General features: G+C 48.9%; 2 protein-coding genes and 1 long non-coding RNA gene across 20 annotated transcripts in view; 1 reads left to right on the forward strand and 2 right to left on the reverse strand.

Annotated features, from left to right (window-relative positions):
• The window catches only part of Akna (AT-hook transcription factor), a 48313-nt gene extending 23722 nt beyond the window's left edge, over positions 1–24591 (reverse strand). For 2 of the 5 annotated variants that reach the window (XM_031377630.1, XM_031377627.1), the window contains exons 1-5: positions 15715–15835; positions 10126–10485; positions 6156–7204; positions 3730–3804; positions 8–164 (exon numbers count right to left, since the gene is read on the reverse strand). In XM_031377630.1, coding sequence (XP_031233490.1) covers positions 8–164; positions 3730–3804; positions 6156–7204; positions 10126–10375 — 1531 coding nt within the window. In that variant the 5' untranslated portion in view covers positions 10376–10485; positions 15715–15835. Of the gene's footprint in view, positions 1–7; positions 165–3729; positions 3805–6155; positions 7205–10125; positions 10486–15714; positions 15943–23495; positions 23517–24573 lie in introns of those variants that run through there. The other 3 variants (XM_031377631.1, XM_031377629.1, XM_031377628.1) reach the window with 3 other exon arrangements.
• Positions 6893–19623, forward strand: LOC116096123. The gene is made up of 3 exons (XR_004120845.1): positions 6893–7323; positions 13574–16485; positions 18238–19623. It is a non-coding gene; the product is annotated as an uncharacterized LOC116096123 (long non-coding RNA).
• A 3645-nt stretch (positions 24592–28236) lies between the features above and the next one.
• On the reverse strand, positions 28237–113888 carry Whrn (whirlin). Of its 14 annotated transcripts, none has more exons than XM_031377635.1 (13): positions 112448–113888; positions 87761–87979; positions 77628–77753; positions 49209–49411; positions 47958–47994; positions 46474–46686; positions 45675–45884; positions 42919–42951; positions 32826–32897; positions 31504–32029; positions 29741–29919; positions 29330–29452; positions 28237–28992 (listed from the first exon to the last, which is right to left on the reverse strand). In XM_031377635.1, exons 1-13 carry the CDS (start codon positions 113066–113068, stop codon positions 28810–28812), a joined length of 2745 nt encoding a protein of 914 aa, XP_031233495.1. In that variant the 5' UTR covers positions 113069–113888; the 3' UTR covers positions 28237–28809. The 14 variants fall into 14 exon arrangements, 10 of the variants coding, with proteins under 10 accessions (XP_031233495.1, XP_031233493.1, XP_031233497.1 ...); XM_031377633.1 differs by having other exon boundaries at positions 29741–29922; XM_031377637.1 differs by lacking the exon at positions 42919–42951.
• Between the last annotated feature and the right edge of the window lie 29435 nt (positions 113889–143323).

Raw genomic sequence — 143323 nt, forward strand, 5'->3', positions numbered from 1 at the left:
AACTCACCCGTGGCCTCAGAGGCCTGAGGATCCTGAGCAGGGTCAGGCCACCACTCTGCTGATCTTGGTTGAGGGATAGAGAAGGATAAGACCTTGCTTCCTTGTGGCATTGACCCAGAGAAGAAGCTCTGACTGGGCTGGGGCGGGTCTGAATACAGATGCACCTGAGGAAGAGGGAGGCAGGGAGGGAGGGAGTCAGGCAGGGCAAGGCCACTACAAAGAGGGCACAACGCTTCTGTTACCCAGGCTTCATCCACCCTCCACACAGGAGCCCCATCCTTAGCCTGGGAATCATGAACACCACTTTCACACTGGGCCATACACCCTCGTAACTCCCTCCTGTAAGTTGGTTGGTTATGGAATCTTATCACAGCAACAGACAAGTAACTAATACAGTCACCAACATCTCCACCATCACCATCTTCACTATCGTCAGCGCATCACCAATAGTACCATCGTCCCCATCACCCCCATCAGCACCATCACAGACTTCACTATCATCCTCACCATTAACTTAACCTTCACCATCACCTTAACCTTCACCATCATCCCTGTATCTTCAACATCCCCCCCATCCTTATGTGAATATGGCCACCATGAAGGTGGACCAGTAAAAAACACACTCCTGTGTTGCCTTGTTATCCATTAAAGAGCTCAGATGGGCTACCCTGACTGCTCTCTGCCACCCCATGACCAGGACTAAACAGCTGAAGATGGGCCTGGTTTAGGGGGTTCCACAGCCTCCAGACAGGAAGCCCCTTTGCATAAGCTGTTCTTTGGGGCCTAGCTGTTTCAGGTGCAATTTGGTGACTGCCTCCCCCTCCTCTAGCCTGAGCCTCCCCAGTCGAGAACAAAGCTGGATTTTCATAATCCTCTGGGGCCATCTGCTCAGCTTTGCCTGTGGGGGCCTGCCCATCAGCACCCTTTTCTTCCTGAGGTGACCCAAATCCCAGGAGAGCCCCCCCCTCCCCGTTGTGTTCCACGCCCACTGTGCCAAGGCCCCACCTGAGGAGCAGTGGGAACCTGGCAGCTTCCAGATACAGAGGCTAAAAAAAAAAAAAAAAAAAAACCGAGGGAAACACAGCCCCAGGCCTGTGAGGCCCTGGCTATTCAGAGGAAGTAGGGAGTAGAGAGGGGACTTAGCAACTGTTGAGCTGTAGGGCCTGTCCCTGCCATGATCTGCCATTCTGGACAGAGTAGACCCTGCAGTGATACTCAGAAGCCCTCGAGACTCTGTGCAGGGTGGACCAGCGAGTTTGGAAAACATGGGGTTAAACAAATGAGTATTCTGGGCACAGATAGGGTCTCCACGCCTTTAAAATGGTAATGAGCTTTATGAATGGGGCAAGAGGGGAGGGGAAGGAGCACGGCCGCCTTCCACATACACTGCACCCAGAGTGGAAAGGTGGTGATATCATCCCCCAATTCCTTTAAGGGTGGTTTCTGTCTCCTCAACTGTTTCACATCCCCCTAGAGCTGAGACAAGGGACAGGAGCTGGGAGGAAGTAGCAGCAGGACAGCAAGTGGTGACATCATCACAGAGTCTACCGTCAGCCTACAGAATAAAGCCCACCCGTGACTCCTAATTAGTCCTGGTCCCCTATCCCCTGCTCCCCAGACCCTGGTTCCTAGATGCTCCTAGATCTAAGCTGGGCCTTCCCTGAGCAGGGCTTTTGTTTTGTTTTGTTTTGTTTTGCTTTTTGTTTGTTTGGGTTTTTTTTTTTGGCTGCAGATTCAGTGAGCATTGTTGACTTGGTTTTTCCCAGAGTGAGTGAGTCCTGGGCCCTGCAGCCAGGTGTTTAGGGTCAAACCCTAGCCCTGGCTTAACCTCTCTGTGCCCAGTTGTAAATGACTTAGGATAGCAGCCAAAAGGATCACCAATGGCTATCACCTATCACCATGGCCTGCCTGTCTGTAGGCTTGTCCCACACACCCTGCTGGGCCTGAGCGAGGGATCCCAGACCTGAGGAAACGATACCATCTGGGAAGAACAGACAGATCCAGGGGGACATCCTATCTTTGTGTCTCATACCTGCTCTAGGACACTCATGGCTTAGCCTTGTGTCCGCAAATGGAGGGGACACCCTCAGTCTGGGACTGGACTCTGACCAGTTTAGCCAATGTAGGTCTCAGTTCCATCGGACTGCGGTTTCCAGTTACTCACCACAGCGGTTACCTACGTATCAGGGTACATTTCAGCCTGGTTCCCTCTTGGGTGGGCCTAGCCTCTCCTGCATTGTTCTGGGCTCTGGACAGAGTGAAAGAGCTCAGCAGAAGTCATGTTCAAAGATCCGTGTGAGAGACAGGAAGACCATAGGATCCAGAACTCCTCATTCAGGTTTCTTGAAGTGGGCTTTGTGCAGAATTATTCTGGTAGAGAACATGGAGCTCAAAAAACGGAAGCATCTGTGGGCCTTGGCCCCCTGTTCTCCCCTGAAAGACCCTGACCTGTGCCTACTCCCAGTGTGGCAATGAGGCTGGGGTGGAGGGAATTATGGGCCATTTTTCAGTGCAATCACTCGAACAGAACTCACTCTTCTCTTGGGCCAAAGTTACCTTTCCAGAGAGCAGCAGAGGGTGGCTGAACCATTCAGCATCTCCTACAGATTATCCTGTGAGCCCTCTCTGCAGCTCTCCCCAGGCCTGTTCTGACACTTCCTCTTAACACTCGGAGCTCTGGGGCACCTAAAGATATCAGTGGGGGTTACTGTCTTCCAAAAAGTCTGCTCTCAGCCCCAGAGATGTAACCCAGTAGATGTGTCCAGGAGATCACATGAGAAGGGTCCTGCCCGAACCTGGCAGGGCCACAGGCGTGGAGATAGGAAGGCCCTTTTCAACGCCTTGCTATGGTTGACTACACCCGTGGTCCCCAGAAGTGGTTGAAGGCATGAGGTCAGCACATGACATGGGGACCTTGGAGTGGGAAGCATTCTGCAGGAAGGTGGGATGTCCTCTTTCTAGGGGGACAACCAGAGCAGGGGAGGGCTGACATCTCTGTCCCGCAGCTGTCCTGCCTCCTCTGTGCTGCCTGTTTGAGCAAACAAGGGTATGAGGAAAGCAGGAAGTCACAGGGGCTGATTGGCTCACTTCCTGCCTCGCCCCAGGAGAGAGAAGGTCCCCATTCAGGGTTCTCAGCCTCCTCCGGAGACAGGTCATGGTGGGAGGCTATGCTACCTAGTTCTCAGTGTGGATGAGCTACCGCGTGGGGCTGTCCCACATGGGGTGCTCAGTTCCAGTTGGATAAGAGGAGGAGGTTTTGGGGGAGACACAGGAGAAAGATGAAAGTGTGATCCCAGAAAAATGGGGCGCCAAAGATTGAACAAAAGTCTGGGCTACAGACTGACTCAAGTCACCCAGCTGGCTAGAATGGGGTCAAGAGTCAGCCTAGGAAGTCATACTCCCACTTCTGCCAAGTCACAGAGAAAGAGACAACTTTTGGTGACATTCCTGAGTACTCCAGGCTCCATCAAAGACATCAACAGTGAGAGAGGGAGGCCAGGGATAGATAGGTTATGTCGAGGTCAGAATGAGGCCTGGTGGTGGTGATTCAAGGACTAGGATTCCCCAATACACAGTCTCAGGATACAAGAGCCAGTGTGACCTTTCTCTAAGACTCTGGGGTAGGCCATCTCTCAAAGAACCCTGTCTCCTCCCGCCACCTCTCCCCATCCCTACCCCCCTGCTCTTGGCTCCACCCACACAGCTCAGCCAGCTCCAGCCAGTCATTACCTTGGCCCCAAGGCGAAGTTGGTCAATGGTGTTCTCAGCCTCCGCATACTTGGTGAGGAGCTTGTGATAGTCCTCCTGTAGAGAAAAGATGTAGTCACTCCTGGCCACACATGTGTAAGGACCTGGGTTCAATCCCCAAGACCCCAGTAAGAATGCCAGGTGTGGTGGCACATTTGGGGAGGCAGAGCCAGGTGAATCTCTGGAATTCTGGGCAGCCAGCCTAACAGAACTGGTGAGTACCAGGTAAAAGAGAAACCTTGTCTCCAAAAACACAAGTAAGGTGGAGAACTCAGGCAGACACTCAAAGCTGACTGCTGGGCTCCATATGCAAACATCCACACATGCATCCACACATACATGAGCAAGTGAATACACATACGCAGAGAAAGAACAGAAAACGAATTAAAAGTTAGAGCTCTTATATACTCTGGATCACTGGCCTTACACAAAACCCAAAGTTTTGTTAAAGCAACTCACAGTAGGGAAAAAACAAAACAGATGTCATTGGTCGCCTATGATGCAAGGAAATGACACCTGAAAATGAGTCACTGTTGTAAAAGGTCAGGTTCCGGGCTGGGGTGGTGGGTCTGTGGGTAAAGGGCCCACTGTGCAAGCATGAGTAACTAAGCCTGAATCTCCAGTACCTGTCTTAAAAAGTCAAGTGTGAAGTTAGGTATGATGATGCATGCCTGTAATCCCAGCACTTGGGAGGCAGAGGTATGAGGATCTCTGTGGATTCTAGGAGAGTCAGAGCTATGTAAAAAAAACAGACCTTGTCCCCACAAAACAAAAACAGACAAAGCCAGCCATGGTGATGCATGCCTGTAACCCCAGGAGTTGGAGAGGAGAAGAGGTTTGATGGCCAGACAACCTGAGTGAGCGAGTTCTACCCTCAGTAACAAAATATGGTGGAGAGTGATATAAGAAGACCCTTGGTGCCAGAGGAGGGGTGGGAAGAGAAAGAGACAGAAAGAGAGAGGGGTAGGGGTCTGGAGAGATAGCTCAGTGGTTAAGAGCACTTGTAGAGGATTCAGGTCAGGTTCCCAACACTCAAATTGTACAGAGCCATCTGTGGCCCCAGTGTCATGGGATCTGATGACTGCTTCTGACCTTCTCAGGCGCCATGCATGCACAAAGTGCACATACATACATGCAGGCAAAACATTCATACACATAGAATAAAATAAATAAATCTATAAAGGAAGAATAGGGAGGAAGGAAGGAAGGAAGGAAATCACATGGCTGTTTCATTTTTTCCCATATTGACAAGATCTTGATAATCTCATGGTTGATGAGGGAAGGTGTTATTTCTTTAGGAGATTTATAACAATGCATAATGTAAAAGGAGGCAATATCACAATACTATTTCACTTCAAGGGAAGGTCTCGGGGCAAGGCAAGGACTGCAGTGGACTTTACAGGTCAGCAGAGGCTGCAAGTGGTCACAGCTCCTGAAGGAAGCTCACAGCACCCTCCCCGGCAGCTCATGGTCTAGTGGGGAGAGGTGCACATAGGAGCCTACAACCCCAAACCCCAACCTCTGATCATACTAATGGTCAAGGTAAAGGGAGGACACGCAAGGTCCCGTGAGATAAGGCATATGCCTCAGCACGGTGTAAAATGGGAATGACTACGGGGAAGGCCTGACTCCACAGAGATCATGTATCAAAAAGAGAGCAGAGGAGGAAAGATAGACAGGAGATATTAGAAAGAAGAAATGCAAGAAGGGCTGCAGAGACTGACTCCAGGGGACGGAAAGAACAAGCCACTGCGTAGTGCGTGGGGACCTGTTTCTGCCTCTGCATGCAATCCTGTGGGCAGAGTTCTTAGAGGTAAACAATAAACTACAAAATGACTGCATACCTGGAATTTTGCTTAACTCAGTGGGGGTTGTGGGAGTGGGGGAAGAGGCTGGCCATAGATAGAAAAAGGATCCCAGGAGCTGCTCCCTGGGTGGATGTGAGGAGGAGGGTGTCCACTAGACCATTCTCCTTATGTTAGATATGTTAGCTGTGCTTGAAAATAAACAGACCATCCATGAGACACGGACAGACTCACTGCTCTACCGCTTAGAGACAGGGTCTCTAGTCCAAGCTAGCCCAGAACTTGCTATTGTTATGTAGCTGAGGATGGCCTCAGATATCTGATCCTCCTGCTTCTACTTTGTAGATTCCTAGGGGTACAAACCTGCACCGCCACACCCATTTATGAGGTGCTCAGATTGGACGCTGGGTTTTGATCATGGGAGGCAAGCACTATACTGACTGAGTCACACTCCCAGTCTCTCACACTGCTCTTCTTTGAGCAATGGGCAGGGTCTAGCATTAGCCTAGAAACAACTCCACCTTCACCAGCAGGGGCTCCATCCCAAGACAAGCTTCTCTAATTAACAAGTGTCTGGGTAACATGGACAAGCATCTTGCTTACCTGGAGCTGATGAACTAGCTCAGTGGCTTGTTCGGGTGTCTGGAACTCCTGGGGCACTCTGGTGATGGGGTGAGCAAGAGAAGATTCCTGGGCCAGGGACGGCTCTCCGCTACTCAACAGTACATCCCGAACAATCTCAGCTGGCGACTTGAAGATAAGGGGTCTGGTAGAGCCTTGTTGCCTGTTGTGGCCTCTGGACTTTGGGGGTCGGTAGTTCTCATCTTTGGGAAACCTCACCCGGGGTCCCACCTTGGAGAAATCAGGGAGTGGGTAGTTCAGGCGGCGTCCCCTGCCATACTTCTGAACATGTGAAGAAGAGTGGCCAGCCAGAGTGGCTCCCTGCTTGTGCTGTGACACAACTTTCTTTACCGCCCCAAGCCGAGCACTCAGGGGGCTGACAGAGCCAGTAAACCGGGAGGGCAGCGGCTTAGGTGATGTCTTAGTTTTCTTCCAGGTTTGGTCCTCAGGCCGAGAGCTGGGTAGACTGGTGGTTTCTTGCCCCCATGTGCCTGCAGAGCACTCAGGATTCTGGGCTGGCGCTGCTAAGGAGTCCCGGAATTCTGTGGGTGTTGCCGGAGCAACTTTACCTCCATTTCTGTCACCTGGGTGTGAAAGGCTGTGGCATGGACTCTGTGGCAGGGCTTTGGGCAAGGTGGAAGACTGAGGGACATCCGAGTCTCCTTCCCAGGTAGAACCAAGGCTGTCACTAGGTTGACCGAGGCTCAAAGTCCCACTGCTCCAAGACTTTGTGCGGCTATGTTCAATAGATGGCTGGGCCTCTAGATGCTCGGAGGGTCTGTAGTTACCGCCTTGTCTGACAGAGGTAACCCAGCCTCTGGCTGGCCCCTGTTCCAGAGCCGGAGGGCTGGATTCTCCTTGGTCTTCACACTCCAGCTCTGTACAACTCTCTCCAGCTAAGTCTACCTCAGGGCTCCCAGACGCCTCATCCAGCTCCTCTTCAGACAGGTCTAGATGTTGGTTGTGCCTGGAGAGCCAGGGCAGAGGCACGGTGGAACCTTCTGGGCTGCTAACATCGTCAGCTTCAGTCTCTGGAAAGACAGGTCATTCACTGCTGAGCCCGTGCTGGGTCTATAATGCCACCTGAATCACTTCATGACCTAATGATGCTGAGGATGGCAAGAACCTAGAGCCACCCACACATAATCAGGTAACTTGTGTAACTTTTCCCCTGGTCAAAGGTCCTCTAAGCTCAAACCTTAGAGCTAGTCTCCACTAAGTGTATCCCATTTCTACAAATGGCAATACCATCGCATACAGTTGCATAAGGCAAAGCCTGGGAGGCATCTTGATCGTCACCTTAGCCCCTGATCCAGAATGTCCCCTGCCCTGTCCCATTTACCTCCTACAGAAGAACAAATGCAATAGCCATATGATCTCTTCTTTGGCCCCCTGCCACCTGGAATCTCATCACATCTCCCTGTTGTTCCCAGCATGAGAGCAGAGCCTTTCCTGGGGTCCTGGGGCCCCTGCTGCTCCAACATCCCAAAACCCAGGGACCCTGAAAAGCACTGTGCTTTCGTTCATCCTCCACCAGGGTCCTGTCTCCTTCTTTCATCTTGTGAGCTATTGGTCCTTCAGGCTGAATCTCAATCTTGACCTTCCCAGAAAAGTTCTGAAGCTCGCTGATAAGGTCAAACTCTCTCTCTGCAGGCTCCCACAAGCCTGGAGCCCTCTGCAACATACTGCCTATGGCAGTGACAGCTGTTTGTCCCGTCACCCATAACACTGCAAGCCCCCTGAGGGCAAGGGCAGTGGCTGCTTTTGAGCTCTATTTCGTTTAGAGAGCAGGTGCTCAGTACTGTTTCTCAATGAAGCAGAAAGATGGGGGAAAGATGCCATGGATGACCCATAAAATCTGTGTAACAAAAGATAAAATGTGCACAGCTTCCAAGAAATAGGTAGTAATTCTTATGTAGTAGATAGGGCATTCACCTAAACATCCATCCACCCTTTCAAGCATCCATCCATCGACCCACCCATGCATTCATCCATCCATCTACACCACAGCCATCACCCATCTCTGCATATATAATCCATCCACCATCCATTCTTTCAAATATTCACCTATCCTTTTAAGGACCTTTTTATTCAGCCACCTATCCACCTGTTCATCTTTCTATCTATCTATTCATCCCACCATCCATTTATCCATCCATCCACTCACCTATCCACCTATTCATCCTTCTATCCATCCACCCATCCCACCATCCATTTATCCATCCATCCATCCACCTATCCATCAATCCATTCATCCTTCTAAGCATCCATCTATCATCCGTTCACCTACCCATTCTTTCAGGTATTCACCTATCCATCTAACACCCAGCCTTCAGCCATCCATCCAAAATGCATCCATCTTGTAAGCAGCCACGTTCACAGAGTGTCTACTCTGTCTGGGATAGATCCAGCTTTTCATGAGACACACTGGTAACAATGCACAGACTCTGCTCTGGATGGAGGTGCCTTTTGTCATAAGCCTTGTAGGCTTGCTGTTCCACAGAGCTCTTCCCCTTTACTCTTGACACTGCATATCTCTTGGTTATTTACAACTGACTTCACCTAATCACTCTGCTTTATAGCAGTACATCCAAACCCAAAGCTCTGTGGTGGTAAGTAACTGACCAAAGGATCACACTGTGGTTCAGAGCAGTCCTGGACTGGAACTCAATAAAGGGTTTACCACCAGAGCATAAAGGAGCTGTACTCACTCCAGGCTCTTCTGATCCCTAACTGGGGACCACGAACAAGTCACTGGTCTCTGACAGTTCTTATTTATGCTTGGTACTTGCTTCTCTTACCTGCTGAGAGTTGTGTCGAAGGAAGGAAGTGGGTCACAAGACACAGGGGTGGCTGCCACATCATACCAAGTGTCTCTCAGTAAGAGGCACCTCTGCCGGTTGCCTTAAACATCTCAGTCTGGATTCCCTCAGAAATTACTTTATCTCAGAAATACACTTTGTTTTAGAGGCTTGGGATATAGTTCAGCCTTAGAGCACTGAATGGCTTATAGAAGGCTCAAGCTTCAATTTCCAGTAAAACACACACACACACACACACACACACACACACACACACACACACACACACACACCAGCTCCCAAGTGGACAGCTGTGGCAGCCATGAAATACTCAGGATACTGGCACAACTGGTTTCTCTGTGGTCCAAGGGTTCTAGTGATATCAGGAAGCCTACTATGTGTTGTCCTATTCATAATCCAGTAAAGGGGTCAACACACTTCAAGACTTTGCTGTTCCCAGTGGTGTCATTATGCCCATTTCAGAGATGAGGAAACCAAGGCTGGTGTGGAGAAGGGACTTGCCATAGGCAAAGCTGAGAAGTCCCTTCATGCTGGTCTCCTGGCAGTGGGAACACAGCCACTGGTGAGGATGAAGAATGCTAACATTCCCTCTGCTGGCTGGGGTTTAGAATAAGCCCAAACCCTGAGCCAAGCAGTTCAAGTCACCAAAGGCAGGATGGTGACAAGTACGCAGAGAACGCCGGATGTCATTGCCTCTGCGGCGTTCACCACAGCACAGACCACTAACTGTATGCTGCAGGGCGGGAGAGAACGGACAAAGGATTATGGGAGAAGTCACATTGTGTGCAGGTCCTGGGAGAGACCTGTGGAGGAATATTGGGAGAATAGGGAAAATATTCTTAGCTATTAAGATAACAAAGTAATCGGCAATGGAATACTTTAGCATACATTTGTATATTCATCTACTATTTGCCTGCTGAAAAGAGGTCCCACCGGGGGAGGGGTGGAATAATGAGCACTTCCACATTCACCCCTTATTGCTTACATTTTCCAAAATGCGCAGTATTGTTGTAGAATAGAATAGAATTGAAGTAAGGGTTGGAAAGATGCCCCTAGTTTGCTTGCCTCTGCTGGAAAGTGGGCTCTTGGGGAAACAGGTCACCCCCATGGGGAAGAGGAGCCCACCTCACCTTCTCCAGAAGACTCTCCGGAGTCCTGCAAGTCAGGGTCCCACTCAAGGGGTGGCAGGTGCTCCTGTGCCCGACGGAAGTCCTCTAGGAGCTCAGGACTGGGGGCTTCGGGAAGAAGCTGTTTGTCTCCCCAGCCCTGGTCACTTCTTCCGTCTGCATCTTGGTCCTCAGCCCAAGCCCAGCGGCGCCTTCGGGGTCCTTGCCCCAAGCTTGGCCCAGCCCATTGTGCCTTTGTCCCTGAGCTGGCCATGGGACCCGGCCTGGCTTCACCTGGGCCACTTCATCTTCAAGAGACTGAGCTGCAGCTGGGGATCCAAATCACAGGTGGCTCCTCTTAGCACCAGCCATCCCGCCTGTGGCCTGTTGGGGGTACAACCAATGGATAATGTCAATCCTCCAGGGCTTCCACCATCCATCCGGGAACTCACCAGCTGCAGCCCCAGAGGCAGGCAGCCCTCTGCTGTGTGACCCTGGGTGACTCACTGTCCTCATTTGTCATCAATGAGATGAGGATTCCTCTCCCTCTGGGATACAGGGTAGAGTGCTAGCAGGCAGCACCCTGTGTTAACAAGTGTTCCCCAAACGCCAGCTCCTGTCACTGCACACCTAGCTCTGTCTGCAGGCACCACGCCCTGTCACAGCACTGACTGCCCAAGGGAGGGCATGCACAGATTAGCCGGCAGCCACCATCCAGGTGAAAAGAGACAAGGGTTCCCTGGTGGCAGTCACCCCAAGCCCAGGAAGGCAGGGAAGCACCACATGGGACTTTGGGCATGGGACACGACTTCAGGTTGAAAGCAGGGGATGGAAAGCGAGCCACTTCCAATACCGAAACTAATTGAAAGCAGGCGTGCAAACAAACACAGTTCCATGCATCTGCACGGAGAAACGATTTGCCGTCTCTACATATAACAGAGTATTACTCAGCTGCAGAAAGGAATGGAATTAGGGCAGAAAAAGGAATGGAGTCCCAACATGTGTGACACCAAAGTGCTATGGTAATTGTGAAAAAGCAGACACCAGATTCCTGTGAGTCTGAGCCTGAGGCCTGCAGTGTGCGGGGGGTGGGGGGGGTGAGTCTAGAGAGGAAGGGGGCTAAGTGAGGGCTGCCACAGTGATGTGGAGGCGGGGACAAGGTCCCTGGCTGCTCAGCGGGCACAGGATTTTTTTTTTTAAGGGGTGAGGGAAATGTTCTGAAAGGTAGAAGAGACATGATATAACTATGCGATTATGCTAAGGGCCACTGACTGCTTAGTTGCACGTTATATGATTTTTTTGCCTCAAAAAAAAAAATAGAAATTACAACACAGTAGGCCAGGGGTCCTGAGAGTACAGAAGATAGGTGACTGACAGCAGGGAGTGCTGGAAGGTGGGCAAGCCAAACCCTGCAAGCTTCTCATGACATCCTAAGAGTCACAGTTGTCTGTGACTCTTGGGCAGAGAGACCAGCAATGGAGAGAGGGCAATGGACAAGGCCCTTGATATTGCTCTCGGACATTGTGCCAGAGAGCCTGGCCACAGAGGGACTGTGGGAGGGGCCCTGGTAGCAGGGGAGGCGGCCCAAAGAGGGCTCCCTCAGCCTTCCTCTTCCCCTCATTCTCTCTTCTCCCTTCACACTCTACTTCTGACACTTTGCTAGTATTTCCTGTGCCAATCACAGCAGTAAGCCCAGTAAACCCAGCTTCGGGATAAAGGCACAGGACCAAGGAGCTGCCAGCCACTCGGTTACCAAAGAACTGTGGCTGTCCACACTTGGTTTCTATAAAGGTAGGACAACTGAGTTCCAGAGAGGAAGGGGACTTTTCCAGAGTAGCACAGGAATGAAGACCATGGGTAGCAGCCAGGTTCTTGGTACCAGTGTGGGCTCTTCTACCAAGGCTGATATAGTGCCCAACCTCTAAGGTTGAGCAGTTGGAGTTGTCCTTGAGCCTCTGGGGCTCTTGGGCGCTGCTCTCAAAATATAGCTGGGAAAAGTCATCAGGCAGCTATTTCTAGACTCAGTTCCCCAGAGACAGGGACTTGCTTGGGAAAGCCTGGCTTCACAAAGACTAGGCAGTGACGTGGGCTAACTCTCCTTTAGCTGTGACTCTGGCTCTGGGGAAAGGGGACTTCAGGGCTTCTCTCCCTGCCCCTCAGCCAGTCCTCCTGCCCCAGTGCCTGAAGAACCCCTAAATTTCCCACGTATCTCCACACTGCCCCGACTCTGCTAGGCTAGCAGGAAGCTTGACAGATATTTGCCTTCGCATCTCAGTAGCAAGACCAAGGCTCAGAGAGAATAGTGACTGATTAGGCCAGGATCCACTGGTCGGTAAGTACTACGACTAGAGATCAGTCCTGGCCCGGGGTTTTATTTTCTTAGTAACCACACATCCCCAACAGAAAAAAAATCTGCACACCTATACCTCTATGCATACTTCTAACTGCATATCCGCATATCCAAATACTACATGTACTAGAAAGAGAATTTTAAAATGAAGCAAGAGAGGGCTGGTGAGATGGTTCAGCAGCTAAAGGCACTTGTTGCTAAGTCTGAGGAACTGAGTTTGATCCCTGGGACCCACACGATAGGGAAGAACTGATTCTCAAATGTGCCACCACCTCTACATATGTACATATGGTGACATGTGCACAAACACATTGCAATAATTAAATGTAATATTTTTAAAGGATAAATAGAAAAGTTCTTAAGTTGGGGCTGGAGAGATGACTCAGAGGAATACTGGCCTCACAACCCTAAGGACCTGAGTTCGAGTCTCCAGAACTCACATAAAAGCTGAATGCAAGCATGTGAAATTCCAGCACACCCCTACCAGGAGATGGGAAGCAGACAGAATGCCAGGCACTTAGCATATGCAAGCATTGAGTTAGGGACTGCGTAAAACAAGTTGGCAAGTGAGACTCACATTCCAGGTTGTCTTCTGGCCTCTGGTGCACACAGTGGCACACACATACTGCCCTATCCCTACAAAATACTGTAAATCTAAATTCGAGGCCCTTATTCCCGTATAGAACCTGTACCCCTACTTCAAATCCACAGTGATGGGGGAATCCTGATCTTGAGTGTGCTTGAGAATTCTCTAAGCACTTGGTCTATGTCTGTAGGATCCTGGCTCAGAAGCCCTGGGTCAAGGCTTCAGAATCTTTCTTGTTTTTGTTTTTGTTTTTGAGACAGGGTTTATCTGTATAGCCCTGGCTGTCCTGGAACTTACTCTGTAGACCAGGCTGGCCTCAGACTCAGAAATCAGCCTGCCTCTGCCTCCAGAGTGCTGGGATTAAAGGCATGCGCCACCACTGCCCGGCCTTCAACAGGGCCTCTCCGGGGTTCTGACTCCCAGTATGGAGGCGTGGGCAGGTAGAGGGGGTGCAACCATACCTCCTGACATCTCTGCTGAGGAAGGGCTGTGGCATGTGGTTTTCTGACTTTTGAAATGTTATTTTTTTTTCCTAGCCCACCGCAGAGCAGCCTGCCCCATCACAGAGGCCCCTGCGTGCAAAAAGAGGAACGGCCAGTTTTCTGCAGTGACTCAGCCGCAAAAATCTCACTGTTCTCCAGAGAGCCCACACATCACAGGCAGCAACAGTCTGAGGCTACAGTTTTGCACCCATTTCTCAAGTGCCTCAACTTGTGAGCTTTTCCTGAGAAAGACCTTATTCTTCTGTGCCGACCACGGCCCTTGGTGCCATGGAGCCTGGAACTGGACAGACAGGTAGTCAATCAGCAAACACACATCCATGTCAAACGTGTACCAACCTCAGGCAGAGATGAAGTTGCAATAGAGTAGAGGCTGAGCACCAGGCAAGCAGACCCCAGCCCTGAGGCTCCAGCCACTCGAGGCAGTGGCTGGCTGGCTGCTCCTCTCTGTATAGGGGAACAGTGGTCACCTAGGCCTGCTCCTGCTGCACCCATCCCTCTGTCTGGTGAGCACCCTGGCCCTCAGAGAGGCACCAAATGAACTTGGAGGCTCTCAGCCCCTAGGATACAGAAAAACTCCCTTGCCAAGATCCCACCCTCCGTGGAGGACGAAATCCAGAAAAGCTGCTGAAGAAGGAAGTTTGGTGACGGCTTTAACAGACCAAGCAAATCTAGGGGAGAAAGAGGAAGGGGAATCGGGACAAGGAACGGCACAGACAAAGGCACAGAGGTCTGAAAACACAAGCTGAACTTCAAGGAGGGCTCAGGGCCTAGCCCCTGAGTGCCACAGACAGCCAGGGAGGTCCGGACAGCTGTCAGGGCAGCAGTGGATGCTCGGGATACGAACTATGATGTCCTGACCCAGGAGGGTCAGCCCCTCTATAACTAAGTCCTGCGAATGGTTCGGCCATTGGGCTAAGGGTCCCCACCTGCCCCCAGAGAAACTGTACCCCACCCCCAAAACACCAAACACTTCTTTTTCTATGCCCTTGTTTCTTACCACCTAACACCTGTACAGATCTGATCTCCATGTTGTAACACCCTCCAGGGATTCTATTTAGTTCCTGGCTAGGCAATGCCCTGTTCCCCACTGCTTCTGCTTCACACAGCTCTCTGTCTCTCTCTCTCTCTGTCTCTCTGTCTCTCTGTCTCTCTGTCTCTCTGTCTCTCTCTCTCTCTCTGTGTGTGTGTGTGTGTGTGTGTGTGTGTGTGTATGTGTGTGTGTGTGTGTGTGTGTGTGTGTGTGGTGAGAGAAGGATGTTCCTGTCTTGGGCCATTACAAAGTCTAAGGGCCCTTTACACCACTCAACACACTATGCTCCAGAATGATCCTCGTCCACTGAAGCTGCCTTGGCATTCAAAAGCTCCATGCTATCCAGCCAAGGATAGCCAGGGCATCCCCACTTTAACCTCATTCCAACGAGGAAACAGAGGCAGGCACCTAATGAGAACAGCCAGGAAGTTTAGAAGAACACCGTGGCTATTAAACCAAGGTCAGGAGGTGTATAGGAGGCAGGAGGATGGCAGGGGAAAGACCTCCATACAACGCTGCTGGACCCTTCTAAAGGGCTGGGCTGTGGGGCTCCAAAGCAAGTTTGGACCAGCGGCAGGGCACAGACCTGTTCACAAGAGTGGCCTTTGGCCTGCATCGAGTAGAGATACCCACTACGGATGTCCCCAGACTGTCCCTGACTCACCCAAGTATCCGGGGAGGAACTAAAAAGGGGCCAGGCTTTTACTGATTCTCATCTTGCCCTACTTTAGGTCTTAGCTGGCCTCCTGGTCCCCAGAATGTTGACTTTGTCCCTGCCCTTACATGGGTAGGAGGGTGTCATCTCCTGGCCTGCTCCCCACTTCCGTACATCTCTTGAGACCCTCAGCAACCCAAACACTAACTGGCCTTGAGATGGAGCCCACCCTGGGCGCGGAGAGGGACCAATACCCGTCCAAGTTCACCAAGGGAACCAAATCAGAGCTGGAACTGGAAACTAGCATCTTGAAGTCCACTCTGGCCTGGGGGCCGGACTCCCAGAACTGGACAGGAGTGGCAGCAGCTGCGTAGCTGCGATTTCCTGGCTGGGCTGGGCTGACTGCCAGGGTTGTCCAGAGTCTATGACTGGCCCATCCAGAGGGAAGGCGGCCTTCCCTCTGGCCCTCCTCCTGCCTCAGCTCCTTACCTCACTTGGTCTACACCACCATCCAGCCGGCCTGGGCTCAGGGGAGCTGCCCACAAGGTCTTTGTTTCAAACCCAGGGAGCCCCCTGCCTACACAGCACCCTGGACCGCCTCCAGACTGCTCTGCCAGCCAGAACCGCCTCAGCTCACAGACAAGCATCGCTCCCCACTTCTCCCCGCCCCTGCAGCTGAGGCCTGGCCTTGCCTCCTCCTCCTCCTCCTTGCAGGAAGCGCCCAGCCTGATTTCCTACAAGTGTTTGTGAAAAGGGGAGGGGGGGGGCGATTTACTGTGCAGAGCTGGCGCCAAGAGCTTAACCCTTTGCTGGGCAAGTGTGGGGCTGCATTGATGGGAAGAGCTCACAGAAACTTCTGAGGCCTTGAGTTTGGGACCACCTCAGCCGCAGCCCTGCTTGTACCAGCAGGAAGTCCAGAGAAGGCTTGGCTAGTCATATTGCATGCTGGGCCCAGGGAGAGGACCCTGCAGTTCCTCCACTCCCCACTCCAAAATTGGTCTCTTCCACCACCAATGACTTTATCAGAACCTCTCCTCCCACTTCGTAGGTCTCATTGCCCATCCTAGTTGGGGGGGGGGTAGGGGGCGGGGAAGAGTGGAGAGACACAGGACTCAGACTTGGTGCTCGCCCATGCCCTTCCAGCTTTCACTCTGTCTACTAATACAAATCTCATCATCTCAGGGTGGATTTGGGGATTTCTGCCCTTCCACTTACTGTCCATGCCTGGAGATAAGATGCGTCTGCATTGGACTTGTCTAGGTAAGAAGAAAGAACTAGAGGATCAGATGAGTATCTCCTCCTGTAGCTTTCCCCTCAGAGGCCCCAGAGATGACGGAACAAATTTATCTTGATGCACAACCTGTGGCTTCTTGGGTCCCTTCCCTTCTGTGAGAGGTTTAGCTGGCGCTAGAAGCATGGCTGGACACAGATACGCCACCCCTGGCCCTTCGGTCTCTAGTGAAGTGTGTGAGATTTCAGAAGTGCCTGAGGCAGAGTATGAGACAGGCTGGTGACCAACGTCCTGGGCTACTTCTGGTACTTCTGAGGCGGAGGACTTATAGATCTTAGGGAAGCACTTTCTAAGCACCCAAGGTTTCAGGTCCCAGATGCTGGATGTGCCCTGGCTGAAGACACCGGGCTTGAGAGTAACAAGCTGAGGAGGTGAGGCAGGACTCTCAGGAAGGTCTGGGTGGGGAGGCCACAGTCACACAAGCGACCGGAAGGACAGAGAGGCAGAGGTAAGCCGCAAGCGTGACTGATGAGAACGTTCTAGAAAGGGCAGTTGCAGAGACCTGAGAGCAGCAGGAGGGCCTTGAAGACAACAGGATGTGCTGTGAGAGGACTCACCGGCCAGGGTAGAGGTACAGAATCTGACTTTCGGGGTCCAGGCTGAGGCAGAGCAGCCAAGAGGAAGCAGGAGCCAGGTAGAAGGAAGATGATGCAGGAGCCCTGAGTCTGCTCCTGGCTCCCTACTCTGCCCCTGCTGACCCAGAGAGTCAGGAAACAGAACAGACATGAGGTCAAGCCCTCTGCCATCCAAAAAGCCCTCAGGGGACCTCAAGGGAGCAGCCAGGCAGGGGACCACCCAAGTGTGATGGAGAGAGTCCATAGGCCAGGGAGTTCAATGTCAGCCTCACCTCCTGCTAGCTCTGTGATCTCAGTGGTTAGAGCCACAGTTTCCCTTTCTGTGAAGCAGGGCTAAACAGAGTGGCTACGGCACAGGGGCCTGCCCAGTGTGCAGCAGGGGACCCTAGGACCTATTTCATCACCAGTTTCTGGCCCAGGGTCTCCATAGGTGGGAGAGTCTGGTCTCCTCCAAGGGCTTGTGGCTGATGGGTGAATGGAATGGATGAATGCTCTTAAGGGCCAGCTGCCAGGATCTGGCAAAGTCTGAGCTAGCACCAAGCATTTTCAACTGAATAACCTCCCAACTCCTGCATCCCAGTCCCTGCCTTGTATGCACATCTGGGGGCTGGGGTGCCCCCTGCAGTCCCCCAGGGACTATGGAACAGAGCCAGATCTTGCCAAGACCCTGCCTACTGCTCTGACGACCATGTGGCCCATTGTGTGGGTGGCAGGCTCCCCTGACATCCTGTCACTCACCCGCCTGCCCTCCCTGATCATTAACCCATCAACACCAGGTGGCTGCCACAGCTGCCACACCCTCAGCCTCGCTGATAGACAGCAGCCAGTATTTACTGTCCTTCAACCCCCACCACTGGGCCTTTTCCTCCTCCTACCCCCTTATCCTTACCCTTGCCCACATGGCATTGCTTTCTGGAATACCATCCCTCAAGTTTACTCAACCAAAGCCACAGACAAACTGAGCTTGGACACAGTAGCTTTCTCCCAGCTCCCATCCCCCAGCTGGGCCCTTCCTGTATTTGGAGCCTCAAGCCAGACTGGGTGTTCGACCTGGCTACTCCCTCATCATGTGGAATTCCTCTACCATTGAGTCTCATTTGCTGAATTTGCTGAACCTCACCAAACTCTGGTCCTGTCTGTCCCCAGATATCTTTCAGAATCTTTCTGTTCTGGAGAAACACCCCACCCCACCACGGCCTCAAGGGATCTCCTCAAACACAAGCTTTCAAACCAGCCATCCACAGGCTTGCCACTTCGTCTGCTCTCCTGCTAGCACTAGGGCAGAGGCTGCAGCCTGGCCCTGTTCCAGCCTCCCTCACTCCCTCCTTGCCTGCTTCAGTACCCAACTCCCTGATGTTCCCCAGGAGGGCTTCTCACCAATGATCACCTATACTCCCTACTGACTCTGAGCTGCATGCAGACCTGCTCCTGAACGACCTCCTTAGGACTTGCCATCTGTCCTGATGCTCACTTGTGGCCAGGGCTGGCCTCTCGACTCCTGGGAGGCGCTCTTGAAACTTTCACTACTAAATCCCCTGTCCCCAGCGTGGGCTGACACATGACAGAAACACAACCGATGCATTCAGGATCGTCCACTGCATCTGGCCAGCTGCCCAGGTAGGTAGTTGCCTGTAGCCCCCTAACACTTATCAAGACTAGTGTGAGGAGCCCATTTCACAGATGAGTACACAAGGTCCCTAGAGCCCACACAACTTGCCCAAGGCCACAAAGCTGGTGAACCTGGTACAGACCCAGATGCATGAGGACCTGGCTCCTCCTGACCAAGACTAGTGTTCACCCCATCCAGGCTGTAGAGATCCTAAAGCCCGCGCACAGGGGAGCCTAGAGTGGAGCCTAAGGCCTAGGCTACAGTTCCTCCTTTGCAAAGGGAAGCCCTGCTCTCCCCTGTGGTTCTTCATTGCTTCCTCATCCTTTGCCTCAGACACAGTTACAAGTGTGTTTTCCCACGGCTCAGAGGAGGAAACTGAGGCACAGAAGGGAGATATTAGTTCTTGGCCACCCTGACAAGAAAACAAAAGTAAGACCCTGTACCCTGGCCACCAGATGGTATCTGGAGCACAGCTGATTGCCCCAGTCTTGGGTCCAGAAACATCGCTGGATCTGCCCTCCCTTGATTCTCCTGGAGGCCAGAGGTCCAGCGGAGAGCCACAAGCAGGCCAGTCATCGTAGGAGATCAGAGTGAGACACCATAGGAGTGGGTCTATCATTTCATCATGACCCTTCTGAGTCCTGGCTCTCCTTTCCTGGGAAAAGTCACTCTCCCTTCCTGCCCAGGAGGCTCACCTTCCAGGACAAAGTTCATAGTGCATCTGGGCAGGGGCGGTGTCACAGAGGAAGGACCAAGGAGAGTCATAGAAGCCGGGTCTGACTCCCAGGTCACCTGGGACCCGGGTGTTCCTCTCGATGAGCTTTGGGTATGTAGTATCAAGAGAGGGTCACCAAAAGGCTGGACAGACAGCTCAGCAGTGCACTGGGACTTGGGTTCAGTTCCCAGTGTTTATATGATGGTTCACAGCCACCTGTCCCAGGGGATCCAATGCCATCTTCTGGTCTATGTAAGCACTAGATACACACAGAGAACACATACATACATGCAGACAAAATACAAATTAAAAAAATGAATCTGGAGAGAGAGACCGGGGGTGGGGGGGAGAGACAGAATATGAGAGTATATGTATCTGAGGTGCCCAGAGGTTCACTGAGCCGCCTGGATTCCATTCCGTTTGCCCACCCAGGAAGCCTCACTGTGCTAATGGGTGGCCACAGAGGCCTCCAGGATCCTTGAATGGTGAGTGATCTTGGCAAGATCCTTGCAGATAAAAACTCTCCTGGCGGGGGTGGGGGTTTGAGGGAGCTGGTGAGATGGCTCAGCAGTTAAGAGCACTGACTGCTCTTCTGAAGGTCCTGAGTTCAAATCCCAGCAACCACATGGTGGCTCACAACCATCCATAATGAGATCTGACATCCTCTTCTGGAGTATCTGAAGACAGCTACAGTGTACTTACATATAACAATAAATCTTTAAAAAACAAAAAAACAAAAAGACTCTCCTGGTCTTGGTTACTCATGTGTAAGATGGGGCATTGTTGACTTTACAAGACTCCTGGGATGAGTTAAGAGGGACGGTACGCGCCCTCAGGTGTTGGCCCAGTGCCTTAGCTGGCACAGAGCACCTGCCTGGGAGCAATGACCTTGACCTCAGAGACGTGGCCACAGAGTGTGATGCCTGCCGGACTCAGTAGCTTCCCCTAACATCCAACATCAGCCAAAGCTCTAATTTCAGATCCCCCATACAAAGGGGAGTGAGCCCTCCCAAGTGTGAGGGGTACTATTGCCAGGTGGCTCCCAAACCAGTTCTGGGGCCAGAGACCCAGCTAAGAAATGTGTGTTTGAGTGGGGCGGTGGTGGTGCACACCTTTAATCCCAGCACCTAGGAGGCAGAGGCAGGTGGATTTCTGAGTTCGAGGCTAGCCTGGTCTACAGAGTGAGTTCCAGGACAGCCAGGGCTATACAGAGAAACCCTGTCTCAACTCCCCCCCCCCAAAAAAAAAGAAATGTGTGTTTGTTCTTAGTTATTGGGGGGGGGATAGGCTGTCCTTAGCTAATAAAGATAAGGGTTATAAGGAGGGCGTGTTCAGCCACATAAATGGAAATCAATCTCTCCCCCCACTCTTCCCTCCTCTCTCAAGCTTTTATCAAAGTAAAATTTTGAAAGTTCATAGTGCCAAGAATGATGTATTGCTAGCACTGAGGCACTGAGGGTTTTTTTTTTTTTGCATCTGCTTTGTGTCAAACACCTTGTAAAAGCTCTTATAGGAATTAGTTCTCATCAACCAACTTCCATAGCAATCCAAGGCGGCAGGAATTCCTTCTCCTGTTTTGCAAGTTAGGAAGCAGAGATTGAACCAGGACATCTAATCTTAATTATTTTGTTACTGAAATATACAGTGAGGAAGTTGGAAACAACCTCAGTGTCCAACAATTGCTGAAATAGATTATATCTGTGCCCAGCTGGACGGTGGTGGTGCACACCTTTAAACCCAGCACTCAGGAGGTAGAGGCATGTGGATCTCTGTAAGTTCGAGGCCAGCCTGGTCTACAGAGTGAGTTCCAAGATGGCCAGGGCTACACAGAGAAACCCTGTCATGAAATAAAATTATATTTGTTCTCAGAGAAATGGGTTTTAGCTATTCACAGAAGAATATGGAATGGTGTTTACAGTTGTAATATGTAAGCTGAGGGTGTAGCTCAGTGCAGTGGGCACGAGGCCCCAAGTTTCATCCCCGCCACCCAGACACGCAGATATACAGATATAGACACAGAAAAAGACAGAGAGACAGAAAAAGAAGAGAGACAGAATGACACAGACACATAAACACACAGAAAGAGAAAGAACAAGAGAGACAGACCGACATATACACACACAAAGAGAGAGAGAGAGAGGCAGAGAGAGAGAGGCAGAGAGAGAGAGAGACAGAGAGAGAGAGAGAGAGACAGACAGAGAGAGAGAGACAGAGAGAGAGACAGAGACAGAGAGAGAGAGAGACAGAGACAGAAGGGGACATACAGACACATAGATATACAGACACAGACACAGAGAAAGACAGAGACAAAAAGGAGAGACAGACACATACACGCACAGACACAAAGACACACACAGAGAAAGAGCAAGACACACACACACACACACCCCTGCATAGCAGCATTCAGGCACGCCTGGCTTCTGTTTCCCCTTCTCAGGGTTGATGGAGTGGCCGGGCCCTGAGTGTCTGTAGCTCTGAACCTTAGTGACCCCGGACAGTTCCCAAGCCTCCTCTTTCTGCTTACCTGATGCCCTGAGCTGTTCCTCACTCCTCTGGCTACTGTGCAACCTTTGAAAACAATGCAATGAAGAGGAGACTGGCTTCTCAGAAGCAAACCAGCATTGAACAGAGGAGGAAAGACTCAGAGAGGTCACACACCTTGCTCAAAACCACACAGCATATTAAAGACATTCATAAATATAATGCTCCCTCACCAGATGAGGCCCTTACTTGGGGGCGGGGGGCAGCTCCTAGACCTTGCATCACCTTCCCTCAAGTTCTTGGTCCTTGGCTGTAGTCCCAGGACCCCAAGCAGACAGACAGCTGGGCACGCTAGCTGGCTTTGATCCCAGCTCCTTTCTGGAATAGGCTCTGGGGTGCTGGGTGCTGGCAAGGGTCTAGAGATGGGTGGGGGAGGTTCTGGCAGGAGGGTCTGGCTTAGCAGTCCAGCTGGTTTGGCTGATACTTGGCAGTGGGGACCAGAGCCAAGATGGGGCCATAGGCTGGATGGAGGAGAGACTAGAGGCTAAAATGGGACTGCAAGGCAGGAAGCCATGGCTGTTCTGTTCTGGAACCTCTCTGACACTCTCCCCTCAGCCAGGGACCCTGAGTAGGCTGAGAAGTGCTACCCCAGAAGGTATTCTGCAGATACCAACCATGCTCTCCCCAGACTCCCCAGACACTGTCGCATGACATCCTCCAATACTCCAAAGCTCTACACAGGCTGCCGGGCGAATCTAAGGGCCTAGGCTTCTCTCTTCCCAGATGAACGGTTTAATCTCTCTGAACCTTAGACTGCACAACAGGGACAGCAGAGTCCATCTAGTGGCAATGCTAGGAAATGAAGTGGGCAAATCTAGCAGGGCTTGGTACTGGGCAGTGGAAGATGGCAGCTCAGCCCACCACAGACACCTCACTACTACAGTGAGACTCGGGGTACAGTGGCCTGAAGTCAGTGCACTAGCCACTGTCACCAATGTCTATGGCGGTTGCTCTGTCCTTTCTCTGACTTCAATTCATCTCTAAACTTAGTTGGGGAAGCTGAACAACAAGCTTTCTAAGATGCCACCCACCTGGACTTGAAGATGGTATGGAGGGAATACCACCCTGTCCATTTTCTAGAGGGGGTAAACTGAGGTGCTCAGAAGTAAAACCTGGCAGTGACCTCCTGCTGCACTTCTAGATCTACCCAGGGAGGAGGTGACCTGGGGCTCTGACACACACAAGTTCTGGGGATTCTCTGAAATGCTGCTCTGTCCACAGGGGTCCACTGACAGACATAATACAGTACAGTTTCCAAGTCCCGTCCCAATGCAGCTCTCTCTGTCTATAACGCCCCAGGCCCTCTGGAAAGCCCGGCTCTGGAAGCTGATGAAATCCCCTCTCAAGAGAGCCACGATCACATGGTTCCGATACAAACCAGCTGGCCTCTGGGAGGAAATACCCGCGTGGGCACTTGCCCTCCTGCGGAACGCAGGGACAGCCAAGGGACAAACCCATACTGCGTACGACACCCGCAGATTGTTCCCCACATCAGCAAGTCAAACATACTTATTTAACCCACCACAACTATTCTATTACCTCAACAAAATAGCCCCAGCGTCAACCCCTACAACTCCAGAAGAGGAACCTGGGAGATCTTCCCGCAGCTAGTGCGTATCTAGCTTTAACCTTCATTCTTCGGATTCAGCCTATTTCTTCTGTCTTAGAGGTCGGAAACAATGCTTCTTTTCACTGGAGCCGGCTCAGCTTCTCTTCTCGGCTCTAAAACAGCTCGCGTTTGTTTCCACCAACTTTCCTTTCCAACTTTCGCAAACGCAGAAGGGCTTTTGATTCTTTTCATCCTGTCCTTTCAACCCTAGCCCGGGGAAGGAGCGTCAGAAGTCTCATCCAAGATTTCACAGCAAGCAGACGCTGACACTGCCTCCCAGAACAGCGCAGAGACTTGCTTCGCGCCTCCCTGCTGTGCGCCTTTGGCTAAGGCGCGCTGCCTCTCTGTGCCTCTTGTGTACCAAGAAGGGACTGGCCTATTTTGACAGCTCCTCCCACTGTGGAGAAACCCACCCCACGCTGCCCTCCCCCACCCCCGCCCAACCTCCTCTGGACAAAATAAAAAGAGAGGAAAAACTTGCCTTAGGCATCCAGGGACAGCGAGGCTCCGACGCTGCCTGGCGGTGGAGTTGTTGCTGGGTGACCCAGCCTCACACAAATCCTAGAACAGCAGCGCCCCACCTCCCTGGTCACCAAGCAACAGGGCCACGCCTGCTACCCAAACACCGCTAGCAGCCCCGCCAGTGACCACCCCCAGTCCCCCAGGACCCATGCCTGGTAGGGGATGTACAGGGGCTGAACACAGAAGCCCACGCCCCCACTGCGCGGAGGTGGAGACTGAGGCCGGATAGGCGGCACTAGGGCGTCCGGGTGTCCCAGCGTTCCAGGGTGCGGCTGGGACTGTTATCGCTCGCTCCAGGATCCCGAAGCCACGATCGGTCCCCGCGCGCGTGTGGAGCTCCCATGTGGAGATAATCTGAAGCCTTGTGGGTCCTGCAAGGCCCTGTCCCGCAGCGCTGTCCGCTCTCGTCCCCACCCTCCCGAAGAGGAAACTGAGTCCCCAAAGGCTGAGTTTCACGCCCCCCTCGAGCTCCAGTCCAAGTCTCACCTGCAGCTGGCACCGCGCGCCCTGGTTTCCTGGAGTTGAGCGGCAGACAAAGGCCTCCAATCCGCGCGCGAGGCGGGGCGTGCCTGCTTTGCATAATGCCCGCTACCCAGCCGAGACGACCGAGGGGCGGGCTTATGGGGGCGGATCTTCTGTGAAATCCACCAATCATTGAGAGGCTGGCAGCTCCGTCCTGTCTCCAAGACTTTGGTAGTCGCGGGGAAACAGGTTCCAAGGCTAAATGGGCTGAAATCTCAAATCTATTGGACTGCATCTCCTGCGCGAGCCTTCCCTAGCTTAGAAGGGGAAACTGAGGGCTGGAAGGGAGGATATCTATGTAAGGTTCACGGAGCCACCATGAGGAAGGAGTCACCAAGTTTGAGAACAGAGATCCTCTGCTTAATAACTGCAGTAAAAAATTGTGCGCTCACTATGTGGTACTAGGCTCCCAAGAGATAGGCAAGGTTACCACGGGTCTTCTGGCTACAACACCCTAGAGATGGACCCGGAAATACAAGCCAGAGAGGGACGAGGTAGGAATAATGTTTTCCTCCAAAGCTACCTCGAACAATGGTGGTGTGGAGTGTCAAGGCTGGCCTGGATCCCTGCTCCAGTTCGGGTTGTTATTTGTCAATGCAGAATGGCAAAATTTCTAATTTAACCACTGCGATTTTAGGGAGTGTAGGGGGGTGCAAATGGCTTTAGTTCCTCCAAGACAACAGCCGTGCTGCCAGATGTGTTTCAGCCAGATGCCTCTCCTAGTGCAGATGGCTCCCCTATTGCCTTACAGCCAGACACTCCCCACACAGCCAACAGTAGCTAGCACAGCATTGGCTGGCCTCAGTCACCAAAGGATTACTTGGGTGTAATGGACTTCCAAATTGTGTCAGCAGTGTGCTCGTGTGCTCTTCGTGTAAAGATGGCAAACGGCTCAGAGAGGTTAAGTGGCCTGCCCAGGGCTACACAGCTGAGGGTCAAGAGAGTAGAATTTGAGGAAGTGTAGACTCCTAATCAACCCTTGTGCTCCCTACATCCAGCTACCTCCTCGCACACCCTGCTTTCCTGCACAGAGAGCTAGCTGCAGGTAGTTTACAGGTCGACTTGGCACTCCTTTGGGCAGGCCCACATTGCAAGAACCCCACATTCTCCCTGTGCTAGGCTTCTTCAAGCTGTGGCAGAAAATGCTGGGGTAGGAAAGGCCTGTGTGCACATCACCATGGAAGTGAGCTGTTTTGTTTAGTTTTTATTGTCAATTTGACACAACCTTGAGCTGCCTGGGAAGAAGGGACCTTTCTTGGAGAATTGTCTTCATCATATTAACCTTTGGCCACTCTGTAAAGATTGTCTTGGGAGGGGCAGCCCACTGTAGGTGGTACCATCCCTAGGCAAGCAAGCCTGGTTGTAGTTGAACTAGCTGGTATGGATGGTTCTTGCATCAGGATTCCTGCCTTGAGTTCCTGTGTTAATAATGGACTGTAACCTGTGAGATGAAATAAATCCTTCCCCCACTAAGTTGGTTTTGGTCATGGCGTTTATCACAGAAATACAGATTACAACAAGAGCTAATCTCCTAGAGTGGAGCAGCATTCCCCTCTGGAAGGTTCTGGAACAGAGGGGACAAGGACAGATACTTGGTGAGGTGCCCAAACCCGTCCAAGTTCCTCAGCAGAGATGAACCCCTTTGTGACTCTCCAGCTATCCACTCATCTTTGATATCACTCACAAAGGTAAAAAAGTCAGGGGACAGATACACATAGGTGGACACCTGACTCCTCTACCCCCACCATGCTGAAACTCTCCCAAAGCACTGGTAAGGATGTCTATCATGGGGCTCAGGCTCTTGTCCTACCCTTTCATGGAGCAGTCTTGGGGACTGGGGGCTCTGTCTCCAAGGGGTTGGACCAAGGTAGCAAGCTGGTAAATTAGGGCCAGTACAATGTATCTGCCCTAGAGGCCAAACAGTAGTCCAGTGACTAGCCTATGAGCTCTTGGCCAGCCAGCAACAGCTTAGAAGCTGTGCATTCAGTACAAAACACAAGGCCCTGAGCAGAAGAAGGCATTCTTCTGTTATACGGAATCCCATGGGTAGGGGCATCTCTGGGCCTGTGGTTGTCACTCCATGGCCTGTACTTGTTGCCACTTGCCGTGCATTTCTGGATTCCAGGTGTGAGACTCTGATCACCTTTGGGGGCCTGTTACTGAACCTACCCTGTGGCATCTTACAGGCAGAGACCCTGAGCACATGGTGAGTCACCTGCCACGCTTCCTCAGGAATCGAATTGATGATGCCAGGAGCCCTGAGCCTAGCAAAGCCCTCTATAGTTGGGTAGGAGTTATTATCTCATAGAGGTGACAGACCTTACAGGGAAGGGAAGGAGCAGCCATGACCTTGAGAAGGGGGGCTGAAGCCTTGGTGGATGAAGGTGGGTACCAGCTGCCTTGGGCGAAACAAGAATTTGGTTTTTGGTGGGTGGCTTGGGTTTGAAAAAAACCAAAAAGGATGGCCACTAAGACTTGAGCCTAAATCATTGCTAGACACTTAGAAGGCAGAGTTTTGCCATATAAATGCTTTACCACTGAACTTCAATCCCAGCCCCAGAGCAGGATTTTGTGCAAGTTAATGGAACTGACAGCCCCTGCCTAGTTTGAACAGAGCCCTGGGCCTTTACCAGAAGTCATAATGTCAGGAGGAAATAGCCCCCTGGCTGGTATTCAGGCAACAGACCAACTCAAGTTTTGCCACCTTTCCTACCTGACAGTCTCCCTCATGTCTGCTTCCAAGCCCCACTGGCCTTGGATGCTGGAGCAGAGAGGTCCTGTTGGGAGGGAGCACAGGAAGAACCTAGGCTGTGGGCCTACTACTTTGGCTACTACTTTTTCACTACTTTGGCTGTGGGCCTTGCCCACATAGACAGGCAAGTGTGTCCAGCTCTGGCCCTGAGTGGAAACAGCTCTCCAAGCAGCTCAGTCTCTCTGCCCTCCCAGGACCCTGTGGGACGAGGCTGTAGGTGTCCTCTGGGAAGCACCCTGTGCAGTGAGCCTCCTCTCCTTCCTTAATGACTCACTTGCCTATAAATCAGGGCTTCTGAGTTGGCTTCCTGGATTGTGCACAGGATGGCCAGTCTGGCATGTATGCGTGCAGGTGTGTACTTGTGCCCATGTGTGCACTCTCATGTGGAAGCCAGAGATCAAACACAGACGCCATTCCTAAGGAGCCACTCCTTGTTTAGACGCAGGTCTCTCACATCAGGCTTGCTGAGGAGGCAATGCTGGCTGGCCAGTGAGCCCCAGGGATCACTCAGGACCTCATGATGGTATGCCAATTACTTTACCGACTAAGCCATTTTCCCAGCCCCAATGTGTGTTTTTAAACACGATGCCCATAGCATACTCCATCTGGGAGCATACCTATGTGGCTTAATCTAAAAATGTTAAGTTCACATTTTTAAAGTAAATTTTACCCTCAGTAAGGTCCTCCAGTAGGCAGGCGAGGCCCAAGCCCTGTCTCCCCTCCTCCTGTTTATCCAACGGAGCAGCTGGCGCTCAGGATTCAGCTGGTAATGTATGACGCTCTGGGTGCCCCACCTGCCCACCCCTCACATCTCCCCACGCAGAGCAATCTAAACCCCAGCCTGCAGGCAACACCATTGAACACTGGGCCCCTAACCTTATTCAGATTTCTTTATTGAAAAATTAAAGTCATAAGCTCTGTATATAAATACACTGACATTGCTGGTCGCCTGCAAGGCCTCTGGGATAGGCTGGGGGTGCAAAGGGAAGCTGAGGCCTGGGGTGGGGGTTCCCCTGAAGCATAGGAAGGGAAATAAATAAATAAATATCATAGGGGCACGGAGCCGGGAGGAAGGGGGTGCGACTGGTGTGAACAGGCGTGCTGGCGGCTCATTTGTGGCACTGAAGGTCCCCCTGGCAGAAAGCAGTCTGTGACCTCTCCTGTGTCCTCACAGTCATCTGCATTCTCATAGGCATCTGGGGTGGCAGCACCCCTCTCCAGCCCCGAGAAATGTACTCTGCCTTCCTTCCCTTCACCTAATGTAGTTTTATTGAGCTCCTACTGTTTTTTTCTGGCACACAGGTTTTGACCTGACTTTCTGCTTGCCTTTGTCTGGCTCTCTTTTTTCTCCTAGTCTGGGCCAGGGGACCAGGCAGGGTGTATGTGTCAGGGTGGGGTGGGGGCTCCGCCTGTGACCCCGGCTGATAGCCCTGACCTTGGCCCCACTCCTAGAGCGTCACGTTGAACTCAGTGACCAGAAAGTCGATGTAGTCTCTCTCCTTGGTCTTGAAGGCCTCAGCGATGATTCGGGCGGCCTCTCTGTGCTCTTTACCCCGAAGCGTCTGCCCATTCACTTCCAGAATCACGTGGCCCACCTTCAGCTGCCCGCAGTTATGCGCAGAACCTCCTCGCTGCATAGGGAGACACAAGCATGGGTCACGTGGGTACCTGGTTTTCATGGCCTGCTAAGCAGCTGGATGCTGCCGATCTCGAGGCCACGGTCTCAGCAAAGTTGGGGCCGTGCAGAGTAAAAGGAAGCAACTTTCCAAGTTCTAGGCTGGGATGCAGTGGAGGCGGGGAAATCGTTCGTGTTAGCCTGCCCAGGCAGCCCAACATGTCAAGGAGCTTGCCATTCAAGAGGGTCCCTGTGACTGTCTCCAGGTTCTGTGTCACCTTGTGGGAAGGTGGATTGTAAGGGTGCAGAGGAAGAGCTCTTTAACACAGGGAGATGTATGCAAGGGGACATACCTGGATTGTGACGATCCTGGGCAGAGGCTGGCGTGTGTTGGCACCACCCTCAATGGCGATGCCCAGTGTGGCTGCGCTTTTCCTCACACGGACCAGGGTAGACGTTGGCTCCAGCAGGCCAGGCTGCAGGTGGGAGAAGGGTGGCCTTGATGCTTGTCAGTAGAGGGCAGTTGGAAGCCTCAAATATAACACCTCAGACTGCCTGAGCTACCATGTTATGCTAGAGTAGAGAACAGCTGCCAGTCCTTGCCACCCAGGATCAGGGTAAAGTGAGACTCCATGATTCCTAGCACAGTGACTCTTCTGGATGAGCCCTTCCAGCAATGCATCCTAAGGGTCGCATGCCAAGTGCCTCCTGATTCCCGGGCCCTTCCATCCTCCACCAGGGCCCTGTGTGCACTCCCGACTCACAGGTTTGTTGGCACCCTCTGTGGTCCTCTCCATCCGGGGCAGCTCCTTGCCATTCTTGTTCTTAGTGGATGCTGTCTGTCTGCCTCGGCCTGAGGTGCTGGCCTCTGTCTCCCCTGCATCCACGCCACTGTCCTCGCTTAGAGTCTGCCCACTGTCTGAGAGCTGAGAGAGTGTGGAGGCTGCTGGGGACACACAAGAAGTCAACAGCTGTCACGGAGGGCAACTTGAGTGAGGTGATGGGGCTGAGGGTGGTGGATGGCTGTGAAAATTGGCCATGCAAAGATGGAGAGAAGGATGAAGGGATACAGGGGCTGGTGGTAGGGGATATTCCCTGCAACCTTCCTCATCTCTTGACATCCTGACTTCCCAACAGGGCTTGGCCTGATGGTCACTACTTCTGCCCAGACCCCCCAGGCACTGGCATAAATATGAAAATAGCGGTTAATGGGACAGCTCAGCTCCCAGGAATGGGCTGCTGCTCTTGTTTAAACTCACATCATGTCACATTTTAATGAAAGATATCTGAATTAGGAGATTTTCTTTTAAAAGGTTATAATTTCACCAAAAAAAAAAAAAAAAAAAAAAGCCTGCCACCCTTTTCATGACTACCCTGCTGTGAGCTGACTGGTGGACACACACATCCTGTTCCCTAGCCAACAAAGCTGCTTCACTTTGTGTGTGGCCACTGGACCCTGAGCTGGGGGCTTTTGCTTAAGAATGTGCTCTGTGGACCCTGGTGTGTTGGATAGTAATGCTGTGCAAGCCTGGGTGAGGGATATATCCTCCCGGAGTCGCCTGCCCTTCCTCTAACCCTGGAGAGTGATACAGACTCAGGGGTTTTGCAGGGACGACTGTGCAGGGAGGAGCAGTGGGGGGCTGGTCCAGTCATGGCTTGGCTCTAGCACTGCCTCTAGTATTGCCTACCTCCTCTCAAGCTTCACATGGGAAATGGAGACTAACAGAACGTTGGCCCAGGGCTGATGGCTGGACTCCAGTAGTTAAGTACAAGCAAGGTATGACTACAGAGGTCTGCTTGATCTTCTCACCCGTGTCAGTTTTCCCTTGGGGCGCGGGGACACAGTGTTGAGCATCTGTGAGTATGGCCCCAAGTCCCTGCTTGTCCTTTCTTGGGCTACTTAGGCTTTCCTGGGCTACCTAACGTCAGGTATCACTTTAGCCACAAGATGGCAGCAGAACCTAGCTAACTTGCTGGACAGCCAGCACTTCTTCCACATCCTCGTTGGGCATCCCTTAGAAAACAGGGGGCTCCAGCCTGGGGCTTTGTTGCACTCTGAAGTCTACACACCATTCAGAGGCCCAGGGACTAGGATCACCACACCCCTGGAATCCAGCATTTACTTTCTGCCGGACTGGGTGGTCAGGGGCAACAGTCTTCCAGACACAGTCTTCCAGGAGGTTGAGAGGTGATGGATGCAGGGTACAGGGGCAGGAGGCCCCTAACTCCATCCCCACACAAACCCCACTCAGTGACTGACCTGGCAGTACTGTCTCTGTCTAGCTCACATTACCAGGGAAGGTGCCACTCATCTAGGCAACAAATGACTAGTCAGGGGCGGTGGTGGGATTCAAACTCGTCTTGGCTCCAGGCTATCTTCATTCTGACCCTTAGCTAGACCTTATGTAGGCTAGCAGACCATTCTGCAGCACCCAGCCCTGGCAGTCACAACAGGAAGAGTGACTCTAGGGACTGGAGACACCCTTCCTCCCCACCCCATGCCCTAGAGCTAGGCAACCATACTCACTGCGAGTCTGGGGCAAAGCTCGAACTTCATTCACATCGGGCTCACTGTCGGGACGGTGCACTTCCACCAGGACAAAGTGCTGGTTCGCACCCATGGCGTCAGGGTGTTCAGAGGGTGATGGTGGTGGAAGGCAGGCCCCAGCTCCTGGGGTCTCTGCAGGAGGGCTCTTCAGGTGTGGTGGGGACTGGACGCGAGGGAAGGGGCCAATGGGGTGCTGGTTAACCAAGGCCAGGTGGGTGTCCAGCGGCTTTCTGGAGCTGGGGTTGGCATGGGAGATGGAGGCGTAAATGGGGGAGGAGGGAGAGTCCTGTGCTGAGGAAGGTCCTGGAGTGGGTGCGGTGCCCGGCGGTGGGCTGCGGTTCCGTGGTGCTGAGAAGACAATGCCTGCAGATGACAGAGGTGCGGGGTCCTCCCTCCCTGGCTTCCGTGGCTGGCCAAGCAGGCGGTCGTGACCTTGAGCCAGGAGTGGTGGGGGAGGAGGTGGCTTGATGCCAGGCAGATCCTCTGAGGGGGATTTGACATCGTCCTGCCAAAAGACCCAACAGGAGTAGAAGTCAGAGCCCATGGTGGCTGGAGAGGGACAGCGATTGTGCTGGACCGGACAAGGACTGGGTCCCTGCTCCTCAGCTCCTAGCCACACTGCTTTGAATAATGCAATGCTCAGTGGAAAACTGTTCCCCGCATCTCAGCAGCTGAGGAGCGCCAGGATCTCGGCAGGCGTCCCTGGGGACCCACTTGATTCCTTTGGGGATTGAAGTTCTTGGCATCAGCAGGGGCTCATCACAAGTGACAAGACTTAATTAGCCACAGGGTGGGGCAGGAGGAGGCAGGGTGGCCATGAACAGGGTAAGGTGCATCTCTGAGCATAGTGCACCTACATCCCTGTTTACACAGGGATGAGAGCAGCATAGTACATGATGTATCAACCAGGTGCCTTATGAGCAGAAGTGGACTCTGGCTACCAGCTCCTGGGAGCTCCTTAGGCCAGTGTCTACACTTGGAAAGCTCTGAAAGCCACAGAGGGAATGTCTCAGTGCTTTGACCAAACCATTTGACTTATTCTGGCCCCCCACTATGAGCAAGGTGTGGAGTTGTCATGTTACAGATGGGAAAACACAGACACAGAGGGGCTAAGAAGCTTACCCAATGCCACACAGGCAACAGAGTAGGGGGACGAGACCCCAGGCACTCGGCTGGGTTGGTGGGCTCTCTGCAGAGACTCTATCCTCCCACCCATCCTGCATCCCCTCTCTGTGGCTATCCCCAAGAAGAGCCCAGGGGTCCATGAGCAAAGAAGGGAGTGCAGCAAAGAGGGGCCTTACCACAGACACATCCGGGAGGGTGTTGGAGTTGCCTTGGGGAGTCTCACCGGTTCCTTCCAGGTCTAATGTATTCTAGAAATGGGTGGACAAGCGACAAGCTGAGCACGCGAGAGCTGAGAAGGGAGCTCATCTGTTTTCCTGGACCTGGCATCTATGACCTCATGACACCTTTTGATGGCTGAGGCGATCCTGACACATCCCACTCTGTGGATATTTACCTTCTCTATTCAAAGTGATACGGTGACTTTTTCTGTTAGTCACTTTGAAGTAATTTTATTATTATTATTATTATTATTATTATTATTATTATTATTTTATTATTATTATTATTATTATTTTCTTGCTGCTCTCACTTTAAACTTGCTATGTAGCCTAGGATGATGTTGAATTGATTCTCCTTTTGTCTTCCTTCCAGAGTGCTGGGATTAGAGGCATGTGCTGATACATTCAGTGTATATGATGCTGGGGACTGAACACAAGTGTTTACATACAACAACAACAACAACAACAACAACACCACAATTCTATCAGCTGAGCTACACTCTAAGCCAGGAAGTCGATTTTTCTTTGGGACTTCTTGGTTGCTTTCAGACCTTCCTTGAGCCACCTGGAGATGCTAGGGATATCTTAGACTTGAGCTTTAAGTATTGTGCTCAACAGATGCAACACTCTCAAATCTAGTAGCAGACAGGATGCTGGGGGCAGGGCATGCAGAACAAAGGAGGTGTGTATAAGGGAGCTGTTCCAGATAAGTGACTTCAACCCCAAAGGAGTTAGCTTAATGTATCAATGGATCCCATCTTTAAAACTATCCATGTCTTCCTCCCTTCATACTGTGAGTGTTAGAGACAGCGGTGCGGGGGATGGAGACAGACATGCATAGAGATTATTTAGATCTCAGAGGGCTAACTGCATACGATCCACTTGGGGAGCAGCAACCAAGGAAGGCTTCCTAGACAGGGCAGGGCTCGACACTGGGTCTGACTGTGAGCAAGGAGCCATGTTTCGGACACTGGCAATTGTGTGTGCATAATCAGGGAAGAACACAGAGAATGCTTGAGGCCTTTCTGTCAGTGCTTGATCATGCTTGGACTTGGGCCTGAGGGCAGTGGGGTTGCCTCGGAGATGAGGTCAAGCTTGCTTTCCACAAAGAAAATTCATTTTGCTGGTGATGTCCCCTCCAGCCAATCACATGCACTGTAGGCTCGGTGGCCAGCCCTTCTCACAAGCCTTTGCTGTGGTTTGCCTGTAGACATGCTCTGCTGGCTTCCAGGTTTCTTCCTGCATGGGTGGGCCTATCTGAGCAGCCCACCCCTTCCCTTGCTCCACTCTCCTCCCTCACTCCTCATTGCTCCCCGTCCAGCAGCCAGACAGTCCTTGGAAAAGAATTCAAGTAATGTTCATCCCCACCGCAAGCAAAGCCCAAACTCACATGATTGCTGGCCCTTTCCCACTCCCATACCTGCTGCCCCAGGGCCTTTGTACTAGCTGTCTTGGCACCTGCAGCATTCGTGATTCACTTCCTTCTCTCCTTTAGTTCTTGATGCCTGAGGCCTCCCAGACAAGCTCTGTCTACATGGGTACCATACACACCATTGGCTGTCTATCCTGACTCCATTCCACTTTTCTGTACACGGGTCACTATCTCTTATTCCTACTAGATATAAACAGGACTTGGACTACTGTGCCTTCAGGGTTTAGTTCTGAGGCATTTACAGGGTAAATGAGTTTCTATGAGTGAAAGGACTGCTTGCTTTAGCTGCTGGAAGCAGGGGCTGATCAAGCTGGGCATTGAGGAGAGAGGTGCTATGTTCTTTGTAGGGGCCAGTGATGATAGTTGGAACAAGAGGGAAACATGAGTTGAAGGCAGGAGGCCCAGACTTCATTGTCCTGAGGCAGGGCTTCCTGTATATGGGTTCCTTTCTCAGAAGCTTGGGTAACAGAGGACATGTTTGCAAAAGCTGGTGATGAAGCCACATGCAGGACTCTGGCCCCTCTTCTTGGGCCACCCCTGAGCTTCTTGAGCTCACATCTTTGCTACTTCTCCAGCATGGTGACATCCTGCCTGCCTCAGGACCTTGGCACAAGCTCTCGAGCTCTGCCTCTTACGTGTTATGTGACAACAGGCAAGTCCTAGAACCTCTCTATAAAATGGGTAGCCTATCATGTCATACTGCTGACCTAGTAAGCCTAGGTGGCTCTTCCCACAGGCCCTGGCATCATACTCTGGAAGCCCAGGAAGTCTTGCAGACTGACCCCACCGTGAAGGGACTGCAAAGTGTACCTTGGTCCCTAGGTGATCAGTTTCTCAGAGGGAAAGATCATGGGGTCTTCCCATAATCCCTTGCCAATTGTCATCAGCACAGGGCTCCCTGGAAAGATTCATGATGGGGGATGGGCATCATAGACCTCTTCCTAGTTGAGGTGAATGACAAGGCCAGTTTGCCCATGCAGGTCCTTTTTAGGGTTCCTGTCAAGCTCTGGCCTCAGCAGGAAATGCAGAATCTCTGTAGTGTCTATTCCAAGGATAAAAGAAACTTCTGCCATAGGTATGCATGGCCAGTGTTCTCTGCTGCAGGAGATGCTGCGGGTTAGGATGAGGCTCAGACGACTGCAATTAGGTGGACCTGTCCTGTTCTGGGCATCAGGAACCTGGAGCATCCTTCAGCAAACACTGACCATGACTTAGGAGATGTGAGAAGGGTCTGAGGGTCACAAAAGGCCACGTTGAGAACTAGATGCCTGGCTCTTCACCATACCTTAGCATAGGCTCTTTTTTCATGTCCCTATCATGTTACCTCTCCTGTGACTGTAGATCTTAGAGGAGTGTGACAGGTCCAAGGTTGCATGGTCATTGTTCGAGCTGATTTTATGAAAACTTGACACGCGTCATCTGCTAGGAGGGAACCTCAATTGAGAAAATGCCTCCATAAGATGGGACTATAGGCAAGCCTGTAGAACTTTTTCTTAATTAGTGATTGAAGGGGGCACCCATGTGGGTGGTGCCATACTTGGGCTGGTGGTCCTGGGTTCTATAAGAAAGGAGGTTGAACAAGCCATGTGAGCAAGCTAGTAAGCAGCACCCCTCCACACACACACACCTGCGGCTTCTGTGTTAGCTCCTGCCTTCATATTCTGCCCTGTTTGAGTTCCTGTCAGTGATGGGCTATGGATGTGGAAGTGCAAGCCAAATAAAGCCTCTCCTTCCCAACTTGCTTATGGTCATGGTGTTTCATCACAGTAACAATGACCTAAACCAAGGCAGCCATTCTATAGTAACTTGGGCAACTAAGCCAGGTCTGTGTCATAGCACCCTGGAATTGGACAGAGCCCTGGTGTTTCAAGTGGGAGAGAGGACAGAAGTAGAGTGTATAGGAGGCAGCTGGTCAGAGCGCAGTGCAGGCTCTATGTGCTAGATCCAGACACACTACAGCCCCAAGTCCCCAAGTCATGTTCCTTGTACATCTGAAATAGCTGCAGACAGCCTGGCCATGAACTAGGGCAGTGCCAGCAGAAGTCCAAGAGTAGGCTTTGAGATTTGAGGCCACCGTGCATAGCTGCATGTCCTGGATACTGCATCCCAGCCCCAGCTGCCTGCTGCTTTGCCTAAGCCCCGCAAGGGCTGACACATGATGAACCCCCTTCTGTTCTACAGCCTACCCTGAGGCTCCAAGAGGATAGGTCACTTGTCCAAGGTCACCCTTTAGGATTGGGTGCTTCCCATTCAAGTCAAGAGGTCTTTAAGACCCTATCCCTGTCCCCTACTCCACCCTCCTCACAGCTGTGGGGGTATAGAGACGTCCCTCTCTTATATTTGAGTTGGCCCAACAAAGGTCTACATTCTCACGAATCTGGCTTAGGGTAATGGACGAGGGGAGGGAGAAAGGGAAATGAACCAGGAGCATTCTTTACCCTGTCTCCCATTCAGGTACCAAGGGCAGGTAATGTCTGGTTTGGATAATATCAAAGGCCAGGTGCAGCTCAGGTGCCCAGAGCCACCTCAGCAAAATAAGGCTCCTCCTCACAGCACTCTGCCCTCCCCAAGCCCTTCCCGGTTCTGCCTCCTGCTCCTTGCTTACATAAAGGTGCTATTTTCAGCTTGGTTCTCTCAGCTTTGTTACTCCCAAGTTAGGCCACTCCCTCCTCCTCCCCCATCACAAAGTGCACCTAAGGTTTGAAGCTGGATGGCCCATTTCCCATTCTAACTGTGTAAAGGGAAACTGAGGCACTGAGTTACAAAAGCTCCCAGAAGGCCACTGGTGTGTGTATGTGTGTGTGTGTGTGTGTGTGTGTGTGTGTGTATGTTGGTGGTGGCATTAGATTTCTGTGTGACAGAAGGGGAAAGGGGACGAGAAGAAACCTTGCAGGGAGAAGTATGAATAAGATTTCTAAAGAAGAGACAGAGTCGGGGGAAGGCAGACAGTTCACTAAAGGGAAAATCAGAGACACAGAGAAGAAAAGCAAGATGGTAGCATGAGCGGGGTTGGTTTAAAAAGAGCTTGTCACCTTGTGAGAGGTAGAGAATGGTGGAGTGAGTGGGGAGACAGAAGACCTGGCATTATTTGATTGATTCCTTCAATCAAAGCTGACAACTGGCACTTATTGTGACTATTCACGAGTCCCCACTCCACTGCCCTCAGATCAGGAGAGAAAAGGGCTCTCTGGGAAGGAAGGGCATGGTCACCTCTCAGGGCAGGACATGGGGATAGAGTCATGTTACAACCTAGCAGGGATGCTGCTGGCCAGACCAGACTTCCTTCTGCTGAGCAGACACCTGTCCCCCAGTCTCCCTCCCTTGTCCTGGGAAAAGGATGTCACAGAGTGGAAAGAAAGCATGACCTACAATGGCCAGGTCAGGAAGAGCCCTTAGGATAAGGGGAACTGGGGCTCTGGGGAGGGAATACTGGGACACAGAGCCTGGCTTAGAGCCTTCTTCCACTGGGAGTGAAGGAGCCAAACCTCTCGGGTCAGCCACTGTCACCCAGGGAAGTTCCAGATCATTCCTGTCATGTGAGTCCCGACCCAGGGCTCCACTTCCTTTCCGGAAGAAAGCAAGCAGTCCTGTCCCCATTGTGTGCCCACAGTTCAAGACTCAGCTGCACAGTGTTTTGTCAGCTTCTGTATGAAATTCCTAAACAATTAAAGTGGCTACCCTGAGTCGGAAGCCAAGGCTCCACCAGCCTCCAAAAGGGCCCGGGGCTCAGACACTCAAGCACAATGCCCAGTTTCCCCATTTGCCAACTACAAAGCGCTTTCTTGGGACCGCAGAGCTCAGCTACATTCAGAGAGGAGCTGAGCTCATGGGCTTGGCTGCTGCTGCTGGAATCAGCTCTTAGCACCCTAAGTCCTCACATAGGCAGGCAGATATTCTGTAAATCCTTGGATGTGATAGGACATAACTGGAAAGAAGAGAACCATTAAGATGGGGTGACATAAGAAAAGCCCTGGGAATGCTAATGCTTATCGTGAAGGGATGGTTCTGGGGTGCTAGGGAAGGAGACCTGCTAGATGAAGTGATGTTCTCAGTGGGGGAGGACACACCCTGGAATTGTGGTGGAATAGGCAGCTTCCTGGCTTGGGGCGCTGTTACGAATATGAATATGAATATGAAATGTCTCCCGCAGCCCCATGGGGACTCTGATCTGTGGATTCACTCCTTGATGCATTCAGAATAACATGTCATAACTGGGACATGGTTAAGAAAGGGAGCAGGGTCTAGTTGGAGGGAGTTATGTTGCTGGGGGTGTGTCCTTGGAGCTGGAGCTTGTCCTAGCTTCTTCCTGTATTTCCTTCTCTCTGCTTCCTGCCCCACCCCCAGGTAAAGTTTCCTTTTTACATGGCCTGTGGCCACTATGAGGATCTGCCCAAGGGCATGGGATTGAACAATAATGGGATGAATGCACTAGACCCACGAGCCAAAATAAGTCTCCTGTCCTTCAGTTACACCTGGTAGTTTGTCACAGCACAGAAGAACAAGCTAACTTGGTAGTGTGTCAATTCACTAGGACCTACACAGAGCCCACTTCTCTGGCCCTCTGCACACACAGGTGACATTTGCCCCATATCCTATCATCCCCAGCAACACTCTTCATGTGTCCTTCAGCCGAAGTCAAAGCCCCTAAAATGCCTTGTCTCATTTAGTGTCTGACCTGATGCCAAACTCTAGCTTTTAATTTGACTATCTCTCTGCGATGCCTAGGTCATCAAGCCTAGATCCATCCTCTCATAACCTCCGGCTTTGAATTGGTAGATTGTCTGCAGAGAGAACCCAGGGCCTGGCATATGCTAGCAATATTGAGCTACAGGATCAGGCCTTATGTAGGTCTCTTTTTTTAAATCAAATCTTTGAGCTTCAGGTGGGAGAGCTTACTCAACAAAAACTGCACAGCAAGGGCAGGCTGAACAAATGAGCGAATGTACCAGGGGTTTCCTCCTGAAGGAGTCTTAAACCCAGCAGGTCATTCCTGAGTCAGAGGAAGCAAGCCCTGCCTCCTTGTCCCCTGTCTCTGGATGAGGTGGCGCTGTCACTCAAACCGGAGTGATTTGAGTCTCTCTTTCACTGCTCTAATGGGAAGGGAGGCTTGGGCCATGGAAGAAACTGTGGTAGCAATGCCTCGGACCCTCTTTCGCTTCCCTGTGGGAAGGAAGAGGACAGAGTGGCCTTCGAAGTGGGGTATCATCCAAACCCCCTCAGCAGCCACAGGGCCCCACTCTAGGCAGAGAAATCTTGGGGGGGTTTGGTAATCAGATTTTGTCGGTTGTTATGAGCAACAATAGCAGCCTTGACCTCTGATCCTTTTCTGTCCAACCTGTTTTTTGTTTTTTGGGTTTTTTTTTTTTTTTTTTTTTTTTTTTTTTTTTTTTGGTTTTTCAAGACAGGGTTTCTCTGTGTTGTCCTATTGTCCTGGCTGTCCTGGTACTCACTCTGTAGACCAGGCTGGCCTCGAACTCAGAAATCCACCTGCCTCTGCCTCCCAAGCACTGGGATTAAAGGCATGCTCTACCACTGCCCAGGTCTGTCCAACCTTAGAGTAGTAACACGGTCAGCTTACAGGCTTGACTAAACATGACCGCCCTGTTTCCCTAGGCAACCCACAAATGCCAGGTATTTCCAACCCAATACACAGTGGTGAAAACTGAAGATCTGGAAAGCTTATCTACCTGCTCAAGATGACCCACTGTGAGTCTGGAGAGCCAAACCCAGTTGGTAGAATGTACAGCCTGGGCAATGGAGCATCAGCCCTGTTCACCCTAAAGATCAGAAATGGTGGCAGGGATTCCTTGTATTGCCCACTCTGCAGGCCAGCGGTGTCTACAGGAAACTTGGTGCTGGTCAGAGGCTGGAAAATAAAAGTAAAAAGCTCCAGGCTGAGTGATAGACAAACTGACAGGGGATGTTATGTGCCTGTGGGTGGGACGGAATGGGGATTTCTTTGATTGATGGCTTCTGCTCTGAGCAGATGTTGCTCACAGTGGGTCATGTGTAACCTGGGATGGATCGTTGTGTCTTGTGACCCAGGGAACCTGAGTTTAGTGGAAACTGGCTCGATCTGGGATGTCTGGGCTTCTGGGTCACCGGCAGTCAGGCGCCAGGACAAGGTGCATTTCCCTCAGACACAGTGGGAAATCTTGGAAGACAATCCTATGGGTGGTTGTAGGTGCTCCTGCGATTCTCCTGGTAGCATATACTTCCTGCCTGTCCCAACTACACTCCCTGTTCCTGGGAGACTATGCTCACAAGGGGGTCCAAACAGCAAGACTGGTGTTTCTGAAGAGGTGGGTGTGCTTCAGTTCTATGGGAAAAGGAAGGGATGGGTTTGGCTTTCTTCCAGCGATGCATGGGGCTGTTTGTTACTTTGCGCTACCACAGTGAAAGCTGCTCTCCAGTCCCTGGTGCCTGGCTGAGGTAAATTTCTCTTTCACCTCTTTCTCTCTGCTATAACCCTTGTTCAGATGCAGAGCTGGGGGTGGGGGGCACTGCCACCACCCCATGACATGTCCTCCTGAATACTTTTTAGCACCTGTGGTCTGAATAAAAATGGCCCAATGGTCTAATAGGGAGTGGCACAGTTAGGAGATGTGGCTTTGTTGGAGGAAGTGTGTCACTGGGGGGTGGCTGCCGAGGTTTCAGATGCTCAAGCCAGGCTCAGCGTCACAATCTCTCCCTGCTGCCTGTTGATCAAGATATAGAAGTCTCAGCTACCTTTCCAGCGCCATGTCTGCCTGTGTGTCGCCAGGCTTTCTGCCATGATGACAATGGACTGAACCTCTGAACGGTAAGCCAGCCCCAATTAAATGTTTGCCATTGTAAGAGTTGCTGTGGACATGGTGTCTCTTAGAAGCAATGGAACCCTAACTACAACACCACCTCTTAGCAGAATGGATGTTTAGAATCTGAGGAGCCAAGGAGGTCTGCCTTGGTCTTATAGAAGAGGAAACTAAGAGGAAACTTATAGAAGGGACTTCCTCAAAGGGACATGGGACAAGGTGGTGTTAGAGCACCCCGTAAGAGACACTTCCTACCTCCCAAGCCCCCAGCCCCGGTAGTCTGTGTGCAGAGTCAGAGGCTGCTATGCACAAGGGGTATATCAAGAGATACTAGGCCAGGGCTGCTCAGGTGCAGGAAGACCTGGCACCTGCTCAGCTCATCACTGTATCTCTTAGCAACTGACCGCACCATCTGCACAGAGCCCTTGGTAACTCCCGGGAATGTGTCTGTGTGCTCCTTGTTTAGTTTCAATAATCAGAGATTCAATAATCAGATAAGCCAGACTATATCCTCCCAGGTCAGGGGCATCATCTTGTTTCTAAGTTAAACTCTTCAGCACATGACCTACTGCTTTTTCTACGTGCCCTGTTCTGGCTCCACTTCCCTCCTAGACGGTGTGTAGATGCAGGAAACATGCTCGAACCTCAGGACCTTTGCAGATGCTGTTCCTGCTGTCTTCCTCAAGTGGGACTTGACAATCCTCCCCACGTGCCCTGCTCCCTTTTACTATCTTATTTAGCTCTTATCACTTATTGTGCCTGCCTCTCATCTCCATCCTCCATCATTCCTGCTGGCCTCTGAATTGCAGTGGAAGAAAGCATCTTTATTATTCTCCAATGCCCTGTAGTCCCAGGGCTGCACACAGCACACGACATGCATCCGTAAAGATTAACAGAAAGGAAGGAAGACAGGGGAAGGGAAAGACAGATGGCCTATAGACCAACAGACAGACTGCTAGGTGATGCTCAGCAAACAACTTCAGGAAGAGCCAGAGCCAGAGGACAGGGCTCACAACACCACACAGAAGCAAGCGGGCCAGGACCCCGTCCTGACTGGTCTCTCGCCAGCAAGCTGTGTGGCTTGGAGGAGCTGTTCCTCCTCTCTGAGCTTTAGCATCCTTCTCTGTAACACCAGGGCCTTAGTGGTTATGGTCGCTGGGAAGCTGCAGAAGACTTGTTTAAGAAATGCTGGGTCTGGGTCTTAGAGAATGCTTAGAGATGGTTCCACAGGCCACGGCTATTATTACAAATAATGGCTCCAGCATTCATACCGGCTGAAGTGTGTGATAAACTGGGATCCAGCAGTGACTGAGATATGACCACTTCTGCAAACCAGAGGTCACCGACTATACTTCTGATCATGAAAGTACAATAAGCCAAGAGCTGGAAGTCACTCCTTCAAGAGGGTCAGGGAAAGCTTTCTGTAAGATCTGCCATCCAAGCTACAGACTATGGGAAATGGGAAGGAGAACATTCCAGACAGGCAGAGGCTGTGGCATGCGCAAAGGCTGACTGAGTTCTCCATTGCACAGCATAGCAATGATCACCCTCCTTTCATGGATCCTACATCTGAACTCAGAGAGGCAGGACTGCTCTTGAGGACACACAGCAAGGGACGGGACTAAGCCAGGATTTGAGTAGAGGCCATTCTCCAGAGTCTGGGGCCACTTATAAGGTGGTCAGACTACCAGGAGACAGACTGAGCATCAAGAACACCAAGTCCCAGCCAGAACAAGTGCAGAGGTCAGGGGCGACGGGAAGGGCTCAGCCCCCACCTCTGCCCTGCCTAAGGGGCTCCCAGCCTCCCCCTGCAGAAGGACGGTACCTCCATCAGGTCTATAAGCCACAGCAGCCGCTCCTGGGGAGGGTGAATGGGCAAAAGGCAAAAAGAAAAATACATGAAATGAATGTCAGGGAATCAAGAGGCCTCACCTCAGTATAGTGCCCCCTCCCCCTGCCGCACACACAAACACCTATTGAGGGGAAGGAACAGCAGGGCCCTCAGAGGAAGGTGGAAGGCCTTGCTGCTCTGAGGAACCAACTTTATCCCTGGGGCTGGGGGTCTCCGTAGGCCAGCAACTTGGGGCAGGTTTGGTGCCAGCGTTTCCACTCACAGATGGAAAAGCAGGCTGGAAGGGAGCAGTCTGTCCAAGGTCACACCTGCTGAGGACAGAGAGTGACTTAGGGGGAATCTGCTTGGAGACTTTGTTCCAGCACGTGAGGTCCTCAGGGACCTTCTGCAGACCTAAGACTGGGCCTCAAATAGTGCTCACGGGCGTCCCTGGGAAGGGGCAAAAGGGAGGGGCGGCAGTCCTCAGCCCATTGCTTTCTAGGACCTTTGAGTATTTATAGGCTCAGGGAGAGCATCTCTAAGGGGGGAATTGGGGGGGTGGCGGGGAGGTTGCCCAAGATGAAATGGCAAAGGGAAAAGGGAAAGTTTCATCCGCCCCAGGGGTGTGGTCACATCCCACTGACTCCAGTACCCCTGGAGCCCAAGACTTTCTTTTTTCTGCTCTCCCTACACACTGGGGACTTGGTAAAATTCCCCATAAGGCAGGAAATGGAGCTGAGGCATGGAGAGGTAAGAGGATTTCCCTATCTGTAAAGACTCACTTAGACTCTGTCCCAGGAGCTCCTCTGCCTGGGGAAGTGTGTGTTTCCAATTCTGACATTCCTGGGTACCCTGATTGGTCACAGATTCTGAGGCGGGAGGGAGTGGCATTTAGGAACTGTAAAAGGGACTTCAGAGTACTCTCCCATCTGCCCCGAAGCTGCTTATACAGAACCACTTTTGATGTGAGCTCTGTTGTACACCCCCAGGGTACAGCCCTGCGCAATGGGTCCTTGCTGGTGCTGTTCTTAGCTAACCAGAAGAAAGACTTCTCAGGGATGGGAAGGTCATTGCTGGGCTGGAGCTGGAGGTCCCTGCTCTCTGCAGAGCTCTATCCAGGCACAAAAGGCTCTCGGCTCCTCTTACCCCATACCCTGTTCTGTTCTTTGGGTCCTTAGGTTGCTGCAGCCTGAGCTGGAGAGAGCTTATACAGTTTATGCATGGGAAAACTGAGGCACAAGGAGATCAACCAGATTTTGTGCCTCCTAGACCAGAAAACACTCACTGTGCTCCTGACTTTCCAAGAGCTGCAGTCTGTGTTATAGAACTGTGCTCTGTGGTTCTTGAAGCTCCACATGGACATTTTAAGGCCAAGGTCATAAGAGTCAGACTCGGAGAGAAGTAGAATGCAGACCAGGGCCCACAGCCTAAAATCACCTCATCAGGAGGTTCGTCAAAGCCTGTGGTTGGAGCAAACCCAGCAAAATGGGGGTGGGGCTTCTGCCTTGCCCTGGAAGGAACCTGCACTTCTGGGGACCTGAAATATGGCTGCTGGCACATCCAGAGCCCTGGGAGGAGGCATGGTAGTCTCTGAGGCCACCTCAGGTAGGAACAAGGACGTTTAAAGATGTAGGAGATGGGGTTAAGGTCCTCCAGACCCCAGAGTCCTAGTGTTAAAAGAAAGTCACATGAGAAGCAAGAATTTGTAGGAATGACAGCTCTCTGTGGGGTCACCAGACAGCCACCCAGTAGCTCATCGCTCCTGCAGCTCAGCCTACCTCTGCACTTTCTGAGTCCTGGCTTCAGAGTCACTTCCCTCCCTCTCCAAGGGTGACCTCACCACCTGTAGGCCTCCAACCCACCCACCCAACTCTTCCTCCCAAAGGATACCTGGCTGTCCCCTAAGATAAGAAAGAAGGCATTTCCTGTCAGGCGTGGTAGCATGTGCCTTTACTCTCAGCACTCAGGAGGCAGAGGCGGGTAGATCTCTGTGAGTTTGAGGCCAGCCCAGTCTACATAGCAAGTTCTAGGCCATCCAGGGCTGCATATGTCTCAAAACAAAACAAAACAAAACACAAAGTAAACAAAACCCAAGGTGCTTGCCCCTGAGAATCCTGGGAGCAGAACCACATTCCAGTGTGGATTGGATGCTGTACTGGGGGCTGCTGAGTTGGCAATAAAGCCAAAGCCAGGCTTGGGGCTCCACCGACAACAGGTGGCCTCTGCTGAAACCCAGAACCACAGTCCAGACCACCAAGACTGACACTGTTAGTGCTGGCCCTGAGCTGAACACCATGCTTTCCCTGTCTGATCTCCCTGTGAACTGCAACTATGTAGTTCTTGTTTTGTCTAACTATCCTTTATATTTTTATTACATTCTTAGCATGCCTGTGTGTGCTCCTGTGCATGTGTGCATGGGAATCAGAGGACAACAACTTGCAGTTAGTTCTCTCTCTCCACCACGTGGGTCCCAGGGACTGCACTGGGGCTGGTGGTCAGCACCTTTACCCCCTGAGACATTTTGTTGGCTCCTAATCATCCCTTAAAAAAAAATAGCCCTTAGAAAACCTTTCCCCTGGATCCCCAGCAGGCCTATCTTTCTTAGATGCCCCCTGTCCCCATGTCTAGCACTTGCTAGGTACTCCACAATAACCAGGCTCTCACGGACGAGGAACCTGAGGCTTAGGAGGGAAGGGAACATCTAAACCGTACCTGACCTTCTCACCAAGGATAGGGCAGGGGCGGCTCACCCTGGCCGAGCTGACGGTTGTAGAGGTGCCGCGGCTGCCTGTGGATGAGCCTGTGTCACTGTAGGATACCATGGAATACGTGTCTCCAACACCGGGGCCCGGGGGCTGCCGTGCCTTCATGGATTCGATCTCGCGCCTCAGCACCAGGTGGTCAAAGCGGTCCAGGTCTTGCGGTAAGATGATGCCTCTCACCTCAGACAGGAGTGAGAACTGCAGGGGAGGGCGGGACAGGTACACACTCAGACACTCGGCAGAGAACTCTGCCAGCAGCTGGGACCGGTACCTCTATTCCCAGGTGATCTGCATGCAAGCCTGCTCTGCCTTCCTGAACCTTCTGCGGCTCTCCGGTCAGTGTCCTTGAGAAAGAATTCAAATATCTTTACTCAAGCACTAGGCCCAGCATCACTTGTCTCCTTCCTCTCTGTAACTCTTCCTTCTCAGCATGCACATGTGACAAAGAGCCTGAGCATACTATCATATTCATGCCACAAAGCCCTTAGCCATTCCTTTAGAGTGGTCCTCTGGGTCATGTTTGTCTGCAAACCCTATTTCCTCTTGCCTGCTTGAATTTACCTTAAATTACACTATATTACTAGTGTAATTAGTTACTTCTTCCTTTTAGCAGTTTCTCTGGTTGGCCCCTCATCCTCGTCCCTGCTTATGAAGAATATTCTGTGATAATAAACACTATATTCTGTCCCTGACACCAGATGTCTTTGAGTTTGGAGGATGGGGCTGCTTAGGGTTCAGTTGAGCTGAGGTCCCTGGTCACAGGGTAGGGACAGAAGGAACAAGTCACCTTGGCATGTGTGTTGAGCAACTCAAACAGTGCCATGACCAGGGCCTCCACAGAGATGGCGCCACCACGGTACTGGTCCAGGTAGTACATCATGGTGGCACGCTCTTGCTCCGTCAGCAGGTGCCGGGCTTGGTCGTCCAGCAGTGCACGTGTCTGATTCCCCAGGCTGCTCAAGGTCACCTGGGAGCCAGCTGGGCCCTTGTAAAATCCTGGCTGAAAGACAGAAGGACACAGGCCAGAGGACTCTTTGGCTGCTGGGGAGCCCAGAGGACCTGGTAGAGGCAGCAGCATCACTGCAGGGGAAGTGGTGGTGTCTAGAGGTGTGTCAATGGTTTCCACATTCCCAGGAACCGCTCCACCCAACCCTGGGACAACGGCACCGGGTGGCCATCTTTGTGGCACTTTCATATTTGGATCACTATGTGATCCTCTGGGTTTTGATGTCTCTCTTAGTAAGCTGGTGTTATAAGAGTCCCTGCATTTCTGAATCTGTACCCTTAACTCTTGCCAAATTATACAGGTTGTCCTTACCAGTGAGCAGCTGATACCACCCAGTCTCTCTCCAGATTCCCTGGCCCATGTTGTGATCTTGCCAAGAATATTGGCAATGATCTTGGAAACACAGACTTTCTGTTTGCCTACAAGGTGCTTGATGCTCCGACCTCTCCATGGTCCCAAAGCCTGTGAGAACAGGGTCAGCTTGGCCCGTTGCTCTGTTCCTAATCCTACTCCTTCTCTTCTTCTATTCTTCCACCAGCCCTGGCACATGCTCTTGCCTTGGCGTGGCTCGAGCCTCAGCTTCTTCTCTGTGTCCCATCCAGGGCTAGTGACTCAACTCACATTCCTCCTAGACGCCACCTTGCCTTGTGGTCCCCAGGGGGCTTTCTAATCCAATATTGGTTCGAATGCTTGCGCTGTCTTTATTTGTGAGTCTTCCATTGGGTGTGACCCCCCAGGAGGGCAGAGGCCTGGTAACTTCTGTTCACTGCCCTTATCCCTCAGGCCAGCACAGTGGCTAGAGGCCAGTAAGCATCCAGACAGATGGGTAGCCTGGCTGAAGCTCCCTACACTGTGTAAGCCCCTGTGCATACTATGCCCAGAACTAAGGGGAGAGAAAGAAGATGCTGATGATGTCCTGTGATGGTTTGTATACGCTTGGCCCAGGGAGCGGCACCATTAGGAGGTGTGGCCTTATTGGAGTAGGTGTGTCACTGTGGGTGTGGGCTTTATCACCCTCATCCTAGCTGCCTGGAAGCCAGGCTTCTGCTAGCTGCCTTTGAGACAAGAGGTGGAACTCTTAGCTTCGCCAGACCCACGTCTGCCTGGATGCTGCCATGCTCCTGCCTTAATGAACTGAACCTTTGAACCTCTAAGCCAGCCCCAATTAAATGCTGTCCTTATAAGACTTGCCTTGGTTGGTTATGGTGTCTGTTCACAGCAGCAGAACTCTAACTAAGACATGTCTGTCCCACAAAGACACCTACCTTGCCTGCTCCTTCTTCTGTGCAGTCCCCCGGAAACCTATGGAGAGATACAAGTCCTCTCAGCACATATTAGCACACGGAATAGGGCGCACATGGGGAAAGAAGGCTCAGTTGGAGCAGGAAAGGCTTTCTATCTGGCATGGTGGCATATGCCTGTGATCTCAGCATGTGAGAAGATCTGGAGGTCAAGACTAGCCTGGGCTGCTGGGTAGCAAGTTTCAAGCCAGCCAGCTTAGGATATGTGAACCTTCTCGAAAATTCTTCCCACCCTAAAGTAGAACAAAAGTGTGAGAAACCACACATCTCTCTACCATGGTCACTGCTTAGAAGCTGCTGAAGGGCATGTGACCTCTGAGACCTACAGTGGCTTTGAGCCTTCCCCATTAGCAACATACTCAGCACTGCTACACCATGCAAGATAGTCTTCTGAGTGCTTCCTGTTCAGATGGGACCCAGAGTTCTCTGGTTGGCATGAGAGCAATGGGGAGTCGGGAATCACAAATGTGAGGAGAATAAAGGACCTCTGACAGGTGATCTGCGTCAGCCATCCCCTAGGATGGTGGGGGAACTGGAAATCCTAGGTTTTTGGTTTGTTGGGACACCTTAGCTCTAGCTCATATTTTCATGAGAAAATGTAGGCTTTATGGTTCAAGAGTTTGGAATTTTAAGAAATAACCAGAAACCAAGTTTTTAAGTGGGAAATCAGATTTTAAAATATGTTGGAAATTAACCTTTTAAAAACATGTAACACTATGCAGGAGAAAAGAAGGGAATGCATGAGAGAAATAAGACACTGTTGGGGGTGTCTGACCAGGAGTCACCAGCCACCAGGTGGAGATGTCTGATGGGGACCACAGGCGACACAGGTTACATTACAGCAGGCATACAGCCACCTGGCCCCTGTGACTGGTTTGGGCTTCTGAGATTCCTTCATCCCGAGTATCTCGCGGGGTCCTCTCTGGCAGTATAGGATGGGGACAGTAGAGCCCGAATTCAGATGCTCCCAGATGCATTCAGCACCCAGTTAAGGGATTTGCCGGATGGCAGAGACGGGGGATCTAAGTCCTGTACTTCAGCTTTCCAGAGACACTGGGGCTAGGAGAGGAGGGGAAGAGCCCGCACTCATGCCCATGAGCGGAGTGGATCTCAGGGTAAGAACACCAGACTGAGAGCCCTGTGGCAGAAAATGAGAAGAGCAATGGTTCTCAGAAGTCACCCGAAGATCCCGGAACCCTGTGCCTGAGGTCAGACCCTGCTGAGTTGGCGACGCTTTCCCCAATCCGGGAACTGGCGATCCACTTGGTCTGGTCCACGGTGGTACGTGCGTGGGGCAGCCTTCCGACGTCCTTCACCGTCAGGATGAGGTGCCGGGATGACTTGAGCAGCTTCACTGCCTCGTCATGCAGGATGCTGAGAAAGCTCCGCCCATTCACCTCCAGAATCTGGTCTCCAACCTGCCAAGACCCAGCACCGTCACATGGGCTGACCTCATCCCAGCTCTCCTCTCGCCAGACAGAGATGAGGTCAGTGAGGTTCAGGGAGGCTGTGGATGCCGGAGGGTCTCATAAGATGGAAATGACAGTTTGCTTCCAATTCCAACCCTTAGCCCAGCTCTTGTCACTTAGAGAGAGTCTGCTATGACGTTCTCTGGAGTCCCCCATCAGAAGCAAGCCAGCTCAGAGACTGGTACCAGATGAACTAACTGTAGGATGGGATGAGAGGCACGAAGGGAATTAGACACCTGTTATTTCCACATCTGATCCCATACTGTTGAGATTCCTTATCTACTACATGATTTTTTTTAATTCTATGTGCATATATGAGTGCACTGCATGCATGTGTGCCTGGTGCCCACAGAGGCCAGAAGATGGGGTGGGATCCCCTAGAAGTAGAATTGCAGGTGGGAACTGAACCTGGGTCCTCTGCAAGAGCAGCAAGTCCTCTTAACTACAGAGCCGCCTCTCTATCCCTAGCTCCCATTCTTTTGTGTCTCTTTAGAATGCCAGTGATACTTTAACTTACTTAAGGAAGTTAAACACACACACACACACACACACACACACACACACACACTAATGAGACACCCAGTCTCCCACTGAAGGAATACACACTGCCGGGAGTCTTACGACAGCATGCAGTTTCACTTTATAATAGAAAACAATGAACAAATGAGCGTGTTTAAAATGAAAAGATAAAAAGACAGAAACAAAACCCGTAGCTCTCCAATGGCAACAAATCCGAGGCAAAGCCAGAAGAGGCAGGAGGAAGATGCTGTTGTGCAGAGAGGGGCACTGGACCACCCTGAAGGGTGGGGAATCAATGGACTTTGCCTTCCAGAAGGTTCTCAAGCCCACAGTTAGGTCAACACCATGCCTGCTGTAACCTGGAGCAGCTGCCTCTTCCCTACAGCCTATTCTCAGCTGTATTTCTTTCCTTCCGAGTCCACAGTGTCAACAGTGGAGGATCGACTCTACCGTGGCCTGAGCTGGTTGTGGGGAGTGGGAGGTGCTTCTGGTGAGGCTCCTGCTTCAGACCTGGGCAGAATCTTTCTGATTTGTCACTGATGCCTAATCTGTGGAGAAGAGATGTTGGTTTATTTCTCCCCAGGAAAAGCTAGACAATAGGATGCCCAACCTCGGTTTGCGATCACAGCATTAGTGAGGGGAACTATGGCATCAACCCTGGGTCAATCTGGCCCAAGGCCCGTCCGCTTTCTCCTCCTGCAGCTAGTTGCTGCTAGGGGTCCACCTGGCTTGGCTTCTGGTCCAGCCTATCCCAAAACCCTGCCTGCAACAACAGCTGGGCCTTGACTCTGATGCAGCTACTAGCTCCGCCTGCATTTCTCCAGCTACCTCTCTAACAAATCTCATCCAAGCTTCCCCTTCCTTCCACCCTTGGCGGCCTCTGTCCTGGGCCCCCACCTGCTCATCTGGTGGCTCCTGAGTCAACACTCCATCTCTGTGAGTTCATGTCCAAACAGCCAGTCAGCTTCAGCATGTGGTTAAGAGCTTCAGAGACCATGAGTCCTGGGATCAAGTCCTGCCCCCCCTATTCCTAGGCCATGTGACAGACATAGCCCCACCACCCGCCTCCCTCTCAGCAGCTTCCATGCCCCACTTCCCCTGGTGGCTGTGAATTGGGGCCTTGGCCAAAGATTTTTTCTCCGCCAAATCTCTAGCTATCAGTGCTTATATCTATAGACCACCCAACACTAGCACCACCCACAAGGACAAGCCTCTCTCCCTTTCCACTGGCCTCCCTGGTTAACATCTGAGAAAGTAGAAAGCCCATTGAGCTCCAGCTAAAGAATGAGGAACAAGACTCAACACTGCCTTAGGGCATTGCCAGCAAGTGCTCAGTAAATGCAGCTTTCTCACGATGGTTAGAATTTTGTCAGTTCTACCTTGGCCCACCTCTCTTGGCCTGCTCTGAAGCTCAGCACAGGAAGCCTGCTCCAGGCACTAGTATTTCTGGGCATGGAGGGGAAATCCACCTCCCTCCAGAGTCACTTGCCCAGAGCCTGTGAGGCAGCATCTCCAGGTGTCATGGCCTTGTTCTAGAATCTCTGCTGCAGAAGCTACACAGCCAAGGCTGCACCTCTCACATTCCAGTGTTTTGTTTCCATAAGTGTTCCTCTGCAGCTGCGACTTTTAATCTTCCTTTCCATGCACTTTATTTCAGTGTGCAGTTTAATTAGAGGCGCTTGCGTCTGGGAGAGCAGCTGTGTCCAGACATGCTTCTGAGAGCCAGGCTCTGGACCCCCGCTGGGGATGGCCTGCAAAGAATAAGTCCATTCACAGGCTTGGAGCCAGGACTGGAAGCCAGAGAAAACATAGGTCAAGTTGTTAAATGGGAACTTCAGATTGGGACACATACTTAGAATGATGGATGCAGGGCCACTGTACAAGTCCTCTCAGTGGCGTGCCTTGCTTATGTGAAACTCCCACAGCCATGGGCTTCCTGATGCTTACTGCTTAGGCCTAGCAGGTCCAAGAGAGGCTGCGAATCACCTGTAGGGACCAGGCTGATAGGCTACTGTGGTTCTGAATGTCAGTCTTCCTCCTAGTTTGGATTCAGCACCTACCATTTCTACCATGTGAGTGGTCCAGCACAGGGCAGGCTTCAACTACACCCTGGGTATCTGCATGCTGGAATCTCAGGTTGACTGGCTAAGCACTGCTCCCTCTGGCCTGATGAGTGAGTCTATCCCTGTGGGAGGAGGCAGAGGTGGAGGGGCTTCCCTGCCATCCAGTTGGAGAACTGGACAGCATGGGAGCGGGACACAGGTCACTCAGACGAACTGACGCCTGTGAGCCTGACTCTTTCATCCCTTTTTGGCCTCTTCCTACAGGGCTCAGCTGAAAACTACCATGTTTGAGAGTTGGGATGGGGCCCTCCATAATGCCCACCCCAGCATCTGACTCCGTCCAAGTCACTCCACTATCTATAGGTTCCTTTACTTCCTCCTGCCCTCTCCTTGTAGGGAGGTGTGGTAGTTTGAACAATAATGGGATCTAGAGGCTTGGTTTTTTTTGTTTGTTTGTTTGTTTTTGTTTTGTTTTTTGTTTTTTTAAATGCTTGGTTTCCAGTGAATGGAACTATTTGGGCAGGAATAGAAAGTGTGGAGTGCGGGTGGCTTTGTTGAAGGAGATGTGCCACTAGAGGTGGCCTTTTAGGTTTCAAAGCTCACACCAGGCCCAGTCTCTCTCTGCCTGCAACTAATGCATCAGATGTGAACTCTTGGCTACTTCTCCAGCACCATGCCTGCCTGCTACCACACTCTCAGTCGTGATGATCATGGATTAACCCCCCTGAAACTGTAAGCAAGCCCCCAGTTAAATGCTTTCTTTTAAAAGCTGCCTTGGTCATGATGTCTCTTCAGAGCAGGAGGATAGTAATTGAGACCAAAGGCTTCACGCACCTTAGCAGCTGTCAGGATGGGCACTGAGGCTCACAATGACATTGACAAACCATTCTCAAGAAAAGCCAGTGTATCTCACTCAGTGTGTTCCATGGGCTGGGGAACTGTGTCTCCACACTTTAGCCCTTCTTTAGAGGGCAGACAACTACGACACAGTAGCCCAATGGCCGGCATCGCTCCCTCAAGTTATGCCCCAAGTCTCAGTATTCTCACCTGTGGGATTGGTATGTGTTTTAGCCAGTCCCAGGCCACTGTGAGAACCAACAGAAATACCCAGCACCAAGGCAGGGATACAAGGCTCTCCATCTGCTTCCTTCCAAACAGAAGAGACAAGTTCAAGGACACCAGAGTCACACAGGAAACAAATAAATAAGCAGAGCCAAGCTCTCAGGCTCTACCCCCTAGCCTTTGCCACCTTCACCCCAGTGCAGGAAGCCAGGGAGGGTTAGCCAGTGATGGGAGGATCCATCATCTCTCCAGTGCTTCCTCTTGGCTTTGGCTTGTGTCATGAAGTTGGAGGAGATTAATCTCATCCTCTCAAAGAAAAGCCAGGAGCTCTGTTCGCAGAGATGTGATTTTTTCCTTCCTAGCCCAGAGTGAGATGTTGTGTGTATAGACAAGGTGAGAAATAAAGGGGCCAAAATACTATGTCCATCAGAGCCTTCCCTGGGGCCGCCTACATATGGGGAAGCTGAGGCTCTGCAAAGACATGTGGCAGCAATGGCAAAGCCCAGCTCTAGAGCCAATGCAAGGGAGCTCTCACCCCTGGTACACAGGCAATGCAATATAAAATTGCTCTGCTTGCTGCAGGCACTGACAGGAGCATAGGGAAAGATGAATGAGAGAAGGCAGTTTACTTTATTGGTCACCATAGCCACTGTTTTTGGCACCGGTGATAGAGGAGGAGAGCGGGACCATGGGAATGCCCTTCATTTTAAGGCAGAAAAAAACCTGCTCCATCAATTCCAGGCCACCCAGGGCCAGGTTCACGTTCTAGCGCTCTGTGAAAGTGAGACACACAGGCACAGATAGAACACTGCTTTCCTCTGAACTTAAGGCAGGATCCACACCCTACAAGGTGGGGCACATACACGAACATCAAGGAAATGGCCCTCCGAGGCAGCAGGGTGGCTCATACAGCCCCCAAGAGACCTGAGAAAGACATTCCCATGGTTCTACACATGGAACAACTCCCTGATGAATGGGTCGTCTGGACTGCTTGCATGACAGACCACTGGGAACCTGGTTCTGTGAAGGGGTCCTCAGAGTCTGGGCCCATTTCAGTTCTGACACATACACACTGTGTATATGTGCTGCCTTATTTCCCAGTTACTTCCTGGGAAAACTCAGAAAATATCAGTTGCTAGCCATGAGTGCGCTAGTATGCTCTCCATTGTGGCTCCCCCACTTCACACAGTACATATGAGGTGCTCAACTTCCAGCATGAACATAAAGAGAGCACAGGACCCATGTGTGTGCATGGGTGCTCAGTATATGTTGGTTGCCTTCTGAAAACTCTTGCTTACTCGGACACCCTCATCACTCACACAGCAACTCAATCCTGCCATTCCATCCTCAGAGTCCCTTCCACCATACCCACCTCTCCCCCTGCTTCCAGCATCAGCTGACCACCTCCCCGCACAGACCACCCTGAAGTTCCCACTGCCGGCTCAGCTTACGGACATCTGGGCTTCTGCCCAGAACTGAATGTGACAAGGCCTAGGGTGTGGCCTTGTTCCCCAGCCTGCACAGTCCCTCGATGGAGTGCTGATCTCTCATTTAAGAAAAGACACACTATGAGGGGCCTCTCACCAAAAATGTTTCTCAGTCTCTCTACACACACACACACACACACACACACACAAAATCTGCCTTTATGGATTTGCCGGGCTTTAATTAGCCAGAGGCTACAGTGGGGGCTTATTGTGTGTCTGTGTAGAGACAGGTTCCAATAGTTCTCAAAGGTCTTCTAAATGATAATCATCTGATAAAGCTCTTTACTTGAAATTAAAAAAAAAAAAAGGTGGAAGAGGAAGAAGGGAAAAGCTATGCTAGGTACAGTGAAGCATGCTTAAAATCCCAGTGCCTGGGAGCTGAGGCAGGAGCATCACAACTTTCAGGCTGGACTGGGCTATTAGCAAGCCACCCTTACAAGGAAACAAACAAGCCAGACTGCCCTTCCCTAATCTTGTATCCTGGTGTCCCTAGGCTTTACAACACGCACACAGTAGGAACTCCAGTCACACCAGTGATAGTACTTGAAAAAGAGAGAGAGAGAGAAAGAGAGAGAGAGAGAGAGAGAGAGAGAGAGAGAGAGAGAGAGAGAAGCAAGAAGAACTGGGAGTGGGGTGGCTGTGGCTCTGAGATCCCTCAGCGGAGGATGCTGGAAAAGAAGTTTGCCAAGAACTCCATCCCTGTGCTGAGCAGAGAGAAAGATGGGATCATTCTCTTGGGACACGCAGGGAACGAACCCAAGGCTTTCCTGCTTCCCGCCCTCCATCCTTCCCAGGGCTCCACAGAACTAAAAGGTTTCATGGAACTCTCTAGGGCTCTACCGAACCCCCAAAGACCCACTGAAGTGGACACTGGGGTCCCAAGTGAGGCCCTGCTGATTACTGTGTCACCTCAGCTTGCATCCCCGTTCTATTAAGGAGTTTTATTGCAATTATGAATCTTTAATCGTTTTCCATGTCAGGTATAAAAGTTTAATGGGGCCCCCCACTCCTTTCACTACAAGCGAACGATGCAGTTTTAATGAGACAACATGAGTTTTTCCCAACAGTTCAGAAGCCGGCAAACCTTGCCCGTATTTAAAGAGACAACAATGAAAGATCGAGGTCAATGCGAAGCTGCGGTGGGAGTCAGGACTGGGTTGAAAGGGGCTGGCCACACACTGCAGCTCCACAAGCTTGGATCCTGCTCAGGCAGAAGCTACCGAGAAGGCAGTGGACAGAATGGCACAGCCCACTCAGGCTGAATTCCAGCATGTGGCGCCTGCCTGCTCCTCGAACTCGAGGCACCTGCTCCCTTCTTGGATCCTTGGCAGAGCTGCGGTCTCCATGGAGGCCTAATCTAAGGCTTCAGATCAACAGTGGGAAACCTGAGGTCAGACAGGGGTAAGGACCCACCTGAGTTCAGAATGGGGTGAAGATTCCTGAGTACTCTCCGGGGGAACATCACTAAGAGTCAAATGCAGGCAGAACAAGCCACACCGACCCTCCGAGTGCCTGAGGTAGGCCAGACACCCACGCTGTTTAGCTCTGACCTTGATCCCATCCCCAGGCAGATAAATTAAGGTTTCCTGTTTTACAGATGAGAGCAGTGAAGCTCAGAGAGGTAAAACTGTTTATCCAAGGATGCCCAGCATGCCAGGAGCAGAGCTGGATGACCCCAGATGACTTGAAGAAATCTAACTGCAACACACTGGAAGGGAACACCACAATGGAATACTCGAAGAGCAGCTGCTACATTTTACATTTTTTTTTTACATTAAAAAAAATCCCCTTTATTAAACATATTCTCTTCTCATACAACATAATATTATAACCTCATAAATATGAACAGGTTCCCCTCCCTCTACCCATCCCAGTCTACCCCAGCATTACATTTAAATGAATTAAAATGAAGTAACATGAAAACCAGTTCCCCAGCACAGAATCTCTGTTTCGTTGACCATGTGTTGTTATGGCTACCTCAATAAACCAAGTTCCTCTAACCCAAGACCTTCCCCAGTATCTCCCATGAGCCTGCTCCTCCACTAGGCTCCCCAGCTCCCAAGCCCCCACGCCTTCCCACTCCCTGGCTGCAGCATCAGGGGTCCATTTCCCCCACAGGACACTGGAGCCATCATGCCCAGCTTCACTCTGATCTGGTCAGTGTCTCCGAAGCAGCCCCCTATGCTCCATCCTCAGCCACCTCCAATCCTTAAGTGGCAGGAAGGAACTGAAAACTGATCCTGTCACTCCCTGTCCCCCTTAACCCCGCCCCTTCCAGCAGCTTCTAAGTCAGCCTTTGCTGACTCCAAAGGGACCTTAGTGGTATTCCATCCCATGATTCCATACCACTTTTTTTTTCAGTGCATCCCTACTTGCCATCTCTCCATGCATCAGCACACAGACCTTCCCCTCCTCCAGACTGCACATACTGTTCCTCTGTCCCAAACACTCCTGCCTCTACTCTTTACCTGGAGGCCACCTGCTCAAACAGCACTGTGTCCAAGGCAGGAGGAACTGATCTCTTCTGCCCCGTCACTATCTGATCGTGCTGAATGCTAGAATCCAAAGCCAGTGACCTGCATCTCTGGAATAGCACCACCCAGAAAATGTTCAACATTAGTTGCCCTGGGGTGAGCAAGTGAGTTGAGTGAACTGATGAATGAGCCACAGAGTCAGAGCCTAGCCTTGGGCTCCTGCACACAAGCATGGGGCAAGATGTCTCCCTATTGTTAAATGCTGGGTTTGAAAAGACCTGGACTTACTTGGGAGGTAGGGCCTTGCAGCCCAGCTCCACAGTGAAGCAGTGAAGAGCAGCTGACTTTTCAAGCACGCGGGCTGATGGCAAAGAGGTAGCAAGATAAATCACAAATTTGTTTTTGCTGAAAGCAGAGGTACTGGGAAATTGAAGGTGTTATGAATCCCCTTATTCGACAAGAATGGAAACTGGAGGGCTAGGGAGATGGCTCAGTGGGTAAAAGTGCTTGCCGTCCAAGCCTGTCTGTCAGCTTGAGTTCAACCCCTAGAACTCACATAAAAAGCTGGACATTCTTAACAGGAGATGGAGGTTGAGAGACAAGAATACCTTGGAAGCTCTCTGGCCAGGTAGCTTTAAAGTACACAGCACAGTGGCAGAAAAAAAGAGAGACCCTGACTCAAAACAAAGTGGAAGACTCTTAAAAGTTGTTCTCTGACCCCCAGTTATCCTCTGGACTCCACAAAGGGAGGCATGTGCAAGCCTGTATTCGTACACATGGATAGAATGAAGGAAGAAGGGCGGGAGGGGAGAGAAAGGAAAGCTGAGAGGGAGGGAGGGAAGGATGGGGGGAGGGAGGGAGGAAGTCTAGTGGGGCAACTGGCTAGATGAGGTCTACAGACTCACTTTGGGATTCTTAATGGACCTCTCAGTTCTCAAGTTAAAGTCTACAGCTTTTATAGACAAACAGTGACGAGTCAGAAGTTACAATAGCATGTGTGTGTGTGTGTGTGTGTGTGTGTGTGTCCCATTTGTGATTGAAACAGAGGCAAATCCTTAGGAATAGACAAGAAGCATACAGTACCGTATGAACCAGATTGGAAGTCATTCCATGAACTAGTCAGAAACAGATTCAAAGGGCAGAGGCAGAGGTAAGCAGTACACTGGAGGGTTGGGCACCACCCGGTAGCAGCTCTTTGCTTACTCTGTGCAAAGGCAGCCTAGTAAAAACTGCAGCCAGAACTTGTCAGGAGTTAGCAAACAAAACTGTATGTGAATGGCCTCCAATGTTTACTGCAGAGTAACTATTGCTTACAGCAGTCCTTGGTCCATTCCAAAACAGCACAGGGAAGCAGTGCCAAGGTGCCCAGCACATCTGCGCAGATGGAAGTGTAATTCCCTCGGGCTGGTCATGGCAGGTGCTAATCCATGTGAAACTGCTGTGCTGGACCCTCACAGCGATGCATGGCACTGTGTCTCAAATAGGTCAGAAAATAATTTGGCAAAGGAAAAGGTCTGTCTGGAAAGGCCCAGCAGAGTGTGCTTCCAACTCTGCGACACTGGGACAGAGAGGAACATGGAAACAGGCAGAAATATAGGAACAGTGAGACGATCAGAGGGGCCTGGGAGCTGGGAAACGGAGAGGCTAAAGGGGAGGAAGGGTAAGTGGGCATGGGGGCTAGGGAGGGGAAGCTACGTGGGAGGGCACACGACGTTACTCCTCTAAGAAAACCCACAGAACTGTGAGCACGGATGTAAATTACAGGCTCCAGTGAATAATGTAAACCTCATCGGCTCATTAACTAGTACACGTGTCTCTTACTTACTAATCTATGAATTGCTAATAGAGCTGGAGGGAGGCTCAATGGCAGAGCAACTGCCTCACAGGTGAGGCTCTGGCTGCACTTCCGGTGTCACAGAAATAAAATGAAACAAATACAATCGACTAAAAAGTTACAACTGGGCGGTGGTGGCATGTGCCTTTAATTCCAGCACTTGGGAGGCAGAGGCGGGCGGATTTCTGAGTTCGAGGCCAGACTGGTCTATACAGAGAAACCCTGTCTCAAAAAAAACCCCAAAATAAATAAATAAATAACTGTATTAGTCAGAAATCATTTAAAAGTATAAAATTAAATTAACTTCATTACTTAATTACCTTTTGTTGAAGGTACTGAGCACTGAACCCAGTCCCTCCCTCATGCCCGCTGGGCAACTAACCTACCATTCGGCACAGTCTCACTAAGTTGCCCAGGCAGGTTTTGAATTCACTATGTAGGCCAGGCTGCACTTGAATTTGAGATCCTCCTGCCTCATCCCCCACAGTAGCTGGAATTATAAGCCCATGCTTCCAAGCCAAGCAGTTCTTATCTTTGGACTTAAAAACATAAATAAAAATGATGGAAAAATTAAGACACAAGCATGGCCCTGAAGATCCTGCTGCAGGGACAAAAGGGCAGCCAGGCACAAGGTCTCTCTGTGGGTGCAGCAGGGTGGCCCTGGGTGGGAGGAGACTGCCAGCAGAGACAGACCCAAAACACTTGGATCCACAGATGTGACATGGGTGTGTTCCAGATCACTATGGCAAAGGCGGATTTTATAACATGCAGTACTGGGAAGATGGTAGCTATCTAACAAAAGTTTTTATACTATTTCACCCCAAGGAACACATACCAGGTGAGTGAGAAATACAAAGGGAAAAACGTGTAAATACTTCAGTAGCCGAGGCTACAGCTTAGGGAAAACCTGAACACATTAGCTTCTGGGTTGAGTACTCTGCACTGTGAAACAAAATAAGCAAGTATTTCAGGGGTAAATGGTAAATTACTCTGTATCCTGGGCATGAAGAAGCATTTTCTAACGAGAACTTGGAGTCAACAAAAGAAAGGGCTGTGGTCAAACTGGAAAAAAATTTACAACTTATGCATTGGGAAAGACCCCATAAAGTCACGAGACAATGGCCACTGCACACTACAGACTGACTGTCTGTATTGCCACCTACATCGAATTCATACCTGTACAGGTGACTTTTCTCATCATTGTGACCAAATACTTGACAAGAAGCCAAGAAGAAGGGTTTGTTTTCACTTACAGTTTGTCTTTTCTATTGCTGTGATAAGACACCATGACCAAAGCTGTGTAAGTTTACAGAACAATTTATTTGGGCTTATAGTTTCAAGGGGTTAGAGTCCATCACCATCATGGCAGGGGGCACAGCAGGCAGGCAGGCAGGCAGGCAGGCAGGCAGGCAGGCAGGCAGGCAGGCAGGCATGCTGGAGCAATAGCTGAGAGTGTACTTCCTGATCCATAAGCATGAGTTAGAGAAAGGTAACTGGAAATGTCATGGGCTTTTGAAACCTCAAATCTTGCTCCCTCCCAGTGATAGTGATGCACTTTCTCCAACAAGGCCACACCTCCTAATCCTTCCCAAGCAGTTCCACCAACTAGGGAACAATTATTTAAACATATGAGTCTATAGGAACTATTCTCATTCAAATCAACACATAGTTTAAGGGGGTACAGTCTGCCTTGGCGGAGAAGGCATGGGAGCAGGCAGCTCCACAGTGGCAGAGGTGTACAGCTAGGATACCCTCCTTCTCATATCTTAGCAGAACAGAAAGAAAGCAGAGATGGAACAGGAAGATGGGCTGGATATTTCACATTCAAACCATGAAGAAAATCTAGCCTTTGCAAAAGAGATCAAGTTAGGAGGGTCAGAAGGGTGGGGCCCTAATCCAAAAGGTCCCTTCTAGGAAGATAGATGAAGAATCTTCTCTTAGTTAAGTAGGGACCTGGGGAGAAGCTAGCCATGAAATCAGTCTCACTAGGAACCACATCAGCCAACTGTAATAACCTGGCACTTGTCAGCTTCCAGCTGGAAGAAATAAATGTCAATTGTTTAGGTCACTCTGTTTACAGTGTGTCAATCAGCCTGAGTTAGCTCAGACATAAGGTAGGAGTGTGAACCGTATATATATCATAGGTGAGAGCCAATTATTCCCAGGGCTAAAGAATGCTTAAACTGTGCGTGTGTGTGTGTGCATGTGTGTATGTGCGTATCCAAAACTCTAACAGCAAGATATAAACAACTCACATAATGACAAAATGGCCCCTAAGCATATGAAAACACATACAACCTCACTCATAATAAGAAAATTGTACAGGAAAAGTATAACAAGATATAATTTCTCACCCATCAGACTGGAAAATCATTGAACAGGTGACAGTACTTGTCAGAGCTGGAAAAACAGGCAGACTCTTATACAGGCGATTGGGAATTCAGGATGGAATATCTTAGAAGCTCTTTATTCTAGAAATTTCTCATGACAACATACTCCCAAAAGAAAAAACATAAATACATGGCCATTCATTGTGGTAGCAGTTGTACTTGAAAAAAATAATGAAAATAAACTAAATATTCATACATATAGAAAAGAATGGCCAAATAAACTAGTACAGAAGTAGATAGTTGTAAAATAAATGAAAAATGACCAAAGTCGCTGTGCATGGACACAAATGATGTCCTGAAGCACACAAACCTGCGTGTAAAACTATGCCTATGGCACACTACCTTTTCCATAAGTAAAGAAAAGTGGGTCTGCGAGAAGGCACAGCAGGTGAGATCACTTGCTCTCAAGTCTGAGAATGCTGGTTCAACCCTTTGGACCCACAGGATGAAAACAGAACTGACTGCCACTGATGAGAATCTTACAGTTTTCATTTCATCCTGGGTTCTGGGGATTACACTCAGGTCATCAGTCTTGGCTGCAAATGCCTTTTATCCTGCTAAGCCGTCTTGCTGGACCTTTTGGGGAAGGGGAAGAAGTGAAGGAGAGACATGATCTCTTGTAGCCCAGTCTGGCCTCAAACTCTCTAGGTAACTGAGGATGATTGTGAAATGCGGGGATTTTCAGGTGTGTGCCACCATGCCCAATGTAAGTGATACTGGGAGTCAAAGTGATGGCTTCCTGTATATATGCTAGGTAAGCGCTATTCCACTGAACTATAACCATGGCCCCTATTTTGCAGACTTAGAGGTCAGAAATCTGATACATATACCACTACTCTAAAAGCAAGACACCAGCCCATTTCTTGGCTTTTTCTGAGCTTCTAGAGGCCACTCACATCCCTGGGCTGTTGGGAGATTCATTCAACCACACAGCAAGTATCTTCAAGCCAAGTTCTCCTCATTTCATGGCCTCTTCCTGCTTCCTACCCCACTTCTTTGATCCCTGTGACTCTGAGCCCAGAAGGCTAATCTGGGATCATCCCATCTCAAGGGCAGCTGGGTGGCAGTTGAATTCCACCTGGACCTTAATTCACTCTGTGACACAGACCTAAACATTCATGGGCTCAGGGCACTAGAGCACAGACGTTTTCAAGGTCCACTGTTGTTTAAGATATGTCTATTTTAGTTTGAAGACTGTTAAAATAAGAGCTACTTATATCAAAATTATTAATATTCTCATATTGTTACCAATGTAAAACAAGCCTAATACCTGCCTCAAAAGCAACAAGGCTTTCTTTAAAGATTTATTAGTACTTTTATTTTTAATCATATGTCTATGTGTGGGTAAGTGTATGGAGTATCCAGTAGCTTCTCTGAAGCCAGAGTTACAGGTGGTTGTGAGTCAGCCAAAGTGGGCGCTGGAAACACAAGTTGACCCTCTAGAAGAGCGGGAAGCCCTCTTAACTACTGAGCCAACTCTCCAGTTCCAAGGATCCATTATTTTACGTGCCATATGAATGATTCAAGAACCATGATGAGAACTCATGCTGGTGAACTGGACCTGAGTGGAGAGCCCTCCACCAAGGCTTAATGAGGAGGACTGAACAGGCGCTTGCAGATGAGAGTCTTAACTCTGGCAACTTGCCAAAGAACATATGACAGAATGCACTGTGCCTTCCAGGAAGTTACCCCAAGCAAGCCATCATGGGGTAAAACTCAAACTTGCAAAAGGAACTCAGTACCTCCTAAATGCCTACAAACTCGTGAATGGTCAAAGACAGCATCATGTTTTCCATCTAGTGCTTATTGCAGAGTCACTAAAGGTGAGGCTGTAAAGTACTTGTTGGTCAATTGTGCGTGGCTATGACAAAACTCCTGAGAGAACCAGCATAAGCGAAGCAAGCTTTATTTGGTTCACGGCTTCAGAGATGTCAGCTCATCACTGCAGGCAAGCAAGGTAAGAGCTGCCCCAGCTGCAGCGGTGGGAGCGCAGAGGCAGGGGCTACGGACATCCCCAGTGGTTCTGCAGCCCTTCAAAATTCTTGTGCCCTCCACCCAATGAGAATTCAAGATATGAGCCTGTAGGAAGCACTTCAGATTCAAATCACAGCACCATATAACGATTTCCTCCCATAAACTAAAGGTAAATAACTGTGGCAGAACCTTCTCCTAATGAATAAAGATTTCAAGGAACCAATCACTGGGTGAGTAGGCGGGACTTCCTGGTTGGAGGGAGGAAGAGGGGAGGAAGGAGAAGAAAGAGTTCCTTTTGGAAGGGAGAGATCATAGAGGACACAATGTAGGTAGGGGAAGCCCCCAGTTCAAGTGGCAGATTTATAACTTAGAATAGCTGACACATTAGAATGCTAGTTGCTGTGCCCAACTATTGTGTTACCTTCTAAGATTTGGTGTTTTCCTTCACATGACAACTCAGCTGGGTTCCAGAGAAAAGTTCACTAGCAGGGCACCCCAGCCAGCAACAAGAATTTGGAAGGGAGGGGTCGGGTGGGGTCCGTTGGCCTCTTGGGCCATCAGTGCCATGCTAGTGGTAGCGTGGATTACCAATTAATATTTCAAGCTACAAGTAACAAATAAATAAACAAATAAAACAAAGTCTTAGTTACTTCTTTATTGGTGTGATAAGATACCATAACCAAGGCAACTTATAAAAGAAGGCGTTTAATATGGAGCTCATGATTCCAGGGGATCTGAGTCCTGGACCATCATGGTGTGGGGGCATGGCAGGAGGAAGGCAGGCCTGGTGCTGAAGCAGTAGCTGGGTGCTTACACACTTATCTGCAAGAAAGAGGCAGAAAGAGCTATCTGGGTCTAGCATGGGCTTTTGAAGCCTCAAAGCCCAGCCCAGTAACAGTTCCTACAACCTTTTACTTTTTCCTAAACAGTTCTACCAAATGGGGACCAAGTATTTGAACCTAGGAGCCTGTGGGAGCTGTCTTGGTTTGAAGGAGAATAGCCACTCCCCCATATAGGCTCATATATTTGAATGCTTGACTATTGGGGAGTGGTGCTGCAGAGATTAGGGGGTGTGGCCATGCTGGTTAGAGTAGGTGGGGCCTTGTTAGAATAAGTGTGTCACTGTGGGTGGGCTGTGGGGTTTTCAAATGCTCAATGCTGGCCCGGCATCTGTCTCTGCCTGCTGTCTGCAGATCCAGATGGTCAATGCTCAGCTACTTCTCTAGCACCATGGCAGTCTGTGTGCCACTGCTTCCTGCTGTGGTGACAATGGACTAAACCTCTGGACTGTAAACAAGTCCCAATTAACTTCTTTCCTTTATAAGACTTGCCAAGGTCACGCATGGTGTCTCTTCAAAGCAATAGAACAATGCTAAGACAAGGACCAGTCTCGTTCAAACCACATTTTACTTTTGAACCTGGATTTTTATTGCTAGTAACATTTCTTATCTAATGTGACCTTCAATTACATTAAGCAAACTGGGAAGAAACATGCCTGCCTATTCTCAGGTGTGAGTCCTGAGTTGTAAATTCCGGAAATTTCAAGTTCATTTTCTAAAAAACGTTTGTCAGGTCCAAAGAAAAATCTTGCTCCCTAAATTCTGGCAGCTGGACCAAAGTCAGCATTCTTCAGAAACTTGTGACTCAGTTAGTTCCCTTCTACCAAAGGAGCTGGTTCCTTTTTCCACTGGCAGGAGGGACAAATGGCTACCCGTGGCGCCTACTAGCATACCACAGTGCATGCTGGCCTCCAGGCTTATACAGAATCACAAGGACCTCTTTTCAAAGCTCATGCTGGCATCCTGGTATTTCCCTACCCTAAACTTCTCCAGCTCATGGGATTCCTCAAGTTGCTCGTTTCTCCTTATAACCCTGCTATTTTGGCAAAGACACTCTCTTATGCCTTCCTCTCAGTCCTCTCTCTGTGTCCTCTCTTGGTGCTTGCCCTTGGCCAGCCAGCTGGCGCCCCTCCCCTCTCTGTTTTCATCCCCACCCCTTTTCTGGTCATGTCCAGTCTGCTGGCCATGTTTAGCCTCCTACTTTCTCTCCCTGCTCTGGACTCTGCCAGATGCCTCTGGCTGTGTTCTCCTTCCTATCTACAATGAGTTTCTTTAACCATACCTTGGAGCGGTCGTGTTGTTAATTTGTATATCTGGTGCTGAAACCCTCAGTTTCTACTGTGTATGACGACCTCATGACCAAGAATGATGCTCTGGTTGGAGTAAGAGTGGCTCCCATAGGCTCATATATTTGAAAGCTTGGTTAGTAAGTTGTAGTGCCATTTGCAAAGATTAGGATATGTGGCTCTGTCAGAGGAAATGCGTCACTGGGGGTGGGTAGACTATGAGGTCTCAAAAGCCCATGCCAAGCCTGGAGTCTCTCTCTTTCAGCTGCCTGTGGAGCTGGACATACCTAATTCTCCTGTACCTTGACTACCTGTGTGCAGTCATGCTCCCCAGCATGATGACAATGGACTAAACCTCTGAAAATGGAAGCCAGCCCCAATGAAATGTTTTCCTTATAGAAGTTGCTGTGGCCATGGTGTCTCTTCACAGTAATAGAATACTGACCAAGACAGACGAGAAGAAAAAAAAATCATAGAAAAAAATGTATAAGATCTGGGGGTGCATGGCTTAGCTCAGCTGCCATTTTCTCTCTCTCAAACATTTCCTTCTGCTTTGAGGGTCTGGGGAAGAGGCCCTGAGACAGAACTGTTCTGCCTCCTACCTAGCAAGAAACACGTCCTCATTCTGACCAGAAAGAGCCTTTAAGCAATTTGGGATAAAATCACTTCTGCCCCCCACTAGGCTTTGCAGCCTGCAGGCACAGATAGGCTGGGAGGTGGTTTAAGCTTCTCCACAAAGTTTCTCTGAGGTTTCTCTCATTTTGTTGCTCTTTTGAAAAACCTTATTTCAATTAGAAACAGCTAAATGTTTGATTTCAAGGGAAGGTCAGGTCAATTATTATAATGCAGCCATGGGATGGACTGTTATTATGTAACTCTTACAGAATGTTCTTTAAAGGTTTTTAATCACCGCACATGGAAGAAAATGGTGGAAAATGTGGAACTCAATACAGTCTACGCAGATTAATAACCACTCACCTAAAATGTAGACAGAGAAAGAGTAGAAGATGCTATCACATGACAACCCAATAGACCACCGGCTAATGAATGAACACTGTGGTGCCAGCACATGATAGTATATTAGTTACAAAACAAACAAACAAACAAACAAAAAAACCCAAACAAACTCACTCACATAGGCTACATCATGCTAAGTGGAAGGAGACAGCCCAAAAACCACATACTGGGTGACTCATAGACATGCAGTGCTCCGGGGACAAAGACGGAAACAGAAGGATATCAGAGCTCCCAGGAAGATAGAAGCCACAGTTCTGTGGGTGCAGGGATTAGGGGGAGGCAGCATTGTTGAGAATGATCTGAAATTTGACTGTGGGAGTGGCTATAGACATTAGAATGTGCTAGGAAGAACAACAGAGCAGAAGGGGCTTATGGTATATGAATCATACTTCAAAAGAGGTTAATTAGGGCATTGGGTAGATAGCTCAGAGGACAAAGCGCCTGCCACATAAGCTTGAGCATGGGAGTTCAGGTCCCTAGTACCCACATAAATGCCAAGCAGGTGTGGAAGGCACAGACAGTACAAACTGGCTAGCTGTGCTAACCAAATTGGTGTGCTTTAGCTTCAAGTGAGAGACCCTGCCTCAATCTATATTTGATGTCAACCTCGGCCTCCACGCATGTGCACATATATGCACGTGTATCTGCATACACATGCGTGCCTGCATGTATCTCATGGCACCCCAAACTCAGCCTGGTTGCCTTCCATCTACCAGCGTCTGCCTACGGCTCCTGGGCTTACAAGTTGTGCAAGCCCAGGTGTGTCCAGTCCAGCGGCTGCTAACAGACCTGAAACAGCTGTTGGGGCTGGTGTTTCCTACCCTGTGCTCTTCTCTGCTCTCCTGCTGCCCCAAACTGCTCAACACCCTGTGTACACCTTGTCCCCAAAGCTCCTCCATTAACCTCTTCCGCCATCTCTCTGCTTGTGAATCTCAACTCCACGTTTGACCACTATCCACACCACACTGGGCAAAGGCTTTGTTCTGCAGCCCCTGTCTAGGCACTGGGCATGCAGATGGTTGGCAAACATTTGCTTATAGAGCGATCATTCTACAGGGCCCAGCCACACAGACACTTCCTGTGTGTGGCGCGGTGGGCTTTCTTATGGGGCACTGAAGGGCTCTCCTGATGATAACAATCAGTCACCCTGCCCGTGTTCAAGCCTGGCTTTGCCACTTTTTAGAGGTGTAGAAAGGAGTGTCAGAAGGTCAAGGTCACTCATAACTACATGGTGAGACAGAGGCCTGCTTGGCCAGCACAAGAGTCTGTCTTTAAAATCAAGAACAAAAACCAAAGCGAAACACTTGAGCCAGGCCCTGTCCTTGGAGACACGGCAGACATGTGACCATCTCTGCCTCTGGTCCCCATCCTGCTCAGGGCTGGCACTGCACAGAAGCTAAGTGACAATTCAGCCTTGTTGCAGGGCCACAGGGTACAGGGCAGGACAGCCACACTAATGATGACATGACAGTGTGCTGACAGGTGGCCTGCTGTCATTGGGAGTGGGTCTGGATTCAGAGAAACAGGCCAACACCATGCTTGAGGTAATAACACGTGACCTGGAGCCTTTCATACTGAAGTGGGTTTCCTGTGGGAGGGGCCACTGGAGCCTGCCCCAGCTAGCCCAGTCACTGGTTTGAAATAGGCTCAGGGCAAGCTGCTAGATCTTGTAAAATGAGGCCAGGGCCATCACGCCCTCCTCCTAGAACTGCCTGAGGTCAGCTGAGATGACTCAGAGGAGACACCTGGAGGGGCGTGGCTAGCAAGGGTCACTTTTCTATCACAGTCATGAAGATGCCAGTTGTCTCCCTGGGGAGACCAGAGACTGAGCAGACACACCACACAGGGAAGCATGAGGCAGAGACAATCACAGACAGACACCCCACATGCTTACGGAGAAATTAAATGCAGCCCGTGCAATGGAAAGCCCTGTCTCTTGTTCTTCTTTGCTTGCTAAGAACCACTTCAGAAAGGTACATGGTAAGAGCTGCCGGAATCAACCAGAAGGGCAAGGGAGGGAAGGGATGGGAAGACTTTCAGGACTGGACGGGATCCCTTCCAATCCCAGCTCCTACACCTACTAGCTGTGTGACCTTGGGCAAGTAAGTCAGTTCCTCGTTCCTCACAGGGTTAAGGGGTTCACTACAGATAGAGTAGTGCTGAGCCCTGTGCCTGGCACAAAGGAGCCCTTTCCACATTGCTGATGGTTGTTACACATCTGAAAAAGTCAACACTGTTTTGTCCTCACACTGCTGGCCTTTCTGTCATTTCCACCAGGCTTTTACTGGCCTTAGTCTGAACTACTAGAAGCCACCAGGTCCCAAACCTTAAGCAATACGTGCAGGAATCAGGATTAGCTGTAGGTGTGTTGGATGCGGGGACAGGGCAGAAGAGGATGGCTGAGTATTGGGGAGCTTTATACTTATATCACACATATGTCATTACTTACACCACACATGTCATTATTTATGCCACACATATACAGAGCTCTAGGCTGGCTTGGTGGTTCTTAGCCAGATGGACAGATATCACTGTACCACTGTCACTCTCCTGTTGTGTGACTTTGGGCCAACACTGACCTCTCTGGGCCTTAGCTTGCTGATCTTTAATGAAGGGTGGTGGCTATCTACCATTGAGATTACTCAGGACTCAGTAGGGTGCTTGGCCCAGATCTGCCTTTCAGGGTATTCAGGCTGTCCTGGCTCTCACGGCAGGGTCGTCCCCTTGTGGCCCGTTGTCTCATGTTGGTGTGGGGAGTAGCCAGGTAGAAAAGGAAGGAGTCTTCTGCAGCCCTGGCTGGCACGCGTTTTCTCTTCTCTACAGCTAACAAGATTACTTCGACAACTGGAAAGCACAACCGTGTTCTCCAGTGTTACACCCAGCTTAGAGGGATGTCTGTGCTCAGCACATTTATTTTTCCTCCACTCTCCATTCTTCCCTTCATTGCCTCCCTCCCTCCCCCAACACACTGGTGGGGATGACCTGGAGGAACACAGCCTGACATCTGAACTTTTAGGTCCTGTTGGTGCCTCCTCCAAGAGCAGTGATGTCTTAACTGTGACGCTGTGGTGTGATTTTCCAAGGCAAGTCCCTAGGCTATAATGCTATCATGTCCAAAGCCCCTTTCCCTGAGAAATGATGTGCTGAGGACACTGTCCTAAACAAAAGGACTCCCGCCAGCCAGGTTGTTATCAGGCAAACAAGCCTAAGGGTTTCTGTTTAGTAGACACACAGATCTCTCAAGGTGGTTTCTTTTTAACCTTCCTCCTCCAGGAACGTTCCTTAACCTTCCCCCAAAGGTCAAGGGCCTCTGGCAAGGTGAGGGGGCAGTCTGGACAGCCTAGATCTTCACCATGAGGACTGTCATATAATCTGCTTGCTTTTCTATTAGTCATGTCTATCACTCTGTACCCGCCTCACCCCATGGCCTTGGAGGTCTAGTCCTCAGTAAATCTTTCTGCCCACAGAGTGGTCTGGCTCAGTACTTTCTCTGTACTATGGTAAGTGTCCCTTTGCCCTTCTGGGTTTGTTTTACTCAGTCATTTCTACAATCACATCAGTACAGGACCAGACTCATGAATACCCACCTTACTCTCCTTTGGCTCCTGGGAGCTCTCCCAGAATCCCCTGTGCACACGGACTGTACTTCATTTATTTACCTATTTACCTTTTTTTTTAAAAAAAAAAAATCCTGTTTTAGCATGCCTCTGCCTTCTGGCACCTGAAATTACAAGCTAGGGATGTAGTTCAGTTGGTAGAGTTCTTACGTTGGCAGACACAAAACCCTGGGCTGGATCTCCAGCACTGCCTAAAGTGGATGTTTGGTCCAGTCCTGTGGTCCCAACACTGAGGATTATAAGAGAGCCAAAAGTGTAAGGTCATACTCCCTACATAGTGGTTTGAGTTCAATGTGGGCTACATGAGAACATCCATCACCACCACCCTCAACACACACACACACACACACACACACACACACACACACACACAAAGACAAAGTTTTGGTTACATAGCCAAGGCTGGCTACAAATTAGTTCTTCTCCTGATTTAGCCTCTAAAGTGACTGGGATAAAAGGCATGTGCCAACATGTCTAAAATAAAATCATAAAAGGAAAATTAGAAACCCAACTTAGACTTTCTCCACTGTTAAGTTTCAAACCACAGGTGTGTGTGTGGGGGGGGCACCTGCTGAGGTGGCTATTTAACTATCAAAGCAGACCTGGCCTCCAGGTTTGCCCTCAGTCCCTAACCATTACAGGGTTTACTCCACCCTGAGCTCTCTGGCCCAGGGCTGAGCTGCTGTTCCCTAGAGCCTCTTCCTAGTACATTTTGATTATCTCCTTTTTTGTACCCTTGGCCATCTGGCTGCTGCACCTGCTTCCCCCCTCTTCCTCACCCCCATCTCCTCACTTGGCTTAGGGTCCTGACCGCTGTGAACTCTCCTGTTATATGGGGCATCTCTGCCTCAGCCCCTCACTGAGCACAGCTAGAGGCATTGTACCATGCACGTGTCCTCTGTGCAGTTCCATTCCTCTCTGTGTGGGCTGACTAACCTAGCACTGCAGGGCCTCCCCATCTCCCCTTTTCTGTGACCTGAGACTAGCCTCTCAGATGATTTTTGCTTCTTGGGGGAAGACAAGAAACTTGCTGCTGGAGTTACAGACCGAAGCTGAGCTGCACCCCAGGACCAGCTCCTGTTCCCTGCCTGCCCTCCTACTGCACTGTCTTGGGAGGTTGTGGGAACACTGGGAGGAACAGCCTGGCTGGAGAAAGTCTGTCTCCAGGGTCTTTATCCAGTCCTGACAACTCCCCTCCTTTTATGAGCCAGGTTTTCCCAGCCTAATGCCATTCACACTTGGCCTTATGAATTATTCTATAACAATGGCTCTCAACTTTCCTAATGTTGCAAACCTTTAGTACACCCCCAACCAAAAATTATTTTTGTTGCTATTTCATAGCTGTAATTTTGCTACCATCATGAATCATAATATAACGGTGATATACAGGATATTTGACATACGACCCTTGTGAAAGAGTCTTCCAACTTCCCTAAAGGGGTCTCGAGAACCACAGGCTGAAAACCACTACTAGGTACAGGAGCCTCCACTCGCCTCTGTTCATTTTCTGTTGCTATTCATTTAAAGTTGAGGCCCACCAGTCTGCACAAAGGTCCCCGCTGCCTGAGGGCCACCTATTGAAAGGACTGTAGGTCTATCCTTGTGTGTTTGGTGTTTGCTGCATTTTCCTAGGGGACGGGGTTTTGCTATTTAGCACAGGCTGACCAGAGAATCAGTATCTTGCCCAAGCTAGCTTCACACTAGAGACCCTTCTGCCTCTGCCTCTGCCTCCATGAGTGCTGGGCACATAGGTATAAGCCACAGACAACCCTGGCAGCAGTTAATTTCTGTGGGGTGACCTTGCCTCCTTTTCCCCTGCTCAATCTGCTTGTTCATCCCAGGGGCTCTTTTGTAAACTCTTTGGGACTTTCTATGTAGATGATCCTTTGAGAACAGAGTTTCATTTCTTCTTTTCTTTTTCTCAACTTACTGAACCGACTACTTCTCAAATGCTACTGCGTTAGGTGTTAGGGCAGTTTTACCTTTTCTCAGTCTTGGGCAAAGGCACTTAGTTCTTCAGCATGTGAAGGAAATGGCATGATCCATGTCTGCTGTATGCATTACTGTAAGATGTTACTTTAAGTGTGTGTCGTGTTTGTACGCATGGACATGCACATGTGTGGTATGTTAACATAAGTGTAGGCACCCGTGGAGGCCAGAGGAGCACATTAGCTCCTCTGGAGCTGGAGTTACAGAAGTGGTGAGCTGCCTGACATGGGTCCTATGCAGTCCATTGAGCCATCTCTCTAGCCCCTGCAGATTTTTTTTAAAAAAAAGAAATCCTTCATTGGTTCATTTCCTTCAATCCTTAGTTTGCTAAGCTGTGTGTGTGTGTGTATTGTCTGAGTGTGTGTACATATGCACATATGTGTGTGTGTACATATGCACATATGTGTGGGTGTACATGTATGCATGCACATCTGGAGATCAGAGGACACCAAGCATATGTCTTATGTGATTTCTCTCTACCTTAAATATTATGGCACGATCTTTCCCCTGAACCTGCAGCACACAGATTTGGCTGGTCCAGCTTAGCCAGTTTGCTCTGGGGAACTCTGTCTCTGCCTCCTTGGTGCTGAGATTATAGGTGGCCGCTACACTGGAGGCATTTATGGCAGTTATGTGTGTGCTGGGAATCCCAGCTCCCAACCTCACAGTCATAAAGAAAGCCTTTCACCCACAGATTCATCTTCCCAGCCCTTGTTCCTTCAAATAATGGTGAATCTGCTGCTCTTGGGGTGTTAGGACATATGGTCATGAGGACCATGCTCTGCCCTCTTCTTTCCTGGTACTGAGTTTGCATGGTACAATACATTGGCTTCATCATGAGTTGGGACATATTCCCTCATTTATTTTCAGGAAGAGACTACATGATACTTCTTGCTTGCGTTTTCTTTTCTTTTCTTCTTTTGGATAGCTTTTAACTACAAATTTAATTTCTTTGACATATATCTTGGGTATAGACATTATCTATTTTTCTTTCCTAAGTTTGAACACTTTGTGTCATTCAAGAAATCAGTCCATTCATTTGAAGTTGTGAAATGAAAGGGAGACCATTGTTTGCAAAATGTTCTTTTGCAAAGAGAGACTCTTAAGAATTATATAAATATTAGGTGATTATTTCTGTCATCTTAATTACAACCTCAACAAAATCAGCTATAATTCCCTGGCACCACCAAGGAATTTATCACAGTATGATCTTTTGAGCTGAGGCTTTTTTTTCAATCAGGAATTAAAGAAACGTGAAGACAGTGTTTGTGTTATTTTCACTCTGCTAACAATACGATCCACAGAGTTTCTGCAGTACTATGATGTTCTCTGCTGCATCTTACCTGGCCAGGTTGGGTTCCCGGGATGATATGGTACAAAGCCCATCTGAAGGATTTTCCTTTAACAATCATTTTATAATTACACCCTTCTCTTACCAAGGGAGAAGAGACAGTGACCATGGGGTCTGTCAGGCTCCTCTGCTCTAGCATGATTCCCCCCTGGAGGGGGAAGCATGGGACACCGTCAGCAGGCAATGTCAAGGTAAATGGTAGGTGGGGTCTTGTGGGAGCCCAGACAGACCTCAGGACTCTCCTCAAGCTTGTTTTTCCCCTCCCGGGTGTGAGTGAGGTTGAAGGCTGAGATCTGAGCATGGACTGACCAGTCTCTTCCACCTGCCTTCTACTGCAGAACCAAAGAGTGGCTCTGGAACACTCCCGAAGCACCTGCAATGACGAGCCTCATTGGTGGGCAGTAGTGCTATGTAGCTGGAAGCCACTGCTTGAGCACCTACTGTGTGAAGCTGTTCTGTTGTGGGTAGAGCACCAGCGAGAAGTACAACCTAGGCTCTATCTCACACGGCTGGGATCTAGGACACTTTATCATGGGACCGAAGGTCCCACCCCCTTGCAGAGCTGAGTGAAAGTCTGAGTGGATGATGAAGGTCTGGTGGGTAGCCAGCATCAGGCGTGGCTCTGAGGAAGCTCCATCCAAAGCTAAGCCCAACAGAAGCTAGTTTATATGGGGGTCAGCCTGGCCCCACAAAGGCAACTCCCAGCCCAAGCTCCTGGATAGGCCTGCAAAGAACAGGCCATCCCCTGTCACTGAGATAGGATTTCTACCCCAGATGTAGGACAGGACTGCTCCAACACCACAAGCTGCAGAGCAGTGGCCCCACACATGGGACATTGCTAGGAGCAAAAGCCCCCCTCCAAGGATCCTAGCTAGGACAGCAGATTGGTCTCCATGGTGGGAAAGCAATGGGCTGCCACCCTGGACAGACTCAGCAGAAGCCATGGAGTTGGGTCAACCTCAAGGGGCTTTGGAGGTCCAGCAATTCCTGGCAGACATCAGGACCTTTATGTCTCCTCACTTCCTTCCTTCCTTCCTTCCTTCCTTCCTTCCCTCTATACTTGGTCCAGTTAGAATCATAAGACAACAGCATGACACAGTATGTAGCTCTGAGGGTCAGAAGGGACAGTGCTGGGATCCCTGAATGACCCTATGGCAAGTTACTACTTTTCTCTGAGCCTCAGTTGCTCATCTCTTAAATTATGCCACGAATGCTCCCCATTCCCACCCCCATGAGGCTACAGAAAGGATTAAATACAAGCAGATGTATCTAAATGTTAGCACCATGTCTCACTCATAATAACCATTAATGAATGGCAACTGCTACTGCGATTGCTTCTGAATGCCATTCAATATAGGCTGTCCCTAAGGGAACAAAAGAGGAGGCAGTTGGCTCTTTGGAAGGACTGGAGACTGGCTGGGTATGGGAGGGCAGCACAAAGAAATAAGAGGAATCCAAAGATAAACTGTAAAGGGGGGAGGGCCTGTCCCTGCTGGGAAGGTAGGCAAGCTCCAAGCTGCAAGGACCACCCCTGGGGCAGATGCTGGGGTCCTGGCTGACCTCCCAAGTGTTTTTCCACTCAGGGCCTGGGCGTCCTGCCCCCCTCTGGATTCACACTGGGCCTTGGAAGCTAAGTGGGCTGAACAGCTGGAAGCCCCATGGAAGGCAGCACCCCCCCTCTCCCCCAGGAAAGCGCTGCACCGCAGCATGGAGCACTATTTACAAATAAAGCCTGTTCTGGCTCCACCACCCACACAAGCAGGCCCTTTATTCCATTTCAATATGCCTAATTCCACGGAAAATGCACTGCGATAAACAGAATTAATCAGTGCTGGATGCCCAGGAGAGTGTGGGCAGGTGTCGGCACAAGCAAGGGGCCTGTGGGGTGAAAGGAAAGAGGTGGCCCCCATCAAGCGCCTCACTGCTGAGGACACAGCAAAAGGACTTAGCTGAAGGTAGGCAGTTTGCAAGCAAATTGCCCCTGAGTGCCTGCAACCACCTGACAAACTCAGGCAATGGGAAAGTTTTACAAAAATCCATCTTCTTGGGCTTCTTTCTAACTAAATGAACAGAGTATTGTTAGCTCCTATCTTCCCACCTGATCATAACTCCTGGGGGTCAGTGCTCGCTGCCCGTATGTGTGTGTGTGTGTGTGTGTGCATGTGTGTGTGTGTGAGAGAGAGAGAGTGTGTGAGAGTGTGTGTGTGTGAGAGAGGAGAGAGAGAAAGATTGTGTGTGTGTGTGTGAGAGAGAGAGAGGGAGAGAGAGAGAAAGGAGAGAGTGTGGGTGAGAGAGAGAGGAGAGAGAGTGTGTGTGTGAGAGAGAGAGAGAGAAAGAGAGAGAAGAGAATGTGTGTATGTGTGAGAGAGTGTGTGTGTATGTTTGTGTGTGAGAGAGAGGAGTGAGTGAGTGTGTGTATGTGAGAGTGTGTGTGTGTGAGAGAGGAGTGAGAGTGTGTGTGTGTATGCGTGTGAGTGTGTGTGTGAGAGAGAGAGGAGAGAGTATATGTGTGTGTGAGAGAGAGAGAGAGAAGAGAGAGAGAATGTGTGTGTATATGTGAGAGAGTGTGTGTGTGAGTATGTTTGTGAGGGAGAGAGAGGAGTGAGTACACTGTGTGTGAGTGTGTGTGTGAGAGAGAGAAGAGGAGAGGAGAGGGGAGGGGAGGAGAGGAGAAGAAGAGAGAGAGTGAGACAGACAGAGAGAGAGAGAGAAAGAGAGAGAGACCCAATGAGTCTACACGTACAGGTGCAGGAGTAAAGATTTATTTACATATGCAATTTGGACAGTAGCTGCATCAAAACATAGCTGCCTATAACTCCTTGGGGAGAGCTGGGGCGGAGTCTTGTGATCCCTTCTCCATAATGTAATGCTGACAGATGCTGCAACAAAGTCCCACAGACAGGATCATGGCTTATCCATAGGCTATTGCTGATGGTTCTGGAGCTAGGCAACTTGACATCCAAATGCCAGTGGATTCTGTGCCTGTGAGGACCTTCTTGCCGGGTCACAGATCGCATCTTCTTATTGTGTTGGCTTTCTAGGGCCTCCCCACTAAGTCACTGATAGTGTAGATGGTCCACCCTCATGATCTAGTCACTTTCCAAGGGCCCCACCTCCCGACCCCAACAATGAGGAGGTGAGAATGTGGAGGTGTGAATTTTGAGGGACACACATTACTAATGATGCTGTTAGTTTTCTTTTCTACCACCCTGAGGCAGGCACGTTCCTAACCCGGGCAGGTGGAGGAGGCTCTGCGGTCACAGTCATGAAGGAATGAATGGAGTGGAGCTGGGACACTGTCTTTCTCCATTGGAGCCAGAGCACTTCTCAAACACCCATGCCTCCTAAAAGCCTATTTTGCCTCATCTCCCCTATGACAGTCTATCTGCCATGCTAGGGCTTTGGGCATGTGGATCTTGAGATGTGTGTGTGTGTGTGTGTGTGTATGTGTGTTTGTGTGTGTGTGTGTGTGTGTGTGTGTGTGTGTGTGTATATACACACTACATCTCATTTCTCCCCAGCTTGTTTCAACCATCTACCTCTCTTGTCCCTGTAGCCTGGCTCAAATGCCACTTGGGCCACTATAGGCACTCCATATCACTGTGGATATGGCCCAGCATCCATGGCTGCTCAAACACATGCTGTCATGTGTCAATCCTGAACCATGACCTTGTGTGCAGTCTCTGGCTCTCTGACAAGTAAGTTGCTGGTTATCCCTATAGGGCGCTCAGTAGCACAGATTACAACCTGGGCTTTGGAATTCAGTTAAGACTCTGCGGGCACTAGCCTTGCTCTGAGACACCACCTCACCCCACCCGGTAGCATGAGATGATACAGGTGATCTGACTCTCAAGGGTGGGGCACACCACTCTACTTAGAATTAATTATGCCATTTCAGTAACTTCTGGTCTGGATTAGATGCTAGCCCCAAAGCTGCCTCCTATACCCACAGCCCTGCTCATAGCTGGCTTTCTCTCTCCTGCCCTCTGTATGTGTCATAACAAGCCCTGGGGACAGGGCCATCACAGACATCATCAGTGTTTGCAAAACATCAGCCTCAAAAGAGCTGGACTGGCCCACTGCCTAGCCCAGTGTGGGAGGCCACCCTCCTGTCGCTGGGAGCATTAAAGACCCAGCAGCCAGCCTGGGATCCCCAGCAGATCTAGACCTCAGCTGGGGCACCACCTGCTTTGCTGAAGTAAATCAGCTACAAAGATCTTTTCCACCCACATCCTCACACATGGCAGCCCACTACCCCCTCACCTTGAGGCCGCTGCTTTCTGCCTCAGAGCCTGGGTCCACACCAGTGATGTAAATGCCAAGACCATACTCAGCTCCACCTCGGATCGTGAGGCCCAAGGACCGGCCGTCCCCCAGCACCAGGTTCACCTATCGGAAAAAGAGGCAAGTACATTAACCTGGAGGAAGACAAGCCCTGGGTGGGGAAGGGGAGCTGTACTGGCTGGTTTTGTGTGTCAACTTGACACAGGCTGGAGTTATCACAGAGAAAGGAGCTTCAGTTGGGGAAGTGCCTCCATGAGACCCAGTGGCAAGGAATTTTCTCAGTTAGTGATCAAGGGTGGGTTCTATAAGAAAGCAAGCTGTGCAAGCCAGGGGAAGCAAGCCGGTAAGAAACATCCCTTCATGGCCTCTGCATCAGCTCTTGCTTCCTGACCTGCTTGAGTTCCAGTCCTGACTTCTTTTAGTGATGAACAGCAGTGTGGAAGTGTAAGCTGAGTAAACTCTTTCCTCCCCAACTTGCTTCTTGGTCATGATGTTTGTGCAGAGCGGAAACCCTGACCAAGACAGTAGCACACTAAAAAACTCCTAAGCCCTGAACAAGCACTGGATCCTAACCAACAGAGCAGGGCAGGGCAAGGCCCTATGGAAATCTCCAGTGCCGGCCTCCTTCAGCCCTGCCCTGCCCTGTTCCTCTGTTCACCACACAAAGGCAGGCAGAGCAAGGCAATACCTTTAGAAGCCCCTTAGCACTCACATCTCCAAGTGCATTCAATAGTGAACACTACCGCCCATCTTGGGCATCCACCTTATGCTCCAGCCAAAGGTGACTTCTTGTTTCAGGGCTCAACCCACATACTTACTCCTTTCTTTCCTCCATAAAATCAAGGTTGGTTTCAGCTTGGGGCCACTACCATTGGGACCCAGAGGGACTCTATCTCCCTGGAGAGTCCCCTACCTCTCCAGGGTCTCCAACACAACCACTGTTCTGATGGGCCACGGTGCTTGCTACATTCCACTCTATTTCGCACACTCAGGGCATACCAACCCAGTATGTCTCTGTGCTGACTCAGGGGGTAGGAGAGGGGGCAAAGGAGACAGAGCAGGGCACAAAGCGCTCATCGCAGCACCATATGTGCCCTCGGGGCAGTCACTTAACCTCACAGTGTCTCGGCCCCATTATCTGAACATGAGGACAAAGCTGGTATCTGTCTACTTTATAAAGACCCAACATGGTGCCATGCTTAGAGTTTAGTAAATGTCACAGGACACGTTCAATAAGTATGATCTCCTGTTGGTTGGTTCCATTTTGCATGTGGCAAAGCTCGTGTAGGGAAAAAACAAACTCCTGACATCAGGTAATTACATCTGGCTGTGGCCATGCCTGGTCCAGATGCTACCACTGGGAAGTGGCACTCTCCCTGCACTGCATACCCGTTGCTCAGCAAGAAGTGTGGGGAAGGGCTCAACAGTGACCCCATGAGTGTCGCAGCTGCTCAGGATAGCCTTGCTCAAGCTAGAGATGGATGTATGGGGCCATAAAGGATCAGAAAAACAGACACACTGTCCTGGACCCATGGCTCTGGAGTCAGGTGAGACCCAGGAGCTGCAGTTCATACTTTAGGCTCTGCTCCACCACCCTGCTACAGGACCCATCTGAGGCTTGTATGGACTTGAGTTAACCTAGGTCTGATGGTACAGAGCCTGACTATCGAAGTTGCTAATGCTCAGTAGGTGTGTGAGCTTCACCCTCTGTGCCTCAGTTTCTCTACTGAGAAGGGGGATGGGAAGAGTTGCACTGAGAGCAACCAGGCAACACGGACTGTTGTCATCTGCAGGATGGCATCATAAGGCAAGCCACTGGCTAAGCTTGCAGAGGCGGGGGACAATCAGGAGTGATTTTTCTGGAGAGGTGGTAACTGTGGCTGCCTTCCTGGCACTGTCCCTCCACCCAGACATGCATCCTGAGGTTTAAGCCAGGCATAGCCAGAGGATAGCGTGGCAGGGTCCCTGGAGATGTTCCTGACAGCATGAGGCAATTAAACAGAAAAGGGGGTGTGGCCTATATGAGCCACATGGGAAGGTGCATGAGATCCCCTGGGACAAGGGCTGGGGTGCTCATCACTGAGGCCTCACCGTGAGTCCCTTCCTGGGAACTGTCCTACCCAAAGCCACTCCCCCTAGGAGCCGTTCCCACCTAGAGACTAGTGGGGCCGGCTGTGACAGCCGCGCAGTCCCCTCCCTTGCCAGGCCTAATGCCCCCTCACAATCATTGGTGCATTGGCACTGTGCCACAGTGAAACAAACTGTCAGAGTCAGAAGCTTGGGAGAAAAGCAGTCCTGGAAGTGGACGGTGTGGACTGGGTAGGAGGACTACCTTCCTTCTGAGGTGCCAGGGACTTCCGGTACCTTAGCTCAGCACCTTTCCATGGGCTCCCCCGCTTCCAGCATGTCATTGCTCTTCCTCTAACCCATACCCTCCTTTGCCTCCTCTGAGGACATTGGTGGCACTAGGCTGCCCATATAACCTAGGACAGTTCCCTATCTCAAGAGCCTTCACCGAGTCACTTTTGCAAAGTCTATCTGCCATGCCAGGCCTGTAGGTTCCAGGAAGGACTAGAAAACAAAACAAAACAAAATAAAACAAAACAAAACAACTTTATGTGTTCTTAGACTGGGGCAGTATCCTATTACCTCAGTACCTTCTTCAGGAATCCTCTTTCCACAGACTCTGGGCTAGGTGGGACTGAAGCTTGGGAGCAGCAGAGCCCTGGGAAACATACCCGAGAGCTTTGTGAACAGCAGGGCAAGAGGAAAGTGACCATACCGTGGCACAGTATAGCCACTGGGTCATATAAAGACTCTATATGGCTGGAGTATGGTAGGGAGCAGCAGAAGGCTGGGCTAGCCTGTCATAATATGGTGCAAACAAGATGTCAGAGGGGATGACAGGCTCAGGCTAGTATTTAGAGTGGATGGGTGGAGAGAAGCCAGGTCAATTTCTAGAGATCCCCATGAGATGGGATGAAGTACTGAGGTAGGCTTCAGGCATCAATAAGGTAAGGTGGGCTGGAGCCAGCAGGTAGCCTCAGCCTCAAGATTTGCTTCTTGACAGGACAGGACCAGCCTATGTTGTACCCTCAGGTGAGGCACAGCAGAGGCTTCACCCTGTTCACGCTCTCCATAGGCAAGATGAGACTCTAAGCCAATTGCTTAGAGTGTGTGCTACCGGAGGCCCAGCTAGAGGCCATCCCCTATCCTGTCTCGTGTTGAGTCCCAAGTCTGTCCAGAGAACGAGGGTAGCGTCCCCTGAAGTCAGCACCCTTCCCTCTGGCAGCTCCACAGATTTTGCTTCCCCTGTCAGGGAACCTAAGTGGTCTTCAGTCTGTGTTAGCTAATTAATGGCTACCTGGTAGTGATTCTCAGGGAAAGCATTCACTCTAAAATCAGAGAAGTAGAGGCAAAGAGAGCCATGATGGCAGGAGCAACGGCTGCAGGCTTATAGCCATGAAGCAACATGCCTGAGGTACAAGCCAACTGCAAGGGGAAAGAAATCTTCACCTGCTGGCTCAGCTGCCCACTAGGTACCTGGCCAGCCGTGCTGAGTTGAAAAATAAGTACCCGCATGTGTATGTTCCTGCCATCCAGAGTATCTCTTACCTGCAGGCCAAAGCCTTCCTAACTCTGCCCACCCTTCAGAGCTGCGCTGAGGGCTAAGCTCCTCCACCCCCCTCCACCCCTGCAGTCTAGCCTCTCAGCAGCCTGAGCTGACAGGAGGCATCTGACATGCATTCAACCCTCTCTTCCTCTATGCTCCTCCATGGCTCTCTTCTCCTTAAAGAAGATTCCCCAGGCTCTGCAGACTGTCCATGGCTTTGGCCTCCATCTTCTTTAACTTTTAAAAGGCCCCTTAGGAACCTTCTACCCATAGGGATGGCAACACCCACCCACACTATCCTATTACCTTTTAATGAGGCCTCTTCTGCCCACCTCTATTGTGTGTTGAGCCCTTCTTGGGTTTACCCAACCCCTTATAATATGCCACACACCATTTGTTCCAATACCTCTGTAGGATGCCCGCACAATAGAGAGTCACCCTCCTGGATATGGGCTATCTTTGTTACTCACAGTGGTATCCCCAGTGCCCAGGTTAGTTTGGGGTCCAACAGAGGTATTTGATCAATATTCTAAAAGGAACAAGATGAAAGGCACTTCGTTCCTCATTGGCCTTTGACAGCTGTTGCTGTTGTTAAAATTAATTGCCACGTCCTCTGCGCTGTGTTCTGAGCTTATGTGCATGGTGATTCTGGATACAGGCTGGTGGGACGGTCCTCAGGTCATGGACAAGGACACTTGGGGTGGTTCACTTAGGTTAAAATGGCTTGTTCAAAGTCAATGATAAAAAGTCCTAGAAGCAAGCTTCAACCTGGTGCTGCTGAATCTGAAGCTGCTGCTTCTTTGGGACCAGGCTGGCGCATCCTGCTTCTGTGTCTATGTAGAGCTGTGAGCGGCTGCAGGCTCTAACTGCTCATCTCAGAGGGGGGCTGTAGTGTGTGACCACCGTGGAGTGTCCCAGATGCTGACCAAGACACTTAGTGTCAGCCCAGTGCCTATAGCTGTGCAGAAGTCAGCTCCCAGGACTAGAGCCAGGAGATACGGAATGGTTAGAGACAAGCCTGAGAATGGAATTGAGGTGGCTCAGCCATTCACCAGCAGCACGTCCTGGAGCAATGCACACTCAACCCCTGCATGCCTCAGTGCACCCATCAATACTCATGACACAGTCCATAAGGACTGCATAGCTCTGGCCTTTGAGCCAAGAGATTCCACAACACCCCACTGAAATCCTGAAGCTGCAGCTGTGGGATAAACTGCCATTCAGCAGGCTGGTGTCTATCAGCAGAACAACCTCTCTCAAACAAAAACTGAGACAGAAATATGACATGTGTGGAGAACCTCGTCTCTGGGACTCCTACAGATGAGCCAAGGCTAAGTAAGCATCACACTTTTACACACAGAGCACAGGATCAGAGAGAGCCTACTTCAGCCTGCTCCCCAAGTCAGTGGAGGGCTACCCAGCCCAGAATGCAGTCTGCAAGCCTCCTGCTCATTCCTTTTACTCTAGAGAGCCCCAGCCACACTCACTGCTCCTCCCACCCAGATGCCTTCCTGCTCTGCCTTCCTCCTGTCCAGTCACATTCCAGGCCAGGGCAACACATGGCTGCCGTATTTACTGCAAGTTGTTTCCAAGATGCAGTCATGCACAGTGCAGGAACTCTCTCACCCTGGATGCATGCATAGGGAGATCAGGGTGTACCAACCCTGTGGGGACAGGAACTTTCCTACAGGGCTGTTTCCAGTGTACCTTGACTAAAACCGGCCACATCCTACCTGGCTCCAGGCCTCTTCTGGCTCGTCTTGAGCCAGTTCCTTTCCTTCCTTTAAAAGAGGAAGTGCTTTATCCACTAAGCCATAATCTGTAGCCTGGTCCCCTTCACTTCCAGGACCTTGCCAAGGGTCTCTGCAAACGTGGAATGCATTCATTTTATTTCTCATATGGTCTGTGTCCTTCATAAAAACATGCTCACACACTGGTATTCCTGGCCTGCACCTCAGGACATGGCTGCACAACCAAACAATAGCACTTAGGACCCATCTTGTTCTCTCAAACTTCACCTGCCACCATTACCTGTCCCTCTGTCTGCTGCTCCCTCCCAAGACCAGCCCCATACAGTCTCCTCTAGGAATCCTATCTCAATCTCTCTAGCAGGAGAACACACCCTTCCTTATCCCTTTACGCACCTCTTGGAATGTGTCAGAATGAGCCCTTCTCTGGACAGAGGTTCTCCACAGGCATCCTAAGTGTGCCACCTCACAGTGGGGTGGTGGAACAGGGTGACGGCTAGACTGGAGGGCTTGGAAAGAGACAGACTGGCCTTGCTTAAACTCTGCTGTGTCCCAGCTGTGACCTCCAACACTGTCATCACTCTGCTAAGGTGTCACATAAAGGCCCGTGGTGGAGACAGATGAGGGAAAGGCTGACCTATGTTAGGGTGACTGATGGCTCACAAACAGAGAAGAGACACTGTGTGCTGTGGAGGGAATAAAACAGCACAGCTGCTGTGGCAAATGGTGCAGCAGTTTCTTTACAAGAAAGAAAGAAAAAGGAGGAGGAGGAAGAGGAGGAGGAGGAGAGAGAGGAGGAGGAGGAGGAAGAAAAGGAGGAAGAGGAAGAGAAAGAGGAAGAGGAGGAACAGGAGGAAAAGGAGGAGGAGAAGGAGGAGGAGGAGGAGGAAGAAGAAGAAGAGGAGGAAGAGATGTGGGCCAGGTATATGGCCCACACCTGCAGTACCAGTACTGGGAGGAAAAAGCTACAGTCAGCCTGGGCTACAGGAGACCCCATCCAACTCAGAGGCTGCAGGGATGGCTCAATGGATAAAGTACTTTCTATGCAAGCATGAGGAACCAAGAGCTGGTATCCAGCACCCATGTAAAAAGCTGGATATAGTAGTGTGTGCCTGTAACCCCAGAGCTGGAGAGTGGCAGGGACACTGGCAGTAAGCCTAACACTGAGCTGAAACAGTGAACTCCAAATTCAGTGAGAGACATTGTTAGAGGTAACTATCCAGATGTAAACCTATGGCCTCCATGGGAGCATGCATGGGTGGGACTAATTGGGAAAAGAGACAAGTAAAAGTGGGAGGGGCACAAGAGAGGGTAAAAGAGGAGGTAACTATGATCAAACACATTATGTACATGTATATATGAAAATGTCACTGTGTCTTAGTTAGGGTTTCTATTGCTGCGATGAAACACCACGACCAAAAAGCAAGGTGGGGAGGAAAGGGTTTATTTGGCTTATACTGCCATAGTACTGTTTATTATCAAAGGAAGCCATGACAGGAACTCAAGCAGGGCAGGAACCTGGAGGCAGGAGCTCATGCAGAGGCCATGGAGGAGTGTTGCTTACTGGCTTGCTCCTCATGTCTTGCTCACTCTATTAAGAAAATCCAGGACCACCTGCACAGGGATGGCCCCACCCACGATGGCTGGACCCACCTCCATCTATCACTAATTAAGGAAATGCCTTACAATTGGATCTTTTGGAGGCATTTTCTCAATTAAAGGTTTCCTTCTTTCAGATAACTCTAGTTTGTGGGTCAAGTTGACATAAGACTAGCAAGCCCATATAGTGAAACCCATGACTGTGTAGAATTAATATATGCTAATATAACATTTTCAAAATCTTATAACAGAAACAAAAATCAGGAACCCAAATATAGTGGTGCAGAACTATATTCTAGCATTTAAGAAGTAAAGGTGGAGGCGCTTGAGGTAACTGATCAAGTAAGAACACTTGTCGCACTTGGCAGAAGACCTGTGTTTGGTTCCTATTCCTAGCACCCACATGGTAGCTCACAACCATCCATAACTCCAATTCTAGGGCATCCAATGCCTTTTTCTGACCTCCACAGGCATCAGGCATGCATGTCATACACATACATACATGCAGGCAGAACACTCTGTCTTTGCTCCCTATCTAATCTGAATGTGGTTGGAGCAGCCTCACGGGCATGCTGTTCTGTGAGTCACCCAGAGGAGAGCTGCTGGCACCTTTAGTGGTGGCCTTTGATATGTAGCTCTTGTGGTACCCCTTATAGGCAAAGTCAAATCATTCCTGTCACGAACTTTTCCAGACACTGAGCTCAACTGACTCAGGGCTCAAACCAGAACCTCACTACCACGGAGCTTCCCCAAGGCTGTTACAGAGAAAGAACCCCGGGCTCAGACAGGTTATGCAACCTGTCCAAGGTTACACACCTCACAAGCAGCAGAACTAAGATTTGAATCATTCCTGCCACACCGGTGTGGTCCCATTTAGTCCCATGACCCACTCAGCTGTACAATCTGAGAAGGCTCCTCTGGACTGTCCTGGGGCTAGATCCTGCCTCCTGTGTGGCATTTGCATTCTCCATGGTCTTTCAGATGCACCTTCTATAGTCTTATGAAAGCTATCCCATGATGCCCAGGGGGGACTTTATCTGATGCTCCACCTCCATCCTCCTGCCCACCCAAAGATACTGGGCTCAGTCCTATCTTAGGACCTTTGTACATGTTGCCCTGATTTCTTGGGGTTTCAGGTTCCAAAATGGTACTTGGTGGCTCCTTCGTCATTTTTTTTTTTCAGAGAGATGGCCACTTCCCTACTTCCTGTCACTCCCTAGTCCTTCTTGGAATTTCATTTTTCTTCACTGGCTTTTACCCTGCCCATAGAATGGATAACTATGTTCTCCAAATTGCAGTGTGTAGAAAACTAACCTCCAAATTCATATGCTGATGGTATTTGGAAAGGAGGTCTTGGGCTAGGTAACTAGGGTTAGATAAGGCTACGAGGTGGTGGTGGGAGGGGTCTTCTATGACTCCACAGCACTGGCGGCTTTATGAAATGAGGAAGAGAGACCTGTGTTGACTGAGTCAACATCGAGCAGTGGTTCAGCACCGTGGCTCCCATCAAGCACAGGTGTCACACTCTGGAACTTTCTGCCTTCCAGCCTCGAGCCAAACAAATCTCAAGCCCTTATAAACTACCCAGCCAGTGGTACTTTTATTGCCATAGCAGAAAGGGGAACAAGAACACAGATTTTCCTTATCTTCTAGGATCTTACCTTTCTACTGTCTGCCCTCAGGCTCACATTCTGGGGATACCCTCCAGGTGGCCTCAACAACACAGGAAGGTACCCTGTACAAAAGTCAAGCCCAAATTACAGCCATTTCAGCTCTGAACTCAGGTTCTGCCCAGGACAGCAGCTTTTGAAAACAACAGACCAAGTTCTCTGCCCAATGCTGTAAAGCTGGCCTTGACGTAACCCAGGTGGGTGATAAGACCCCTCAGGGTGGCCTACAGTGGACATCCTTGGTGGGGAGGCAGGAGGACCTGCCTGCTGGCTGCCATCCTGCGCATGCCAAGCAGGCTTCTAGACACCATCACCTTCCCACAAGCCACTGAAATCTCCCTGAGTCCTTCATATTGATGTTTGAGCAAAGAACACAAACCACATTAAGTAAATGTTATGGTCGTATCGACAGAAAAAAGAGAGCTGAGAGAGCCTGTGGAGGATGGAGCTTGGCCCCAAGCCAGAAGGTATGTGGTCTCCTAGCTGTAAGGATCAAGATCCTAAAACAGCAGAGAGATGTTGGCAGGACAGGGGTGACAGCTATTCTTTGTCCAAGAAGCAACCATGTGCACAATGCAAGCAGAACCATGCAAACAGAGCCCAGACAGGTTAAGACTTCAGGGGGCCCTCGATCATTTTCCTCACTCTTTCCAGGAGGAAACAGCCCAGTTTCTGACAGCGGGAAGAAGAGGGGGGTGTATAGGGGACAATTAATGAGGCTTCCCTTAAGTTCCAGAGCCCCATGATGCCCTTCCCCCACCAGCTACAGTGCCAGTGGTCTTATCAACTAAGACAAGGCATCCTACTAGCCAAAACGGTAGTCCTTCTCTGCAAGTCTGAAGGAGTACATGGGGTTTCTTCAGCAGATGCACCCTGAGTTTCTCAGCTCCACTTCTGGGACTACGCATACCTTTTTAATACATTCTCAAATTATGGAGTCAGTCAAGTTGGTTTCTGCTGTTTACAGTCCATCCAAGGGTCTTCCAGGATCATGGTCTATGTATAGTCCATGCCTGGATCTGGACCCCTGAACAATTTGATGTGTACCAAGTTCACATGTACACTCTAAGCTTACTCTCTTCATCTGTCCTGGGTGCTAGAGTGGCCCAGGTTCAATTACTGGAAAGGACTAGATGCTAGGAGCTGGAGGATGTTAGAGATCTACAGCCCAGAATGAGTCCTAGAGTAGAGCTGTAAACCAGACCAAAAGGTCCCCTCCATTCTACTGTGGGAGGAAGACTCACAGCAAGTCAGCCTTCATACTAGTCTGTGACAGCAGCTTATTACTAGAACACCTTACAGGTCACCTGGAGGAAACCCGGAAGACCAAACTTGAGGGACACAAAAGAAGTAACAGAGCCGCCATCACAGAGCTCCACCCTTCCTTCTAGCCTTGAGGAAGCTCCTGGGTATACAAGGAGTTTGGAAATCCAAGGCATCCCCGAGTCCCCAAGTCTTTACCCATTCAGTGTCAGATCTCACCTTTTTCTCATCTCCACTCTGCAGGAGGTGTAGGGCACTCCTTCGGTCATCTTCGTGCTGTCTCAGGCTGCTGCTGTGGGGCTGGGGCAGGCTGGAGGGTGGGGATGTGCTTCGACCCTGTGGGTCCACCCAGGTGTAGATGTGGTTGGTGACATAGCCCCCCGGGATACGCCCAGCTGAGTACACAGACAGCACCAGCTTCTTGGAGCCCTTGAGAGCCTGAAGAGAGGGGAACACGTGGTTAGAGGGAAGAGGGTACCTCCTATCCAGAATCCACACATGGAGGAGGACCCTACACTCAGTGTCATCTCTCCCGCTCTTTGTGTTCACATGTACAAACTGAGCACCTGTCCCATCCCATTTCAAGCGACCCAAGTACAAAATAAAATACATCACCTCTCGAGACACCTTACAGAGGGACGTGAGCAGAGCAGGCCTGAGGCTGCTATTCCCTACTAGGGTTCAGTGAAGGGCTGGCCCTGCTCTGGGGTTGAAGACCGTGGGTTTGAAGCGTATCATACGCAGTTCAGTCTTTCACACATCTCGTGTATACAGTGTGCTTATGGTGAAAGCCTGCTCTTCTGTAGTCTGGAATGTGGATACCACAGAGTGCCTACGTGACAGGCCCCCAATAAGCCAGAGAGTATCACACATGGCACAGTTTGACTCTGGGAGAATGGAGGGTGCCCTAGGTGGCTCACTGAGGGCTCCTAGAAGCTAGGGCCTCCTCTGAACTTCACTAGTAACATTCATATCTAACTAGATATGAGCTGTGGGGTTCAAGGACAGTCAGTTCTCCACACCCATAGTTTCACCTCCACAGATTCAACCTGTCTCCATGTGTGTGTGTGTGTGTGTGTGTGTGTGCGCGCGCGCGCATGCATGTGTGCATGTATCTGGGGAGGGGCTGGGGTATGGCTCAGTAGTTAAAAGCATTTATCGTGTAAGCATGAGATTAAAGCCCAAGAACCTGAAGTCAAGCTGACATGGCAGTGTCCCGAAATCCTAGCCGCTGGAATTACAGGAACAGGATCCCCAGGGCAAGCTGGCTAACTAAACTAACTAATCCACAAGCTCTGGGAGGAGTTGAGAGACTCTTTCTCAACAATTAAAGTGGAAGGTCATTGAGGACAACATCAAACACCAAATTTGAGCCTCTGCATGAATATATACACATGTGTGCACACACATTTAAGTATTTTTTTTTTAAAGTCTGCATCTGCCCTGAACATACACAGACTGTTTCCTGTCAGTATTCCCTAAATAGCACAGCACAGCAGCTACTTGGGTAGCACTTAACGCTGCATCGGATAAGCCCTCTGTAGATGATGTAAAGTCTACAGAGGGTGGGCTGCACCACTTTAATGCTTTATCACACATATTTATCTTGTTCATGTGTATACATGTGTGTACCGGGGCACATGTGTGTGGGGGGGTCAGACAACAACTTGTGTGAGTTGGTTTTCTACGTCTACCACGGACCCCTGGGTAATCAGGCTTAGGCTGCCAGGTTAGGAGGCAGGCTCCTTCACCCACTGAGCCATCTCACTGGCTATTTTACAAGAGGGTCACGACCATCAACCCCTTCTGGTGTCAAGTTTCATTATGTGTTCTGGTGCTAAGATTCTCAGGGACAGGAATGTGTGCTAAATCTGTATGTGAGGCTTTCTAGCTAAACACTGAACCTGCATGACAGTGGTCTTAGGACCCCAGTGAACTACTAGATATGAGTCAAAAACAGAAGCACTGAGAACAACAGCTTAGCATTTACAAAAGGCCTGTATGTGGCAAGCACTCCACCCCACACCTGGCAAGTACAATCTCAAAGAATCGCTGTGGAATCATATCACTGGTAAAGACTGTTCCCCTCCTCCCCCACAAAAAAACCCCCAAAACCCTAAACTGAGCCCAGAGGATGCCAGCCATTTGGAGATTGCATAAGAGAAGCAGCTGCCCCCACCACAGACACCAGGTGGTTGTAAAAGAGACATCAGACCCTGCAGTTTCAGTAACAGCTTGTTTAAGAAAAAAAGCTGACTTCTCCTGTCTGCCCCTAATGCACTTCCCCAACCCCTTCCCTATTCCTTAACTACAGAACCCCCAGAGTGAAGCATGTGACCAGGGTCCTCTGGAACTCTGGCTATTGCTGGTGGGTCCTGGACCCTGATCACAGTACAGCCAGATCTTGAGACATCACCTCTTAGATAAAAATACAGCTGTTCTAGCTGTCACGGTGTCTGAGTGCTCATCCTTCATTTCTTGCTACAAACTTAACTCTTACAATGCTGGGTAGAGAGGGATCTGCCATGTCAGTAAGGAAGGGTAGGGACTCACGGCTGCATAGACAGTAAGGGGTTTCTTTTACATAGCTGCTAATATCAAATGTAGATACCACCATTACTGTACAATTTTCCAGTGTAAGGATGGAGAAACACGAGGGATAGTAAGCCAAAGTCTGTGCCCTAGGGTAGAAGCTGAGGTCAGTCATACGCTTTCCCACAATGCACCTGTAAACGGAGATGAAGGCACAGATTCTGGAAGACAGTCGTTTTGTATTGGATTAACAGCAGACATACCTCTGTTAGGGATCCCAGTATGTAGTTCCCCCCAAATTTAGACACTGAAGCCCATTTTAGTGAATGAGGTGGGGCCTTTGGGGGATGAGGTCATGAACACAGGGCTTTCATGACGAGATAAGTGGCTCTGCGTGGAGGGTGTGTACACACACCAGAGCTTGCTCACTTCCTTTCCTCTGCGTTGGACAGAGAAAGAAAAGTGGTCCTTTGCGAGCCTGGCAGGTCACCTGATTACACTGTCATGCTGGCTCCAGCTTCAGGAAATGCAAGCAAATCAATTCCTCTGACGTAAGCCACCCACTGTGCGAGAGTCTGCTATGGCAGCCCTGGCTGACACTGCACCCCACAGTTGGAGCTGGTCTGACTCAGTTAAGGTTTCTTCAAGCACCAGATGTGTACACTGCCAGAAGATCACACTGACAGAGACTTTGCGATGCCTTGGACATGACAAAATCTAATGTTAAGTGGGGTCAACAGGCTACAAATCATGGCTTCTAGAACAGTCTTAGTTATGTTGGGAGAAAAATCAGGCAGGAAAACCAAACCCTACAGCGTGCTGGCGGTCAGCGCCTCCCTCTGGGTGGGACTGCAGGTGGCTGGTATTTTGCTTTCCCTGTTTTGCAATGTTTTCCAAATGTTGTATGATGAAAGCATAATGCTTTCAGTATACAAAAATAAGTACATGGCACCTGAACTGGGGCCACTAACCCGTCACTCTCATCTGCCGCTCTGAGTTCTACGAACGCCACAAGTCCTCAAGGAACAACTGAGATGAGGGCTGGCTGAGGTTCTTTCAGACAACTCAGGGCCCTGCCTCTCCCAGGAGAGTCCAGCACATAACCTCTCCCAGAGGAGGAAGGGCAAGTAGAGGGGCCTAGCTCCTGACTCCACCGGCAAATGTCAGGCCCTGGTGGAGGGATAGTGAGAGACCGGAGCAGCTCTCGTTTTACAAAGGATTCTTCAGATGTGAGCAGGGAAAGATTTACAGTGTTCTTGGGTATTCCCTGAGGCTCTCCTGATGGAAGAGTGGAGAAAAATCACACTTTTGTTAAGTTGAAGATGCTGGAGGAAAGGGCCTGAGATCTACCCGGTGTGTTTCTGCCCTAGCAAAACAGAGAGTGAGTGTCAGGGGGCAGGTGAGATGAGAAGAAGCAAAGGCTGCTGATGTCCCCCATGCTGGAAGCTTCCTGAGCCCGATCTCTCTCCTGCTGCCCCTGTTCCAACAGGACAAGCTCCTCTGTCCAGTGTGTTCCAACCAGCAAGAGTCCTCCATCCCATCCTGGGCACAGGATGAGACAAGCCTGGTCAATCACCCTGCAAGGATGAATCTACAGTGCAGTAGGATTGCCAAGTGCACACACAGTAGGTCCTCACAACAACACTTGGGTCAGATAAATGATAGGCTGTGGTTGTGGAGACCAAGTAGCTCCTGGTGTATAGAAGGTCCTCAAGATTGTCGTAGCTAATATTGTTGTAAAAGATAAGGTATGGCAGTTATGTGGAATAACAGGTCATGATGTTTGTGCTTGCTGAGGAACAAGGCATCATCAGGTAGCATGGTAGTAGGCCTCAATGCTGACAGGCAAGACATCCCCCGGCACGCAGTAAGACTTCATGTCACCTGTGACCAATGAGGTAAGGCATTGTCTCTGATATAAAATAAATCCCAGTGACACTTGTAGACTGATGAGAGACAAAGCTTGAGCTGTTTCACAGTAGGTCCAAAGAAATGACCGACAGGCCTGACTGGGCGATATAGTAAATATTACCCCACAAGAAATCATAGCCACCATAATTACCATGATACAGTCAGGGGATAATAATGGGAAGAGCACATAGTCTACCCAGGCTAGCACTTATCTATGGAGAGGCAGAGCTGGGCTGGTAGCTTGTCCTCTCAAAGAGATGCTGTATGACTGGAGAGCGAGACCACACCCTGATGGGTAGTATAGGTCAAATGGGACTGTGGGTTTAAAATCCTTTATAATCCTTTGTTCATAGCAGGTGCTCAGCAGAGAGCAGAGCCTCTCCCCATCGCCCCATGGGACTCTTCATAGAGAAGGTACCACAGAAAAGCATTGTCTGAGAAGTCAGAGGGGAAAGCGAGGGAAGAAAGCAGAATGCTGCAGTGAGCATCAGCATCATTTGTATTCTTTCTCGCAGGCAACTGGTCGACTCCTCTTGGTCAGTTCTATAAATAGGCGGGCAGCAACCTTGAGAAAGAGAGGAGGTTAATGCCTTTGATGAGAGCACCATTGTTGCTGCTGCGGAGGTGTAACCTGGAGTGCCTGTGCCAGAGTCCCCACGATGCCTGCTCCTGTGTTGCATAGGAGGGCTGCCTAAAAACCTGAGAAGAGAAGGGACAGAGGGGTGAGTGTACAAGACACTGCTCGGGACACGGGGCTAGCCCTGAGCAAGTCCTAGTCCCTGTAAACTTCAGCTTCCTCATTACATACAAGGCTGTGGGGCTGCCAGTCACATCCCTCAGACCACTCTGGACTTCAATGGGGATAACTGTGGCTTTCAGTGGGTCGGGGAGGGCAAGAACATCAGCATCTTCTGTGGTTGCTGTATTTTTCTGGAGAACCAGATAAACAAGATTCCTGAGCCAGAACTTCCAGTGCCCAGGCAGGCTTTAAACACAGCCTTGGCCCACTAGAGTTGGACGGAGCATGCCTGCCATTCTACCCACTCTTTAATCAACTAAAAGTGCATGTCTGGTGGGAAGGCTCTACAGAGTCAGTTGGTAACTAGTCTCCACCCTGACTCATCTCAAAGGGTGCATTCTGAAGAACAGCTGGGGACAGCCACTCTGGCCTTCCACACTGACTCAAGACGGTTACCTTGACTCCTGTGCTTCTGGCCATCTGGGGACAGGAAGGTCCCACTCATAGTTAGGAATGCCAAGGCAGTCACTACACCTTGCTTAGCAGAGCGCACCTGGTAGCCTGCAGACTCAGGTGTCAGGGAAAACCACAAAGACCTCAGGCTGGTGAGGCAGAGTGTCACACTTGTCTCTGCCACGTGTGCAGTCTTACTAGGAGAAATAAAGTTTCTTCTTGCCCTTGCTGGGCCTCCATTTTGCCATCTAGCAATAAACAGGTTGGATTTTGTGACTGGTAAGATACTAACCAAATGGAATTCTAAATCTGTCTGACTCAAGGCCATATAGTGGTCATCCAGGAGAGCAGAGTGGCCAGGGCCTTGGAGACGCGTGGGGATAGACACCAGGCAGGACTGTGGACATGGCCTGGGAAACTCTTTTTGGCTTTCCCCCATTCTGGGGCTGAACACTCAGAATTGCTGGCTGCTGTTCTTGCCACGTCCCTGCCCCATACCCTTGAACCTGGTGTATGTAAATTTGGGACTTTGTCAAAGGAAAGAGGGGTTCAGAAAAACCAAAACCAAGGCATGTAGAGGAAGCACCCCAGGCATGCCAAGAGGCAGACCACAATTTGGGTTTAACAAAGGCACCTGAAAGCCAGGGACCTCTCTAATGGAACGGTGTCCTTGCTCAACAGCCACTTTTGCATGGTCAAAAGCACAAACACTTCCATAAAAGTACCAGGCATTGCTTGTGTGTGTTGCTGACCTCTGTCATCAAAATTCCTCCCTACAACAGTAACCCTGGGATCAGCCTTCTGCATGGAGCGATTCAACATGCTACAAGCTGGAGATCATCATTCCACCCCCTCTGTAGGTAGAGAAGGCCACTGCAGGTGAGGACTGCCACCACTGCCACCACCCACAACTGGAAAAACTGGACCCAGGGGCTTTCCTGTGCTCTTCCAGTGCAAATCAGAGCAGTCCCAATCTGACCTGGCAGATGGCATGGGGCAGATGCTCTCCATCACCAGACCCACGCCATGATAATTGAAATATGAATTATGTGTGCATGTCTCCACACATGGTGCTCTCAGGAGGCAAATCACCTCGCTCTGCTCTTTGGAGAGAACTCTGACGTCCAACATCATAGGTCAGAATGACACAATTTCCAGTAGAGGACAGAGGAATAACCTGGAAAGGCCACAGTGCAGTACTAAAGAGGCATGCTAACAAAATGATGGGTTGTGCTCAAACACATGCCCAGACACAAACGTGAAACAGGCCACAAGGTCACAAGACTCTCAGTGACGACTCATGCGCAAAAGAAGCTTTGCCACATCCTAGGAATGACACGGAATTTCAGGATTCAGACCTCACAGGCCAGGCTCTTCTCCATGGGAACAGACTCTAACCTTGCAAAAGAACTACTCTAAGACCTGGGTTAGTGATCTAGAAAGGAGAGGATGGAGCATGACCACTCTTCCTGACCACACCTTGCCCAGGGTCAGACACACTGGAAAGGGATCCTAGCTCTACTGATAAACTGCTGTGGAATAGGAAGCAAACCACCTAACTTTCCTGTGCCTGTCTCGGCATGTAAGAAGGAATTGTGGAAGGGGGTTAGTAAGATAACACACACTGCCTAAACAGTAGCTAGCACGTAGTAGGCCTTACTTCCCTACCTTGCTATTTCTGAGTCCCATCACCCCTGGAAGTGTTCCTAGTCAGTTGTGACTGACTCTCTCTTCCAAGGACACCCAGCATGCTTCTGTGCTTCTGTTGCAGCCATGCTCTAGGTGATAAGTCAAGTCCGACACGACTGGAGAGATGGCTCAGTGGTTAAGAGCATCGACTGCTCTTCCAGAGGTCCTGAATTCGATTCCCAGCAACCACATGGTGGTTCACAACCATCTGTAATGGATGCCCTCTTCTGGTATGTCTGAAGACAGCTACAGTGTACTCATATACATAAAATAAATAAATCTTTAAAAAAAAAGAAAGAAAAGAACCTTAAGGCACATAACATGTACTGATTTCCCTACTATATTGCCTCACGTATCTCCAGCACACACTTAAGAGCTAAGAGTGTGTCTGTAGACCCAGCACCAGGCAGAATAGAGGGTAGGTAGTCAGGGAGCAGAGACAGGTAGATGGAGGAACAGCTTGCTTGAATCAAGGAGCTCCCACTGCAGTGAGAGACACTGTCTCAAAAAAATAAGGTAGATAGACATTGAGGGAGAACTCAACAGATGCTGACCTCTGACCTCTACATATGTACACCTACAACATACATATCCATTCATCCACTCTTCCATCCATCTATTTACCTCCATCCATCATTCATTCTTCCATCCACCCACCTATCCATCCTTTCATCTGTCTATCTAGTGATTAATCATGATCAACTGATTGATCGATCTATCCATCCACCCACCCACCTATCCTATCCATCCTTCCACTCTTCTATCTGCATATCTATCTATCTATCTATCCACCTACTTATCCATCTATCCATCCATCCATCCATCCATCTGCCTGTCTATCCATCCAGCCAGCCATCTACTCATCCATCATGATATTTACTTAAGTCTATATTATCAGGAGCTCCCAGAAACCTATTCAATAGGACATAGACAAAGCAATTTATTAGACTTGAAGTCACAGACTGAGATCATCAGCCTACAGATCTCCACATCAATGAAAGCACGAACCACTAGGACTCATGTGAAGCAGAGACACATCACCAGAGAGCCACGCCCACAAGTACCAGCTTCCCAGGCATGACATTGAGCAATAGTGGTAGCGCATCATGGTACCACTGGATGGTTCAGTGAGCCAATGAATACCTAGGGGGATGTCTCAGTAGATAAAGTACTTGCTATTCAAGACTGAGAACCTGAGTCTGGCTCTCTAGCACCCACATAAAGCCAAGAGTGTGTCTGTAGTCTCAGCACTCGGTAGGGTGGAAGGTAGGTAGTCAGGGAGCAGAGACAGGCAGATGGAAGAACAGCTTGCTGAATCAAAAAGCTCCAAGCACAGAGACTGTCTCAAAAAATAAAGTGGACACCCAACAGATGCTGACCTCCATGTGCCCATATGGGTGAGTGTACCTATCACACACATGTAAATCACACACACATGCTATAATAAAATAAAGTGAAACAAACTTATTTGGTGCCTGTGACAGATGTTAGGAGCCCAGGGGGTCAAGCATTATTCTTACAAGGAACACAGAGTTCCACTTTGTCTTCTGTCCCTTTTGACTCAGTCTGGCACCTTGCAAAACCATCTATGGATATCTACACAGCTGTCTCCTGTGCCTTGGAAGATGGCTCAGCGTCAGAGGGCTTGTCTAGCATTCTGTGAACACCCTGACTTCAACCCCCAGCACCGAAAAAGAAAAAAAAAAAGAAACCAAAAACCATCTTTTTGTTCATAAATGAACTCATAATGGAAATTTTATGTTCATTCATTCATTCACTCACTCATTCATTCTTTACTGCTTTTGGTGTTTGGGGACAGGGTCTCATTTAACTCAAGGTTGGCCTCAAAGTTCTGATCCTCTTGCCTCTACCTGTCAGGGGCTACAACTATAGGTATGCAAAATCATGCCAAACTCCGCTTTCTTTTAGAAGAAAATTATTTAGGGGGCTATTTCACAACCAGTTCAGCAGCAATAAGCTCATGGGTTTCCACACTGTAGGAAAGTACTCAGCCAGCATGGAGTTCTTACTCCTCTAACACTGGACACTTGGGGTTTAGCTTCTTCCCAGTGGAGATATTTGTGACTAACATCCTTCCAGTTACAGCCTTGAGTACATATGTATCTATTTTTCTAGATTGGGCATCTTCATTTTTGTACAACCACAGTCTCTGGGAAGATAGCCCCAGGAGAAAGCTCTCTGCCTGTTGTGATTCCAATGGTCACCTGCAGGGGGAAGCAATCGCAAAATCACAATGACAGCCACAGTCTTCCTTTTGCACAAATGAGAAAAGATGTGCGTTACTCAAGGTCAGAAAGAGAGTAAGAGGCAGAGCCTGAATATGAATCTAGGGCTCTCCAAACACATCCTCACACCCTCGCTAGGGTAGGGGTTCAGGTACTGCAAAGCAAACTCTATACCTTGTCCCAAATAAGGGAAAGTTTTCAAAGGGAGACATAGGATTTGTAGGCTGCACAGTCCTCACTGCCTGAAATGGCCTCACCATTCAGCCTGCTTCTAGAGCAAGGAGAACTGGCAGTGTGGACTCTGCCCCAGCAGCGTATTTCAATGACATGAGAAATGAAGCTCTAATGTGCAGTGTCCTTTTGTGTTAAGGACCTCTAACTGTATGAACCTCCAGCCTCCTTTTGGCCTCCAGACCAGCACCGCAGAGTGGCCAAATCCTTTCAGAATGAGAACGGTTCACCTCCCTTCCCTGTGGCCTCTGAGCAACCAAGCAAGCTTCCTTTTCCGGTGGCACCCGCGCGTGCCAGCCCTGCCCCCTGGCAGCTGCATCCCCTGAAGGCCACCTGAGCTTTCTCTCGGTGTCAGGTGCTTCTTTTCCACTTCGGGCCTCTGCACGTGGGGCTCCTGGCCCAGCAAGTTCACCTTGCTACGTTCTTACTACAGGCAATCATTTCATCCACCGTTGTTCCTAACAGACTGGCAGGCAGAACATTCCTCTGGCTTGATCTCGGGTGTGTCCAGGGGTAGAAACACAGGAGGATTTGAGCAAAGGGTTCCACATAAAGTGAACAGGCAGTAATGCAAGCAAGAAAGCCTTCCTCTTAGGGTTGGCCACCAGCGAGGATGTTACATCTCAAGCACCGTGACTTCTCCAGTAAAATAAAACAATTCATTTCACATTTCACTTCACTTTTTTTTTTTTAAACTTGTGTTAAACATCCCAGGCTAGAATCTCAATCATGGGCTTCCTGCCTTTGCTGCTGCTTGAATGCTAGGACTTTAGCACTCAGCTACTGATCTCTTTTTTTCGTTTTGATTCTAGAAATCTCAGAATTCAATGTAAAGGTGAAACACACACACACACACTTTTGTGTCTCTGTGACTTGTGTATGGTATATTCATTCATGAGAGTGCTGGCACCCACCTCGCGCCTGTGAGAATTCAAGGATAATCTTGGATGCTGATCCTCACCTTCCACCTTGTTTAAGATGGGCTCTCTTTTGAGACTCAGGAGATGATGGCTCAGTGCTTATGAGCACTTGCTGCTCTTGCAGAGTCCCCCCAGTTTGGTTCCCAGCGCCCATACAATGGCTTAAAATTGCTTCTAATTCCAGCGCAAGGTGGTCCCGAGCCCTTCATTGGCTCTTTGGCCATTGCGTGCATGTGGTACACATACAGACAATGCTCGTTTGTGACCCTCCATAGGCACTAGGCGGGCACATGATGCACGTATGTATACACGAGTACTCAAAGCACCCCTACACATGAAAATAAGTCTTTTAAAAACAAAAAAATAAATAACTAAAAGCTCCCTGCCCCCGTTCTCAACCTCACACACCAGGCTAGTTTCTGGAGAATTCTCCTGTCTCCACCCCCATCTTGGCAAAGGAGTTGTGGGACTACAACTACTGTACTGCCCCCTTTTATCCCGCTCTGAGGATTAAGCTCAGGTCCTCACAGCTGTGTAGCAAACACCTTTCCCACCAGCATTTTCCCAGAGGCCCTCTAATCATTACAGTCTAATATAATCTCTGAGCCCTCTGACTTTTTTTTTTTTTTTAAAGGACAGGATCTGTCTGTATAGCCCCGGCTACTCTGTCAAACAGGCTGGTCTCGAACTCCCAAGGCTCCACCTGCCTCTGCTTCCTGAGCACTAGGATCAAAGGTGTGCGCCACCATGCCCGGCTCCCTCTGCCTTTTTAATGATGCACTTTTAAAGTTTACGTCACTTAGCACCTATTACCTGTGTAGGAATACTAAAACATATATAAAAATAAGTAAATTAATCAGGTAGAGTGTGGAGAGGGTGTTAAATCTCACCACTGTGGTTGATCTTCCCTGACAGACGATGGAGGATGAACACGTGACCCTGAAATCTTAGCACAGGTCTAGGACTAAAAACTTCTGTGCAGTCAGAGGCAGAATACTTCCCACAATAACTCTGATGTCTCCCTCCTCTCCCGGGTTTGGTCTAAGAATACACATGAGTTATATACATCCCCTTACACAGAAGTCGCACACTGTTATTTCTGTATTGTCTTGGGATGACGGCATACTTGTTTTGTGGTCTGGTAAGAATATACAATCAGTTAACCACAGCTTCGTGACAGCGTCACCAACATCTGCATGCCACCTTGGGGACCACAGGCTGTATGGTCTACTCCAGATCTGTATGCTTGAGCTGTTTCAAACATGGAGAAAACACCTTCCCTCAGGGAATCTGGAGGAGTCCTCCAGGACCCATTCCTGAACCACAGCTCAGTGTAAACATCTGGAAAGAACATGTCATACACAGGAAGGAAAACTTCAAGGAAACATGATCCCATGCACAGTGAGAAATGGGTAGTGTGGTAGCCCTAGGAGGAAGACTAGAAGGTGATGAACAAGTGGGAATTTCTTTAATGTTATGAAATTTGCCTTTCAAGGGGCTCCTGGAGCCCTACCCCTCCCTGGGGAACCGTAGGTAACAGTTGCTGGGGGAGGGAGCATGCATCTTCATAGAGGTCGCCACTGGAAAGTTGCTCATGGTCTTGGAATAACCCATCAACCAAGCTCCTGTTATCAATCCTCTGGAACCCACCGAGTCATACACACAAAGACCATGGAAGAAGGTGTGCTAATTAGGTAAAGGAGGTCAGGGGGGATGAGAAGGGAATGAGAGGTAAATATGAACAAAATACACTACTATGGTCATGAAGAATGAAACCTACCGCTATGTATGTATCCTAACAAAACAGAAAGGAGCTTAGCCTTTTAGGAGAGTCTCTCTGGGTTTGTTCCCTTTCTCTTTCTGTTGAGTCTTTCATCTTCTCCAAAGTCTTTTGGAGAGTGTCAATGGGTTCACAATGGAGTGTTTTATGGCCTGGGATCAATGTCCAGAGTACATGTCTGTGCTTTGTGAAAGAAATCTTCACTCCTGTCCTGGGAACGTAGATCTCAGGACCCAGATTAGACATCTAGAAGCCCCATTCTTCACCGCCATCACGCCTAATAACTTAGTGGGTTGCAGCTTTCTGTTCAAAAGCAATTATAAACCATCAGCCAGGAAAAAAAAGGGGGGGGTTGAGGGAGATGACTCCCTGACCTTGGAAGGAATCTGTAAAAAATCTGCAAGGGAGCCATGGGTGACAGTGACCACAACTCACAAAATGAAGACAGAGATGCTTCCAGAAAGACATCGATTGCTTTCAATGTGAGTCTTTTTAACTGCTCACAAGGTAGCCTTTTAGTGCCTTGTAATCGAAATAAATTGCTTTTCAAATGCTCTTTTAATTTTTGTCTTCTTATTCCCTCCCCCTGCCTCTCACACACACACACACAGTAACAATGCTCTAGCAATCATAAATACAATTGCTCAAGATGAGTCTCAATGGGTTTGCAATGGAGTGTTTTATGGCCGGGGATCAATGTGCAGAGTACACGTCTGTTTCTATCAATGTCAACATCTTGGCCTAGGAGCAGGCACATGGAGGGGCTGATTTTCCCCCGAGACCTGTCCTAGCCTCAGCCCTCCAGCCCTCACTGTTTGCTGACCTTTCTCGGCTGAAAAGGCAGCGGGCTTCCAATTTAATTCAAGTTCAGCCTCAAGAATATGAATGCAAGGTGGAGAACCAGCCATCTTTTAAAAGCCAACCCAGCAGATGTCAGAAAGAAAAAGATTGATAAAGTTGATGACATCTAATACAAAACTTGTGATTAAATAGACATACATAGAATCCCAATAAGAAGTTGCATACCAAGAAAGTATAAATACAGCCACAAACCACAGACACAGAAAACGGGATAGTGTTTGGTTTATCAGCTTGGAAAAAAAAAAGAAAAGAAATACAACATCCAGTGTGGGCACAGATGCTAAGAAATGAGGGCTCTCACATAGGTGGGAGGGACTATCAAAAGCCAATCTCCTTCCTAAGAGCCATTTGGCCACAGTTACCAAAGGTCTAAAAATTATGCCTCTCCCCTGAGCCAATACCACCCTCCAGAGAGATCGCCCAAGGAATTATTACCGACGTGCTTAAAGATTAATGTGTCACAAGGTAGAACGAGGCAATATGGATAACACTGAAAACACAAGCTACTCAACCAGAAGAAATTAGTTAGATAAATCACACAACTTCCTTTCGACATATTATGTGATCATTAAAAATCACACACTAGAAACATTTGTCAAGGTGGGAGGACTGTCTTGATACATTACTGAGTAAAAGCAGCGGACAGACAACTGTACAACTGCAGCCAGACAGGCAGGTGTGTAGAGACTCCCAAAATGGTTCTCCAAAATGGGGAACTAGAAACACACAAGTCAAATTATAAACAGAAAGCACTGGTAGATGGATTACCTATAACCTAAGACCTCTCCGCTTTTTTCTTCTTTTAAGATTCATGAATCTGAGTATTTTACCTGCATGTACATGCGTGCATACCACATCCAAGCTTAGTAGGTACAGAGGTCAGAAAAGGGCATTGGTCCCCTGAAACCACAATTATGTATTGGTTATGAACTGCCATGTGGTACTGGGAACAGAACTCAAGTCTTTTGCAAGTGCAGCAAATGTTCTTCATCTCTCTCCAGGTTCTTCTATTTTTTTTTCTTATGTATGTGCTTTTCTGAACCTGAGAAATTATTTCATTTATTATTGTGTGTATGTATGGCTTGTGTATAAGGTATGTGTGGGTATATACATGCAGATAAGAGAACAAAATTATGGAGTCTCTTCTCTTCTTCCACCTTTATGTGGGTCTTGGGAATTGAGCCTGGTTGCCGGGCTCCATATTAGCCCTTCTATTAGCTGAGGTATCTCGCTGGCCTACCACTTTTCAACTGAACCCTTATATTGTAGGTCATTCAAATAAATAAAGAGGGACGGACACACACACACATACCCCTAGGCAAGCATTTTACTTTAAAGACCCAGGCAGACTTTTCTGAGGAACACAGCAAATTGGACCTTAGACTTGTCCAATCAAATGCATGGTGGGTGACCAGCAGCTTTTTACAGAGGTGAGTCCCAAGTCTGCTGATCTGGCTTTGATGGATGTGTGGATAAAGTCAGGGAATGCACCATATAAGATGATTCACCAGACACTGGACTATGCTTACTGGTAGAGGGGGGAGCAGGGATTTGGGGTGAGCTGATGGTCATCTAGCAGAGAATTTTCATGGACGGTGCACAAAATAACACCCTGACAAAGCCGGGTATAGTGGCACATGCCTTTAATACCAGCACTGAGGCAAAGGCAGGAGGATTTTTGTGAGTTTGAAGCCAGCCTGGTCTAAGTAGAGAATTCCAGCCCAGTTAGGGGTGCATAAAGAGACCTGATCTCAAACAAAACAAAGCCAAGCAAAACAAAAAAAAATAAGTAAACAAACAAAACCCAAAACCTCAACACCTGACAAAGGCCGGAGAGGAAGAACAGAAAGTTAAAAGGACAATTAGAGGGGAAATGTGGGCATGACTCTTATCCCCAAAGTCTACCATGAAATACAAAATACCCAGGAAAGGCAGGGTGGTCAAATTCTGAGTTTTCTGCCTCCTTGTTGGGCTTCCTCATCAAATGGCTGCACAGGGATGGACAAGGTAGACAGAGGTGATGGCAGAGCACAGATGGGCAGTGGGAGGATGGGTGCACTGAGGCTTGGTGTGTGGAGTACACTTCAGGACCAGTTGGGAAAGAAAAACAAACAGACAAACAACTGTCTGCAGGTAAAAGTACACGAGGCCAAGCACTCTGGAGGTAAAGTTAAAAAGTCTGACCCTTGCCTTGAGATTTAACAACTCAAGAGCAGGGTTCTAGAGAAGGCAAGTCCCAAACAGAACGAAAGACAAAGCAGAGGGGCACACTTCGAGGAGGGCAGCGGCCATGATGATGATGATGGTGATGGTGGTGGTGGTGGTTCTGAGATGCCTTGTGAAGGATCCGGCTCACACAGTCAGTCCTACTGTTCTGGGGATGGAGCCATCATCCCCATAGGAGACTGACAAAGAAAGGTAGGTCAAGGCTACTGATGGAGAACATGAGCATATATTGGAGTCAAGAGAAGGGACATCAGAGACAGCGGGGCTAGAAGGTGAGGGAGGGGTAGAAAGAATCCGTATGTATTGACCACAGGTAAGCCTGGGAGAGGTCTTGGGAGAAGAACTAGGGGGACAGTGGGGCTCCAGGAAGATAAGTTATGAAAGTGCTGGTATTTGCAGGGGGTGGGGGGAGAGGAAGGAAGGCAAGGAGAATCAGTTGAGTCCACATACTACAAAGGAGCCCCACCCTGGCAGAAGGAAAGCCCCTATCCTAAGGTCTGAGAGCACTCTTGCACAGCTACATGGGAGATGAACTTCTAAAAACTGGACCATATTTCTTAATCAGAAACCTTAAAGTGGCCTTGCGTGCCATTGCCTATGTGGTTTAAATCAATTACAAGGATTTCTTTTTTCCTTCTTGTTCAGTACAAAAAGCCTGTGCTATCAAATCAAACTCTCACCTGCGTTAATTGCTTTAATGGGCTCTGGAAATAGCAGCCTTCTCTCCGCCAGCATGGGGACCCCTGGGGAGCCCATCAGGGAAGGATGCTGAGAAGACCTGGGACAAACAAGGCTGGCCTCTCTGGGCTGCTAGGCCATGCATCCATCCCATCGGCCTCCCATTATTTAAGGCCTCACTCGAAAATAATCAAAAGGCAGGTGGGAACACCCAGTTCCATTTATCCACGGAGCTTTCTTGTGGCTATAAAGCAAAACTGTAGATACCAGAAGCCAGATAGGAATCATTGCATTTTAAAAAGAAATGTGGAGACGCCGACTACACTGTGCACATGACTCTGCAATTCAAGCAGCTACAGGCGACCGCACAGGCCCCAAGTCCCGCTATGTTTCTTCCAGTCATAGTTAAAAGCAAAGCAAAACAAACAAGCAACAGAACCCAAGTAATTAAGCAGGCACACTAAAAGGTTGTCGGAACAACATTAGAGCCACTGCTATTTTCCACTATGGTGCTTGCAGTGGGATGCCCATGGCCAGATTTTTCCCGACGTTGACTATGCGATGATATAATGAACAATGGCGTGCTTGTGAGGAGCGTGAGCTATATTCAGTATTGGGGATGGCTGAGTCACAGAGAGACAAGGAGGCCTGCCCAAGCTCACAGCTAAGGAACACTAACAGGTGAATCCAGACCCATCTCCAAACTCCATCTACAGGCCACTTTCCTTTAGGCTTTACCATGTATCAGCTGACCTTACCCATGAGGATAACGCTCAAAGGGGGAATAGGGTTGGGTGGGGCTTATGAGGGTTGCTGGGTGGGCCCAACTTGTTCTTTGATTTTGAGATAGGGTCTCCTATAGCCCGGGAGTTAGAGAACTCCATATGTAGCCAAGATGACCTTGAATTTCTGATTCTCCTGCCTCAGTTTCTCCAGTGCTGGACCTATAGGTTTGTACCACCACACACAGTTTACATGGTCCTACAGACTGAAGGCAGGACTTCACATATATGGGGCAAGCCCTCTACCAACTAAATACATCCCCAGCACCTCTGGGTAAGTTTGTGTGTGGATAAATGTTGTTAGAGGTGAGGATCCTGAAGCAAAGCAGGATTCCCCAAACTTCAGTGTGGGTGTGGCTTGGGCTTTTTGGGGGTTAGGGGGTGGGTATCAGTTCTAACTCAGGCTTAAAGTTAACATTTGTGAATTAACAAGTTAGCAGCACACTCTACATAATTATAAACACCCCCTTTTCCTACTACTAATTAGTTAGCTTGCATATTTATTTATTATTTGTTTATTTAGAATCTTTCTATACAGTCCAGGCTGGCTTGGCTCTACCTGTGAAACTCAGGTTGGCCTCAAATACACGATCCTGACTTGCCTTCCTAGAGAATTGGTTCCAGGCATGTGTCCTCATACCTGGCTGCAAGTGCCCTTTCTAACATCACTTCCCTATGTCCCTTCTTGCAGCTGCAGCTTTAGAACCCAGGAACAAGGCCATCTTGGGACTATGTGGGGAAGATTGATACATTTGCCTTGCATTCTGAGTCAAGAGGATGCTGATATTAGCAAAGTCAGGTGGGGAGGGAAGAAAAGCCATGAAGCTGGCTGCCAGCTGAAGCCCAGCCACAGCCAATTTAGCAGAAGGAACAGGAATTCTCAACGGAGGAGGAGGCAAAGGTGCTGGGCCTGGAAAAGAAAAGAAATGGACTCACTTCTACATTCTTGAAGGATGCTGCGTTGAAGGGCAGGTGTGGTTACCGGAGGCCTAGCTTGGTACATGCTGGGGCTTCCTGAAGCTTAAAATTGCATTAATAAAAGCCCCAAAGCCAGATGAACCTCACCCCTAAATTGGCTCATTGATTGCATGGGAATGCATAAATGGTTCTATTTTGGAACCACAGACACAATCACACTGCTGAAATAACTCTCTTCTGGGAACGTGGCTTCAAAATGAAGAGCAAAGTGATAAATTTACTTGCCAACAGGGTCTCACAGAGTGGACGTAGGCCACAGAAGGTGGGAAAAGTGGTTGCCTCCCCAGACATACACTACGGTTTTTAAAGTCTTTAAGTGAAATACAAGTAGAGGGTTTTCAATGTTTTTTCCACTGGCCCTTTGCCAGATATGCAGAACCATCTTGGAAGGAGGCAGGTGGAAGTTCTATGCCCATTTCACCATGCTGTGAGCGAGGTCCAGTCAACACCATGCAAAGCACACAAAATGGTTTACAGCTTCCCCTGGGTTTCCATCCAGTGTCTACACATGAACTTCCTTAGATATCACACTAAGGAATGAAGGAATCCTTACTAGCCAGGGTCAGGACACCATTTATTGAGGTGCCTATAGGGAGCCACTGGAGGCATGCTGGGCCTATGGGAACAAACATGGCAGTCAGTATTGGCTGTCTCAAAGCTTTTATGTGGTAGGGAGTTAGATGGTTGGCACACATAAGGAATTGCCAGTCTATGGTAACAGATGTGCTGAAAGGAACCAAATGAGGATCAAGGGTTAGAAAGATGGCATGGGGTGAGGGTACTGCTTTCAGGATGGTGGCAAGGATATACAAAGGCATCAGGATGTCACAAGCTTGAAATGCTTGGTGACCTGTGGATGCCACTGGAACTGTGCCCTGCTACTTGACATGCTAGGGGCAGGGGTTGTGACCTACTCCTTGTGACTCCCAAAGTCACAGTCTTGTGGCTCAGGGAATGCATGCGACCAATTCTCTATAAGGGCAAGGCAGGACCATGTATTTGAGGCCAACCTAAGTTTCACAGGTAGGATTTGTAGCTCAGGCAAATGTCCCTAGTGGACAATGAGATGAGCAGAAACATATCTCTTTGCTGAGGTAAGGGTCTCTGAGTAACTTCAAATGGCCTCCATTATCAGGCTCAAGTTAAGTCATCTGCCTGCCTGCCTCTCAGAGGGGTTCTGACACTGCCTTCCAGGATGCTGACTGCATAGTCCTTAGGCTAGCTTTCAGTTAGGAACCTCCTAGACTGTGATCTTCCCTCTCCCTTCCCTCAGAGGCAATGAAATGGCACAGGGGGGCCAGAACACCTGCTCGCTGCAGACGTCATCTACTAAAGCCAAGATGGAACTGTAGAGAAGGCCAGCTCAGCTCTGCAGGATGAGGGCCTGGAAACACATACATAGCAACTGTAACAAGTTCACCCCAGTAGAGATGCAACCTGGGGGAGGCTGTAAATGGTTGGGGGCGGGGCATGTAGAAGGCATCTTCATCTTGCTCCATTTGGCTATAAACTTAGAAATGCTCTTCAGGGCTGGGAAAGGAGCTCAGTGAGTAAAGTGCCAGCTGTACAAACACCAGGATCTCTGTTCAGATCCCCAGCACCCAGGTACAAAAGCCAGGTGTGGCAGTGAATATTCATAACGGTAACTGTAGCTCTGGGCTGGGGGAAAAAGGGGGAATGCTGATTCCTGGAGCTCACTGGCTAGTCAGTCTAGCCAAATTGTTGAACTACGGGTTCAGTGAGAGATCCTATCTCAAAAAGTAAGGTAGAGAGCAATAAATAGATGAGGACACATGATATCAACCTTGGCCTGCTCCCTCCTTTCCCCTCCCTGTCTCTGTCTTTGTCTCTGTCTCTCTCTCACTCACACACACCCTTACACCCATAAATCTGATCTCAAAAAATTAAAAGAAAAAGGTAAGGAAATCAAAGGCAAGGCGCAAGTTCTCTGACCCCCGGCCCTGCTGCCTGCAGCTGGTAGCTGGAATGCAGGGAAGGCAGTGGAAAGCCTGCCTCACGCTCTGCACCTGCCCACCTGTGAAAGTAAAAGGAAATGTTGCAGCCCAGAAACTTCTAGAAAGCACCCCCACCCCGTGGCACAATTAGACATCTGTGTGAGCTTAGACTCCAGCTTGCATTCTCGCTTGGGGGTTTAAAGAGAAAAAAAAAAAAAAGAAAGAAACGGGCATGCGAAGATTGGTATTTCAGCCTCCAGCTCCTTCTAGCCATTTAATGTCATTTCTTCTAATCAGATTCTTTGGTCCTGGCTGGGGACTGAAGAGATGTGCCTAAGCAATGGGGACCAAAAGCCATAAAAGAGCCTTGCTAGAAAGCCAGTTGGAGCCCTAATCCCCTCCGAATGCCAGCTTCGATGCAAAGCCCTATGCAGGATGAAAGGGAGATTAGGAATCCAGGAAGACATGCATGAGCAGACAGGAGAGCACATGGATGACTGGCCTGCACTTGACAGATGCACGTGGGGCTGTGTTGCTGTGTGGCTAGAGGCAGATAGGGACACACAAAACCCTGGGGTATGCGGGAGGGGGGACCCCCACACTTCTCTCTGCAACTCCATCCAAATGAGCACCTCAGGCTAGTCATAAACAGCCCTGGGTCTGTCAGCAGATGGAGATGACAGAAGTAACAAAGCTGATTCTCTACCTCTTTCATGTCCAGCTTCAAGTCAGAAGACAAGAAATCTACCGGATCGTCAGTGCTTCGATACAAAGGCAACATTGGGAAAACGTTGCTTTGATTTAACAGCAAATAACCGGCTGCAAGAGGATTTGCTTGACACAAGCATCCTTTTCTAAAGCCTCAAGTGCCAGCCTGAGCCAAGTAAATATACAAGACTACATTAAAGACACAGACCCTCTTCCTGGGCCTGCACTATGGGCATGAGGCAACCAAGGGCTTTCTGAAGAGCGGACTCTGCACATCACAGCTGACAGGATTCCTGAGAACCAAGAATTGTTGCAGGGCCAGAGAGGAGAGAGTGTATATACTCATGGTTTCCAACTGGAGCTCAGGAAGAGACCAAGTGCAGAAAGTAGGCTTCACATCCAAATCTGGAAGTGGTAAGAGTATATAGTGGCTTCACTAACCAAGACAATGTGTCATTGTAAAATGACAACTGTGTCATTTTTTGAACCTGCTGAACCAAATATAATGACTTGTATTAATTTTGACAGATTCTCTCTGGGTTATTATGCAAAAAGGGGCAAAATGATAGTTCTAATTAATTGGAAGGGCCCACAAACACTTCTTAATGTCTGGAACATTTCAGATTCTAATTTGCTACTCAGATTTACCTGTGGGAATGCTGGGACTGCAATGAAGGTTGTTTAATTTTTATGAAGCAATTCTTGCATGTGTGCATGTGCACACAAGTACACACATGCGCTAGTACACACACACACACACACACACACACACACACACACACACACACACGTGCTCGCGCATATCCTAAGTACGTGCTTGCGCATATCCTAAGTACTGCTGCTTATATCAACAAGGGACTAAAAGAGCCAGTGGGTGAGTGGACTTGATCTCCGGTGATCCCAAGATGCTCCTGTTTGTGTCCCAGTCTGACTGGCAATTCCCACTCCCTTTGGACTCACACCAGGGCTGGTGTTCTTGGGTCGAGAGATGGGGGTGAGAGACGACAGCAGGGCCCATCAGTACAGTGTGTAACACATGGATTTCCTGATTTAGCACAAAGTTACCCAGGAGTGCCAAGCTTCTCTTCTCCCAAACCTTAGCCAATTCTTTTTGCTTTAATTGAAGGCAATTCCAAAAGAACAAGAACACAGCAGATCAGATGGTCTACATGCCTTCTGGGTAGCACATTTCAAGCAAACCACAGACTTCCAGAGCTGGGAAGGACCTTGGACAGCAACCCGGAGCAGATCATATCAGAGACTAGTCCAAGGTCACACCTAGCAAGCGTTCAGCAGAACTTAATGCAGCAAGCAGTCTACGAACTTCTTGGCTGACTGATTTAACGTATTTGGCTGGAGACCTTTGCAAAGTATACTTTTTCTTTTAAATGACTAGTTTGAATGTTATTCATTCCAAATAGCTTTCCCCCCCCCCCTCTCAAAAAATCAAACATTTCAATATAATTCTAAATAGTAAGTGACTTGCTTAATCTGGACCTGTCACTGTTGATTTGAAAGCTGCACTTTAAGAGAGGAACAGTAACCCTGTGGGGCACAGGATAAAATCCTCAGCAAATAGCTTGCATGTCAATAGATGTAAGATCTATCAGGGAAAGAAGCTAAATAAACTTTGTTTACTTGATCCCTCCCTTAAAAGCTGTGTTCCTCTTTGAAGCTCAGGTGCTCCAACACTTTGATTCTTAGAGTTTATTTTAATTGGATTCTCTTTCTGTTGTATATACATAGAATTAATCTCTCTTCCAGGAGAGTTCTGAGGTTCACTTCCTTTCTGCATCATAAATGAAAAATATAGATTTTTTTTTTTTAAAACTGAAAAGCGTCCTGCACTAATAGAATAGGGAGATTCTGGAACAGAAGCAAGATATGTGTAAACATGCAGGGACACTGAATGAAGCCTGGAGCCCAGCTAGAACCACTGCCCACTGACCTCGGAGCCCTCTGAGCCCTAGGGCTCATGGCTGACCCCACATACAGAATTCCCAGGTGATGACAACTTGTGTCTCCTGAGTCTCAGAGAAGGGACTTTCTGCATTTTGTACAACTACGTCAACAGTTCTCCAGGTGTTCATGTACACACGATGCAGTGAGTGGTGTCCGCTGTTCTAGATTACCACTGTAAATTCTGCCCTCTTTGTTACTTGGTTTTTGGATGCTACAACACCCATGTTGCCGGATGCTTCCGAAGGGTCCTGAGATCATGTGTCTGACACTGGTTAGAAGAGGGGCCCCCTTGGGCCAGAAGCACATTGCTCTTAGTAGTCAGGAGGCTGACAACAGACACGTGAGTCAGCCCAGCTCACACAGCCTCCTGGGTTGCAGATGTCACAGTTCAGGGATGGTCCTGCTCTTATCTCATTCAACCTCGGGGTAACGTGTTCCAGTGCGGGCTTCCTAAACTATGCTTGGAGAGTGGGACCATCCCTCCGTAAGCAGAAAGCAGGAGCTGGTGCTGGGTGCTCCCCAGAGCACAGCTCAGGGAAGTGGAGGCATACAGTCCTGATAGTATCCTCTTTGAGGCCAGAAACTGCATGCTACAGTCAGATCTGAGGTGTAAACTGAAGAATGAGCCTGCGTGGCTCATGTTCAGGTGGCCTTTGCAAAGTCTCTCACCTAGTGATGATTAAGTGACTCCAGGCTCTGTAAATTGCCACTAAACTTGAATCCCTGTTTATAAATGACATTTGGATCGAGTCTCTTTAGAACATAAATTTATCATTTTGGGAACTTGGACCTCTTAGGAGAACACTAATGGACAATTTCGTCATAGATATATGGGATGCAAGATAAAGAGGAGAGAATATGCTGGGGGAGGTGCATGGGAGAATGGGAAGCCCACGAAGAGCTTTCTCAGCTGACCCTAGAATAATCAAAGTCCATTAGGCTTTCTCCAGAAACGGTTGAGAATTTTTCAGAAACCTCGGGGGCCTCCCAAAAAGGGGTCTCTGAGTAGAGAAGCAAATGAGCCAGGCCAGTGTCAGAGACAGACTGTGGTAGCCAAGGTGCACACACAAGCAGTCAGCCCAACTTACCAGGCCAGGAGTCACTGAACACCACCCAGGAAGCAGCCCCGGACTTTTGCTGCCTAGGAGTTTCCCAGAGGCCAGTGTGCCCTTTTTGGTACAACTGTGTGAGGTGGACCAAGAGACTGGGGAATGGGGTGGGAGGGGCTCACACCACAGGCCCACCCAAACCTGGGGAAAGCATTTCTCAGCACAGGATGGATAACAAGCTGTCGTGCCCTTCCTTCAAACTCCTCACTTCTTGTTTAATAAGCAGTAGGGCTTAGGCTAAATACTTAGGAGAGAAAGCTCCCTGGATTCACCCACAGACCAAACACTGTAGCTCATACTCCAACTGGCTGGCGTTCACTCACCCTGGGCGGATAAGATTAGCAAGCATGAATGCTCCTCCAGACAAGCAGGATTAAATTCCTACTAGCTGGTGGTGGTGAGGTTATTTTTCTCAATTGACAGAAACATTTAAAAAAAAGAAGAAAAGAGAAAGAGAGAAAGAGAGAAAGAGAGAAAGAGAGAAAGAAAGAAAGAAAGAAAGAAAGAAAGAAAGGAAAGAAAAGCCATGCACAGTTTCATGGGACCGTGGGTTCATTTCTGACATTCAGGGGAGAAGCCTAGTTTGCAACAAAGTTAGGAGCCACTTCTCTGGTCTGGCTTATTCCAGCATACACCAGCTAGCCCACAAATAGCAGGATCAGCTCCAGCTCTGTGTCCTCCTCCTGGGTCACTAGCAGTGGGGCAGAACTAACTTTCAGAGGCAAAAAGCCTACAGGATCCAGAAAGCAGCACAGCAGCAAAGAAGATGGGAGAGGGGGTGGGGGGCAGGGGAACATCAATTACCCAATGTCAAACAGGGGCTCTTTTCTAACGCTTCTGAGGATCCCCAGCCTTTCTCCCATTTTATGACCAGACATTTGCTTATGTGATACTGTGTGTGTGTGCCTTAGCCCTTAGGTCACCCAAGGCAAGAATAACCATCTCCTCCGTGCTCAGAACACCTATCTGTGCCACAAATTAGATGTTCCTCTTTTAAAATCGGTGTAGAGAGGCAAAACAAACCAACAACAAAGATCAGAAAGGTCCGGCGATTTGATATAAAAGACAGCAGCGCAGGGCAACCGAAGAGGCAGCACTGAACTGCCGGTACTGTCCCTCTAACACTCCCATAAACCACAGCCCTACCTTGACAGCCTCGGCATGGGTCACCCGGGCTAGAGATTTATCGTTGACGCGCAGAATCTGGTCCCCGACCCGCAACCCTTCCTTCTCTGCCAGGGAACCCGGCTCCACCAGAGACACGTAGATGCCCACGCCGTGTTCCGAGCCCCCGCGGATGCTGAAGCCCAAGCCCTCGTGGGCCTTGGCGCGCCGCAGGCTCACGAGCCGCACCTCCCCGGGCCCCGCGCCGTCGGGAGCGGCCCAGGCGGGCTGCCTGTAGGGGGTGGTGGCGGGCAGGTAGAGGCCCTCGGCCGTGTACTGATCGAAGAGCAGCTGGTCGGAGCGCGGGATGACTAGACGCAGCATGGGCAGCAGACGCCGCTTGACCGGGCTGTCCAGCAGGACGCGCAGGGTGCGCACCAGGTCGAAGACGTTGCGGCGCGCGTGGTACGCGTTGAGGCAGTGGGTGAACTGCTCCCGCTCGGGCTCGCTCAGCAGCGCCGTGAGCGCCTGGTGCAGCTGGCGCACGTTGGCAGACAGCAGCCGCAGCCCCGCGCCCCCGCCGCCGCCCGCCGCCGCCGCCGCCGAGCCCAGCGAGCCGGTGGAGGACGAGCTCACCGACAGGCCGTCCAGCTGTGCGTTCATCTCCCCGCCGGGGCCCGGCCGCACTCGGGGCGCGCGGCGCGGGGCGGCTGCTGCACCTGCGACCAGCGGCGCGACAGCTGGATTGCCGGGGGCGCGGAGGTCACGGCTGGAGTCTGGGTTTGGGGTAGACGCGGAGACGCTGGTTGCAGTCTAGACTGGCCCGGAGAGCGGAGACGACGGCTGCAGGATGGGTTGGGGAGGTGGAGCGGTTGGCTGGATTCTGGGGAGATGGCAGGGACCGCGGCGGGTGTCCCAGGGGCGCGAAGGCAGGTGAAACTGGAACTCGGAGGACGAAGAGACGGCGGCTGCAATCCTGAGGACGGTGGAGCGATCCTGGGGTAGAGGGGACAAAGAGTTGGCGCCTGGAGGCCGGAGGTCGCGGAGACTGCGGCTTGAGGCCGTGGGGGAGCGGGAACCAGCAGCTACATGCCGGAAGGCGCGGGGACCGCGCGTGGCCGCAGTGGGGGGGCGCAGCCACGCCGCCCGCCCCGTCACACCATGCCCGGGGCTCCCCCAGCCGAGTTTGCCCGTTCTTCTAGGGCTGGGGGACCCCAAAGTCAGAAAGAAGTTTGGGCGCCGGTCAATCTAGTCTCAGAGTCCAGAGCGGTCTCAGCCAGAGGAGCCACGCGGGCGTCCGGCGCGGGGTGCGGGGCATGTCCCGGGCCGCCCACCATGCAGCAGCCCGGGCCCCCCGCGCCCCAACGCCGCCCGGGCGCACACGGAGCCACGCGGCCGGGAGCCCGGACTTTGAGAACTGTTGAGCAGCTCTGGGCCGAGTCTTCCAGCGAGTTCCGACGCCGCCGCCGTCGCCAGCCGGGACTTGGCCCCGCCCCCCTCGCCCCTCCCCCTCCCCTCCCCTCCCCGTCCCCCCGCGGGCTCTTCAGGAAATGACGTCCCGCCTGGCGCGCCTGGCTGTTGCCTGGAGACGGGGTGAAACAGTCCGGCCCCAGGGAAGAAAGGGGTGAAAGTGGGAGTAGCAGCAGGAGGAGCCCTGGGGCCCCTGCCAAGCCTTCCCACTTGCCCAGCCCAGGGGTAAAGAGATGGGGGGGGTCCTAAAAACTGCGCTTTCTGGCGATCACAGCTCAATCCCAGGGTCGCTTTGGAGCAATTAGCCGGTTTGCCAATTCACAATTGGGGAAAATGGCCAACTTTTGGCCTGTAAAATAATAGATGCTTCATGCTCCGCTTTTCTGCCTTAAAATGTTGCTCCTGCCGCTGGCACACGTGCTGACTACAAGTTGAAGTGCGTATGTGGACGATTATCGGTCACCTGCTCTGCACATGAGGAGAATATAAGCCACACAGGTGCCAGCAGGAGCCAAGTCCTGTGCTGGGATAGATCAGCCTGCGGCTCTTCCTCGGGTGCTCACAGAGTAGAGGAAAGCAAGGAGCTGTTAGCAGAACTGTAAAGTATGCAAACACACACAGATGCATTTAAAACTAAGTCTGAAGTAGGAATGGCACTTGTACCAACAGTTGTGTCCTGCTTGTGATCTTTTCCACACTGGGAACTGGGTGAAAGTCACATGGCAGCTCTATATACAGCCTTTTTAAAAAAAACTTTTTTTTTTTTTTTTTTTTTTTTTTGTGGAAAGATGCCAGAAGACAAGGTCTGAAGTCTGTCATTGGACACCCACTCTCCTAAGCAGGATCACAAGAGAAATTCAGGGCTTCTATTCAAAGGAAGTATCCTAAGAAGATCCATAGTGCTTGACCCAGTCACCACTACATGTCATGCATATCTCTTTAAACCTGAATTGCTTCTCCAGAGGTGTTCTGTGAAAAGCTCGTTTTTGTCCTAAGACTGTCCTGGGTTGCCATCACAGAAATGAAACAGCTGACTCTGACATGGGGAAAATAGAAAAGGAGAAGGATTATCTGGAGTGGCTTTGAGCTGGCTGCAGAAGGGTGGCTTGTTTCCTGGTTGGTTATTTACCTGGTCATTATGTACTTGGTCATTCTTCATTCAACATTTTCCAAGCAGCTGTTCTGCTGCTTGACCAAGCAGCACATGGTTGATGCTGGAGATCCAGGATAAAGAGTAGAAATCTCTGACCTCAAAGAGTCATAGTCTGTCAAAGGAAAGACTGTGTAAGTCAAGGTTAAAAAAAAAAAGTATTAGGAGTGTCAAGATAGTCCACAGTGAGGAGAGAAGACTAATAGGAATGGACCTTCTGGACTGCAAAGATGTTTCCGTGGGTAAGCCTGACAATCTACCTGATGTCCATGCCTCGAATCCACATGATGGAAAGGGAGAACCAACTCCTGCAAGCTGTCCTCTGATCTTAACGGGTGACTGTGGCATATGTAACAACCCTGTAGCAACTCTGTAGCACATAATATGTGAATAAGTAAATAAAATGTTTTAAAAGAATAATCTTTCTTTCTCTCTGAGTAATGGGAAGCTGTGGGAAGATTTCTTCCTTCCTTCCTTCCTTCCTTCCTTCCTTTCTTGTTTGTTTGTTTGTTTTTCGAGACAGGATTTCTCTGTATAGCCCTGGCTGTCCTGGAACTCACTCTGTAGACCAAGCTGGCCTCGAACTCAGAAATCTGCCTGCCTCTGCCTCCCAAGTGCTGGGATTAAAGGCATCCGCCACCACCGCCCAGCCATGGGAAGATTTCTAACGCTGTAGTTTAATGCATTCCCAAAATGGAAGCAAAGAATGAAAGTTCTGCTTTCCCTGAAGCTCTCCCCTTCTCTTAACACAGACCTGAGTTGAATTGATGCCCAATGAACATATTTCACAGGGTGTCAAAGAATGATGTCTTAAGTAGCCAGTTGAATGACCCTTTGACATCAGTCTTACATCTCTGCATGTAGCAGTCCGTGCTATGCATCCTTATTTCTTCTTGTCAGCTCTCGTTAAAGTCTTTAATTCAACCAGAACAAGATATTTCAGAAGAGAATCTGTTCCGACCCCTCCCCCCATGTATTAATGACATACCTAGAAATGCCACCACACAGGGCTTAATTGCATGCAGTTCAGGTTTTCATGCTTAGTGTTCAGTTAGTTTGTGTTCTAATTATAATTGCTGTGATTGGTTTGATAAATGCATCCCAGGAGCTAAGATCTCCACTCCCAATATTTTCTTTCTGTGCAAGGGATGTTTTCAAGAATATTTTGCTTTAGGCAGCAAAAGCCTCTGTGCTAACAGTCTTAGGAAAAAAGGAAACACATTCTTCTGCAAACATCGGGCACCATCTGGGAAGGCTGTGCTATTGTTTAACTTCAGAGGGGTTGATCCAAGCGAGCAGAGCGAGGGAGAACACAGGAAAGGACAAATGGGAACTTTCCCATCCATCTTGCATAACCACCTTCGTATCAGTTTGCAATGTGTCCCTATGCTCAAACCTCAAGAATCCTATTTCACAAGTGAAGATGTGTTTGTCTTTCAAGAAGTAAGCTCTTGGAAATTCAAGCTGCGGGTTCTCCTGGGGGCTGTACTGCCTGCCTTCAGGCCCTTGAATGAAACAAGAATCATGAGTTCCTGTTTGGCCTTGGCTGCATACTGCCCTCTTCAGAGCTAAAACAGTATTTTCCTGCAATCGAAGACTTTTTTTTTCCTCCTTTCCTAAAGCTACTTTCACCCCAGTGCCGGAAATTGACCCCAGCAGATACACATGCTAAATAATACCTCAGACTACTGATCAATATCCTAAGCCAGGGTTCTCCTCCGAGATATGATGTAGTTCAGACTATCCTGGACCTTGATATGTATGTAGCCCAGGTTGACCTTGAACTTATGATCCACCTGCTTCAACCTTCATAGCAACACCATACTCAACACCAAAGCCACTTTTAGCTGCTCACTGTTGACAACCAACTTGAGACAACCCTTTTAGTTCAGATGTTTCTGGACATCTGGACTTGGGCAGCTGGAAAGACAAAACAGGAGGAAGAGTGAAGTGTGTTGCATTTCGTGCTTGGCACAACTTACAAGTGCCGAGATGGTCCTGGCTGAGTGAGCTGGAGTTTTTGTTTGTTGTTTGACTCTTAGTAACTTCTGCATTGTTGTGGTCAAAATATCTGACAAAAACAAGTTTGTGTGTGCATGTGTGAATGCGTGTGTGTGTGTGTGTGTGTGTGTGTGTGTGTGTGTGTGTGCTCATGATTCTAGAAAGTTCAGTCCATCATGGTGGTGACACTATAGCCCAGGAATTCACATCATGGCTGGCTAGGAAATGGAGTGGGACAAGAAGTAATCAGGGACCATATGATTCCAAGAGGCTGTCTCCAGTGTCCCACCTCCTGCAACCAGGCCCCACCTCCCAAGTCTCTAAAACCTCCCAATAGAGCATCATTATTCGAACCAAGAGCCCGTGGGATTCCTTCTCAGGTTCAGGACACAATGGTTTTAAATGTAAGCTACACGTTTCGTGTTCAATGCATCGCATGAAGCATATGACACATAGAAGGGCAGAACATTACTGGTGACTTCCTTCTCTTTCTTTTTACTGCAATCTTTAAAAGCCCTTTTCTATTCCATAATTATTTGGAGCCTCTCCTCTTCTCTCTAATTCACTGAAATGTCTCCTTAGAAGGTGATAGAGATTAATTTTAACTTGAGATGCATTTCCCGTGGGACATACCGACTTATCTGTAGCTGGTTTTTTTTTTTTTGGAATGGCTCTGTTTTAAGCGGATATACGTTTTGTTCACTCCTACCAGAAAGTACAGAAGATCTCACCACTGTCACCCTCTTCCTGGTAGAACAGCAAGGATGTTGAGATGCCAGAAAGCACCTGTTCTCAGGATGAGAGGGATACCTACATGGAGAGTTAGGTTTTGGACCTGGAGAGTCTCATCCCAGAGCTTCAATTTTCAATCTCTGTAGTGTAGAGTCTCCCAGATGCGTGGTTCAGAGATGTCAGACGGGGCCATCCTTCCTGCTGGGATCAGTCAAGTACCACATTTCTTCCACGAATGGGAATATTTTCTTTAGAGAGTTTGAAATGAGAACTCAGAGGTTAATAACTCACAATCCCTGATTGGTAAGCTGACAGTTTATGCTATAAAGATAGAGTAGAGGTTTAGTAAAGAAAATACCATTGAAAGGATCCCCCATGGGGAGGATTTGGGGCACCTTCAGTGTTCTCAGCTTAGACACAGGGGCTCAAAGCTATCTGATGCTGGGTGCTGTGAGGAACTCATTCCAGCGTGAAGACTCCTGGCAGCAAGGACATTAACAACCAGAGCTATCACTGGTGCTGCAGGACCTCAGCCTGTCTCTTCTGCAAATGTCAGTAGGGATGGATGACATCAGCAGAGAAAAGGGAAACGGTTTCCTCTATGACTGGTAGATAACACTGACAGTATTGATGGAAGCGCAGGGAGATAAGAGAGAAGAGAAGAGAAAGCACCAAAAAACAGCAGAGAGGGGACAGGAGAGAGACGGGTATTTATCTTGCCTTGGGCATAATCTGCAAGGAGTCTGATTCATGGTCACTGAGATTCATGTGACTTGCCTGTAAGAAAGGTGTCAGAGCAGCGAGCTGGTCTCCAACTTAACATTTCTGTTCTTTATTACCTTTGTGACCTTGAGCAAACCAGGGAGAACTTTCTCCCTTGAATTTCCTTATCTGCAATGTTGGGCCGATGATGCTGTCGTCGGTGTTATTGCAGGCATTGATTGTGCTGATGTATGCAAAGTCAGCTCCCTCAAAGCTCGGAATCCATCTCAGTTAACTCGCTTTCCACATGGGAGCACAACTCCTTTATCAGCCCAAGGGCGAGCACATGGAAGGTGCTCCTCCATGCTGAGTAATTCCTTTCTCTCCTCTCCCTGGCCTTGTTCTTACAGACACAACCAGGGACTAAGATGGCTGCTATCTTGCCCACCATCCCTCACAGCCAGTGGTGCCTGTTTAAGCTCTTTAATTAGCAGGTAAATTGGGCAATATCTTGAATGGGTGCAGAAGGCTCTGTGCCGCCTGGGCATCTTCATTCTTCTTCCCCACCATTACTACTCTGACTCTCTGGATGAGTGGCTGGGCTGAGACTGAGCCATTTCTCTGAGGTTTGCGGACTCACTCCTGCCTCCCCGTGCTTTGTGGTAGCATGGCAGGTGGAACTGGTGCTAATTCCTCTTACACAGCTTTGGGGGAAATCGCAAACTACCATGATAGCGAAAATAAATCCCAGGGAGCCAATTTGTGAGCTGGAAAGAGACAGTGTAGGGAAAGTGACCTTATCAGGCATGCTGTTCTGTAATCCCACAGCCATGAAGTCTGTGCAAGCTCCCTTAATCAGGGGATTATGAATTGGTTACACTAGGACACTTAACTCCCACCCAGCAAGGTTCAGATTAAGGAAACCATGAGCTCAAATGTCCTCACTTTGTTCACACACTCAACAGGACCAATGGGGGTGACCATTCCTGCATTCCCTCCTCAGTCTTCAGTGCCTCTGTTCTACTAGAGAGTGCCCTCAGAATTCAGTAGGTATCACACCACTGTGGTCCCTATCCTTCTGGAACTGACTAAAGTCAGGGTGTGTTGAATTGTGGCCATCAAATGTGGCTGTAGGAACACTGGGACTTAGAAAGGTGAGGGTTCCCAGCCAGAATCCCCTTCTCTGAGCCTCAGCTCCCCCACTCATTTCAGCACCACAGAACCACAAACAGCACTGTGGCCAGAGTTAGTAAAGTGACCCCTGGTTATATAACCTTAGAGAAATCACCTCTCTCCCAGTCTAGGCTTCTTTACCTGTAAAAGAAGAGAGTGAGCTAAAAACAGGAATATGAAAAGGGGGTAGTTAGAAAGCTAACAGTGCAAACATGTAAAGCAGTTAGCGCAGGGCTGGCTACAGAGACAACCATTCCTGTGCTTGCAACTCTAGGGAGTCAGGCTGAAGATGTAGCTCCAGAGAGTGCTTGCCTGGCATGGATAAAGCCCTAGGCTTGATCCCCAGCACCATATAAACCAGGAATGGTAGCAAAAGCCTATAATCCCAGGCCTCAGGCAGTGGAAGTGTGAGGAACATAAATTCGAAGTCATCCTTAGCTACTTTATGGGTTCAAGGCCAGCCTGGGATATGTGAGATCCTGTATTAAAAACAAAACCTATGAGATACCAGACTTTTTTTTTTTTAATGTAACTCTCTCCTTCCGTCACTAATGCTTTGGGAATTTGTTTGTTTCTTAAAGAGATTCTGATTGGAAATGCTGTACATGGGAACAAACCTGTGCTGTTGTTGGCCAATTCCTCTATTCCCCCATGCCTCAATCTCCCCATTTATGGTGTAAGGGTTTTGGAGGTGGTGATCTGTGGGCCTTCCTGGCCCCAAGAATTGATTGTTTTTTTTAGTGTGTGTGTGTGTGTGTATGTATGTGTGTGTGTGTGTGTGTGTGTGTGTGTGTGTGTGTGTGTGTACAATCTATAGGAATTAGTTCTCTCCCTCAACTGAGAGTCCTGAGGATTAAACCCAGGTTGTCATTGCTGGTGGCAAATGCCTTTACTTCACTGAGCCATCTCCCCTGCCCAAGAACGATATTCAGTTTTGATGGCAGAGAAAGGAAGGGGTAGTGACGAGAGAGGGGTGAGGAATGAGGGGCAGGGGGTGTGTTCCAGGGGTCCTCAGCTCGTATGGATTTGGAATTCTGCTCTTGCTTCCATGGCTGACTGATGGCTTTCTCTGACTGGTTCCAGGCTCTTAATATCTCTTCGCCTCTGGCTTTCAAATAGCAGCTAATAACCCTAGCTGCCTTTCTGCTGGTCCTGTGATTTCTGCCTTTGCCTTTGACCATCTTCAAAGGCACTCAGAAGACATTTTTATTACATTTACGGGGTCCAGTGTGCCCCAAGTACTTGGCAAATTGTGTCAAAGACTCTCGCTGTTACAGAAGAATGCTTGCTCCCTTGCATTTCTTTATTCCTTAGAAATTTGATATTCTCATTGACTTTCCGGGAAGGTCACAGGAAATGGAGTTTCAGCAGTCTAAAACCACAATCTTTTTTTAACCTTAAAAAAATCATATTTCTGCCAGGCAGTGGTGGCACACGCCTTTAATCCCAGAACTTGGGAGGTAGAGGTAGGCAGATTTCTGAGTTTGAGGCCAGCCTGGACTACAGAGTGAATTCCAGGACAGCCAGGGCTGTACAGAGAAACCCTGTCTAGAAAAACCAAACCAAAAAAAAAAAAAAAAAACCCAAAACAAAATAAAACAAAAAAATTATATTTCTTTTTCATCCACTAAATATTTAGTGCTTACTATGTATTAGAAACTATGTGAGGCTAAAGAAGCAGAACTCTGGCCCTCCTTCCTATGATAACCATTTAGTTGACTGACACATAAAGAATAATCATGGGGCCTATAGCGATGGCTCATTGCGTAAAATGCTGAGGTCTGATGACCCAAGTTCGAATTTCCAGAACACATGTAAAAGCAACAAAAGCAAGATACGATAGCTCAAGCATGTCTGATCCTAGTGTACACCATTAGGACAATGGGAGGCAGAGAGAGGAGATACTTCTGCTTTGGGAAGTAACCAGTCTGGCTCACACAGTGGTAAGCAAATCCTGTCTCAAACAGTATGAAGGTGATCACTGAAGGCTGTCCTCTGATGTGTGAGAACACACATTAAACTCACCCCACTGGTAACCTTTGAGAAGGACACACTCCTTTCTTACTCTGTAAATAATAACAGCCCCAACCACCCCTGCGCTATTGAAAGGTGCCTAATGGGTGAATAGCCTTTCTTTACTGTAATCCAATGGCAGTGATTTTTCTGAAACACATCATTACAGGAGAACAGGCTGATCTCTGGGGCTTCAGGATGGCTAATTAAAAAGCACTGTAGCGGGAAGCAGAACGCAGTTATACACCTCAGAATCACGTTGTTCCTATTTCAGAGTTCAGAAGAAACAAGGTGCTTTGTTTTGTTTTGTTTTGTTTTGTTTTGCTGGTTTTTTTCCCCCCTGAACTGTGTGAGGACGCTGGAAAGGATGACCCATGGAAATAGTGGAAGTCCTTGCTGGTCACTAGGAGAGGGCTTTGGGCCATTGTTTTTATTTCAACAAAAGCCAAGGTCATTTAGCTGACCACGAATCCACTTTCCTTGAAGGTGACAGGCTGGGAAGATTTGACCTGTAGCCGGAGATGGCCATTCTCTGAGGGCTCTGGGAGAATCTGACTCGTTTCAAAAACATCTCCTTCAGCAGTACCCTCCTGGATTGTGGACCTAGGCCCCAGTTTCCCTTCTGTTGCTGTGATAAGACGCTGACCAAAGCAACTTAGAGGAGAAAGCTGTATTTCCAGGTCACAGTCTGTCACTGAGGGAAGGTGAAGCAGGACCTAGAAGGCATGCTTGCCAGCTATTCCACAGTTTCCTCTGACCAACGAACTTGAATGCACCTCACAGACAAGGATAGCAGGGATAACCATGGAGGATGCTGTGTGCTGGCTGGCTCAAAGGATGGCTTATACTCTGTGGTGGTAAATATTATTCTGGGAATTTTTGCCCCACTTAAACCATATACTTGCCAAATAAAATATACAAGCCTTCATATTTATAAGAAACGTTAAAGCACTAGAGCCGGGCAGCTATCAACCTTCTGTGTTATTTTGTTTACTTTTCTGCCTGTAACCCGGAGATAACACTTGCCATGTCCTGCCTGGGCTGCTCCTACTCCAATAGGCAGACCCTCATGGTCATGCATTCAGGATCTGCCTACACAATGATGGTGGCTTCCTTCTTTTCCTTCTCCTCTCTCTTCCTGTGACCTCCAGCCAAGTAACTGAAAATTCACCTACCTGTATCTACTGCCCAGTCACAGGCTTTAGCCTTTTATTGACCAATTAATTTGAGGAGCAAGGTTTGCACAACAAAAGCTAGTATATATAAGAATTCATTCCTCTTGGCCTTGGAGCAGCCAGGTCTTGGTGAATTCAAGCAGCACCAGACTAACCCCCTACAATACTCGGCTTATACTCAAAGACTGTCTATATATTTTTTTCATACAGGTAGGGCCAGACTAGAAATGGCCCACAGTGAGCCAAGCCCTCCTACACCAACAAACAACCAAGACAATCATGTACAGACTTGATCCAGGCAGTTTCCCAATTGTGGATTTCTTCTAAGATAACTCTATCTGTGTCAAGTTGACATTAAAGCTGACCAGGACAGTGTATGAATAAAAATATATCTAAGTATATCTAAGTTGTAGGTTCTTACATGGAGCTATGGCCTCAGAGTCTCTATACAGTCTCAATAAAACTTAGGCACAATATTTTGTGCATGTGTAAATTTTTTTTAAAAATTTATTTATTTATTTTATGTATATGAGTACACTGTAGCTGTACAAATGGTTGTGAGTCATCATATAGTTGCTGGGAATTGAACTCAGGACCTCTGCTCACTCTGACTCCACTTGCTCCAGTCCAAAGATTTATTTATTACTATATGTAAATACACTGTAGCTGTCTTCAGATACACCAGAAGAGGGCATCAGATCTCATTACAGATGATTGTGAGCCACCATATGGTTGCTGAGATTTGAATTCAGGACCTTCAGAAGAGCAGTCAGTGCTCTTAACCGCTGAGCCATCTCTCCAGGCCCCAGCATGTGTGAATTTTTACTTTTTGAATTTATAGTCCATGACACACAAAAAAAGATTAAGCCCTGCTCCCCACCACCCTCCCCTGGGTTCAAATGGGCTTTTATTTTTTTCTGATATATTTCTATTGATAATTTCATAATGATACAATGTATTTTGATTACATTATTCTCTATTCCTTCTAGTAACTTTACCCACTAAGTTCCTACCCCTCCCAACTTGACATTCTCTTATTTTCCTTACAACCCACCAAGTCCAATTTGTGTTGTCCATATACTCATGGCTTCAGGGCTACTCACTAGAACATGGTTGACCATCTATGAGCCAGACCCTTAAAAAAATAAACCCTCCCTCCTCCAGAAGCCAACTGTCAATAGCTCCTCAGGTAGGACTAAGGTCTCATGAGCCCCTCCCCCACCTATGCTAGACTACTGACTGGCTTGGTCTTATACAGATCTGATGCAGGCAACCACAGTTGTTAATGAGTTCTTGAGTACAGTGGTCCTGACATGCCTGGAAGAAGGAGTTGTTGCCTCCATCCTCCCTCACTTCTGGATCTTGTAGTCTCTTTGTTCCCTCTTCCACAATGGTCCCTGCATCTCGTGAGGAAGGAATGTGATAGAGATGTTTCACTTGTATCTGAGCACTCTACAGATACTTACTGTGGTGGTTTGACTATGCTTGGCCCAGGGAGTGGCACTATTAGGAGATGTGGCCTTGTTGGAGAAAGTGTGTCATTGTACAGGTGGACAATGAGACCCTCCTCCTAACCACATGAGAGTTAATATTCTCCTAGCAGCCTTCAGATGAAGATGTAGAACTCTCAGCTCCTCCTGCACCATGCCTGCCTGGATGCTTCCATGCTCCCACCTTGATGATAATGGACGGAACTTCTGAATCTGTAAGCCAGCCCCAAGTAAAGGCTGTCCTTATAAGAGTTGTCTTGGTCATGGTGTCTCTTCATAGCAGTAAAACCCCAACTAAAACACTGTCTGCACTTTGACCAGTTGTGAATTTCTGCATCACCTGCCACTCACTTATCAAGGAAGTTCTCTGATGAGGTCTAAGAGCTTGACTGTCTTTGGCTTTAGAGATGCAAATTTAGAAGGCAGTTGGAAACTGTGTCCATTTAACAAATTAAGGATAGTAAGCTCATCCTTGGGGCCTATGAACTCCTCTACCATGGGTTCTTGGCCATATTTATACTACCAGGCATGCCTTTCCTCCTGTAGAGGGACCTCCAATCCAATCATGAGCACTTGGTTACTGCAGGCAGTCATGGCACTATTGCACCTGCGAGCCTATCTTGCCACACCAAAGATCCTTTATTCTAAGTGCATGGGTGTATTGGGAGCTTTGACTATTTGTCAGGAACATTATATTCTTTTCATCATTTAACACTCATAGCAGCTCTCAAGACTTCTGTTCCATTTTCACTTCACAGACAAGGGAACTGAGGCTGGAAAGCCGAATCTCAAGAGGCACAGCATGAGTCTCATTCTTCTGAACAGCCAACACTTAGGACTTTTCATTCTCTAAGGGGAGTTAGAAGATCAGGATATAATGGGGGTGGCTATTCCCAGAGAGCCTAGAGAGAGGCTGGAGTCAGAAACGTCTTCCTGGAGGAAACTTGTTTAATCTCTGTCTGTCTATCTATCTATCTATCTATCTATCTATCTATCTATCTATCCATCTATCTATCTCTGTGTGCATCTATGCATACACATACATGTTCTTATGTGTTGGTGAAGGTATACATGTAAGCATGCTTGTGGATTCCCAAAGTCAACCTCAGATGCTTCCTGAGTTTAGTATGAGCCATATTCCCAGCCCCTAACACGCACATCTTGAAGAACCCATGGGAGTCGGCCAGCTCAAGAAGTGGTAAAGCACATATCTGACACAGGCCACTTCTTTCAAAATCAATATATTCAGAACCCACAGCTTCACCTGTCAGCAGGGATTTTCAAGTTAAAACAACAAGATGCCATTTCACACATAACAGATTGGCAAAATCAAAATATCTGACATTACCAGATTTTGGCAAGATTGTGATGCAGGAAAGAACTTATAGGGCTAGTAGGAGTTTAAATTGGCACAGCCACAGCTGCTTGGCAATGTCTAGTAGACTTGGCAACACTCCAGCTTGATACCCAGCAGCCCTGTATCCTGGTATGTTTCCTGAAGGCATGCTAAGATGTTTGTATCTTCAGTGTGTCAGGTAGTTTCCTACACATAACAACCATCTACACAGTTCAGTATATTAAACATCAGTGACAGAACTCCTCACACTTCTGTGGCCAGCTTGGCAGTTCCTTCTGTCCCTATTTGTCTCATCTCTGCTAGGCATTATTATTATTATTATTATTATTATTATTATTATTATTATTATTATTATTATTATTAATTTTCTTTATTAAATTTCAAATGGTATCTCCTTTCCCAGTTTCCCCTCTGGAGAAAAGAAACCCTGTACCCTCCCCACTTCCCCTACTCACCAACCTACCCTCTCCTGCTTCCTGGCCCTGGCATTTCCCTACACTGGGTCATAGAACCCTCACAGGACCAAGGGCCTCTCCTCCCATTGATGATCGACTAGGCCATCCTCTGCTACATATGCTGCTGGAGCCATGAGTCCCACCATGTGTACTCTTTGGTTGGTGGTTTAGTCTCTGTGAGCTCTGAGGGTACTAGTTAGTTCATATTGTTGTTCATCCTAAGGGGCTGCAAACCCTTCAGCTCCTTGGATCCTTTCTTTAGCTCCCTCACTGGGGACCCTATGCTCAGTACAATGGATGGCTGTGAGCCTCTACTTCTGTATTAGTCGGGCACTGGCAGAGCCTCTCAGGAGACAGCTATATCAGGCTCCTGTCAGCCAGCACTTGCTGGCATCCACAATAGTGTCTGGGTTTGGTGATTGAATATGGGAAGGATTCCCAGGTGGAGCAGTCTCTGGATTGTCCTTCCTTCAGTCTCTGCTCCATAGTTTGTTTCTGCAACTCTTTCCATGGGTATTTTGGTCCTCCTTCTAAGAAGGAATGAAGTATCCCACACTTTAGTCTTCCTTCTTTTGAGTTTCTTGTGGTTTGTGGATTGTACCTTGGGTATTCCTAGCTTCTTGGCTAACATCCACTTATCAGTGAGTCTACTTTTACATACATAAAGTGAGCAAGAGAGTCCATTGACAGCCAAATGTTCCACTGCAGCACTACTTATCAGAGTTTTGACTCTTGGTTGGAGTTACATGAACAACTGTATCACTGTCCTGTGGCCCCCATCTCTATACCATGAGTAACAATCTTGCTTGGGTGTAAGGCAAACTGTCTTATCAGGGCACCTGTCATATTGGACGGGAGGCTTACTCTACCTTCTGTATGATGTCATCTTAGTCATGCTGTGTGCGACCCTTTAATACAGCTCCTCATGTTGTTATGACTCCCAACCATAAAATTATTTTTGTTGCTACTTCTTAAGTGTAATTTTGCTATTGTTATCTTTGGAGATAGACGCTTGCCAAAGGGGCCCCTACCCATGGGTTGAAAACCACTGCACTAGAGGCTGGAAAGCCCAGAAAGTACAATGAGGGAGCAAAGGTCAGCTGCAAGGAGCAAAGATCCCTCTGAGAGGGGCCCAGGAAATGGCCCAGTTAAGAGTCTCACTGTTCTTCCAGAGGACTACTGTTTGAGTCACAGAACCCCTATGGTGTCCAACAACCTCTGAAAAGCCATACCCATCAGCAGGGGGCGCTGCTGCTCTCTTCTGGTCTCCATGGGCACTCTGTGCATATTAGGCACAGGAATAAACGAAGGCCAAACACCATACAGATAGAAAAAAAAAATCATCCTAGGCTTCAAAAAACAAAGGGAAGAAGCTGGGTTCTCATAGCCTACTGTCCCAAAGGCTAATAGCCACACAGAGCTGTTGCCATTGCTCATCAGGTGCACGTATGTCATGGGAGGCACAGTGTGGCTGAATCTGGAGGATGGAAGGGCATGAAAGCAGGAATGGGTGTGAGAATGAGGGGCTACTGCTGTAGCCAAACTGACCTGGTAGGCATCATTAAGAGCCTTCCTTCTCCCAGTCTTACAACCTCTACCAACATTAAGTCATGACCACACCGAGGAGAACAGCCGGCTCAGGAGCCGCTGCAACTCTTTGCCTGCCAGTCCGTGTCTCTAGCTCACTCGGTCCCTGACTTGATATAGCCTTTGAAGGCCTTTCTGTAGCCCTTGTAAGAAGCATGGACTTGTCTGGAAACATAGCTGAGTGTTGGAGCCCTGCCCGGTGTGCACAAGGCCTTGGCTCTGTCCTGAGCACTGAAGGGAGCACCAGAGTCAAGGTGCTTACCTGGTTTGTCCTAACAAACCTCTACCAACTTGGCGACTTACAGTACAAATATATTCTCTTGCAGACTCAGTGGCTGAATGTCCACAATCCCGGTGCCATTAGGGGACGCTTCTTCTGAAGGGTCTGAAAGAATACTTCCTGATCACTCCTATTTCTGGTGGCTGCTGGAAATGCTTGTCTTTTCTTGGGATCCCTCCTATCACTGCCTTAACTTCATGTGGCCTTCTTCCCTCTGGCTCTGTGTCTTCTTTCTTCCTACAAAGACACCAGTGATGAGACTTAAAGCTCACCTTAAATCTAGGTCGATTCCATCTGTTGATTTTTGACTAATAATATTTGTAAAGATGGCCTTGTTTCCAAAAAAGGGTCACTTTCTGCAGTTCTGTGTGTACATGAGGAGACATTATTCAACTTACTATAGGTAAATAGCAGTTTTATATACAAAAATGAGAATGTCCTGTAACTTACCAGAAGTGCAAAATCACTTTGTTGGCTCATGGCTTTTCCATGAGATACCATGAATACTCTGGCTTCTTATCCTAAATCTATGTCATGGGGTGCTGGTGATATGGGGCAGTGTTTCCCATGCTCTGGGCTTGCAGCAAACTTCAAATCCCAACAATAAAGACAAGCTAACTAGGAGTAAATCTTTTTGACTTGCAGCTTTCAAATCCACAACTCTGCATCAATGATTGTAGAGAACCAATTTTTAAAAATTTATTTCATGTGAGTATACTGTCACTGTCTTCAGACACACCAGACGAGGGCATTGGACCCCATTACAGATGGTTGTGAGCCACCATGCAGTTGCTGAGAATTGAACTCAGGACCTGTGGAAGAGCAGTCAGTGCTCTTAACCTCTGAGTTATCTCTCCGGGCCTTACAGGACTAATTATTGAAAGTGTTTTTTAACATTTCATATGCTGTGGATTCCCCACCCCATCCCCCACCTTGGGCCACCCTAGGTAGCAAGACAGCTGGGACTGGTCATTTGAGCATTAGGACCATTTGCCTTTATCTCAGAGATACACCTGGAGGGTCATAGTCACCTGCCTACGGAGGACTCAGGACATGTGTTTCCTCTCAGAAGAAGCTGGTATTTGGCAAAGATCACATATCTCCTTTTTTTATACACATAGAAGTTTCCAGAATATAGAAGCTACCCAGTCATCTTTGGTCAGATTTCTCTAACTAGGATCTGAAATGAAGGTTCCAGGTCACATGGCTATTATAAAAGTGTTGCTGGGGAAACCCGCAGAGACAGAGGAACACAGACAGGGAAGAAAATGAAGGCCACCAAGCAGGTCTAGGGCTAGGTGACTAAGATGGTGTCCATGATACTCATGAGTCTGAGCTACTATTTCCTAAACTTTGGGTTTTATTCTCTTGTACTAAATATTACTATTTTTTATTGTATGCATATGAGTGTTAGGACATATATGTCTGTGCACCACATGTGTGCCATGTCCTTGAAGGCTAGAAGTAGGTGCCAGATCTCCAGGAACTGGAGTTACAGATGGTTGTGAGCTACCATATAGATACTGGAAACCCAACCCTGGTTCTCTGTAAGTGTTCTTAAGTGACAAGTCATCTGTCCAACTTTCATCCTCTCTTAATCCAGTCCTTTTCATCTGGGAAAGGATGCAATTTCAGACAAATTCCTCAAAGGTACTGGAGTGGAAATTATAGCAGAGTATCCTAGTGGAGCACTGGGACCTCAGGCTGTCTGACTCCTCTACTGTTCAGTCCTCAGGTGGTAGCAACGGTAATTCCCAAGAATGGTTCTCTTAAAAGGTGCCCCAGGTACTGGATATAGTGACACACACCTATATCCCTGCTACCTAGAAAGCCAAGGCAGGAGAATCGTGAGTTCCATCCATAATATATAAAGATCCTAGTGGCATATGTGAAAAGCCCTAACTTCTAGATTTTGCAAGAAAATCACCTCTAAGGAGAGGAATGTGGAGCTAAGACTCTGTAAGGAAGGGTCAGGATGGAACATTGATGGTTTCACATGCCCACAAATGTCCACATGAGTGAGCTGAACAAAAAGTATATAAGCAAATTAACAATTCAATGGATGAAGCTGGAAATTAAGGTCTGGGTATGACATACTCCCATCCCTAAATCCATGTGATTTGTCCTCAATACAATGTAATTCAAAGCTCACTGGATCATAAGGCTGCTTAGTTCATCAACGAATCAATCCATTCACTGACAGATGTGTAGATGAAGAGTCTATGGGAGCTGGTAAAATTGCTGGAGGTAGGATCTCACTTGTCAGGCTCCCTTGTAGGGGATCTTTCTTCTTCCCTGCTCTCAGAGTGCCGTGAGGTAAGCAGTGTACAGCCTGCTTGGCCATACACTCCCACCACTGAGATAGTCTGTCTTGCCTTGGATTCAAAGCAATGAGGGTCAGAGATCTCTAAAACCATACCCAAATAAATCTTCCTCCCTTTAATTGGACTTCTCTAAGGTTTTAATCACAGTGACAGAAAGCACCACAAGAATGCTTATGAATATCCCGATCAATATAAGCTCCACTCCACTCAGCTGGCTTGTGTAGAGATGATGTTTACTTATTGCCAGGCAGCAATCCCAGAATATACCCTTATAACACAGTCCATTTCTTCCTGCCAGGAAACCTCCCATTACTGGTGGATGTACAGAATGCCCAAGGATACAGCCTAAACATGAATAAACACAGCTAACAGGGGAACAGGGTAGAATGCCTTTCTGTCCTGTAGAATCAATCCCTCCTAGACAGGAAGAATGGAGGAATGAAGTCATGGTTTTCTTAGACCGTGACTGATGAGCTCTTGCCCCCCTCCCCCAATCCTTCCATCCTGCCCTTTAATGAGGGTTTCTAAAAGCAGCCTGGTACATGGTGTGACTGGTTAAGTTCCCTCTCCCTGATGACTCTCATTACCTTCCAAAATATTTATTCACTTGATAGCTTAGAATAATTATTTCCCTTCCAACCTCTGAGACTGGAGGTGTAAAGCAAATAAAATTCTCATCCTTGCTTGGCTCACTTGATGACAGTGGAGATGAAGCAGGACCACCTGCCATAGGGCAAGAGGAGCATTCAAGCACTCTGCCTAAGAAGGACTCTCATAGCCTAGAGACTCCACCCCTGTCCACTGTTTGTTTTTATATTGGAGGTATCACCATTGATCTAATGACCTATGTTATGACTCTGAGTCATCTATTAATTCATTCAACATATTCTATGTACTTACGTTAGGTCTGGCTTTGGGGTAAGTTCTGATGGTGCTTTTTAGCTGTTTGATAGATGATCTGTTATGTATTTGAGCGCTTTTCAGTGCCTAACATTCTTCAAAGAAACACTCATTAGATGGACAATGATTAAATCGATCCATGAATGGGTGGATGGATAGGTGAGTAGGGGTGGATGAATGGATAGGCAGTATGGTGGGGTTTGCACTTTATGTTTATTCAATACCTGTTGTGATTAGGATGTGAAATGTCTTAGACATATAAACATGCCTGGACACTTGGTACCCAGCTAGTGACATTGCTTGGGAAGATTCTAGAGCCTTTAGGAAGTGAAGCCCTGCTAGAAGAAGTGAGTCACTGAGACCAGGCCATGAAGCTTTATAGCCAAGCCTCACTTCCTGTTCACTGTTCTTCTCTGCTTCCTGATATGGATGCACTATGACTAGCTAGCCTCCTGACCCTGCCTTTCCTGTGTGCTGCCGTGCCTTCTCTGCCATGATGGGTTGATTCCCTCTGTAACTATAAGCCAAAATAAAGCCTCTCCCTTAAGTTGCAATTGCCAGGACATTTTATCATAGCAACAGGAAGCTAAGACAGTAACTTCCCTCCATCTTCTAAGAGCAGGATTCTCTTTTGTAAGGGACACATGTTTCTTACATAGGTTTGTCTACACTTGATTAAACTCTCATGCTCGCCACCCACAGCATATGCCACAGGTCCAGACAATCAGACTATCCCAAACTTCTGGCCACTAAGACCGGTGTTGGCTAAAGGACATAAAGCATAAGCCAGATGAGAGTCCTCCCTTGGTCTTTTTAGTTGAAGTGATTAGTAGACATCACTTCTTTCCTGGTTTGCAGAACTCCTAGAAGGCTACTGGGTACTCTTTTACATGCCATAAGGAGAGAGAGCCTGGCCAAAGATGGGAAGATGCAGGGAGGAAAGAAAGGAAGATGGAAAGAAAGGAAGGAAGGAAGAAAGAAAGATAAAAAGAAGAGGGTAGGGGATGGAGGAGAAAACAAAGAGGAGGGAAGAGGAAGAAGATGAAAGTCACTGAGGATAGAGTGTAAGTCCCAGGTACAGGACACCAGTTGACCTTTGACTCCCAGCTACACAAACCAACAACTCCCTTTCCTCTGATGCATCCCTTTCCTCTTGAGTTCTGTTTCTTTTACATGAAACAGAGAGACTCTTGTCAGTGTAGAGTGAGGGAGTGGATAATTGAATGAATGCAAGACTTACTGAGTGTTTTCTTCCTAGAGCTCCAGGGCAGCACATAAGAACTCAATGAGATGGTCCTGCTTCCAGCTGGGGCCTCTCTGGTGGCTTCTCTTAAGCCCAGGGTTGACTCTTATCCCTGGGATGTTTCTCTTAAGCCCATGGTCGACTCTTATCCCTGGGATGTTTCTCTTAAGCCCACAGTTGACTCTTATCCCTGGGATGCTTCTCTTAAGCCCATGGTCGACTCTTATCCCTGGGATGCTTCTCTTAAGCCCACGGTTGACTCTTATTCCTGGGATGTTTCTCTTAAGCCCACGGTCGACTCTTATCCCTGGGATGCTTCTCTTAAGCCCAGGGTTGACTCTTATCCCTGGGATGTTTCTCTTAAGCCCAGGGTCGACTCTTATCCCTGGGATGTTTCTCTTAAGCCCAGGGTCGACTCTTATCCCTGGGATGCTTCTCTTAAGCCCACAGTTGACTCTTATTCCTGGGATGTTTCTCTTAAGCCCACAGTTGACTCTTATTCCTGGGATGTTTCTCTTAAGCCCACGGTTGACTCTTATCCCTGGGATGTTTCTCTTAAGCCCAGGGTTGAGTCTTATCCCTGGGATGTTTCTCTTAAGCCCACGGTCGACTCTTATCCCTGGGATGTTTCTCTTAATCCCAGGGTCGACTCTTATCCCTGGGATGCTTCTCTTAAGCCCAGGGTCGACTCTTATCCCTGGGATGTTTCTCTTAATCCCAGGGTTGACTCTTATCCCTGGGATGCTTCTCTTAAGCCCAGGGTCGACTCTTATCCCTGGGATGCTTCTCTTAAGCCCAGGGTTGACTCTTATCCCTGGGATGTAAATGAGAAGAGAAAAGCAGAAAACAGTCCACTAAAAATAACAAACTTCTGGGGCAGACATTTAAATCTGGCTACAGATTGCAGAGTCCAGGAGTTATAATTAAAAGAGAACTGAAATGAGACCAATTAAAACTTAAAATTCCCCTAAAGACCGCTGCCTACCTTCTCCACCTAGTTTACATCAAAATGAGCAGGGGGCATACGAGTACGAGCATGTGCACACGTCCTCTTCTTCATCTTCTAGAACTTCACAAGGGCTCCTCAGTGACTGACAAGCCTGGAAGGCTTCCCAGGAGAGGTGATGCTTGAGCTGAGTCTTATAGGATCCAGGTACAGTAAGGGGCAAGGGACTTCTTTTTTTTTCTTTTTTCTTTTTCTCTTTCTTTCTTTCTTCCTTCCTTCCTTTCTTTCTTTCTTTCTTTCTTTCTTTCTTTCTTTCTTTCTTTCTTTTTTTTTTTTTGAGACATGGTTTTGCTGTGTAGCCCTGACTGTCCTGGAACTCACTCTGTAGACCAGGCTGGCCTCAAACTCAGAAATCTGCCTGCCTCTGCCTCCCAAGTGCTGGGATTAAAGGCATGTACCACCACCACTCGGGTTCTTCTTTTTTTCTTAAAGATGTATTTTATTTATTATATATGAGTACATAGTAGTTGTCTTCATACACACCAGAAGAGAGCATAAGATCCCATTACAGATGGTTGTGAGCCACCATGTGGTTGCTGGGATTTCAGGACCTTTGGAAGAGCAGTCAGTGCTCTAAACCACTGAGACATCTCTCCAGCCTGGAGCAAGGGACTTCTAAACACAGAAAGAAACAGTTACTCAGAAAGGCAGGAAGGCTAAGGCAAATCAAGTGATGGGAGTGTCCTGTGATGAGGCTGAAGGTGATGTAGTGGCCACTTAGGAACTCCCTTCCGAGTCAAGAATAGTCACTGTAATGATTGTCTAAGTGTGGTTTTGCAGAGCTCAGAGTTCATCTCTTTGTCTTCTGTGGAATGCCGTGCTCTCCTTGTGTGCTTACACACTATTGGGCACAGAACCCATGGTAGGATCACGTAGGAGGGGATGTGTTTGTAGGATGAAGGCTCTGGGTTTATGTCAGGTGCTCCAGGGTCTTGGGTGCCAGCTGAGGTATATGAGCTGCTCTGCGGGAGATGGGAGAGTCTATCTGTTGAGAGTGAGTCTGACCTCCGTGGTGGAAACCAGGATACAGGATACTGTATCAAATTAGATTTCTTTTCTTCACACAAGAACTCTGGAGCTGGTGGTCTTGGGTTGCAGTGGCTGTTCCAGGAAGTCATCAGGCAAACGGGCTCCTGCCAGCTTCCTGCTCCATCTACCCCATGAAGGACTTTCAGTTTTCTGGTGTCAGGATGACATCCCTTCCTCTAGGCACAGATCTGTGCATTAGGCTTAAAGAGGGATCAATTGCTAAAGGTACTTCATGTCGGTTGAATCTGTTCATCATTGTCAACCCCCACCCCCCAGCTTCTCAAGAAGCCCTGCCCACAGGCTTCTGCCTCTTCCCACTGACCTGAATACGGTCACAAAGGTGTCAGGGAGTCTAGGAAGAGAGATGTGTGATTTTGCAAGGTTCAGATTCCATGAGAAAAGGAGAGACTGGATATAAGGTTAATGTAGGGAATCATGGTGAGCTTTCAGCAGAGTGAATCCATGGGTAGAATCTAGTCATTCTTAACACAGGCAAGGAAGAAACAGAAGGCACTGGGATCGCTGTCACTGCCACCTGAGAGATCACAGTGAAGCCTGGGTTTGGTGGTGCACAGTGGTAAGCTGGAACTTGGATCGGAAGTTCAAGATTTTACTTGCCTGCATATGGAGTTCAAGGCCAGGTCATTCGACAGGAGACCCTGACTCAAAATAACAACAAAAAGAAGGGGTGTGGTCAAGAAAAGTAAAAGAAAACAAGACATCAGTGCCCTGCACAGAGCGGTGGCATCAGAAAGTGGAATGGGCAGGCTGGGTGGCAATGCAGGAAACAGGAGAGAAGGCAGGCACTAGGATGCCCCTGAGGTCGGTCTTCAGTCTTTGGGATGAGGGAGAGTTTGCAGCTGCAGCACTTAGGATAAGCTGCCCATGAGTATGGAAGCTGAGCACGTCAGGAATGCCAAGGGTGACTGTGATTGTCACAGAGCAGGAAAGCCCCTTGCTCCGTTTGCCTGCAGAGCTCTGTGTGGCTCACACTGAGGCTGCTCAAGTCTCCAGAGGGATGGATGCCGAGTACTTTTCAACAGCCTTGAAAGTTTGACACGAAGAGGCAAAAACAAGTTACTCCAGGTCCCCAAGAGCCACCCTCTCTCTGGTCCATACAGCCATCAAGTGCTCACCTCCCCACTTGACTTTCCTGAAGATCATCTTCAATCACCTCCTCCATAAAGTGAAGAAGCAGCCAACCCTGAGGTGTCAACTCAGAGGCATGTCTGAATGCCTTCCAGATCTCTGCCGGAACACACACCTGCTTTCCTTTCTCACTTCACCAACGGGGAGAACCAGGCTCAGGGAACATGAACAGGGATATGTAGCTAGTCAAGGTCAAAGCCATCAGGCAAAGCTAGGTTGTCAGCCTTAGAAGTCCTAAATGTTAACAATTGCAAGATGCTGCTTCCTAGCCGGAAGCATTTTGCCTGTGTTCCAATGATAGACACCATTGTGTTATAGTCCCGTTGAACTACAGCTCTTTGAGAAAGGATTATCTTAGACCTTTTCTTATTGCATCTTAAATAAAAGAATCAATGCAGGCCTAAATCATAACCCTAGGCCCAACTGTAGAAACACTCCTAGTTAAGTCAGGTTTTTCTTTTTTTTTTTTTTTCATATGCTACTATGCCTAGCATAGCCTTCAGGACCAGACTCTCTTCTTTTCAGAGTATAAGTATTTGTGAGAATTCTGGTTTTGGTTGTCTTGATTTCAGAGATGAAAAAGAGCAGATTTTAGTGTGAGGATGAACTTCAGGTCCCTTTATGAGAAACCAGTGCATTGAGTATTTGTTGCTTATCCGAGCATGGCGATTTTAGTTCCCCGTGACCACGAAACTGCTTTTCTTAAACAAGAAAAAGCAGTCACACAATGAGTGTTGGGAGGCATCAACAGGGTGCTGAGACACAGGTCTTTACACTACCTATCTGAGTAGAGATGGGCCTCAGGGAAATGGCTCTGTGTGTTGACAGAAGCATTTATAAAATGAGGAAAGTGAGTTGAACACTAGTATACATCCCCCCACCCCTTGTGGATGCAATGGGACCTGCTGCCTCACTGTCTCTGTGAGATGACTCCACCCTCGAGCTGTGAGCCAGAGTAAACTCTTCCCTTCAGCAGCTTTCATCAGACTATTTTATTATGGCATCAGGAGGAGAAGCTAAGACACCTGCCTTGATCTTCTGACTCTTCCTTAGACCTCCAAGAAGGTCCTGTCAGATGCCCTGATGACAAAGGATTGTCAAAATGGAATATGAGGCAAACCACATTAACCCGAGCAAGTTTGTCTGAAAGCAGAAGGAATCAATGAAGAGATTTAAGAACCCGAGGTTGCTATTTCCTTCTTCTCAACTGCACATGTTTTTAACTACATTTCTCTACGTAGTCCCTTTCTTCTAAGAGCAGGGTTCCCTGAACCCTTTGGCTGAGATCGGGCTGGGATCAGCTCTTCCTTTTCTGCCTTGCATCCCTCCAGCTGATCCAGAGAGCAATCTCTGGACTCATGGCTTCAGCTCAGCCTTGCTCTTCAGGATACCCTTGATATACTAATTTAAGGTGTGTAATAAATCTGGAGTGAAATATGTTTGCTGCAAATGCTAATTAGCTCGATGAGAATATCAATTAGGTCTCCGGGGCACAGAAATCATAGCTGTTAAAGATCTCAAAGGTCATTCTAAACCTGTTCTAAAGTAAGAAGCCAGTGATTATCACACACAGGAGTGAGAGGTGGAGGAGGTGGCTAAATGATAAAATCAATGTGATACCAGGAGATATGCAAAAGGCTGAATTTGAGGGGTCCCAGAAATGTGGTTGGTCACCTATAAATCTCCAGCTATCACAGACAATGACCAAGAATAGCTTCTGCTTGAGAAGTTAAGGTACTATGTTATACTAAGACTTCAGTTAGTAGTAACTCATTTAATCCCAGCACAGCTCTATGATGTCATAGGGACGATTATTGTTCTTATTTTGTAAGTGAGGGTCTATCGCCGAGGATTCACATAGCCTTCCTGGTTCCAGAAGGCTAAACTGAAGTAACAGTGATTACTTAGCACTTGCTCCTGGAACCACAATTCTCAAGATTCAGGCACACATCTACAGAAGCTCTGGGAGATGGGAACAAGCAAAATGAGCTTGATGACAGCAGGGCTTGCTGCCCAGGGAGAGCTTCTGGTCCATCTGTGGGCAGGAGAGGCCAGGAAACTTGCATGCTTCTTGAGTTGACAATACAGAACTGAAATCAGAGATGCTGGAGTTTGTAGGGATGAGCACAGAGAGCAGAACTGAACAGAGTGGGAACTCTGGACCCTGCGGAAGGTCACCCATGAATGCTTGCTGATAAGTACCAAGAAAAGCACTCTTATGAAGGACTCAGAGGAAATGTGGAGTAGGGGGGTCATATAACACTGGGAAAAATAACTATTTCTTAACAGCCACAATGGGAAACTCCTAGTCTGTGGGAGATCAATTGGAGGTTAAGAAGGCATTGTTTGATTGAGGAGGAAAAAAATCAATACTAGATTAAACATGCTTTGAAATTGGCGTACTGACAAGCATCTGTAATCCCAGCACTCTAGAGGCTAAGGCAGGAGGATCATAAGTTCAAAGCTAGCCTAGGCTATGTAGGAAAACCCTGTCTCAAAGGAAAAAAAAAATCACTGCTGTAATTGTGTCTAGTAAAACTCAAAGGCAGACTTGAAAGGATCAAAGTGCTCCAGGTGTCTTAATCACACTCTCTTGACCCCAAACAGCTCAAGACATATTATAAATATCCCATGGCCAGGTAAATACAATGTTTATTTGAATGAAATAAATGTATGCAAAGAAAGCTATACATTTTATCATTTCTGGGTGTGAGTGTGCTTTCATGAAGCTAAGATCATCTTAAAATAGGATGAAGGCATCTCTCAAAGTTACAGGGGCTGAGAAGGTCAAGGCACCCACACTGTCAATGTTTGATAAGGCCCCATTTCTTGTTTTGTAGATGGCGCCTGCCTCCTGTGTCCTCATATGGTAGAGGGAGGAGGGAGATCCCTGTGTGTTGTGATTTGAATGTGAGTGGTCCTCAAAGGCTCACATAATTTGGATATTTGGTCCCTAGTTGGAGAACTGTTTAAGAAGGGTTAGAAGGTGTGGTCTTGTTCGAAGAGGTGTGTCACTGGGGCTGAGTTTCCAGACTTCAAAAGCCCACACCAATGCTGGATAACTCTCTCTGCCTGCTGCCCATGGATCAGAACGGATGCTCTCAGCGACTGCCTCAGTGCCATGTCCCCTTGCCTGATGCCACAATGATGATCCTAGACTCTAACCCTCTGAAATGGAACCTCAGTAAACGCTTTCCTTTCTAAGTCACCTTGCTTATGATGTCTCTTCACAGCAATAGAAAATCAAGTAACCCTGGGCTTCTTTCCATAAAGGTTCTATGATAGTTTTTATTTTCAGTGTGTGCTTCTGAAATAATCCAGCCTGAACAATGAAGGGAAGCCCAGTCTTAAAGCAAACAATAAGTCCAGGTGGCAAATGTGTACATTAAACTCCAATAAGGCACCATTACACGTCTATCATAGTATCTAAATGTGAAATAATGACCACATTGCTGTGGTCTGATGTCTGCATCCCCCTAAAATCCACATGTTGGAGACCTAATCACCAAGGTGTCGGTCTTAGGATGTGAAGCCTTTGAAAGGTGACTAGGTCATGAGGACAGAGCCCTCAGGAAGGACACCCCAGGGAGCTTTCATGCTCCCTTTGTGTGTGTGGACACAGTAAGAAGGCGTGGATGTGGACTATGAGGCAGGGTGAGATGCTACAGATGTTACATCTGCTTGATGCCTTCATCATCCTAGGCTTTTCCAGCCCTCAGGACTGAGAGACATAAAGGCCTGGTGTTTTGCTTATTTTTTTAAAATTGTGTTTATATGTAAGCATTTTAAAAATGTATTAGTTCCTTGAGAATTGCAACGTGTTTGATCGTATCCACCCTCTCAACGTCTTCCACATTTACCATGCCAACTCCTTACTGACCCAACTTTGTGTTTGTTGTTGTTGTTATCATTTTGTCTTGTTTTGCATTGCATTTATACCCACGAAATCTAATTTGTGCTAGCCATATATGCTTGGATGAGTGGCCTTTCACCGGAGCATAGCTGCCTTATCAGGGGCTACAGTGTTGAAGAAAACTGTCTCTCCCTCTCTTATTGGCTAACAATTGCCAGTAGCTCTTCAGACAGGGACTAGACTGTGCACACCTCTTCTTTCCATGATTGCACTTGGTCTGGCTTGAGTGTGCAGAGGTATTGTGCATGCTGTTACAACTGTTGTGAATTCACATGTGCAACTCCCTGTTCTGTCTGGAATTCAGGATTTCCTTGGAGTCATCCAGTACCTCTGGTTCTTACACTCTTCTGCCACCTCTTCTACAATGATCCCTGAGCCTTGGGAGGAGGTAGTATCCCACATAGATGTACCATTTATGGCTGAGTTTCAGTATCTTATTCTTTCCAGTTGTAAGTCTCTGTGTCTCCATCTACAGCAAATAGAAGCTTTTTTTGGTGAGTGAGGATTGAGAGATTCATTGATCTATGGATTGATTGTTGGCAGTCAACTTAATACTATGTCCATTTAACAGAATTATAGTTGTAGGTTTATCCCATATAGCCCATGACCCATCTAACCACAGGTTCTTGGCCCAATGATAGTACATAATTTCATTTTATGGAATGGGACAAAATCCAATTAGAAAATGCTTGGTTATGCTGATGCTCATGCTACTATTGCATAATTGTCTTGTTTCTAAGCCATTGTTATCATTACTCTTTTTCAACAGCCCAGTCTAAGGCATCAGTCCCATGGCTATGATAATAGGGTGCATCCTGACCTTCCATAAGCTGGTTGTAGGAGGTAAAATGGCCACAGTTTGGAAAATACTTTGATAGAATTTTCAAAGATTATCTGATAGATAATCTTTTCAGCACTCGATTGAACCCAGGGCCTTATACACACTAAGCAAGAACTGTCTCTGAATTATTAGCTCTCGTCTTAGACAATACAGCACACACAGATTATAAGAACCAAACATTCTTAGTCTAGACATTTATGCAAAAGAAATGGAAGGGTTTCTCTGTGTACCCACTTACACAAAAATACTCATTGAAACATTACTTGTAGTAGCTCAAGTTAGATATATCCTAAGTGCTGAGTTGTGGAGAGCCAGACTGATGTAAGGCTTTCTCAGAGGCCCCTGTAAAAGGACAAAGGAAAGTTTAGTTCTATGTCTTTATTCAGGAATGGTTGGTCTAAAGCTGGAGTCAAGGGAGTCAAAGTTTTGGCTTCTTGGTACCCAACTCCTCCTTTGGGATATGGTTATCACCCTTTTAAGCAGCTGCACCTGAGGTACCCTGTGTTCTCTTTGCCAATATTGTTTGATTCACCTCTCTGCTGACCTTGGCCACATCCTCTCTTACAAAGAGTACATATGATGCGCTACTTCATAATCCATTTACTTGGTATAAATTATCAGCTTATGCAAGACTTCCAGTGCCAGTTACTGCTTTATTGTCTTCTTTTATTTCCCATCCCCAGTCTTCCCACTCGACACCTAACCTCAGGACTCCTACTCTTGTGGGTTTGCATCATTAAGTAATAAATGAATAGATAGCTGAAGCATAGTATGATTCCACACAGAGAAATGTTACCAGGAATGAAAAGGAGTGAACTGACCGGACATGCTGTCCCATGCCTGTAATCTTAGCATCCAGGAGGGTAGAGGCTGGAGGATTGTGGGTTCAAAGCTAATCTGGGTTCTATAGAAGCACCTTATGCCATAAATGACAAACAATATAAAGGGATGAATTGACGTTGTACATAAGGACAGAGATGAACCTCAGAGTCATGCATTCTGCTGCCTGAGAGCAGGCAGTCTAAATGACCACTCAATGAATGTCCCTCGTGTGAATTTATTTTAAGGTTTGTTTTGAATTATGTGTGTATTTGTGTGAGGAGGTATGTGAAAGTACTGTGGAGTTCAGAAGCAAGTGTTGGAGCCCCTGGAGCTGGAGTTATAGGTGGTCGTGAGCCTCATCATGTGGGTGCTAGGAGTCGCACTTCAGTCCTCTGCTAAGCCATTTTTCCAGCTCCCATATGGATTTCTTGAAAGGTGGACCAGTTCACCATGGCTAAAACCATCTGTGGCTTTCTGGGGGTGAAGGAAGCTAGAAGGAGTTTGTAGGAGCTCATGGAAACCTCTAGAAGCAATGGATTCACAAAGTATGCACTTTGAAGTACGTGGTTCAATGTGTGTCAGTAAGTCTGCTGCTATTTAATGAGAGAGTCCGAAAGCAAGCAGAAACAGGCTTCCTAGGGCACATGCCTAATAAACCCAGTATGGCCCCACATGCTAAACATTTGAACTGCATTATACTGCAAGCCAGATGATGTTCCCATCTCATAGACAAATGAAGGAGAATGAAAGGGCTGGTGGGGGCTCTTCCCAGTTGCACGCTGGTGGGTGGTAGAACTGGAGTTTATAGCCTTATCCAGAACATTTACAAGTAACATACCCTGCTTCTGCCTCTTGTTTGAAGCTGTCGCCTGAGCTCTCTAAGGAGATCTGTACCTCTTCTGTTTACTGAAGCCCTCCTTCCCACTACATGGCTCTCTCTCTCCATTCAGAACCCCACCCTGGACTCATAACTGCCACCCATGTGTCCGCACTCAGCTGCCTTCCTTCTGTACCTGCAGACATGAACGAATCAATTTGTAAACGTCTCCAAGAGAACAGGACTCTGAGTGATTGCCAAGGCTTCTTTGTAAAAGCAAGAGCTTGCTGGGCTCTTGGAACACAGCAGCTGCCTGTTCTCTAAAAAAAAAGAAAAAGAAAAAAAGGAAAGAAGTAAGAAAGAAAAAAGAAAAAAGAAAGAAAGAAAGAAAGAGAGAAAGAAAACAGGCATTCCAAGTGGAGACAAGTGGACCAACCCTTGCACAGATCTTCGTGGTTTCTGAGCCCTTCCTTTCTCTCACCCCGGTCCAACTCAATATAACTGGTCAGGTAAGGCAACCAGAGCTGGTGATGAGGCTTGAGAAACCCAAGAGCTGAGCCTTCACACGAGTTCTCCACCCAATGAGAGAGCCAAACTGGGGCCAAGTGGCTACAGTAAGGAATTATTTGTCTAGACGAGTTGGCACTCACTTGTAATCCCAGCACTCGGCAGAGGCAGGAGCATCGCTGGAAGTTTGAGGCCACTCTGGACTAAGTCTGAGAAAACAAACACAAACAAACAAACAAAAGCCCCAACCAACCAACCAACCAACCAACAACAACAACAAATGGGAGGGTTATGCCAAGAAGCTGGGATGATTAAGCAAGCACTTAATAGAGATCAAGATTGTGAGTTCAAGATGTTGTTTCAGAGGGGGAGAAATGGCAAAGGAAACCAGGCTTGGTGTTTATCCTAGCACTCATGATACAGAGGCTTGAGAATTATGAGTTCAAATGATGCAAAGAGGATCCCAACAAGATCTCCACATAGGATGAAGACTAGAGCTGACAACTTGAGACCCTTCCCTACCCAGCAGCTTCTGGTGAACAGGCCACTGAGCTCACTCTGAGAACACTGGGCTATTATATGAGACGTTGGAGGTGAAATCGGATTTCTGTCTTGTCTTCTTGTCCTGGAAAATCCAGCCACTCAGCACTGAGCTCTTGATATTTGTCATGCAAAGCTTGAACGACTGTAGCCAATGACCACCCCAGTTTGGGAGACCTGCTGATCTCTGTCACACATAGGATGCGCATTGAGTGGAGAAGTTAACAAATGCAGGGCAAGGC

Source organism: Mastomys coucha, unplaced genomic scaffold (genome assembly GCF_008632895.1).
Source record: "Mastomys coucha isolate ucsf_1 unplaced genomic scaffold, UCSF_Mcou_1 pScaffold18, whole genome shotgun sequence".
NCBI lineage: Eukaryota > Metazoa > Chordata > Mammalia > Rodentia > Muridae > Mastomys > Mastomys coucha.

Excerpts from the sequence above, each read along its gene's own strand:
- Whrn (XM_031377633.1), bottom strand. The coding sequence starts at position 113,068 with ATGAACGCACAGCTGGACGGCCTGTCGGTGAGCTCGTCCTCCACCGGC. Across the intron at positions 47,995-49,208 it reads AGCGTCGCCAACTCAGCAGG|GTTTCCGGGGGACTGCACAG; the intron begins GTCTGACCTCAG and ends ATCTCTCCATAG. Across the intron at positions 45,885-46,473 it reads TGCTCAACACACATGCCAAG|TTCTCACTCCTGTCTGAGGT; the intron begins GTGACTTGTTCC and ends CCTCCCCTGCAG.